This window comes from Pipra filicauda, unplaced genomic scaffold (assembly GCF_003945595.2).
Source record: "Pipra filicauda isolate LSUMZ 115617 unplaced genomic scaffold, ASM394559v2 scaffold419_size605101_pilon, whole genome shotgun sequence".
Lineage (NCBI taxonomy): Eukaryota > Metazoa > Chordata > Aves > Passeriformes > Pipridae > Pipra > Pipra filicauda.
The window spans coordinates 323,779-426,115 of NW_024104553.1; the positions used below are offsets into that span (position 1 = coordinate 323,779).

At 52.0% G+C, this 102,337-nt stretch overlaps 3 protein-coding genes across 7 annotated transcripts; all 3 read left to right on the forward strand.

Moving 5' to 3' along the window:
- Positions 1-221: 221 nt before the first annotated feature.
- PTK7 (protein tyrosine kinase 7 (inactive)) lies at positions 222-37,714 on the forward strand. Its single transcript, XM_027742855.2, has 20 exons — positions 222-268; positions 24,104-24,397; positions 24,933-25,035; positions 25,581-25,771; positions 26,443-26,590; positions 27,553-27,683; positions 27,943-28,209; positions 28,432-28,565; positions 28,957-29,092; positions 29,227-29,346; positions 29,513-29,662; positions 29,940-30,090; positions 30,444-30,571; positions 30,876-31,079; positions 34,965-35,120; positions 35,293-35,525; positions 36,072-36,152; positions 36,233-36,384; positions 36,462-36,640; positions 36,862-37,714. Exons 1-20 carry the CDS (start codon positions 238-240, stop codon positions 37,023-37,025), a joined length of 3,153 nt encoding a protein of 1,050 aa, XP_027598656.2. The 5' UTR covers positions 222-237; the 3' UTR covers positions 37,026-37,714.
- Positions 37,715-43,205: 5,491 nt separating this feature from the next.
- Positions 43,206-55,948, forward strand: SRF (serum response factor). Of its 4 annotated transcripts, XM_027742856.2 has the most exons (8): positions 43,220-43,770; positions 45,086-45,352; positions 50,230-50,488; positions 50,827-51,006; positions 52,601-52,720; positions 53,419-53,610; positions 54,143-54,219; positions 54,486-55,948. In XM_027742856.2, exons 1-8 carry the CDS (start codon positions 43,330-43,332, stop codon positions 54,579-54,581), a joined length of 1,632 nt encoding a protein of 543 aa, XP_027598657.1. In that variant the 5' UTR covers positions 43,220-43,329; the 3' UTR covers positions 54,582-55,948. The 4 variants fall into 4 exon arrangements, with proteins under 4 accessions (XP_027598659.1, XP_039241463.1, XP_027598657.1 ...); XM_039385529.1 differs by lacking the exon at positions 53,419-53,610 and having other exon boundaries at positions 43,219-43,770; XM_027742857.2 differs by lacking the exon at positions 50,827-51,006.
- Positions 55,949-60,306: 4,358 nt separating this feature from the next.
- LOC113999445 (cullin-9-like) lies at positions 60,307-91,138 on the forward strand. 2 transcript variants are annotated; one of them, XM_027742872.2, is made up of 42 exons: positions 60,307-60,525; positions 61,125-61,183; positions 63,536-64,144; positions 66,427-66,581; positions 66,938-67,471; positions 70,842-70,980; positions 71,985-72,175; positions 72,669-73,044; positions 73,244-73,445; positions 73,754-73,961; positions 74,064-74,251; positions 74,397-74,614; positions 74,760-74,991; positions 75,368-75,473; positions 75,779-76,006; positions 76,153-76,243; positions 76,316-76,487; positions 76,677-76,782; positions 77,135-77,230; positions 77,318-77,493; positions 77,995-78,128; positions 78,208-78,384; positions 78,628-78,743; positions 79,214-79,396; positions 79,747-79,907; positions 80,211-80,421; positions 80,516-80,681; positions 80,833-80,978; positions 81,161-81,278; positions 81,732-81,928; positions 82,009-82,268; positions 82,346-82,709; positions 83,019-83,159; positions 85,447-85,611; positions 85,699-85,862; positions 86,735-86,828; positions 87,050-87,124; positions 87,613-87,723; positions 89,049-89,166; positions 89,514-89,647; positions 89,842-89,936; positions 90,198-91,138. In XM_027742872.2, the coding sequence occupies exons 3-42, from the start codon at positions 63,550-63,552 to the stop codon at positions 90,388-90,390; spliced, it is 7,536 nt and encodes a 2,511-aa protein (XP_027598673.1). In that variant the 5' UTR covers positions 60,307-60,525; positions 61,125-61,183; positions 63,536-63,549; the 3' UTR covers positions 90,391-91,138. The 2 variants fall into 2 exon arrangements, with proteins under 2 accessions (XP_027598673.1, XP_039241454.1); XM_039385520.1 differs by having other exon boundaries at positions 89,845-89,936; positions 90,198-90,390.
- The last annotated feature ends 11,199 nt before the right edge of the window (positions 91,139-102,337 follow it).

Below are 102,337 nucleotides of genomic sequence, written 5' to 3' on the forward strand. Positions count from 1 at the left end.
GTACCGGGGAGGCTCTGCACGATGACGCCGGCGAGCCCCTCGCCTCGCGATGGAGGCACGGGGGGTCCGAGCCTGGCACCGGCCGCGGGACCCCGCTCCTCCCGACCCCGCCCGGTTTCCGGTGGCTGCCCCTCCCCCGGAACCCCTCCCGCCGGCGGCGGCGGGCGGGGCGGCAGCGGCATGGCTGGGGGCTGGCGGGCGCGCTGACTGGCGCGGCGGCGGCGAGGGGTGCGGAGGATGGCGGCGGTGCGGGCGCTGCTGGTGCTGGGTGAGTGCGGGCCGGGGCAGCCGCCGCAGCTTCCCCCGCCCCGGGAATGCAGGTCCCGGCGGCGGGGCTTCGCGCCCCCCTCTCGCGTCCGTAGCTGGGCCGCGATGCGGCTGACGGCGAGGCGGGGGGCTCCGGGGCTGAAGGAGGTGCGGCCGTCCCCGGGGGCCGAGCCTCCGGTGGTCTGCGCCCCCTCGGGTTGGGGGGGGGAGGGGGGGAGGGAGGGAGGGAGGGAGGGGGGAAGCATCGGGGCTCCGGCGCGGAGCAGGGGCTGCGTGGGGCCCTGTGTGTTCCAGCCCGGGGGCGGCTGCGCCCCCGCCCCGCGCAGCCCCGGGAGCCACCGGGGCGCCTCGCCCGGCTCTCCTTCCCCGGCGTGCGCCGGCTCGCCCTGCTCGCCCGCCCGCTCCTATGGGGGAGCGTCGTGCCTAAATCCACAGGGATGCAAATGCGCCAGACATTTGCCGTCTGGGAGATGGCGAGCAGGCACTCCCGGAGCAGCCGCGCTCCGGGGAGGGCTCCCGGAGGCCCCTCTAGCGAGGCTTGGCCCCGACCTGCGCCCCTCCGGGCTCCGTGGAGAGAGCTGAGACTGGGAAGGCTGTTTGTGTGCAGTGGTGGGTGGTTTTCCTATGAAATCTGATCAGATCAAAACTCGAGAACAAACAGTGGGTGCGCGGGGGGGTTCCACCCGTGGAGATTGACCTCCCGGCTGCTGGAGGGGTTTTGTCCCTTGCTGAGCGCATCTGGATGAGCCCTCTCCCCCGCCCCCCGTGCCAACCTCCATGCCGTGTAGGGTGTGAGCCAGCCTCCCTGCCCTGCCCTAGCTCTGCGGCCCGTTGATTTGCCTGGCTGCTTGCTTTTCACGTTGTCCAACTCCAACTACAAAGCCCAGACCCACCTTCCCTCGCTCTGCTCCATGGTGTTTCTCCCCCGCTGGCCTCTTAGCACCGTTTCCCTTGTCTGAGGAGCCCAAGGTCTTGGATGTGGCACGAGAGCCGCAGGGGCTGTGAGCTGGTTTTCAACCTGGCTTTGAAAGGTCCCACGGCTGCCCCATAACAGAGCACTTTGTCTCTTCTCTTTGGAGCCCTGCAGATGGGGAGGGTCCTGCGTGCTGCTAGTAGCCGTTTGCAGTCCTTTCTGTCTCACTGTGTGCACAGCTGTAGAGTTTGCTTTCCAGTTTCTGCTGCAAAATCAAGAGCAATCTTAGTTTAGCACTTGGGTAGGATACTGCCTCTGAGGGAAAGATATCTGTAGCTTCTGCCCTTCCATATCTGGAGGTGTGGCTGAGCCCTGCTGCCAGGCGGTAAGTATTGTCCAATTTACAGCTGATAAGCATGAAAAGCAACGCTTACTTAGCTGATTAGCACCGTGATTGCAGAACGTCTTGGCAGCCTTCTGGGAAGGCTGTTTCTGGAGAGGGAGTGCATGCTTAGCTTGGGCCCTGGATTGAAGCCACAGGGCCCTGTGAACCTGCCACAGCATTCACCTAGCTGCCAGCAGGCCACTACCGGCAGCTGGGATGTGCAGACCTGCTTGTGAGGGCTGTCGGTTGCCTTTCCTACCAGCACACTCCGCTCTACAGTTGCTGGAGTTTCTGTGTGGCTCCAAGCATGTACAGTACTCCTTGTTTCTCTTGCTGAGCAAGACCATGTCCTGCAGCACTGGGAGGAACATGCTGCTGTTGGGCTCTCAGACACTAAAAAATCTCAGATGGTGAAACATACTGTTTGACATCTAGGTTTTTATAGGCTAGTGGTAAGTTTTGTGGGCTGCAAGGCGTTGTCTCCCTTTGCCTGTAGATGCTGTTTGGAAAGAGCACTGGGCAAAGACCTGTGAGGCGTGGAGGCTCATGCAGGTCCTTTGCCATGTGTTTCAGAAGTGCTCGGTGCCTAGACTGCTGGTCCTTGTTCCTCCATTTCCGTTGTTCAGTGAAGCTGTGATCTTTCTGGCAGTGGCACTGCACCATGCCAAATGTGTGCTGACTTAGGCTGGAACATCTGGTTGAAGTGCTAGCAGAGGAAATATTTGCTGAGTCAACTTTTCTTTGAAGCGAAAAAAAACCCCAAAAGGTTGATTTTGTTCTGGAAATGCCTCCATGTCCTGTGGTGAGCTCTGTGTTTCTGTATGGCAGTACTTTTCTCATGTTTGCTAGCAAGCCTGGTCTTAAAGAAGAAAATTTCTGAAGACGGTAATGATCCGATCCCCCTTGGGACTTGGCTGTGTTCAGATGGGGCTCTAGGCGGGCTGGAACCCTGATGTGGCAGGAGCTTCAAAGGCATGGCAGCTCCATAGTCGTGGCCATAGGCACTTCTTTGTCTGCACAGTGGGGTCTTGAACCACTGTGAGCTGGCACTGATCAGAGGGTTGTCATGTTCTGCATCCTTTAAAGATGTCCTCTGAGCTCTTAATTGATCTGGAATGAAGCTGTCTTCTAAAGGCAGACGGGCAGACGTTTAAACTGCAGCAAGCACCCTGTATTTAGTTGCATGCTGGGTAATGAACACTTGCCGATTTAGAATATGTTTCCTCCCAGTCTGCTGAATACCTCTTGCTCAAGGGAGGCAAGTGGATGGCAGCTCATATCTGCTAGTAGGTCAGATGCTTGGCCAAGGGCTGGTCCATGTTGCATCCAAGCAGATAGGCACGTGTCCTAGGAGAGCAGGCTGCACTTTCTCTAAAGGCCATGGAGCTCAAGGGGAATGGAGAAAAGAAGGTAGGAAAGGGGTAGGAAGAGAAGAGCCTGGCTTTGGGGCAATGGACAAGAATGCAAGGGCCAGTTTGGCTGTAAGCGATAAGGCACTTCAAAAAGATCTGAAGGCTGTGAGGCCTGGTTACAGGTATTTGCTAGAGGATCTTTACACTAATATTTTTCTTGCCTTCATTTCAATTCATCTGCTATTTAAGTTGCAAAGATCAAAGCTATATTCCAGCAAGCTAACGTGGACTTAAGTAAATAGCTGGACTAGTACACCTCTTTCCAGTGAATAAACACTCTTTCCTCTCTGAACATTTTCAAGCATACCTCTCATGCCTGGAATGCAAAATATTTCACATTAACAGTGAGTGTTTCCACTACTTTCGATATTTGGGAACTTGGAACAAATGCTTATTTAGCAGTGGACAAATTTAGGTACAAATGTGCTCTTTGTGAAGGCAGTTGCTGCTGCGGTGTTTGCAGGGAAATTCCCTTGAGACTGGGGGACATGTTATTGTTTGTTCAGACCACAAGGAGCAGTTCTCGTTCTCCTAACGTGGTCTCGTGGGTTGGGACAGGCAGCTCTTTGGAAGCCTGGAGGGCAGCAAGACCAACAAGATGTTTGGCAGATGCACAGGAACATTCTTCTTGGTGAGGTTTAAGTTGCACAGGGTGTTAACTTTGGGTTTGGTGGGGTTTGCAAAGGCTGTGAACCAGCACAGTGGATTTTGCTGTGTAAGTGAAAGAGGCAGGGCCACAGGTGGGCCTTTGGCATGGCAAATACCTCCTGGAGAAGGCTGATAGTGCCTGATGTGGGAGAAAGGCAACTGTAGTGTTTTTTACCTTTATAAGAAATCAACTGTGTCTTGGGGGAGAGAGGAAGGAGAGATGGAGAAATGACGATTTGACAGCTGACCGAAAGAAAGACCAGCATATTGGTAATTGGTCCTCAGTGTACATTTCAGCATGGCAGAGGTGCCAAGGTGAGTGGTCTGATTCCATGTCAGGCTCCTTGCTTGGAAGATGTTGGAAGGTGTCATCTAAGAGCTACTTGTAAATGCTTTTTAGTCTGTTAGAAGAGCAGATGTTGTATTGCACAGTGGGGTTAAAAGGCTGTGCTGTGAATGTAGTGTACCTTATGTGCTGGTTTGCCTGAAATAAGCAATCCCACTGCTGGACATGGAAGAATTTGTTCTCTGAGAGAGACCTTACAGGAAGGAGGTAGGGATGCTGCAGATTCTCAGGCTTTTCATATGGCTGCTGCTAGAGCAGCAGCCACTCTCTGGGCTTTGCCATAGTTTGGAGGCTCTGCATGTAGTTCACGTCTTGTTCCTCATGTTCTTGTGAGCTTTCAGCAGTCCAGAAACGTTGTGCATCTCTTGCATTTTTAGGGAGGTTGTTCTGAGGGAGTTGCAAATAAGACAGGGGACCCTGGGGTCTTTTAGAAACCTGTTTGCTTGCTTCCTAATGCCAAAGCTATTGAACCACAGCACAAAGAAGCAAGCACATTGATTTTGGAGGATGTGGCCAGTTCAGAGTCCTGTACTTCTACCTCCTTCATCCTACCAGACCCTGTCAGGATCTGCTGTGCTGGTTGTGTTGATGAGGTGTCAGCTCTCTCCTTTTCCCCACCTAACACTGTGGGATCTGATCCAGAGGCTGCTTTCCTGCACTGCTGTTGGGTGCTATGTGAGGGAGCAGTGTCCAGTCACCTCTCAAGTCATACAGGGCCAGCAAGTCCACCTTTGCACTACAATGGGAACTGTTGCTCTTGCTGTTTGGTTTAGAGGGCAGGTGGTGTCCCTATAAAAGGACCAGACTGAAGGATTATCATTCTGGAGAAGAATGATGAAACCATTTCCTGTTTCACTCTTCCTGTGCTTTCTGAACATATATATCACTGTGCAGGCAGTAGAAAGCAAAAGAGGCTTGCAAGGTATGTTGTTATATGGATATAGGTTAGTCTGGGAACTAGACCAGAATCTAGCTTTGCAGGAGGCACACAAGTGTCTGCAGTCTCAAGAAGTGAAGTACTGGAAGAATAGATGTCTGGGGTTTCTTCTGGAAGTGGGCAAAGGCTGGTTGTAGTCCTGTGGGCTCTTAAGGATGGAGGCACATTCAGTGTTTTTAGCAGCTGCAGTTCTCCATGTCCAGGCTGTGGATCTGGGTGCTGCTTGAATAGAGGTTGAATAGGTTTGTCCAGTATTTCGTCTTGCCTCTGCTTTGGTGTGTTGCAGCACGGTGAGGATGAACCCATGCTAACCCGTCAAGGCAAGCACTCCATTTCTGGTTATTCCTTTGTTCCAGGGAAATACTTGGCAGCAAGTGCTGTTCTGTGTTTACCTGTGTCTCCTTTTAATCTGTGCAGCCCTTGCCGAGTAGCTGTGGAAGATCTTCAAGCCAAACACAAGTGGTCTTTGTTTCAAAGCATCAATTTGTGTTGGCAGCCAGGTCTGCAGCGCATGTGCTTTTCATTGACTGCTACTCCGGCTCCATTTCTCACTCTTGCCAGCTCTTTTTTAAATTTAATACAAAAATGTTTTCCCTGATCTTAAAAGGTTGAGCCGTACAGTACTTCTAGTCTTAATTTAAGCCTTGCCATTTTCAGGGAAGCAGTCTGTTCTGTGACCAGACAGAGACTGCTTCCCTCTGCTCTGAGAAGTAACTAATACATGTTCTCTGATCAACAAAGAGAGGCAAAGGGGGACTTCAGAGTGGTTTGCAAGTTTCTGAAAGCCTGTTCTGTGTGCCTGGGATGAGGAGTTTGGGTGTGCCTGCCCAGCTCTGACCATTCCTGAGCTTGCTTGTCTTAGAGTAGTTTGGGAAAGTTGATGGGTAGGTGCTTTTGTTGATACTCTTTGCAGACTGTTACTGCCTGAGACTGCTCCTTTTATTTGATTAGCTTTCAAAAATCCATTCTCTGTTCTCTGATTTTGACCCTCTGCAATTGTTTTCCAAAGGCTTCTCTTGAAAATGCATTCTAATCCTTAAAAATTGTAGGTGACATCCAGGTAAAGGCCTATGTCGTTACTTAAAACATTTCTGTTGGTAGTGAACAGGTGAATGCTGAGGCGTTCAGATGCCCCAGAGAGCAGAATGAAAGCTAGCCAGATCCAGCTGCAAAAGTCGGGATGGAACAGCGCAGTGAGGAGTACTCTTGAACTCCTGTCCCCTTGCACAGCAGGTCCACACAGATTGTGTGTCTGGAGAGGAGGCATGACTGTTTTTAAACTGATGATTCCTTGTGTGAGATGGTGCTTGCCAGTGGGATACCAATGGTCTGTCTTCTCCTTGTCAAATTAAGCTGTGATTTGAATGGAGCGGGCAGGAAGTTCAGCGTTTGTGGATTGCAGTGTGCACAGGGCCCCTGAGTGTGCATGAATTCAGTCCACCACTGTCAGATGGTCTGGACCTCTGTGAGGTTGGGATGTCTTGGATTGATGCTTGTATTGTGCAGGATGATGAATGAAGAAAACTGATTCAAGCAGATTTCTGTCTGGAAAGCGGCATGACGCATTTGATTTCAGGGCATGAACTTTCCCTCTCTGGAAGGAAAGATGTTGCATGCTGGGAGAAAGCGGTGACACGGGGTTGCTGTGTGTGCTGGGAGCTAGTGCAGAAAGGGGCTAGGGCTTAAGTGAGTGAGGATTACAAGTCTACTTGTATTTCAGCCCCTGGTTAACCTCTGTTCAGTTCCTGGGTGACTTATCTCCCAGGAGACAGCAGAGTCCATGAGTGCTGTGCACTCGGACCTCAGTGCTAATGGCAGATGTTTGTTTCCAGAGTAGCTCTAAAGTGACAGGCTTTATAACTTTTCCTCTCCTGTGATGCTGTTGTGAAATGAGGTTTGTCCCAGCATCAGAATTTTACACCTGAATGCAGCTCAGGCCACCCTGAAGAGCAGCCAAGACAGCGCCCTACTGCTGTTGATTTGAGCACACTGGCAAGTTGACTCTGTCCTCCGTCCCCCAGAAAGCCAGAGGAGTCTGTCCCCAGAGCCATGGCACGTGAAGGCCGAGTACCGTTCTGGCAGCAGAGGGGTGGCTTACATGCCTCTGGGCAGCCCTATAGGGGGTTGTCCTTGCTGTCCAGTGATGCACAAGATAGGCATGGTATTGCTTAAGACCAGCTATGAATGCTCTCCTCACTACAGTTGCTCATTGGCTTCTTGAAGAGCACAAAGGCTTCTTGGAAGCCTTTGATTCAAACCATACAGTGGCTCTCTAAATGGTTAAAGGCAGGACAAGCTGTGGCTTGCAAGTTCCTTTATTGCTCTCCGTGCATTGTGCTTTGGTGTGTGTCCTGCCTCTGCCGGGCCAGCCCATCACTCACGTGGCACAGACTGATGGGTGCTCCATTATGCTGGCTCTGTTGGAGTTGCTACAGTGCCTGTATCTGTGGGAAGTTTTCATGGGAGGAAAGGTTGTGGCTTTTGTCTTTCCCAGCAGACAGGACTAGAGAAGATAAAGACAGACAGTCTTGTAGGGTGCCACACAGGGCAGTGCATCCAGTGCTCCTTATCTGTTCATGGGAGCATAGATGGGTCTGTGCTGCTGAGGACAAGTAATTTAGTTACCTCTGCAGAGGGGCCAACACTGGAAGTCTCCTTCAGCAGTTGCAGGAATTCTGCAAGTTGTCTTGGACCGAAGAAGATAGCTTCTTATGAGTTACTTGATGTTCTTTGTTCCTATCCATCCGTACTGCCTGCTGTAAACGCTGTGAGCCTGGGACACATCTGGGCACCTGGCAGGTGCTGTGGGAGTGGCCAGTTCCTGGGCTGAGCCGCCTTCTGTAGCAGTGAGATGGCAGTGAGATCTTGTTTTGTGATCACTCTTTCCTCCAGCTAGGTTTGAACAGTTCTGTATCCACCATATTCCAAGCTAAAACCGAGCTCCAAAGGCAACACGTCTGTTGCTTTTTTTTCTCTGCTGAGTTCACTCCTGATGGCTCTCCCTGATGTTTTGTGTGTGTGCTTACAGCCTTCAGATATGTAAGTGGAAGAGCTGCTGGCTGGGCCCTCACCAGCATTGACCCTCCTGCCCGGGTCCTGCCTCTGTCTTGCTGCCTTGTTCTGGCCCAAGTGCAGCTGTTCCTTTTCCAGTTGTGCCTCCTGTCTCCCCTGATTCCTCTCCTCTATCCAGACCCACCTTAGCATGCCACATGCTCCCTTCTCAGACTTTACTGTTGCTTGGTTTCTCTCCAATGTCTGCCTCTGGGCACTGCTGTTTTGCCAGGTGTGGCTGTGGCTTTCTCATCCCATCCTGAGATTGCCTTTGTCTCCTTGAGCCAGGCCCCCAGTTCACTCAGGCTGGTGATAAATCAGAGCAGAGCTGCGCAGGGCTGCTGAGATGTTCAGGTGGATCTTGGAAATCATAAGTCTTTTTTGACAAGAATTCTTTCTCTTAGCTGAAGAAATATCTCAAAGCCACGTGGCCTGAAGCAGAAACCACTAATCTGAATGGTCAACATTTTGGCAAGGAAATAACAAGTGTCATATTGGGCATCGTTCAGCATCACATTTTGTTTCTGTGGCCTTGCTGGGATTTGGCCCTGCCTCTCACTGGCTGGAGATACGTTCCTGCAGACAAAGGCCTGTCATGGGTTTGATGGAGCAATCCATTTTACCTGGGTTGCTGAGTGGCCACAGTGATCAGCCAGGCACCTGCAGATATTTCAGCACAACTTCTTGCTCTCCAGGACCCGTTGTTGGTTGTCTGTTGCCACAGTTTGTGTGCTGCCTTGGCATTTAATCAAATGTCCAGGTACTCTTCACACTGGTAGATTAGTAGCTGTCCAGTAAGAATTATTTGCTCTCCAGATATATTGGAAATTAGCTTTTTTGCCACAATGGAGGAAAGCGCTTGTTTTTCAAGGAGATCTGGTTAGCATGAATTTCTGTCTCAGTGAGTCTGTTATAGCCAAGCTTTTCTTTAATTTGACACTGGAGCTTTGCATTAGATCTATTTAGTGCAAGTGTTCTGCTTGGTTATTGATTTGTAAAATATTCCAGAAAGTGTCCTGCTTGCATATTCTTCCCACTCAGTGACTTTTTTCCATTTTTAGCAGGGATAATGTAGCAATGTCTCATAGAGAAGCTACCTTTTAATTAATATTGCATGAGCAGAGGAAATATTAGCTTCTCTGTCTGCTTTCCTATATTTATGGCTTTTAATATAGATTCATAAATGGCTTTAATGAAAATAAACAAGGAGCTGTTCTTCTCTGTGCCCTCTTTGCTTTCAGAGATGATACTGCAGGTTCAGCCTCCCTGGTGATGCTTCTCCCAGGAAGAAAGGTCCTGGACAACAGTGCTTCCCTGCACAACTGTAAATGATGATTGTGAAATAAGGCTGATCTTCAGCTTTCCAGGAATGAAAAGAGGAGGATCTAGGAGAAATCTGCAGACCTTAGGACTTAGTGGGAGACAGATATGGGGAGTTGTGGATGATATTTTGTAGCCAGGAAGCAGTCAGTGCCACATAGATGCAGGCAGTATTTATGAACTAGTGTTCCTGAAACACTTGTGAGAGTTGACACAGAAATCATACAAACCCAGTGGGAAGCCCTGAGCAACCAATCCATCCTCTTCAAGCTTCAGAGGCAGCCAGAAGTCAAAACTCAACAGTGCAGAGCCCATATAAACAGGAGAGACACGAATGCAGCTAGTGGAGTGAAGCCTATTTGAGGTGTCTCCTCCGTGCCTTTTTGTAGCAATTTTTAGTTTGCAGCACTGTGGTGGCTGCTAGGAAAAGCTCAAGTGAATTTGTTGTGAATGCCTCTTCTGGGAGCTTCTTCTCTTCCTATGGGAGGGGAGCAAACAGGTTAAACCTTCAGTAAACCAAGTGGCAAAGCAGGATGCTCCAGAGACCCACTCACCTCCAGTGGGACCCACAATGCAGTTGTGCTCTGTGGGGAGTGCAGCGGCAGGATTGCTCCTGATCTACTGGTGTATGTGGCATTTCCCAACCTCTGCCTTCTCCTTGCTCCTGGGAAGGCAGAGTGGCTGAGAGCATGCTTGTGAGTGGGCTATAGAGAGGCAGCAGCATGAGGGGGTACACATCCCTGCAGCAGTTGCCAGTGCATGGATGTAATTTTCAAGACTATGGTACTGGATGAACCATTTCTCCCATGAGCTGTAAGCTGTCTGGAGAGCTTGGCCAGCTGGATCATCTTGGCTTCATGGCAAATCCATCTGAGCCTCTACAGGCAGATAACTAAGGGAAACTTAGCTGTAAATATACTGCCATGACCTGGAGAGAGATTTAAAATATTTATCCTAGAGCAGAGCTTGGGATATAAATAAGCTCCCTGTCTGTTTCCCTGCACGCAAGGCTCAGAAGTGCAGCTGTCCCTTTGTCCCCAGCTCTGGGAGTCCTCTTTGGGACTGGCAAGTTGCTCATGGATGTCCATATGGATAGTGTAAACATGTAACTGACAGCAAAATGGAGAGGGTATTTGCGCTAGTGTAGATGTGAGTTCTTCACTGCGCTTTCTGTCCCCTTGTTGCCCCCTCCCTCCCCAGCTGCTGTCCCTGCACTCAGGGTGTTTGTGGAGTTTGTTGGTGAGCTATGTCTTGAGGTCTGCCTGGGTAGGGTTGTAACCCTCTCACTTGGCCTCCTGAGCAAGTACGATCTGCAAGACATCGGATAGAGTGTATCCAAAGGCCAGCAGGGGTTTGGGCGGTACTGGGGAGGTTTTGATCCTTCCAGTGGCAGCACGCAAAGAAGCAGCTCGCACAAACACTTTCAGTGCCAAATATGCTTTTTTCTTCAACAGTCAGCCCTGGGAGAACAAAGAGGCCTTGCTGGCAGGAGTGTGCCATGCCCAGTCCAGCCTTGGCTCAGGTGCTGAGTAGTCACCGTGCTGTATGGAGAGGACCTGGCTCTGACAGCAGCTTTGTCTTTTCCTATGATGTGTTGATGAAGCAGCTGTCTTGGCTTGCAGGCCCCATGTGCATGCTGCTTCTCTTTGCACTGCTTTCCTTGCCCTGGCCTCTTCCCACCCCCATCCCCTGCCCTTTTGTCTCTGCAGCCTGAGTTTCCATTCTCTGGGGTGGCTGGCTGGGGCTCCTGTTTGCTGAAGGGAAGTGCCAGACAGTTTTATGGAGCTTCTTCTGGTTTTTCCTGTCATCTGGAATGGTGTTTCAGCTGGAACAGGAAAAACGTAAAGCCCTGGCCAGAAGCTCCATCCACACACACAGTGCTGTTATGGGGGAATCCCTCTTGGCTGGGCTTGGGATGGCAGGAACAACGTCAGCCTTTGGTCCTCAGCCCAAGGGAAGGGATGTGAGGATGGATCAGGAGGTGCTGGCCCCAGCTACCACGGGACGAGCTCTGAGCCACACAGACCTTGTGGGTGCAGCAATGCAGCCTCATTGCCACAGGTCCTCGCCTCCAGCTCCGGGGCAAGGATTGCTGAGCCAGCTCTGTCGCAGCTCTTTCCTGCTGGCAGGACCTGCCTGGCTGTTCAACACCACCAGGCTCTCCTCTACCATCAGAGGAGTTTTGCTTGGTGAAGACCTTTGCATTCTCACATGCCCCATTGTGGGGCACTGCACAGGAAGTGTGCGGTTCGTCCTAGCTCCACTTGGCATCTGTCTACCATGTTTCCTGTAGTGGGAGAAAAGTGCAATATCTTTGCTGTGCTGGCCAGAGAGCTTAGCCTTCAGATCACTGTGTCTCCAACCTGCCACATGCTGCCAGAAGCAATCATCAGCTGTTTATGAGGAAGCCAGAGAATTGCTCAAAGGCTCAGAGCAAGCCTGGGAGAGTCAGTTGGCAAGAGTGGTGGGTGCAGCAAGCCTGCAGTGGTGCTGAGTCACCCTTGAAACATTTGTGTTTCTCACTGGGGCTTGGCAATGCAGCTGGCGATGTCTGCTTGGGAGCCTTTGGCTGATGCACCATTAAAGATGGTTTCATTGAGCCAGCAGGATTCCCATCTCCTGCACTGGGCTTGTGGTCTTCCTGTCTCACTTATTGCTCTCTCTCTGTTTATCTGCTATGAAGATGTTGTCCTGGTATTTCTGGGAGTCCCATGGCCACCACTGCCTGTGCTGCTCAGCACACGGGCACAGGCCCACTTGCCTGACCAAAGCAAGCCTCCTTCTCCATAAGCCAGAAGCCAAGTGGTGCAGACAGCTGCCAGCATGCAGCTGTGCCCTGAATGTTTGGGCAGGAGAAGTGGTGGTCTAGCTACCAACTCTGCCCTGTTCCTCTCCCAGCTGCATGACCACAGCACTGCACTCATGGCTTGGGCTGCTTCTCTGGGCTGGGGGCTCAGGAGGGGTACCTGGGCTTTTCTTAGGGGCCTGGGACCACACAGTGGCCTCAGTGGCCCATCAGAATGGCATCCTTTTCCTGGGTCCAGACATGTCTCCATGGGGAGATGCCCATGCCTCCTCTTACAGGGGTTGCCAGGAGCACGGGCGGTAGCCCTGTTGCTCGGAGCGGTGCCAACCTACTCCTAGGGCAGACAGGGAGCTCCTGCAGTGCCAAGGCCAGTTGTTCTGGTTCAGCAGCCCCAGCTGTTTCAGGGAGCCAAGGAGCTTGGCTACCATGGGGACTCCCCTCTCTTGCTCCAGTTTTTTCCTGTTTGAGCAAGGTGCTATGATGTTGTGAGAGACTGTAGGGCAAAGTGCAGCTCAGCCCAGACGTCCTCCATAAAGACCACAAATGAATCCAGCAACCTTGGAGACAAAGTGCACAGCATGGTGTCTGCCCTGCCAGCTTGGTTAAGCCTGCAGTGGAGTATTGGTTGGCAGCAGCCCTGCTCTGCTTGAGAATGAGTAGGAACCTCTCGAAATATTCCCATCACTCTGTGGCTGCAGAGTAGCACCCTTGTTTGCTGTTCTTGCTCATTGCCAAAGCAGCAGCTAGTTCTTGCCCCAGACCTCACTCCCCACTACCGCCCCGTCCCTGACTGCAGAGGGTATCATCATGTGCTGTTGCTTTGGGGTGGCTGCTGCCTGGCTTTGAGCACACAGGGAGGCAGGGTCTCTGCTCACTTCTGGTGAGGGTGAAGGCAGGGAGCTATGAAAGTTAAGGGCTGCAGAGCTCCTATGGCAGAGTTAGGAAGCTCTGTTTGGAATGGTCTTGCAAGAAGGAAGCCGGAGGGATGTGTGGCTGGGGAGGGGGCTGGGATTCACAGGGTCTGGGCTGAGGAAGTAGAATGTAAGGAACAGAGGCAGGGAAGCCCCAAACTAGTTTGAACTGAGTGGGCGAGTGAAGTCAGTGCCAGGGTCTATCTATCCTGACATGTGCTGGAACAATCAGGAGGAGTCTGCAGCTGGTTACCTGGGCTCACTGTCCTTGTGGTGAGCTTTTTTTCTCAGTTATACTGGTCTTTTCTCCTGCAGCAGGTGTGTGAGTAGGACCTGCCTGCTTTGGGACTGGAGCTGTCTGTGGCAGCAAGCTCTTCCCATGGCCCAGCTGTACTCCAGTGCATTACTGTGAGCTCTGCCTTAGTGTCTGCTCCAGCAATTGATTTACAGTGTTCAAACCGCAGTGGCTTTGTTCTGGTTTCTTGTGATAATTGCTCAGAAGCTGGGCTTGGCCATTCCCATGTATGGGATCCTGGGCCTTGAAGGGCAGGGATCCCCCACAGCTTGGAGCTTCTTTGAACAGTTCTGGGGAGGCTAGTGGGAATTGTGCTAAGTGGTTGCAGCTTTTTTTAATTTTCTTTTTTAATTCCCTGCCAGTTCTAAAGCTTGGTTTGAAGGGCAGAATTGGCTTCTCAATGTTTGCTTGGTTGTGCTCCACCTAGAAAGCAGTGGAGAGAGATGTTGTGGACTACCTGAAGTGAGCTCAGGCTGCAGTCCTGCAGCAGAGCAATTGTCACTTGTTGGTAGGCCAGCAGCCAAGTTGTTTCCAAACAAAGGCTTACTTGTGCCATAAGTCATAGGGCTCCTGGTGGGGTCCATGAAGGTGTCCGGGGCCTGGGCAGATGTAATCTTGAACTGGCACACAGGAATGGAGCTGAGGAAAGAATGGACCAGTCTCAGTTTCCATTTGGGACCCAAGCAAAACAGGCAAGTACTGTGGGATGAGCAGCTGTTAAAGGATGTGGATGTCTCTGTGCTTTCTTTGATTCTGGGTTGTTTTTCCTCCGGATCAGTAAATCCAACCTGGAAGACTGTGTATCTGGGTGCTTTGCAGTTGAAATTTTGCTCACAGAGGCAAACGGCTGTGGTACAGGCTGATTTGATGTGACCATCCGTGGAGGAAGTGGGAAGAACAGGATGGTTCTTCCCATCCTGTGTGGTGGTGTGATAACTGGCATGAAGCGGTGGTGTGCAGGCATCGTGTCTCCTGCAAATCTGGAGCAACCTACCACGAAAGGGAGAGGTTTGGTGGTCATCTGAGCAGACCCACACTCATAGCAGAGCTGTTGGATCCAGATGCGTGGTACAACTGTTGGGACATATAGATGATGTTTTCCCAATTTCATCATCATCTTGATCTCCTGGAGCTCCTGGAGCCAGTTCCTTCTGGCTCACGAAGCCAAAGTCAGCTTTGGCTCTTGCAGAGCATTTCTTGGAAATGCTGCTTTGTACCCACGATTGTTTTCCTGGGTGCAGTGAGATTTTGTTTTTACTTTTAACTGTAAATGGGAAACAATGTAGATTTAGAAGGCTTAGATGATGGGTGCCCAAAGACTTTCCAGATGTTGGGCTTGATCAGACCGAGTCTGCCATGTTCAGAGCTCCTTGCCTGAATGAAACCCTTTCCATCTGGCTTGTTGGGAGAGAGTGGTTTATTGCAACTCTATCCATGTGAGAGGCTTTCTCAACTGGAACCTCTTGCAGAAAGGAACATGCTGGTTGGAAATCATTTGGAGATGCTAATATCTCTGGGTGTTTGGCTTGGCTGCTGTTTCCACGGTATCTGCTGAGCAGTGGAATAAGCTGTGTGTGGAGCAGGCGTGCTCCGAGCAGCTGCTTTATGTGGCTATAGGGACCAGCCCACAGGGCAGGGGGTTGCTCATGTTATTAAGCATTCATGATTTCTCTTGCCACTTCTACAGCTTCAGCTGGTGCAAATGAGCCTCCTGGCTCTGTGTTTGTGACCAGGAGGGAAGGGAGAGCTGACCCATGTGTTGTTCCCAGTTCTGGCATGCCAAAAATCTGCTTTTATAGGAGCATGTTCATAATGAACTGTGCCAGGAAACACATGCATTGCTTGAGCCATGAATGGGAGGTCTGTATGGGGCCCTGTGCTCACTGAGAGCCTCGCAGGGACAAAGAGCAGATGCTGGCATGCATTGCTTGCTCTGTAGCAGTCTATAATGTCCTGTGGGCCCCAGTGGATGGGGAGCAGGAGATGGGATCAAGATACTAAGTGCTTGGCTGGTCCAGTGGTGGCAGAGAGGGCAGGAGAAGAGGCCGAGTGAGTGGTTTTACTATGTGCTGCTCTTTGGGGCTCCCCTGGTCTAGAGTGGAGGCTGGGTAGGAAGGAGCCCGAGCACTGCAGGCAGGCAAAGAAGTGCTGCTGACAGCTTAGGATGATGATTGTGGATGGGGATGAGAGAGAACGAGAGAGATGTGTGAAACCCATTGGGCCCTAGGTATCCTATGGACAGTGTGACTGTGCATCCTGTGCCTGGCTGCCACAGGAAGAAAAGGCTGTCAGGTGAGAGCTGCAGTCCTGAGCGTTAGCAGCTCTTCAGTGTCTGGACTGGTGCTCCCCTGTAGGAGCTGCTGTCAAGCCTGCATGAGCTGAGCTACTGGTGAGAAGTGCACACCCAGCACATGAGGAGTTAAACCTGCCTGCAGGCAGTGCAGCCGTGTTCTGACAGGGGGCTTGGTGAGTCCTCTGGACCAGCAAGCTCAGGATGCTCCAGCTCAGTGATTTCATTGCCCAGCCTTTGGAAGCAAGCCAGGGCTTTGAACACAGAGTCTGCTGCTCTTTGATCCAAGAGTGACTAAAAGCAAAGCCTAAGTACTGGAGCCATTCCTGAGAACTTGGCAACTGAAGGAATTGCTGCCTGCAGACAGTGATGTTTAATAAATTACTCCTAAAGAAAAGACTTGTTTGATAACACTCTTGGGGAGCGTATTATTGAAACCTGTAAGAGTCCTGGATTGCAAACCCTAATACCGTCCCTGCTGTGCCTTTTGTGGCCTTGGGATGGAGCACAGGTCATGATCTTTTCTGAAAATGTGCATATGGTTGCCTTTGACACTAGACTTCTGCTGTGGCCCAATGTCTTCCTCAGAGAACATGGTAATAAATCAGTCCTGTGTTTGGGACTATCTGTGTTCCCCCCACATTGAGCTCCTTTGGGACATAGGACCTGAGTGTGAGCTTCTCAGTCTCTTCTCTCTTTTCCTTCAAGGTCTGCCTTTCTTGTGGCCCTTAGCTCTGCCTCTGAGCTTGCAGAGAGCCAGGTGATTTTTGAAGCTGTGATCTGGTTTGTTGGTTTTGCTCAGGTTTATGAGCAGCTAAACATGCTGCTGAGGGATACAATGACAGCTTCAGAGCCTGTGTCTTCCTTGCCTTGTTACGGGTTTGTGGAGCTGAGAGTGAGTGCTGCAGTGCAATATGAGTGCAGAGTGCATTAGGTCATCCAAATCTTCTGTTTCCCTTAGTGGTTGCTCATCAAAGAGGAATAGCTTGTATTGCTGCTGGATGAATTGCAGAGGCTTTGTTTCTTCAGTGGTCTGAGCAATGGCAGTGGCAGAAACATAGAGGTCACTGTGGATATGGTGGGGTAGCGATGCATTGGCAGTGGACTCCTAGGTGGCTAAAAGCTATTGCTGCCACCGTGCTTTGCTGTGGTTTGTTAATTAGCTGACACACCCAGAGTTGGTAGCTTGATTAAAAAGTGGTGAAAGTGCCTCTTAATCTTGGTCTTTCAGTTTTAGGCTGAAGGGCTGTAGCCTGGAAATGGAATTTGGGCTACTCCTGCTGTCCACCTCAAGGTAGTGGTGAGGACTAGGGTATCTCTGGCCAGGTTACCCTCCTTTCTCCCAGCTGTATCCCTGGCCTCCTTTCTGCAGCAATGTGCATTGTGTGGTTGCTGCAAGGTACCCAGGGCCTTCCTTAAGTGAGTGGCTGTACTCTTTGCTCCTTGGGTGTTGCAAAGGGCCCTGCAAGTTTGGCGAGCCAGGGGGAGCAGGCTCCCCACCTGTGTGCTGCAGCAGTGCCTTCTAATGGATCATGACATCCTTGCTGTTACTGAAAACAGGCAGGGAACAAATGTTCAGCAGTGTTTTACCAAGCTCTCTGTCTTGTTGGGTGCTGAGCTGGTGGTGTCAATACATTCAGCTCCCACCTCAGGTCTGAGACTTGCATGCTCATTGTGCAGCCCTGTGAAGAGCTGGCTCCACAGCTGTGAGCTCCCTTGCTTTGGCATGGGGCCACGTGACACCGACTCTACTTTGAGAGGCCAGACAAATGCTGGCCAGCTGTGTTGTCTGCCAGAACAGCTCCTTGGTGAAGCTGGCTGTGCCAGTATTTGCAGCTGGCTTCTTCCATTGCATCCTGGTACTTTTGGGTCTTTGTTTCCTGTAAGCCAAGTATCCCCCTCCACATCTGGGGCAGCTCTGAGACCTTCTGCTAGCAGGGGAGGAGAAGGAGAGTTCCCCTCTAGGGAGAAAGGATGGATGCAGTTTAGATGTTCTGGGCTTTGCTGTCCTGGGTGCTGCAGATGAATTACAGATCCTCTAATCTGCCATTCCACATGCAGAGTGTTAAAGGAACTGGCTTGCACATCTGGCTGAGCTGACATAGGATGAATTTTGCTGAAGTGCTTCTGGAAGCAAGTCTGTAGAGGGGCAGGCTTCTGGAAGCAAGTCTGCAGTCTCCCCTGGGGCCTGGCTGGAGAGTAAGGCTGGGCTACAAGCTGCAGAAGCCCCACAATGCTGTGCTTGCTTGCCAAACCAGGAAACCTTAAACTTGCACGAAGCCCTCTCCCAAATCCCATTCCCATGCTTTTAGTTCCTTGTTTGGTTGCAAACAGCTTTGGGATTACTCATATCCTGTGGTGTCTCGAGAGATTGGTGAGCTCTTGGGTACCAAGTGAAATGGATCCTTTCCTTTTCCCTTTCTGTCCTCTGTTCAGAGCTCTTTGGTGAGGAGGAGGTGCCCAGGAACGGGACCCAGGGCATGCCTGAGGGTTCATGGCTTCTCCCATGGGGCTAGGGATGTGGAGCATTGCATTGTGCTTCCAGCTGCCAGCTGACTTGCCTGTCGCTTCCCCAGCCGTGGCTCTAGGTGAGGGGGACGGCTGTGGACTCAGCGGGAATCTGAGGCTGTGAAGCAGCTGAGGGCTTTGTGGTTGAGGCTGCATTCCCAAGTGATGTCGTCAGGCAAGGAGACAGTGATTTTTGGATTGTTTCAAGATGTAGGTGACTTGGCCTTTCAAGCAGGGCAGGAGATGTGCTGCCTGGTCTCCTCAAGCTTAGACAGTTGCTCTGCAGTATCCAGATGGTGTTGGACTACTGGAATGTAGTCCCCAGGCAAGTGCTCATGTGGGACTGGTACTCTGATGCATTAAAGCAGTGGATGGAAAACCCAGCTTGGGTTGAGGCCTGGCTTGTAATGTTGCCCCCCATGCCCTTGCAGCCTGTAAGATGACCATGAACGTTTGGGCTTGGCACCATGGCTGGGACTCACCAGTCAGCATTCCTGGTGCTCTCAGGCCTCTTGCAGAAGGTGGGGTTGGTACTGTTACTGCCAGGCCTGTCCAGGTTGTGCCAGGACCCTCTTGTTGGCTGCAGCCCTAAATATAGACTTAGAGAGGGCTGATCTCCCAAGGCTGAGTTCTGCCATTCCACACATTTTCTGGCTGTATCTCTGTGCTTACAAAGACCAGCATCCTACAAAGGTCTGCAGTCCATGAGGTTGGAACCCGTTGCCCAGCTATCTCCATGGCACAGAGTGAGAGGACAGTGTCCATCCTGAGAGGTGAGCATTGAGACATAGGGCTGGGCAGTTTGCTGTCACCTTCTTTCCCCAGAGCCCTACAATGTCTCTGTGTTTGGGATATACCAAACCTGGTGCTTCCCAGGTGGGAACAGGAATGTGGAATCCCCCAAAATTTCAGCTCCAGTTTCCCTGTGCTAGCCCCCAGCTCTGCCATGGGTCCCCCAGATCCTTATTACTTTTTGGGTGCGTTTTCTTATAGCTCTGGCTGATGAAAAGAGCAATACTGATATATCTCTCTCTTCTAGCTCTGGAGAATGGTCCCAAACCAAAGACATTCCCAGTCTCTGCTAAGTCTGCTGCCAGATTACTGCATTACTGCTGTGGCAGCCTTTGAGTGGGTTGCCTACCATGGGGCTGGGTCTCCTTTGCCAGATGTGTGGAGAGCCCTTTGCTTCCTGGCAATCCCGTAGAGCTTCAGACAACAGTGACTAATTTCATAGAGTTCCTCACAAGTCTGTCCTGAATACGGCTTTGATAATTTAATTTATCACCCTGAAATGCTCTGCGCATGCTCAGGCTGGAACCTGGCAATGGCTGAGTCCTGGCGACACACCAAGACCAAGAAGTGAATTGAGATACACTTGGTAGAAATTTGGACTGGCAATGCAGATCTAGTGGAGTGTTTTTCCTGGGGAGCTGATATTTGCCTCCTTAAATAAATGAAATTAGTTTTGAGCAGGAGATACTTCTGCATAAAAAATGCTGTGTTCCTGCGTTCAGATCTTTGCCGTATGATCTCAGAGCCAGGATGTGATCTGAGCCTGCTCATTTCTCTGTCCATGTGCGTCCTACTGGTGCACGTTCCCTCCAGGTGATTTGCTCTGTGTGTGGGAATGATACCCTCAGGACCTGTAGGTACTAGTTCAACTTCCCTGGACTATTCACTTAACCTTTATCTATTGCTCCAACAGGAGGGGTTTGCATTTCAATTAAATATCCTTTGGGTAACACACTACTGGGTGTTTTCAAGTGTGCTGCGTTTCAACAATATTTGTCTAATCTGGCTGAAGCTTTCCTGAAAAGCTTTCTGTAGCCACAGTTGAGATGGTTTTAGGCCAGAAACATGTGCTGAGGGTTTCTTTTTCTCCCAGCCAGGGGTGGCTTGTGTCACATACATATGCAGAGGCCGAGTGTTTGCCAGAGTACACATTTGGGACTGCTGCTTGGCTTTGGCCAAGGACTGTGGCTGGCCCAGCCGTCTTGCTGGGGAAGAGCTCCGCACTGGCTTGGTCTTGCTAAGCTGACTTGGTGTTGCTGGGTAGTTTTTGAGGTGGCTCTCATTAAGGGAATAGAAAGAGTCATTTTGCTTCTTTCAGCAGCTCCCAGCAATGCGCCCCAGCCCAGATGAGCTCATGAAACCACAGCAGAAACATGCTGTTGGGAAGGTGTCCAGTCAGATTGTGCTGGGGTCGTCTTTGCTCTCCATCAGTGCTGCAAGAGTTCTCTCATCTGCCAGCTGGGGCAGTTCTTGCAGCCACCAGTGGCTGAGCCGTGCACAGCCCTGACTTTGCCACACAGTGAAGCTGGGAGGTCCTCCGACTGGTGAGTACAATAAACAGAGTAATTTTCTTCTTTATTCATCACTGGTGGAGATTGTTGACTTTATACAGGTTTTACCCAAACTCTGGTGTAATGGCATCCCACACAGTAGCCCTCTCCTTGGACAGCTTTCTTGAGCCTCTGTCCCAAAGGCCCAGGTGAGATGTAGGGGGGATGCATGAACCCTGCTTACTGCAGCCCTTTCCTGGGCCAGGGTTGTACAGCTCTTATGGGCAAGTGCAGCACTTCTCATCTCCGAACAGTGGGCCCTGGTGCTCTGGATTAAAGTACTGTGAAAAGCTGTGTCCAGCTCTGGACTTCTGATGTCTTCCACCCAAAACATCTGGACTACGTCTAGCTGCTATCAGTCTTTCCTTGCAGTCCACACCTGATATATGGTTGGGACAATGGTTTTCCAGCACGTGTAGCCAGTTCATTAATGGCGCCTTAGATGCTATCGTCAAAACAAAACACAAGTTTATGGCTCTTGCTGCACTTTAACACTTATTTATCCCAATTTACCTTGACACCTGTGCTCATTAGATGTTCATCACAGGGATTTTGCTAGAGCTGAAATGTTTGTATCCATTTCCCCAGCATGGAAAACAAGGACATAAATAGTTTCTCCTGTTTCACCAGGGAGCTGGATCCTAGTGCTTCCTGACACCTGGTAAAATCCCTGCTTCCCATGTGGGACTTGTGCCAAGCCTTCATCATGCCCTCTGTCCACAGAGCCATGTCCTGCCTGGACATGGGGCATAATGAGGCAGCTAAAACTCTCAGCTGATCAGCACTGAGGAAAATGCAATTGTGCTGTCACTGATGGGGTGAAAGCAGTTCTGCTGTTCTTTAATCTTATATTGGTAATGCCGCTGATTTAATGCTAGAAACACTATAATTTAAAATATCATGTCTTAATACCCTAATGGCATATACTTTCAGAGAGCGGGACCTCATCACAAACTCCAGCACTAGCATGACCAGTAGGCTGAGACCCCAAGAGGAGAACAAATCTGTTTCCTTCATGAGCTCTCTTAATGCACCCTGCCACCTTGCACATGCTTTGCACCATACAGATATGGTTTGATGGTCATGTGCCTGGTGCCCTGAGGCATATCCGTGGAAACAGACAGATCCGGCTCCTCTAGGTTCAAACTTGAATGGATTTGACTGTTCTGTTCCCCTTTCATCCTCTCTGTCTCTCCAAGCAGCCTGTTCTGGTATGACCTCAGCTCCTGGTGCTCTGGAGCTGTTGGACTATTGAGCACATAGCTGTGTTTGTGTGAGGTTGGGTGGTTGCTGCCCTGCTGAGTGCTCTTGATGAGACAGATCTGATGTGCAGAGAACTAGATGTGTGTACCTGTGCAAGAACATGTTCCCACATGTTGTGTCACCTTGGGTATGTGTTCATCTTGTGGTGTTCATGACACAAGTGGACAAGTGTCACAGACTGATGGAGAGGTCCTACCTTTAGGGGAGGTGCATGGTAGCTGGCGATGGAAACTTCGCTGGACGTGCTGATTTTGGAGAACAGCATGTTGATGGGACTTGGCTCAGTAGGAGACCCAAAAGATGGGACTTCGATCACTGTCTGCAGCTCTGCCATTCAGGCCACAGGTGTCAGTCTGTGACTACTCCTGGTGACCTTTAATTCTGTGAGGACAGATGGCAAATGATGTCCACCCAGGAACTGTGGGACTTAATCTCACTGAGGGCAGTCCCTTGAGAATGTTGCCTGCACACCAAAGTCAGTGACTCAGCTGTATGCTGAAGGTAGAAAGCCAGGCTGCAATGAGATCCATAATCTAGACCCTGCAGTATGTTGTTGTACGCTGCTGTTCCTGTGACCTCCCAGTTCCTTGCTGCCTCCTTCCGAATGGCTTCTTTGGGGTGACTGAAAATTAGAATTGTACCCACAGTCACACTTTGCACAGTCTGTAGGCAGGAAAGACCTCTGGGTTCTGGACTACTGTTTCCTCTGCCCCAGTGTCTTTGGGAATAGGCTTCTATGATTTTCACAATGGGAGGACTTTGTTGCTCTCTCTGTCTGGACTGTGGGGAGAGGGTTTTAGCAGATACGGGCTGAGGTGCCCCTGCTCCTGGCTGATGTGTTTGGAGCTGGGAGACTGGAGCTGCATCCTGGGAAGTAGCAGCACTGGATGAGCACCTGTGTCTATACCTTGCTGTTGTGAGAGTGGGAGAGCTCAGGCTAGCCACGTTGGAAATGTGTGGCTGGCACTGGGACACCAGTGAGCAGCTCCGCTTGGTGCTTGCACTGCGTAGCAGGCTCCAAAGGCTTTCCAGCATGGGAAGGGCTCTTGAGGCTTTCTGGAATGTGATGATCTTCAAAGCACCTCTTTTGGAATAGGATCCCTTACCCTTAGCTCTGGGTGACTAAGATGTCCTGTCAAATTGTCTCCCTTTACCAGGCTTGTATACAAACACCACACAGGAGGATCTGGCTGAGTGTCTTAAGAGAAACTGCCTTTCAGCTGGACTTGGATCTTGTTCATGTAACTTGACCAGGCAACCATGTTTTGCTTTCAGCACTGGGAATGTGCTGTTTTGACCACTTTCTTGCTCATCTTCATTCTGAGATGCTCAAAATCTGCTTGGCTTCACCCCTTTACCTGCAGAGCATGCTGCTGGGAACAGAGTCCAACAGCCATCAGCATGTGCTGAGTTGCCCTTTTTCTGCTTTCCTTGCTGTGGCCAGCTGGTAACTGTACAGAGTGCCTGCAGGGCTGGCTGTGGGCAGGCAGCAGCCAGCTTTGGGAGTGTGCTAGCGTCCCTCAGCAGCCGTGTCAGGCATTGCCTAGGCAAGTACTGGCTGCTCTGTTCCTGGGACCCTGAGATCTTGGGTGGGCTTTAGTGTGTCAAGGAGGGTTCTTTGGGTTTTCCATCGTGGTAGAAAGATGCTTCCAACCCTTCAGGCTGCTATCAGACCCCGAGGTCAACTATTGGATTTCTTGTTTCCACTTCAACTTGCAAGAGGGCTGAGTCACCAGCATAAGTTTGGGGTGTCATTCTCTTGAGCTGTGCTCCAGCAACTTCTGTGTTTATTCACATAGACAATCCCTGTTCCAGACAAGTGTTTTTCTGGGTAATTTCTGAGGATGTGTAGGTGAGACGAAGATGTAATACCAGGGAGAGAAACTTTGAGGAAAGCCTAGAAACAGTCTGTAGGTGTTTCTGATCAGGGGCAGTCTCGATGCATGGCTGGGACTTAGGATGCATCCCAGAAGACCCCAAAAAGAGGTCAAAGAAACATCTGAACTGCCCAGGAAGCTGGTTGCTGTCCAATGTTTTGGTGACCGACTTCCCAGCTGCAAGACACTTCTCTGTTGAGGCTGAAAGTGTAACTAACACTCAGTAGTGGATCATGGGAGCTCCCTCTTAACTCCCCTGGCCCCAGAGCAGAAGGCTCTCCTTGTCTTGGCAAGCTCGGGCAGCCCTGTTCCAGTAATAGCTGGAGAGACAGGCTTAAAGCAGCTGTGCTGGAATCTGAGCATAGGTCTGTTAAGCTCTGAATTGATTTTGACAGATGTGCTTTGGGATATGTTTCTCCTAACACAGTGGTTTTGACTCTCTAGAGACCCTTGAGAACAGTACATGCTTACCTGATCCCTTTTCCTCCTCCCCTTGCTCTGAACATGCCCCCCACCGTTTTCTGTCTTGCAGCCATGGGGACTCAGGCAACAATCCTTTTCACCAAAGAGCCGTACTCCCAGGATGCCCTGCATGGCCGCAGTGCCATCCTCCGCTGCGAGGTGAAAGAGCCAGCGGATGTGGAGTTTGAATGGCTGCAGAATGGGCTTCCCGTTCAGGACACGGAGCAGCGCTTCAAGGAAGGCAGCAACCTTCAGTTTGCTGCTGTCGATCGGCACCGGGATGTTGGGGTCTTCCAGTGTCTAGTGAGAAACGTGCTCACTGGGGAGGAGGCCCACACAGCCAATGCATCTTTCAATATCAAGTGTGAGTGTGGGGTGAAGGCAACAGCCTGATGCTGCCCACTGTGGACAGGGAGAAGCACTCTGGGGAGGGCCTGAAGCTGGAAACAGCTTTGCCACACTGTTTGCTGATGCTTGTGGGGGTAGGGGCTAGGCACGGGTTGGACAGCTTGGACTGTGCAGGTAGGATTCCTCTCCAGCTAACATGTCCTCTAGACGTCTTGTGTCTTCTGGTGTACCAAGACTGTCAGAGATGCTTTCTTATGCTGTCATTCCCATTTGTATATATGAAACGGAGACATTACTGCACCAAGTGTGTCCTGGGCACTGCAGATCTTTTCAGAACACCTCTTATCCCTCAGAGAACAGCTACACAGAGCAAAGTTGGACCTTTGCAGTATGGGTGTCCCTTTACTCTGTGCTGGCTTGAGGGCTTATGCGTCTCTAAGCATGCTTGTGCCCTTGCTGCCTGCTCTGGTTATTTGTGTGTCACCAGTAATCATTACCTGGGCTCATTAGGTTTGGAGAGCCAGCTGTGTTGATATTCTTTGATCCTACAGGGATTGAGACAGGCAGTGTGGTGCTGAAGCAGCCGGCCAGCATAGCTGAGATCCAGCCCTCCTCTACAGTGGTGCTGCGGTGTCACATCGATGGCCACCCGCGGTAAGGGTTGCCTCCTGAGGAGTGGACCCTGCGAGGGGTCCCCCTGCACCTTGGCTGTGTGCTCTTCCCCCCTCTCTCTCTCTCTCTCTCTCTCTCTCTCTCTCTCTTTTCCCCCCCCCCTCTCTCTCTCCCTTCCTTCCCTGCCCTTTCTCTCTCTCCTTCTCCTCCACCTCCCCTCCTCTCTCCTACAAGAATTCAGTAGAGTCTAGGAAAGGCGAAAGGCAAGATTGAGCCTGTGGCTGAGCACCGTGGGAGAAGGCAAACGGCTTCCTCAGAGCCGCGTAGCGAGGAGCACAGTAAGAATGGGCTGTCACAGTTGCGTCACTGAGCTGCTTGGTGTGCTGCAGTCACTCTCCGTTGCTTTCCAGTCATGTCCCATCCACTTGGCTGCACGTCTCATGGCTTTGTGTCTGTGTCAGGGCCAGCAGCGGGGATGGAGAACCAGGGAAACGGGCCATCTCTGGGCTGTCTCCTCTGCACACCTGCTCTCTGGGGAGCCCTGACGGTGCCATGCAGCTGGTCACCTTCTTGTCCCTGTCTTGCAGCCCCACATGGCAGTGGTTTCGGGATGGTAACCCCCTCCCCGATGGCCGCAGCACCTATTCTGTCAGCAACAAGGAGCGAACTCTGACCCTGCAGAGTGCCAGCCCTGATGACAACGGGCTCTACTACTGCTGCGCCCGCAGTGCCGTTGGCTTCATCTGCAGCCAGAACAACTTCACACTGAATGTCATCGGTGAGTTGTGACCCAGCTGTTTAGGGCTGGAGGCTCAGCTGGTTTACTTCCCTGATAACAGCCTCCCCTCTCCCGCAGGACCAGGAGCCAGGCTGCAGGGGAAGTGTCAGGCTAGTGTGACTTTCTCTGTGCAAAGCTTCTGGCCAGAGACAGGCCTGGAAAATCCTGGCCAGATTTGAACCCTACCCTATCTACAGGTGTTAATTTGCCATTGTATTTTTCTGGAGCAGGTTTATGCTGTTGTCTCTGGTAGTGGAGCACCAGGTTTGGACCCTGGAAGCTGTAGGTACTGCTGGTTTTGCTAATATTAGTGCCACATGGGTAGATTCCCGTTGGCCTTTGGAGGCAAGACCCAAGGAGGGCAGGAAATGTTGATCTTAGAGAGGTATTTGGAACTGGACAAGGGAATTTGCAATCCAGTGACAACTTTGATCTGTTCGCTAGGAGCCAGGGTGCTCAGGGCCTTGCTGGAAGCAGAAGGGGTTTTCCCCAGAGCAGCTACCACATGCAGTCCTGGGCTCTGATTCCATAACTCCAGCCCTGCTGGAGTGTCGGTCTCCTTTGGGCTTGCAGGATGCATCCACCTCTTCTTTGAGCTTCCCCCAGAGCACTGGTGAGGGGACACAGGCCATTTTGTTCCTTTCACCCTCCTGTGGTCTCTGCCATTGCAGATGAGAGCTTTCCTCAGGCGGTGATCGTCCCACAGGACCTCATTGTGACCAAGAATGAAGAGGCCATGTTTGACTGCCAGTTTGCAGCCGTGCCCCCTCCCACTCAGGAATGGCTCTTTGAAGACAACCCCATCACCAACAGATCCAAGTAACAGGGACCTCAGTGATGTGGGCAGGGCTGGGAGGAGAGGGGCACTGTGTTCCGGAAGTGACAGAAAGAGGCCAAACCCTGTCTGTGCATGAAGGCAAGCATGCAGCATCAGGCTGGCCATGGGGATTGGTTTCTCAGCTTCGCTGGCTTGGGTTTAGTAGGGGCTTGGTCCTTGTGCATGGCTTTATCTGCAAAGGACTCTTTGTAGTTTGTCCTCAAATGAGTCCATGGGGCTGTCAGTTCTAGATGCCCCTGAATGATGGCCCCTACAGCTGGGGGTGTCTCCCAGCCCCAGATGTCTGAGTGTGGTGATTTCATGAAGCCAGGGAGTGCTCAAGCTCCAGTCACTGACTTGGGACAATTCACAGTCAGGAATGTGTCCCAGTACCAGATGCCCACATGTGGTGATCCCCAAATCCCCAACCCCCAGCATCTGCACAGCAATCACTGGGTGCACGGCTCTCTTGCACTGCCAGATACCAGTGCATGGTGATCCCCAAAGCCAGGAACCTTTCTGAGCCCCAGACACCTAGTCAGTCCGCAGAGCTGGGAACGGTGATCCTGGAGGCCGGCTGTCTCTCAACCGGACTGTGCAAGGCAAGCAGTGCTGCCCGGGTGCCAGATGCCCTTGGCCCAGCAGCTCCTGGGCGCCACCTTGTGCCCCCTGCCCCCTCTCCTGGCTGTTCCTTCTCTCGGAACTGGCCCAGTTTCGTGATGCATCTTTTGACGGGAGCCAGCTCTTCACCAGGAAAAAGACTTCTGTGAGCTCATTTCCTCCATGAAGAATGTATCCTGCCATCTCCTTGTGTATGTGTGCTGCTCCCCCCACACTGGGAAGCTTTGGCTCAGCGCAGTCTCCCTCTTGGTTTCATGGGCTCGTGTGGGACATTGCAGGGCTGTAGCTCTGGCCCATGCCCTGCAGAGATGCCCACTGAGCCCTTCTCTCCCCACGTGCCCAGGACCACCGTGTTCACCAACGGTTCCCTGCTGATCACCCAGGTGAGGGCTCGCAGCACCGGTGTCTATAAGTGTGTTGGCCACGGGCAGAGGGGGAAACCTCTTGTATTGAAGGCGACTCTGCGGCTAGCAGGTGAGGTCCTGGGGCTGGTGACAGGGTGGGCAGTGGGTCCCAGAGTTCCAGTGTCACTCTGGAGCTGTGTGACGATGGTACATGGAAAACTGCTTGGTTTATCTGTGAAATGGTCCATCCTTGCTGCCTGGATGAGGGGAGCAAATATAGCTTGTGCGCTCTCTACCTCGAATGATGCCTCCCATTTGAATGATGATGCTGGTGGGTTTCCTGCATGTTCCTGCCCTGTTTGAGCTCTGCTGTCTATTGCTCCTCTCAGAGATCGAAGAAATGGCACCCTTCTCCCCGAAGGTGTTGACGGCGAACCAGGGGCATCGCGTGTCCTGCACTGCCCCGCGAGGTGTACCCACCCCCCAGGTCTGGTGGGAGAGGAACCAGGAACGAATTCCCACTGCTGGCAGGGTGTACCAAGAGGCAGAGCAGCTTGTTTTTACCAGTATCACTGAGATGGATGCAGGGATCTACACGTGCCATGCTGCCAACAAGGCTGGAGAGAAAAAACAGGAGCTGAGCATCACTGTGGCTAGTAGGCAACTTTCTGAGAAGGGGGGAGCAGAAAAGGGGCTGGATGGGGGTTAAGGTGAGCTGGGGCAGCATGTTGCATCACCTCTCTGATACAGACAGGCACTTCTCTCATGGTTGAGCTGCCAGGCCCCCTGTCTGGCTGCACACTGCATGTCTGGTCTGCACTGGTGCTGGTCAGGGGGATAGTGAGTGGCCCTGTGTAACCCCTTGCCTTCGTGCCCAGCGGTACCCAAGTGGGTGGAGATGCCCAAGGACAGCCAGCTGGAGGAGAGTAAGCCAGGATACCTGCACTGCCTCAGCAAGGCCTCCCTGAAACCTACCGTCACCTGGTACCGCAACGGTGTCTCCATTTCTGAGGTGAGGTGATGGGGCAAGCCCCTGCTAGTTGTGGGCACTTCTACTGGGCACCTGCTCTGCTGCTGTTGTTTTTCAGCTTTTCCTAGGCCCAGCATCCCTGTCACCCCCACTTTGGCCATGTTCCTGGCACTATCTTCATCCCTCTGATGTATTGATACACAACTGGCTGTCTCTCGCCACTTGGCTGCCAGTCAGCCCTGTGCTTTTGGGACAGTGACAAGAGAAAGGTCACTGCAGCTTGTCTGAGTTCTCCATGTGGGTCTCAGCAGGGATATGTCTATCTGAAGCATGGTGTGGGCATGTGGAGTGTCAGAAGTGCCACAAGCAAGGGCTGAGCCCAGGGCTGGTGACAGTGTCATTTCTGCCCCTCTCCTTCCCTCCCTCTGGGCAGGACTCACGGTTTGAGATTTCCGACAATGGGACGCTGCGCATCAACAACGTGGAGGTGTATGATGGGACCATGTACAAGTGCGTGAGCAGCACACCAGCAGGCAGCATCGAGGGGTACGCACGAGTGCACGTGCTAGGTATGCTGACAGTCACCTCACCTCCTTCCCTTGTGGGGACCTCTTTTGCCTGGCAGGGTGCAGGTGTGATACCTGTGGCTCCAGTGCCTCCTGTGGCTGTGGGGGGTGTAAAACAGCACATCTGTCTATTGCAGAGAAGCTGAAGTTCACCCCGCCACCCCAGCCACTGCAGTGCATGGAATTTGATAAAGAGGTTACAGTATCCTGCTCAGCCACTGGCCGTGAAAAACCCACCATCCAGTGGACTAAAACAGGTAAGAGAGACTTGGATGTGATATGTCTGTTTCTGACCTGGGGCTCCAGGAACTTTGTCCCACCTCCAATGTGGGTGAAGCAGCGGTGCTATGGCTGCCTAGGAAGTTGCCATGTGGCACAGTGCTTCATGCATGACTGGTGCATCCATCTTCTTGTGTCCTGCAGATGGGAGCAGCCTGCCATCCCATGTCAGCCACAATGCTGGCGTCTTGTCCTTCCACAAGGTGAGCAGGAGCGATTCAGGGAACTACACATGCATCGCCTCCAACAGGCCACAGGGCGAGATCCGTGCCACCGTGCAGCTTGTGGTAGCAGGTGAGGGCTCTGCAGCAGGCAGGTGGGTTTCCTACTGAGCTGGCCTTGCAGTGGGTTTGCCTGGGCGGCACCCAACTGGCATGCCCCTGCAGAGAAAGCAATGTCTGGCCTGACCCCAAGCTGTGCCCTGTGGCACTCAAGTGTCTGATTTGTCAGTGCTTTGCATGCAGCCTCAGAGGGCATGTGCCTCTGTGCCAGTGCTGGCCCTGCACCCTTGTGGGAGCTCAGCACCATTCCCAGGAACTGATAGTGTTCACATTGGTCTCTCTGCCTTCAGTTTATGTCACCTTCAAGCTAGAGCCAGAGCCCACAACGGTGTACCAGGGGCACACAGCCATGTTCCAGTGCCAGGCAGAGGGGGACCCCATACCGCACATCCAGTGGAAAGGGAAGGACAAGATTTTGGATCCTGGCAAGCTGCTGCCCAGGTATACAGCCTCCATTCCAAGCTGAAATATGGTGCAGCCTGACGTTCCCCTTGCCTACTCAGTATGTGGGTGCCAACAGTGCAATCTTGGGTTCCCAGCTTGGTGGACACATAGTTGTCTCCATGTGCCAGGACCTGGACTCCCCTGGTCCCAGGATTACTCTTTCTGGCACAGCCTGCCAAGCTGTGATTGAGCTGCAGTCATTTGTTCTTGAGCGTTGCACAGCCTGAGATTGAAGATGATTGCACTAGGGACATGGGGCTGAGGCATTCTGGACAGATGGGGCTTCAGGTGCCCCAAGTCTGCCTCTGCCTTCTGGTGTTTGCAAAGAGCTCTATGTGTGTGATTGGCAGGATTCAGATCATGCCCAATGGCTCCCTGGTGATTTACGACGTCACCACCGAGGACTCTGGAAAATACACCTGTATCGCTGGCAACAGCTGCAACATCAAGCACCGCGAGGCCTTCCTATATGTTGTAGGTAAGGGAGGTGCCCAGTGTTGGGACGTGGCCTCCTGGGATCCCTGGCAATTCTAGGCCTTGCTTCTGGCCTTATATGTGGGTGCTGCATGTCAGGTCATGCCTGTCAGGTAGTCACAACGTCATCCCCATAGGGATGCAGCACAGTGTGCTGTGGGATGTGCCCAGCTTGCTGTGCCTCGATGAGGAGGTGGCCACAGCAGCAGGTGGAGGGTGGGGCTTTTCTCATTCCTACAGCACATTCCTGAGCAGGATTTGGGAGATCTCTCCACACCCTCATGTGGTCGGTGCTCTCTGCTCCACAGATAAGCCAGCAGCAGAAGAGGATGAGGGACTTGGCAGCCACACACCCTACAAGATGATCCAGACCATTGGGCTTTCGGTGGGGGCAGCTGTTGCCTATATTATTATTGTGCTGGGGCTGATGTTCTACTGTAAGAAGCGGAGAAAAGCCAAGAGACTGAAGAAGCACCCAGAGGGCGAGGAGCCTGAAATGGAGTGTCTGAATGGTGAGGCTGACACCCCTGAGGGTGGGGATTTCACTGCTGGCCCCCTATGCCTGTGCTGGAGGGTCTGAGGGGCAGGGAGTTCCCAGGGAACGGGGCGATTCCTTGCCCTTGGTCTCTTGCTCTTGGTTCTGTCTATGGCTGGTGGCAGAGACCTGCTACCAGGTGAGAAATAGGAAAGTCGGTGTGAAACCTGCGTCCCAGCCTGTCATGGTGGGCATCTCTTTCTGCTGAGTTATGTATTACTCCTGCATCCTAGCACCTGTACATGGTATCATATACACCAGGGGAGGAAAGGATCCCTATTGCAATGTAATGAAATAGTAGTACTCTGCTGGCCTCTTCAAATCACAGCTCAGCAGCTCCTGGTGCTGGAGAGAAGTTGTTTCACTGAACTCACTTTGTTATCCCTGAAACCCTTACAAGCTTTGAGCATCTACAGCATTCTCCAACAAGGACTTCTGGAGCATAACAGATTATCTAAAAATTCTCTCTTTGCTTTTCAAGCTTGTCACTTACTAGCTCTGCACTGGAACACACAACTTTTTTGTATGTCTGGTTGTTCCTGCGTGTGCCTTTTCTGGTTGTGCTGTCACCTTCCTGAGATGGGGAGCCCCAGACAGGATTTGGTGCATCCACCTTGCAGAGTGACACAGCTGTGCTATGTCTTCTTCCCAGCTGTGCCCCTGGCTTCAGTTCCCTGTTGACAGAGCTGGCTGAGCCCACCACTGTGGATAAGACATTGCTTTCCTTGGGCTTCACATTGCATCTTTGGCTGCACCTCCCAGTTCTCAGTGTCACTGCAGCTGGCCACAGCTGGCCTGTCTTTGCTGCTAGCTGCACTGGCAGCTTTGGCAAACAGCTGCCAGCAGTACCCCATCCATGTTGGCAACGTGTTGTACTGCCATGATTCCTACCTTCTGTGTGTCCGTTGGAGGATGTTTCCTCATGTCCTGTAGCAGCTGAGCTGCTCTTTAACAGCTGTTTCCATGAGACCCAGCAAATAGATTAAACTGGGTTCCCATTGTGCATGAGCTACAGGACTCCTTCAATGAACCCAAGAGATCTCTGGGGCATAATTTTCATTTCCAAAAGCTGTTTCAGCTTTCTCCTGACAACGTGGTTGTCCTTGCATCACTGATACTAGTGAGGACTTGTAAGTGATGGGGCACAGTCGAGTTTGCTGTCCTTAATCCTCTGAATCTCCCGATACCTCCCCATAAGTGCAGATGTTTCCCCTCCCAATTCTCTAGCACACAGCCATGACTTGATCACATGCGAATTGCTGTGAGGGCCTGGCAAAACATAACTGCTGGATTTGTCTCCTGGTTTTCCTCTTGCATTGGTACTTTGAACAGAGCCAAACCTCCAGAAGAGAAGTCTGGCTGTGGGGAACTCCCTGGGAGCAGGCATGTGGGAGCATCTCTGCAGCTTTGTGGTCTGCTGCTATCACTACTGTGAACTCTTTCTGTGGACAAGTCACAGGCAGCTCACCTGTGTCAGCAGGCACTGGCCAACATCATCTTCCTGGGACAGGATTTTTTTAAAATCTTTTTTGAGGTGGTCTCAGATTTTTATCTTGGCTTCTCTTTATTATATTTTTATTCTGCCAGAGTTTGCCTCTTCTTATTGCCTTCATCTGTAACCACTTTAGCTATCAGAGAGATGCATCCTCACTGCTACAAGCAGATCCAGCTGCCCAGATGTCTACATTCCTCTTCATAGCCTGTCTGGAGAAGTGGTTTGTGTTTGCTCTCAGCTCCATTGGAGTCATCCCACTCACCATAGTCTTCAAAGATCTGACTCTATGCCTCTTTTTGATATGGTCCCTCTTAAGCTGAAGTATCTCAGCACCTACCTCAGTAACTACAAGTATTCCCTGGCTGACTACCAGCTGACTTGTCCAGTGCCCTCAGAATCCAGAAAGATTTGACCTTCCTATGGATGTGCAGTAGATCCTTCCTATGGATTTCCTATGGCTCAGTCCACTCCTAACCAGTCAGTTTACCTTCCAAGGTCATGTCCTTGTTGTGCCACAGCCTCTATAAAAAGGGTGCTTGCTCTCAGTATCCCTCTGTCTGACTGTGCTGCTTTTTTTTTTTTTGGTGAATACAGACATAGCATCTGGGGAGGCTAATGGCTGTGGGGACTGATTTCTGAGGTGGCATGTGCTAATGTCTCTAGGGCAGGATGGCATTGTCTCTTTCTTCAGGTGTTGCAGGCAGGTGGGCAAAGTAGGCCATTTCTTTACACTTGGTTTGCCTCTGGATTGCTGGATACACAGATTAAATTCCTGTTATTTTGCAGTCCCCCTGTTATTAACTGCCTTTTCCAAGCTCTGTAAAACAGTCTGTTCTCAAAAGCATCTGTTCTTGCTGCCTGCTGGTGCTGTCTCTCAGTGGCAGCACACTCACTCTACAGCCTTCGGGATTTTCTTGGCACAGTTGCAGTGGTCTTCTTGTGTTATCTTCTTGGCATGAAGCTTGTAGTCTTAAGACATGATCAGTCATGAGTGCAGACAGCACAGGGTCAAACAGTCCTGCTGATAATTAGTGTAAAAACAGGGAGAGTTTAAGTAGCATCAAGTTTTGATTTATAGGATAGGTGGTGTTTTTTCACTATTGTCTTCTGCAAATCTTACTCCAGCATGTGAGAATGTACGGCTGTCAGTAGCCATGGCTCTTAAGTCAACATAACTCAGTGTTCACAGCTGCAGTCCTACCTGTGATAAAGTCATGGTCCCTGTCAGGGTGGCCAAACCTGCTCAGGATGTACTGGTACCTCTCTTGTACACCTTCATTGTAAGCATGAATGTACACGCACTGCTATACAATAACCTTTGATGGAAATTACAGGCAGTGGGATTCCTGTTGGAGTTAATTTTTTGTTGGGTTAAGTCTTAATTTTGTGATTTCCTTTTGCATGGCTAAGTGTTTGCCTAATGCTTGTTTCAGGACTAGCTGAAATGCAGTGTGCACAGTAGTACACAGAGTGATGCTTAAGAGTGTGTCAGCCACCTTAGCTCAGAGCTGTGCCCTCCTTTACATTCCAACTCCTGCCTTCAGCTTATGGAAAGTACCATTTCCAAAGTACCAGGTCTGATCCAAATTGATCCAAAATGCCTTTAAAATCAAGGTTTCCTATCTCTACAAGCTGCCTGTAAAATGCACGGTTCTCTGCTTTCTCAAGGCAATAATGTTTTGTCCTGTTCTTTGGCTTCTGTTTATGCTAAGGAAATTTCTAGTGGAGTTCCTGTGCAGAAAATTTGCTGGGATTGATTGCAAGGACAGCGCTTCCCAGCACTGCTTTAACGAAGCCAGTTAAAGTCCAGACTGATCTGGTCTTACGGGTTCAAGATTTCCGAAGACATGAGCATTGCTGGCTTGCTGGGAAGTGTGTAACAAGCAGGGACATCAAGACTCCAGCAGCTGAGGCCAGATAGACTTGAGATGCTCTTTGGCATCACGAGACTGTGCTTATAGTGAGCAGGGTTCACTCTGCTCCATCTCTCTGTCATGCCTCATCCTCTGCTGTTGATCTGCGGAGTTTTGTCAGTGGTAGTTTGGATGTAGCCACCGCTTTGGAATGACTGAATGGCATGGGATGGACAAGGCCAGATGGGGCTGGCTGGTTCTGGGACCAAAGCCATTGCTCAGCATCTGATTTCAAGGGTGGCTGCAGGGCTGCCAGAGATGAGGCCGGAACTGAGCCCAGAGGGAACAACTGCATGGAGGCCACTCTGTTGCCTGGGGCTAGACATCAAGCTGGGGTGCTTGGAGCCAGTTGTGAGTGTTTGGAGTGTCAGAGGCTCAGAAGGGGTTAAGCCCCAATGTAACATTCTCTGCACAGCCTGGCAGGATGCTGAAGCCATTTGTGCTTCCCTCACAGGTGGTGCTTTGCTGCAGAATGGGCAGATGACAGCAGAGATTCAGGAAGAAGTGGCCTTGACCAACCTGGGCAGCAGCTCTGGGGCCAGCAAGCGGCACAGTGCTACTGACAAGATGCACTTTCTGCGTTCCAACCTGCAGACAATCACAACCCTGGGTATGCTGGGCCACCCTGGCCCTGACCCCTCTCCAGCAGGAAACCTGACTGAAACCCCTAGCCAAAAAATGGAATGTGCTGGGGTACTGAGGGCCCTGCAGCCACTGGACTGTCAAATACACATGCTGTCCTAATACACGCTCTCTTCCCATGTGCTTCTCTGCACTTTCAGGCAGGGGTGAGTTTGGCGAAGTGTTCCTGGCCAAGGCCAAAGGTGCAGAAGATGGTGAGGGGGAAGTGCTGGTCCTGGTGAAGAGCCTGCAGACGAGGGATGAGCAGCTGCAACTGGACTTCCGTCGAGAGGCAGAGATGTTTGGCAAGCTGAACCACTCCAACGTGGTGCGGCTGTTGGGGCTGTGCCGTGAGGCAGAGCCACACTACATGGTCCTGGAGTATGTGGACTTGGTAAGGGCCCTACCAGCAGTGCCTGCAGTGAAGCAGGGGGATGACAACAGTGGCATGGGGCTTGCAAGTGTGACAACAGGCTGGCAGCACAGGGCAGGCGAGGTGTAGGGATACCAGGCTGAGCTTACTGCTGTTCCCAACTTGTGGAGGAGTCTCAAGGGGAATAAAGTTCTTCTGCAAGACCTGGAGGTGACTGTTCTTTACATCCTCCTGATTCCCGGTTTATGTCCTGGACTCAGCTGTGTAAGCTAAGCTGTGGGACTGCATGCTGCAGAATGGCTGTGAATGCTAAGGGCTATAGGCAGTCTGGAGTTTGTAGGAGAGAAATCAATCTGGGGCATGAAAAACCTCCTGGAAACTTAAGGCCTACTTGCCCTGATCGTAGCCAGTTGAGGCCCAGAAGCAAGATACTGGCTTGCCCTGCAAGGCAGGGACCATGGATCAGGAGATGAGGATCTGTGGGTCTGCCAAATCCAGGCACTGCAAGGACTGATGAGACTGGCCGCATGTAGAGATGCTGTGTCTTAATTGCTGTCTGTCTCCCAGGGGGACCTGAAGCAGTTCCTGAGGATCTCGAAGAGCAAAGATGAGTCTCTGAAGCCACAACCTCTCACTACCAAACATAAGGTGACAGTGCAGCTTCTGAAGTGCTGTGGGGTTGGGGACCTAAAGGAGGACAGCCAGTGCTGACACCTCTCTGGGGTCAGGTGTCTCTCTGCACACAGGTGGCCCTGGGGATGGAGCATCTCTCCAATGGCAGGTTTGTGCACCGGGACTTGGCAGCCAGGAACTGCCTGGTCAGTGCCCAGCGGCAGGTCAAGGTCTCATCCCTGAGCCTCAGCAAGGACGTGTACAACAGGTCAAGTGGGAGCCTGACAGGGGAATGAATGGGGGTGGAATGGCGCCAATCTCATTGCCTGTCTGTCCTGCCCACAGTGAGTACTACCACTTCCGCCAGGCCTGGATCCCGCTGCGCTGGATGCCACCTGAGGCTGTGCTGGAAGATGAGTTCTCCACTAAGTCGGACGTGTGGTCCTTTGGGGTGCTCATGTGGGAGGTCTTCACGCATGGGGAGATGCCCTACACTCCACTGGCAGATGATGAGGTCTTAGCAGGTATGTGGAGTACCTTGCACTGTCTCTGAAATTGTAGCCTTATTTCTTTTCGTGTGGTAAAGGTGGCCAGACAAGCTGTGTGATGTCCCTCCTCTTGACATGGCGCTAATCTGTCTGAGGAGGCTGTCCCAGCCTGCATGGAGAATTGCTGCCCTCCTCGCACTCCACAGAGAGGATCACAGCCCTTCCCTATTGCCCTTTGAACTTTTCTTTCATGCCAGGTCTGCAGTCAGGAAAGACGAAGCTCCCGCACCCCGAGGGCTGCCCTTCCCGCCTGGCCAAGCTGATGCAGCGCTGCTGGGCCCCCAGCCCTAAGGATCGGCCCTCCTTCAGTGAGCTCGCCACCACCCTTGGGGACAGCTCAGCAGCTGACAGCAAAGCCTGAGCATCCGGCCCTTGCTGGTGAAGGACGTGGCGGGATGGAAGGGGATCTCTATGTGCCTGGGGAGCCCCTGGCACTCCTGCAGCCCCTTGCTGAGCCCGACCCCAATGCGCCAGCAAGCAGCTCAGTGCCAGCAGCTGCTGAACTCAAAGCACAAGCCAGTGTACCCCAGCCCCACCTCCCTCCTCCACAGGTCCCAAAAGACAGCCCTTGCTGCCTCCTGCTCTCCGCCTGCTCAGCTCGGTGCCCTTAGGCTGCTGGTGTGGATGGAGCGAAGCTCCCCCTCATGCAGTGAGAGCTGGGGTGTCCCTGCTCACCACGTCCATACCTGCCGGCCTGGCCCGGCCTCCCTCTCCGTCCATCTGTGCTAGGCATGCCTGACTTCCCCACACCCCCATGGGTACAGGCCAGCCAACAGGAGCACAAAGTGCCTGGCATATGAAGGAGCTCACTACCTTTCCCAGTTACCCTGTGCCTTTTTTTGTACTATGACTCTGGGCAGAGCCCCCTCTCTCCCTCTCCCTCTTCCAGAGCGCTGACTCCTCCCTACCATAGTATTTCTGTTACTGGAATGCAGCCTAGAGTGGGTTAGTTTGTTTGCTTGAGTGGAGGGTACTGCAGCCAAGAAGGGTTGGGTTTTGTTGGGTTTTTATGTGCTGCTCTCAATAAAGAAGGCGCTTTTTTTTTTGGTTTTTTTTTTGTCTTTGTAAGATGCTGCTGTCAGATAGCTGTTTTCTTCCACATAGCTCCTGGGAAGGGTTGGGGGCCAGTTCTTCAGGCATCTGTCTCCTGTGTTTAGACCTTTAGCCCCCTTCTCAGATGAATTTGAGCTTTGTGTTCCTGAGAGAGCACTTTGCCTCAGCACCTACTGTCTCTCTGGGCAGTCATGGGTTGCCTTCCAACAGGAACAGGTGTCTCAAGAGAAAATGTCCCTCTCAAACTCCAAGCAAACAACCACTTATGGACACGTTGACAGTCTCCCCCCAGTTCAGGTAGTAATGGGATTTGTGCACATACCTCTGTGGCCTGGGGCAGCTTTGCAGCCAGCACTGGGTTGTGTTTTTGCACAGCTGCTACTACTTGAGGAACACAGAAGCTAGTAGGGCCAGGCCTGTATGGGGATACTGGGGGAAATCCTGCTGTCATATGTGGTCTGCAACCCTCTCTGTGCTAATGGCCCAGAGCAGTGGCACAGGGTCCTGGCAGTCTCTTCTTGGGAAAAGAAAGGTGGGCAGATAACATACAAGAATCCCCAGCCCCCACAGCATGAACGTGAGCCAAGTCCCTTGGAGACATAGTGAGATGCAGGGCTTGACCAAGATGCAGACCAGCAGTTTCACTTGCTGCTCAGCTCTGTGTTGGGGGGGTTATAGAGACAGATCTGAGCTCTTCCAGGAAGCCTACTCAGGCTGAACTGGAGGTGATGGACGTAAGCTGCACCAGGGACTTTCATATTGGGTATTAGAGAAAATGCTTCCCCTCGAGTGTAACAAAGGTCTGAGTCCCAGAGAAGCTACAGCATCTCCATCATCATCATCAGAAATGCTCAACCCTGGACCACTTAAGTCCTGAACAATCCAGTCTAGATGGCTCTGCTTTAATCAGGCATGGACCAGAAATGTCCAGGATCCCCTTCCCACCTCTGCTACCCAGAGAGGCTGCGGAGATACTGGAGGGTGAAAAGGGCTCATTTCTTGAAGTGTGCTAGCTGACTCTGAGCTCAAATTTGGTCCAGGAAATGGCTTGCTTGGAAACTCTGCGAGCAAGTTTGCTGGCCATAGAACAGTTATCGAAAGTGTTTGTCTGTTTTCCAACACTTGTGTGTTGCAGCTGGGAGCTATGGAGTCTCCCCAAGCCAAGGCCTCTTGGCAAGCTAAGACTGGCAGTGGCTGGGTGTTGGGCCCCTCTGTAGAGGGTGACAACCACGTCTAGTTCACTAGACCTAGTGCTCCTGGTGGACTTGGCTGCAGGTTACTGCCACTCTGAACCCTTGCTGCCTACGTGACCAGATGGCCTGACCACAGCCTGGGACTGGTGGCAGTGCTGGGAGGAGCTGTTATAGGCTGTGTCAGGATGTGCCTTGCCTTCTCCCCCTTGCAGCTGCATGTCCCTCTTGTCACCCCCCAGTCCTCTCTCCGATGTGCACACAACCCTTTTGAAGCATGAGTGTTGCAGCACTGCTGCGTATGTGCTCTCAAACTTGCAAGTGACCTCTCACATTTGCTGTTTGCTGTTCTTTTGTTCCATTTCTCCCATCCATCCTGTTCCTGTGGACTTTCCTATCTGCTGTCCTTCGTTTCAGGCAGGACCACTGCACCCTTTGGGCTGATTCCTGCAGCCACTTGCAGTGGTCTAGCCAAGCAGAATCTCAGTGATGCCATAACTAGAAAACAGAGATGCCAAGGATTTTTTGGGTAACATCCTTGTTCTGGCAGCTTTATTCATGCAGGTATCTTGTGTACTGGGAGGGAACACCATGGCTGCAGTGAGCTGTTCAGTGATCAGTGTCAGGATTGGGTTATCTTCTTTATCCCAACACATCCTGGAGGCTTGAGTACCTGTTTGCTGTGCAGTCGAGACCTGGTGACTACAGGGAAGCACCCAAATGGAAAGTCATCAAAGCTAGGACAAACTCCAGACCCAAACAGTGCTGAGTGACAGGGGTTGGGATTGTGTATTTTTGGAAGTGATGTCATGAAAATGTTCTGTATTCTTGGGGATAGGACAGATGTTGGCCAAACTAATTAGAAACAGCAAGCTGAGCAAATACAGTCCTAGCCAAAGCCCCTACAGAAGAATGAGAGGACTTGGGCAGTTGGCAGAGGTGGGATTTAATTGCCTCAGCCCAAATTGAAGGAACACCTTAAAGATGTGATTATCCAGGGCCAGGAAAAACAGCATGGCTCCATCAGAGCAAAGGTTCACCTAGTGGGCCACCTTCTGTGGCCAAAATTGAACATTTACTGAACAGTGTAAGAGAAGAGCAAGCACAGGTGTATGTTAGTCCCAATAACAACTCCCTAAAGCATTAAGACCTCCAAACCAGGCATTTCCAGCAGTCCTTGATGTTTTTTCTTGCCAGAAAGTTATCCAAGTTCCCCTTGCACCCATGTATACTTTGAGCACCCCTGATCAGTGAATGCACAGATCTACTGTGTGGCTTTTTGGTTTACTCCAATTTCATCTGTTGCCCTGTGGATCTTCTGCAGCCCTGTGTCAAGCACCTGTGGGGGAACTAAGGGGCCTTAATGGTCCTAAGCAGCCTCAACTGGGACTTCCACACACTCTTGAGCTGCATTTAAGCTCAAGCCTGGGCCTTCAGGTTTGCGTTGAGCAACTTTGTAGGCGTTCTTGGTTTTGTCTTGTACATAAGGCACATAGGCCTTATTATCCAGTCCTGATTTTGGCTCTCTCTCATGACTATGTAGATACTGGACTTGGTTCATTGTTTGCTCTGTGGATGGACCCTGATACCGACACTTGTCTCAGTTCTGCTCAGGTACTGCGGAACCTGTTCATGAGGGCATGGGGTCACCCTTAGTGTCTAGTCACCCCTCGTGGAGCAGCCCCATTCATGCACCCCTCTGCTGACCAAAAAAGCGCATTAAGAAAGGCCCTAACCTAGTTTTACATGTGCAGCAGTACCACCATTCTAATTGTTACTGCTCATAGAAGAGATCTGTCTGTTAAAAAAAGAGCAGCTATCTGTACTCAGCAGCAGTCAAAAAAAAGCAGCTGAAGTATCAGTAGTAGGAAGATCGGGAACAGGATGGAAACCATGAAACCCCAGCACCCAGTGAAGAGGGTGTTTAATAGTTTCCCAGTTGAAATATGGATGAAGAGCTGGAAAAGGATGAAGAAGGGCTCGTTGCAATGGCCTAGAGGAGGATTGAAAAGGGGGCAAGGAGGGTTGGGGTGATGCTGGGGGCATCTGGCAGCTGGACCCATGCTAAAGCGGAGCCGTTAGGCAACTTGTCCGGAAGGAACCTTGTGAGTAATCAGGTTAAGAGGCTTTTATGGCATAGTGTTAAGTGCTGTGCCTGAAGCTGTTTAAGAAGAGGGTTAGAAATGGGAATTTTATGACTGGGGGGTTGTAAATGAGAATAGCCCTGAAGATAAAATGGGACTGTCAAGTGGTTGAAGACCTGCTTTAAGCTGCTTTCATTGTCACTGCCTGCTGGTTTGGTTAGGGAGGGCGTGCTGGTAACTTGTGTCCTGTGATGGTGGCTTGGGGACACAGTTTGGCTCTAGAGCGTGCATCTGACTGCCCTGGGTGAGAGATTGGCATCCCTGGAAGCTGAGGCAGGCTCTGGTCCTATTCAGAGAATAAGCAGGACAAGTATCTTGGAAAACATCCCCAAGATGAGGCCAGGGAGGGAAAAGATGGCAACAGAAGGGATGAGCCAGCTCTCATCTCTTGCCTGTGTAGACCCTCCCGCAGCTTGGGGAGCAAAAGGCCTCCACATGGCCTGCCATCAGAAGGCCCAGGGAGAGGAAGGGAGTGTGTAGCCATCTCATGAACAAGAGAAAACCAAATTCTGGTAGCCTGCAATGGTTGTACAGTTGTGCTAGGCACGCAGACTGGCCTGGCTCTGGCTGTCAGATCTATGTGTTTATTGTTCCCAGTCTAACTGGTGCCTCAAGCCATGCAGAGGGTCTTGCTGATCTTTTCTCAGTCTGGCATGACATAGAAGGGCCTCAGTCTCACCTGTGCTAGGTGTAGTTTGTGCTCAGCTTGAAGGGAAGGTGGCCAGGGCATGTGATGGAGGCATGTGAGTTCCAGCAGCCCTGCTGGGAGCTAAAAATGGCATGTGTGCTCACTGGAGGAGCATGGCTGACAGGGAGGAGGGGGAGGCGGTGGTGGCAGTGAGGGGCGTGTTTAGTTTTGCAGTTACTCCCTTGCTCTGTAGAAGGTTGGCCCTGGGCTGTGGGGAGACAGCTGTGAAGGAAGACTGGTGGCAAGCGTGCATGTCCTCTGAGTGATGAGGCAGATATGGAAAAGGCTTGTGCAAGTTGCAGAACCTTCCGTGGGGTGCCCAGGAGACAAGATGGGCCTGTGGCAGGGCTGGTGCTGTCACAGGTGAGGTCTTGCCCTGGGGTGCAGTTCCTGTTTGTAGGACAGGGTGTGAGAGAGCCCTTTCCTCAGCCAAGGATGTGACTTTGTTCTCACAACTTTGAGCTCTGGGGCTGTGGTCCCTCCTGCAGCTTTGCTGACCCACAGGCAGCCTGCCTTGCACACAGTTGTCCTGGCTATGTGGGCTGTCCCTCCTGTGGAGGTCCTGGGTCACACCTGGGCAGAGGAGGTGACCTGTGCCACCTGCTAGGAGCCCTCTGATCTACAGAGCAGGGGTGGGCAGGGGCTGCCATCTGTGCTGGGGCCTGCCCGGCCATCGTCCCAAGTGTACAAAGTGGTCTGTCGTACCCGTGGATGGCTGTCGTACATCCTCATCCTCACCTGTGGATTTGAAGGCAGCTGTGGCCCATCCTGATAAATCAAGACCCTTTCTCTTTGGACTAGTGATCAACCCGTGCTTGGGCAATGTATATTTCAGACATATCTGCTCAGTCCTGTGTCCTGCACACCCCTGAGCACCCACGTTGCCCACAGATCCCTCCCACTGCCTCTGCAGCCAGAGAGAGACAAGGGGGACAGCACTTTGTCCCTTGCAGGGTCTGAGAGCAGCCGGGGTGGAGAGCTGCCGCGAGCAACAGCTAGTGGCATTACTTACAGGCAGGCAGGATGGTGCGGAGCCCCTCCTGGCTAGATCCTGAGGATTTCGAGGTAATCTTTGAGCCACGTGGTGTGTCCCCTACGAGGAACCGACTGCCTGGAGCTGGCGGTAGGAACAGAGGGCGAGGGGAGGGCTGGCAGCGCGGGCGTCTAAGCCCTCGCTTCTCCGCCCTGCCGCAGGACGGCCGGGCCGGGCCGAACCGACCCCAGCTGGGCTGGGCCGGGCCCAACTCCGCCCGCCCGGCCGTGCGGTCCCTTTAAGAGCCTCCCTGCGTGTTTCAACCCGGGGGTGACGCGAGCGCGGTCGGGCCGTATGCAAATCAAACGCCAGCCGCCGGCCAATGGGCGCCGGTGCTCGGCAGCCGCTAGCCAATGGGACGGCGCCTCCCGGCGGGGCGCCGGCTCGCCCCATATAAGGAGCACCTTCGCCATAAAAGGCAACATTGTATCGCTTTATATGGGGGCGGCGCGGCGCGGCGGGGGCGGCGGCGGAGCGGGGCCGTGAGCGCGGAGCGCGGCGGGGCCATGGCGGGGCCGGCTTGACCCGGCCCGACCCGACCCGCGCTCGCCGCCGCGATGTTGCCGAGCCAGGCCGGGGCTGGGAACGGCGCCGCCGCCGCGCTGGCCCGCAGCTCCGGGCTGGGCCGGTCGCCGGTGCCGCGTGGGGCGAACGGCGGCGGGGCGGCGGCGGGGGCGCCCGGGGGCCGCCTGGAGCGGGAGGCGCTGTACAGTGGCAGCGAGGGCGACTCGGAGTCGGCCGAGGAGGAGGAGCTGGGCGGCGAGCGGCGCGGCGTGAAGCGTGGCCTGGCCGAGGCGGCAGCGGCGGTGGCGGCGGGGCCCGCGGCGGGAGCGGCGGCGGCGGCCGCCTACAGCGGCGGCGGGGGCGGTGGGGCCGTGAGCGGCGCCAAGCCTGGGAAGAAGACGCGGGGCCGGGTGAAGATCAAGATGGAGTTCATCGACAACAAGCTGCGGCGCTACACCACCTTCAGCAAGAGGAAGACCGGCATCATGAAGAAGGTGCGGCCCCGCGACTACGGCCGGCGAGGGGGTCGGCCTGGCCGGGGGTGTGGGCCGCGTCCCACCTGCCCGTGGGACCCCGGCCGAGCGCGGAGCGGGCCGTGCCCGGAAACGGCTGAGGCTTCCCGGTCCCGCGGACCGGAGGGGGGCGGCCCGGCACCAGCCCTTTCCGGGGGGCTGCGCGGGAGCCTCAGGCGGGGAGCTGGGCGGCCAGGAGCGGGAACCCCCGCGGCCGGGGGATGTGGGTGTGCCTGGCGGTCCACGGACGTCTCGTATGCCTAGGGAAGCCCATCCCGGTGCAGCGTCCACCTCTGGGCCGCTCCACGCTGTGAGCCGTCGTTGGGTGTTTGGTGGCACAGCTGGGCTGCCCTGCCCCGCAAAGGGGCCCGGCAGGGCTGGCTCCTCGGGCCGCGGAAGGGACTAACGCCACGTCTCGGCCGGTCCAGAGTGCGCTCCGTGGTTCCTGGTGTGCAAAGACAGATTAGAAACTTGGGGGAATTTGTGGGCGATTGGAAGCAGCTGGCTCGCCTGCATCCCTGGTGGTGCTCATAGCATCTTCTGAACAACTGGGCAGTGCTGCACCCCAGCTGAGTTGGGCATCATGCACCCTGGGAAGGTGGGAATGGGTATGGGGTTCCACTGGACACATCCTGGGTGTACGGGATGTAGAATTAGGACATCCTGTCTGTGGAAGCTTGTAGTGTGCAGTGATGGCATATGAAGAGTGTACTTCCTAGTCCACAGGTATTCACCTGGGGGATGGTGCAGTGCTGCTTGGGTGCAGCTGTGCTCAGGACTGTGAAGCCTGAGAGAGGAATCTGAGTCCTAGTCCGAATGGAGTGTCAGTAAGGGGAACAAGGTAGCAGAGACATTGTAACATTGTTACAATGTAACAGACAGTGTAGGCCCAGTAACATCTTTTCACAGAGGTGAGGAGGAGAGACATCCGGATGTGTCTGGACAGGAGAGTGGGATTTCCAGAATGGAGATATTTCATTGTCCCTGTGTTCTCAGACTGCTCTACTGAGGGGACCACTCTACCTGCGGCCTCTTGGCAGGCAGCATCACCTAAGGGCATGCTAAAGGGGGTGGAGACACAGCTCGAGACAGTTCAACCTGTACAGAACCAATCTTGGGTTGGTTTTAGAGGCCACAGCTCCTCTGGCATGACAGGAAGCCTGAGCTGGTGTGAGGAACAGGACAGCCATGCTGGGAGTGCAGGGACATGCAGTGACTCTTGTCCTGCACTTTATGTTGTCCCTGTCACCTCTTCTGACTTCCCTGACTCCCTCTTCTTCCCTTGTGCTGCTGGCAGGCCTACGAGCTTTCCACACTGACTGGCACTCAAGTCCTGCTGTTGGTGGCCAGCGAGACAGGCCATGTGTACACGTTTGCCACACGGAAGCTGCAGCCCATGATCACCAGTGAGACAGGGAAGGCGCTGATCCAAACATGCCTCAATTCCCCGGACTCACCCCCACGCTCGGACCCCACCACTGATCAGCGCATGAGTGCCACGGGCTTTGAGGAGACGGACCTCACCTACCAGGTGTCTGAGTCGGACAGCAGTGGGGAGACCAAGGTAATGTTCCTGGGCACCCAAGGAGGCATGGCCTGTGCTAGGAGCCCTGATCATCCCCAGGCCTCTTTAAATAGCAGCTTAGGGAGCTGGGGATGGATCCCCTTTTACTGCAGCTGCAGTGAGCTTGTGCTGTGTGCTCTTGGGATTGACTCCTTGGCTGACAACAGTGGTGCTTTGAAGAGGGAGGGAAGCGGGTGGCAGGTGTCCTGGTCCTGGCCTTTGCAGCATGGCTCCCCACTGGCCCAGCCCACCCCCCTGGCCAGCTTTCAGCACTGTTATCTCTCCCCAGGCGTCTCCATGCTCTCGCACTCATTGATAAAAATTTGATTCTGCCTCCATGGCCTTATAAGGCCTGGTTTCCCTCGCCAGAGTCCCTGGCAGGGCCCCTCACATTCCTTATAAGCTGCAGCTGTCTCTTGCTTTGGTGCTGTTTTGGAAGGGGGCAGGGAGGACATGGGGAATGGAAACATTTGGCTGGACAGGCCATTTCTGCTCCCGGCCTGTTGTCCTTGCAGACACTGGCCATTGCCTGCCTGTGTTACTTGTGGCCTTTTGCTCAGGGTGGCCTGCCCGTGGGTGTTGAGTCAGGCAATAGTACTTTTCTGCTGGAAGGGCTCTGTCTTATCCCTGCATTCCCTGATGCTGTTCCTCACAGCTGTTGCAAGAAAGCCGTCTCCTGTATCCCTCCTACTTCCTTTGCAGGCTGGTGCTTGGGTCCACAGGTGCTTGGAGGTGGGAGGTAGGGAAGTTTGTGGTGCAAGACTGGGATGACATGCTGAATTTGGAGTTGAGCCACAGCTTCCCAGATCTGTGTGCAGTGCCCTTGGGTGCTGTGAGTTAGAGCAGTCTTGTACTTGTGCCTGTGGCATGAGTACTGGGCTTGCTGCAGAAGTATCCTTCCAGGTGAACTGTGGCCTTGCTCTAGGAGCTCTCCAACCATTTATGTACAAGCCACAGCAGCATCCTTGCCATGCAGTAGCCGCTAAACATTAAGCAGATAGAACCTTGAGATCTCTGTGGAGTAATCACAAAGGTAGTGAGTGCAGCCCTGACATGTGCTCAGCATGTTGCCTGGGGCTTCAGGGGTGTTCAGCTGCCTGTTTTTATGCTATGACAGCACAACAGCTCTGGTCACAGTGCTGCTGGGTGCCCAGCAGCCCCCATGGTCACTTCCCCACATGTGTGCAGTGCTGCACCAAGCACAAGCTTATTGCTGCTGAGCCCTGAGAAACATCAGCAGTCCCAGAGATCCCTGGAAACAGAGGAGCTGTGGTGGGCCAAAGTGTTCCTGACTGGAGACTCTGTGCAGGAGCCCAGAAGAGTCCTTAGGAAGGCTTCCTTCTGATGAGAGCCCAACACCAGTCTGGGCTATCCCAGTCTGGCATGTCTTCCCTGAGTGCCTCTGATTCTCAGTGTGAACTGTGTCAGCCCTTTCCAGTAGGCAGAGGAGCCAGCTATCACCAGCAATCTCTCCCTTGTGCAGCCTATGTTTGTAAGGACTTGTGTCTCTTGGGCTTCTCCTGGATGAAAAGACAAGTTCTGTGAGCATTTTGTAATGAGACGAATTACTTGTGCCTGGAGTAATTTGGAGGTGCAGGAAGCACTGTGCGTGGCAGCTGATCTGTCCCTAGCATGGGACTTGTCCGCATCATATCCCTTTAGATTCTTCCTGAAAGTACTGCTAATTAGCCCCAAATGAACTGTTTTCTTGGGGTGCACTTACTCTGCAGAGATCTTCTTAACACAACTTCTCTTTTCCCACTTTCTGATGCAACACTGCAAGCTCCATCCCAGTGGTAATGCTTAGTGTGGGGTGCTTTGTGGCCACAGCCAGCATTTGATGTGAGGCTGGAGGAGCTCTATGGCCCTGTCTTCTGCTTGACGTTCTGATTAAACCCACCCTGACCTGCTGAGAGTTCCTGTCAAGGCAAGCCCTGGGGCTAGGGACAGTCCTACCCTGACCATCCCCAGTCCTACTGTGCCTTCTGCAGGCCTGGAAGTCTGCTTGGTGCTCTGGCAGAGATCAGCCTGATTCAGATAGACCAAGAAGTCCTTTGAGAATTAAGGGAGCCTGTCAGTGGGCAATGCTAGGTGGCTGGCATTTGCTGAGGGATGGGTGGTACACATGGCTGGGTTACACAGGTACCTCACTGGAGGAGGTGGCAGGAGATTCAGAGCCTGGACGATCGGGTCCAGCTGCATAGGATGCTCTGAGAGGCTTTCTGGCCTTTCTGTGTGAACTCTGCTTTCCAGATCTCTGTGTGGACAAAACCTGCTTGTGTTCAGCTGCTGCAGCAGAGTTGGGAAGACAATGCAGCCAGGCTGTTACCTGCAGTCAGCAGCCTGCTGGCATTCCTCTGTGCTACAGCCAGCAGCAGCTATGAGACTCTCCTGTTGTGCCAGACCCAAACTCTCTGCCACGGTGCTGAGCTCGGACCACAGCTGGGATCGGGGCATGCTGTATCCTTGTGATGATACTGTTGTGCACTGACCTGTCTCATCTTTTGCAGGCCCCAAAGGACACTGTCCGTGTGCAATCTCTTGGGTGTGGTTATGTGATCCACTCATTCTGTAAAGCAGTGATGTGGGTGCGGGCAGACATCTGCTGCTATGCTGCACCTCTCTGCTCTGTGCTTGTTCCCAGACACTGCTCTGCAAACTGAAGTTTGCACTGAGCTGTGACGAGGAATGGACATGCAGCTGGATCGGGAAGGGAATGGAGTTCAGGGCTGCTGTTTGCCTCAAGGCTTGTCCACGGCCCCTTGGGTAACCTCTGCTGAAGGTGATCCATGGCTTGGCTCCTATTGAAGGCTGGCCTCATGCATGTAGTCTGGGCTTTGCAGGGTGCTGGGGAAAGCCAAGGAGCCCAGGGTCACTGAGGCACCCCAGACAATCATGGGTATGTGGCAGCGGGTGTCCAATCCCAAAGCCTTTCCCAGCTCTCTTTCTGTATTGGGAGCTATTGATTCAGCTCAAGACAAACACAATAAAGATGGAAGGAATCTGAGTCTCCCCTGTGTCAGAACAGGGAGTGCAGAGATGGAGCATGCATGGTTCAAGCCTGCTGGCAACAACTCTCCAAGCACCTTTGCTGCTCTCATGATACTGAGGTTTGCCCTTATGCTTCTAGGGAGCCCTGGGAATCCTCTTGAGTAGAGTGCTGTGAACTTTTTGGGATGTCTCCTCAAGCCCTGAGAGAATGGAGTGCCCTGGCTGCCTGGGGACAATGTCTCAAGGGTGTACTGCTTTAAAGCTATAGCTGGGGATGTGGAACCCTGGCTTTTCCAACTGGAAACAGGATCTGTCCTGCCCCACTCTGCTCTGGCTCTTCAGTGGGCTGGGGAGAGCTCTGCCCTGTCACCCACATGGGGAGGGCACCCACAGCCTCCTGTGTCCCATGTGCGATGGCAGGAGTTTGTGGTTGAGCTAATGGAAAGTGCTTCTGCTGGGCTCTGCTCCGTTATCACGTGCCTCTTCTAATTTGGACTTCAGGCACTGCGGTGCCAAGGGTGTTACTCTCCTCCCTCCCCAGGCCCTGGGGCACGACTGAGTGCCTGGGATTGGATCCCCCTGTCCAAAATGGGCTGCCTTCCCTTTTTTAGCTGTTCGTTGAGCTGTGAATTCCTTGTTCCTGGCAGCCTGACAAGCTGGGAACAAGGCTTAGCACGTGGGAGAGCTGGGCCCACCAGCCTGCAGTGGGAGGGGTGGGAGTGTGGCAACCTTAACTCTTCCCAGGCGTACTGGCAGCTGTGGCAGGACATGGGGATGGCAGGTCCCTTGTGGCTTGTGACATGGTCTCCTGTGAAGCAGTGCATTCTTAGTGTGCTCTTGGCCAGATGAGCAGGGCGGGGAGGAGCCATGGGGACCCTGGGTATTTGAAAGGGGATTTGGCGGACAGAGGCATGTTAGGTGAAATATGACTGTTAGAGACAGCAAGGCTTGGTTGGTTTCTGCAGACCCAAGCCACATCCAGCTTCGTGCTTTGTGGCTGTGGAAACCAGGGTGTTATGTGCTCTGCAGCCTGGCACACGCATTCCTCCCTTGTTTCCAGACCTGGCAGACCAGTCTCCGAGGCTAGTGTTGGCCCAGCACAGGGCCCTTTCCCTGGTGCTCAGCTTCTCTGGCAATGCTGTCCTCAGGCATAGTGCTCTGATGCTCCTTGCAGGACTGTGCTGTGTGCTGGCTGTAGCTGACGCGTAGGGTCCTTTGGAAGCATTTGCCTTGTGCCCGTCTCCTGCTAGTAGATTTGCAAATAGGTGCTTTCTACTGCCTTTACTCCAGGAGATTTGTTGGGGCATTCCCCAGGGCCTGCCAAAGCTGCTGTCAGGTCTGGGTCTCCCTAGTGTCCAGGTTTGCCTTTGCTCACCTCTCCCTTGCTGCTTTCAGCATACAGCTGCCTTTAAGAGCCAGTTCTCGGCTTGTTCTTGGTTGTGTGTTTCCTGCCTCAAGGGAAGTGCTGTGTGTTCCTGACAGGAGGCAGTGTATGCCTTTACATCTGTCCCTGCAAGAACTGCTTTTACCTGTTGTGTGCCAAAAAGAGGCTATTCTCCTCTTAGATGTTTTAGGGACTCCTGGGGAGGGGAAGGGTTGCTTTTTCCCCTGATGCATTGCAGGGAAGGCTCTCAGGGGATCTGTGTGGCCCTGGGCTTGTATCCAGAGTTTATGCTGAGCACTCTCTAGCTCTCCTCATGCTGCATTATTGGGTACAGTTTCCTCATGTTTGTACAAGCAACTCTTCTCTGCTCTCCTCCATGTGCTGGCAGCAGGCTATTGAGGGTATGATTTGGCAAGGGGATGCAACCTACAGAGCCTGGTTTGGTGTCGTGGGCAGAAGTCTCATGGGCTGGTCTGAGTTTTCACCATCTCTTCTTTTGTAGGATGCACTGAAACCCGCATTCGCTGTCACCAACCTGCCAGGAACAACGTCCATCCAGACAGCCCCCACCACCTCAACCTCCATGCAGGTCAGCAGTGGCCCGTCATTCCCCATCACTAATTACCTGGCACCAGTGTCTGCCAGCATCAGCCCCAATGCCGTCACCAGTGCCAACGGGACAGTGCTGAAGACTACTGGAGCCAGTGCAGTGACGTCTGGGGGCCTCATGCCAATACCCACTGGCTTCACCCTCATGTCAGGTCAGTGCCTTTAGGGGCTGAGGGCTGCATCTGTCTGTCTTGGCACCTGGAGTATGTTGCTGTTCTCTCTGGGGAAGAGGAGGCCTAGTGGCAGAAGGGAAGCAGAGTGGGTTGTTGCTGTAAGGTGAACCTGGCTGAGATTCCTTGTCCAAACCCAGCCAGGCCAGTGGCTGGGGAAGGGTCATGTAGTGACCGTTTCCTTAGAGTGCTGCTAGCTGGCCCTGCTGCTGGGAGGTGGCAGGGAGCTGAGCTAGGACCCCAGGACAGCACCAAGAAGCCTGGAGGGAGTGAAAAGAGCTGGTGGTGACAAAGCCTTTCTTTCTCCCTCCTTTTGGCAGGTGCTTCCCTTTCTCCGGGGACCCCTACCATTCCTCTCACTCAGTTACAGCCGCACTCTCTGGCTCTTTCCAGCCAGCAGGGCCAGGTGGTCACAGGTACAGCTGGACAGCTGCAGCAGGCACAACAGACAGTCTTCCGCTTCCCTGCCAGAGCTGGAGGGCAGATCGTGTCGCTGACAGGTCAGCACTCGCTTCTCCTCCGCTTGCTAGAGGTGGGGGGATGGAGGTGTCTGTGCGGGTCCTGGTCCTGACCACACAGCTGACCACTGACTGAGGTGGGAGCACAGAGGAAGCAGAGCACAGAGTACCCTTGTTGTAGCTTCGGGGGAGAGATGGGAAGACAGGGTAGAGAATGCTTGATGTAGGCAGGAGTGGCATCCTGGGGGATACAGACCAAGGGAAGCAGTGGGTTTTCAGTCTTCTGCTCCAGGGTTTGGCCTGTGGCTAGCAAACACAGAGGAGACAGGTCTCCAGTGCAGCTGTGCTGAGGCTGAACTGTGGTGCTAGAATTGATGGAAGGATACTGCAGGGGCTCAGGTGCCCAGTGGCTACTTATTGAGTAGCAGCTACCCTGGCTTTTGTGTTGGGGTCTGCAGTCAGTCACTGAACCACAGTGATTAGGGGGAGACACAGAGCAGAGGAGTGGTGCTGCTGTGCTTCCTTGTGTACATTGTCCTTTGTAGGAATTTCTTCTTGTGCTGAGTCAAGGCTCTCCAGGTGTGGTGCTGTGGCTGGACATGCTCCTGGCTGGAGTTTCAGAACAGGGTTAGGCTCTCCTTTGTGGGGCAGCCATCATCTGAGGACCAGCATTGGTATGACAGTATTTCTTGTGTCCTACCTGTTTATACCCAAGTTGACGAGTCTGATAGCCTGGGTACTTTCTTGGAATGCTTAAGGCTCCCATGGGCCCTGGCAGACAGTATGATCCCATGCAAGGGGTCTGGATTTCCCTTGTGATCTGGAGGAACTAAGAGAATAACTGATGTATGTCTCTCTCGTTTGATGTGTGGGGAGATGCCCCGTCTGAGCAAGGTGGACAGTGATTCCTGCTCCCTGACATCCCTTACTCTTTCCTCTGAAGACAGGACCTCAGCCTTAGGGGAGCTTTCTATGCGAAGCTCTGTTTCTGGAGCTGAATTGCTTTGCAGTGAGTGGTCTGGGCCAGAGGCTGTGTGGCTGTGCCCCTGCACCTCTAGGATTCAATGCCTTGAGGCCACGTGTTCTGTAATGCCTGTGTAGGGCACTGTGCTGTCCTTGAGGTCACAAACTCTGAGATAGCAGTGGCCTAGAGCCCTGTGGAGGATCAAGCTGATCTCCAGACTGTGAAGGCAGCAGAGCCCAGCTGGTTTGCGCATTTAGGCTCTTGCGGTTCTGCTTGGTGCAGCGAGATGATCCTTGCAGAGCTGTCTGAGCATTGGAGAGGCATATGCTGGGCCCTCTCCTCCCAGCATATTCTGTACTGTGTCTTGGTGGGGCCAGGAATGGTGAGGAGGGTCCCAGATGTTCTTGAACTATGCCTGGAAGTTTGGCAAAAGCTGTTGTGGCCTGTTCTTTACTCTCTGGAGCTCTGTGGGCCAGCTACCTTCTTGGCCCGTGTGCCAGGAAAGAACACATTTTGGTTTCTGCCACATGCTGCTTTTGTCTAGCCTTCCCCAGTGCAGTGTCATGCTGTGGAACTGTATGCAGCCAGTGAAGGACTGCGGCGCTTTCACGTGGTCCAGAGTGCCTGTATCCCTGTGGAGCCACAGGCTCATGGGTTCTTCTTTCTCCCCAGGTGGTACCATGGCTCAGCAGGTCCCAGTCCAAGCGATCCAGGTGCACCAGGCACCGCAGCAAACGTCTCCCTCTAGTGACAGCAGCACTGACCTTACCCAGACCTCTTCCAGCGGAACAGGTAACCACCTTCTGTCTGCCTTCCTGACCACTGCTGATAACAACCCACACCAACAGACCTCGTGCTTGCTCCCTGCCCAGTTTCCTTCTTCAGACCAACTCTATCCCAGCCTTTCTGACAGTTTCCCAGGTGTCTTGATCCCTGTTGCCAGCTCCTGTGCTATGCCATATCTAGGTAGATGCTGCTGTGCCTAGGGCACCTTCCAAGGGATTTCAGAGCTTCTCCAGATACATCATTAACTCTTACAGCATGGAGCTGGGAACAGGTTACCCAGTTCTCAGATGGTTTCTTAGTGAGGCAGCATTGCTTCACAAGGCATTGGCTCACATCTGCTTGAGATTTTTACTGTCTATGCAGAGGACATCTCTTTGTTGGCAAATTCTGAGTTCAGGTGCCTGGATGCAGGCTGAATCTAGTTCAACAGCTTTATTAAAACTTCATCAGGGAACTTGAGATACAAGTTGAATTTAGTCCTGGGATGTTTGACTACTGTGCTTTTCTGCCCCTTCATACTCATGAAAGGAGAGGTTTGAGCTCTTCTACTTGATCTGTGGGACTTTTCCCCAAGAGCTTGGGAGACAAGATGGGTATCTTCATGCACCATGCCTCAGCACAGCATGGCTGAGAGGTGCTGAGCAGGCATGTGAGTGTGGCAGACCCCTTTCATGTGGCTCACATGTAGTCTGTCCTGGTGCCAGTGACCCTCCCAGCGACCATCATGACGTCGTCTGTGCCAACCACTGTGGGTGGCCACATGATGTACCCCAGCCCACACGCGGTGATGTATGCGCCCACATCTGGCCTTGCGGACGGTGGACTTGCAGTCCTCAACGCTTTCCCACAGGCGCCCTCAGCGATGCAGGTGTCCCACGGCCAGGTCCAGGATCAGGGTAAGAAGAGCTGTCTGGGTCAGTGCTCCCTTAAAGTGCACCCACATCCTGATTTTTCTCCTCTTGCATGTATTTATGCTGTATGTTAATTTCCAAGAATTTTCTTCTCAGCAGTCCTAGTGGCTGTACAAAGGCCTGGCAAGGGTGATGTGCTTGATGTGCACTTCTAGATCTTGCCATTCTCTTGTGCAAAGGATTGCTTGAACTCTTGCTGGGTAAAAAGGGTGAGGGATTCTGGGATGGGTGGCGTGTGGGGCAGGCAGCAGAGGGAGCTAGGAGACTCTGGAGAGGTTGTGTGGTTGCATGAGGGAACTAAACAGCATGAAGCCATGTGGTCAAGACTTGGATTGAGGACTTGTGCCTGCTTCTCCCAGCATCTGGAAAACTAATGCATGTGGCTTTCTTCTGGAATGCCTCTATGTATGCAGACTGGCAGCTTTGTCCTTGTGAAGCTCCATGGAGCTCAGAGAATGGATCCAAGTGGGCAGCACTGTTTAAGGGACAGTGTCATTTGTGCTTCTCTCTGTGGCAGGTGGCGTCCCCCAAGTGTTCCTGACAGCCCCATCAGGCACTGTTCAGATCCCAGTCTCAGCTGTCCAGCTTCACCAGGTAGGCACAGAGTAGTACTTGCAGGTGTTCAGGGGGTATTCTTGCTCTGCTCCTGCCTGCACATCCTTTGTGTACGTGGGCAGACCTGGCTGGGTAGGGTCAGTCCTCAAGGTCTGGGAAAGCTGTCAGTGCCACCCACCTTTGGGTGACGCAGTTTTGTCCTCCGTGGACAGGTGCCCAGGAGGGACAGTGCCCCCCTGGCTGCTGGCATGCATGGTGTCAGGGCATGCTGTTCCCCAGTCGGTCCTCCTCCCTTTTCTCTCTAGATGGCTGTCATCGGGCAGCAGAGCAGCAGTGGCAGCAGCCTGACGGAGCTGCAGGTGGTCAACTTGGACACCTCACACAGCGCCAAGAGTGACTGAGAGGCCTCTGCTGCCAGCCTTTTGTATCTGGCTTGTCGTGCCAGTGTTGGGGCTGGTGGCAATTCCTTCTCATACAGACTGCACCAGTTATTTATTGTTGCCTTTTCACGTTTCCTTCATCCACACATGCACACACACACGCACTCGCCCACCCCCACGCACACAGGCATGCGCGTGGGGCTGCAGAACCCACCTGGGGTGGAGCGGTGCTGGGGCCATGCAGGGCTTGGGGCATTTGGATGCTGCAATAGCTGTGCTTGTCTCACGCCAGCCAAAGAAATTTGTCTCTCGAGGGGAGGATTGCTCTGCACTGTAAATAAATACTGCGGGCCATTCCCAGCTGAAGGCTCTGGCTCCTTCTGGGCGCTCCGAGTCACCTTGCCCATGAGTGTTTACTCTGCGTGGGGCTCAGCTCAGTCTCGGAGCAATCACGCAGGCGCAGCTCAGAGCAGAGTGGGTTGAGGCTGTGCTGCTGGCCTCAGCAATGTGCCTTTGTGGGGTGACAGGTCCTGGCTGCAGCAACTCACCCTGGGCTCTGGACGGGAGAGAGGGGCCAGCTTGCATGTGCATCTCTAGGCCTGTGCGCCCTCCTTCTGGAGGGCAGGGCACAGCTGTTGGCACGTGGCCCTGTCCTCCTTGTATGCACTACAGTGAGCCCTCTGCCCTTAGTGCCTCCTCCCTGGGCTGCCTGGCAGATCTTCAGCCTGATTGGCCCAGCCCCAGTGGCTGCCCTTGCACAGCTGAGGTGGTCTGTAGATGTCCAGGAACACAATGATGCCCTGGTGAACTCCTCAGGGGCTCTGTGCTCTGCTCAGCCCCACACTCTCAGCCCTCGCCCTGCTTGTGGACTCCGTACACCCAGGGGAACGTGGCTGGGTCCTTCTTACATCCCCCTGCAGCTCCAGCCGGCGTGTTCTAAATTTCTGTGTCTGATGCAAGGTGGAGAAACAACTCAAATGTCAAAGGGAAGAGCCCATGGGGCATTGAGCTGCTGGGCAGGTGCCAGGCTCTTCCTCTGAGCATCAGGGTGATCTGCAGGCCATCCTGGGCTGTGGAGGAACAGCTGTGATGCCTGTACAGGCTCAGCAAGGCTGGAGGGAGAAGGGCTGGAGCATGCTTGGTCCTGCATGGGAGTTGCTGTGAATGGCTCTGCTACCTAGCCCTGTCCCTGGAGGGAGAGTGAGCAAGTGAGAGAAGCTGCTGAATCCTTAGGAGAAGAAGCAGCTACTGTAACTTTTTTTTTTTTTTAAGTTAAAGACAAAAGAAGCCTTGGAGGAAAAAAAAAAAAAAGAAAATTACTTTATTTTTCTAAGTGTTAAACTCAGTATTTATGTAATTCTTTAAGGAATAAAAGTTTGGCTCCTGTACAGTTTTAATGGGGTTTGTACCAGGGGGATGGGAGAGGGGTGGGTGGGTGGGCATGGAGGCAGGAAAGGGGCCTTGCTTTTGAGTTTGTATTGTAACCTTGGACATGTTCCCTCAGCATTAGCGTTTAAGCCACACTCTTCATCCACCAGCATGTGCCAGGGATCAAGCTCAACTGAGTGGGATGCTTGTTTCCCACTTATCTATACTGAGGACTCATCATTCTAGGCTCAATGGGCAGAAAGTGAGTGAAGCAGTGGCTAGTTTCTAGAAGTGGGAAACCCATTCCTCAGGAGCAGGGGATTTGTAGCGTGCATGGGAGCCAGAGCTGAGCTGGGTTTTCTGATGATCACCCTGTTCACTTCTGGTCCAGGGACCTGCAGCTGTTCTGTCACTGCTCTTGGTGTGCAGCAGTGCTGCCTGTGACTGTCTAAGGGATTTAGGCATCCCCACTGTTCCCTGGGTGTGGTGAGTGACCAGCAGTGACTAATCCCTGTTCTCCCTGCTTGCTGTGCGGGTGGCATCTTCTGAACCCCTAGCTGAAGATCTGGGCTGTAGATCCCCCTCTACAGCCTTTCTGCAGTGCACAGATATGGACAGGTTCCCTCCAAGCTCCCTGTACAAAGAATTCCCAGAAGGGTCTTTCAGCCCTTGGTCTGTTAACAGCCTGGGAAGGGCTTGTGGAGAGTTGGTGAGTGACATTGCATGCTGCCTCCCCTTAGTATCCTTGCTCTAAGAGTGATGCATACACTGCAGCTCAGAGCATATGGGAGTGCTAAGCCATGTCCCTTTGCTAGGTGTATGAAAACTGCTCAGTAATGCTTCCAAAGCAATCTGGGTACCTAGAAGTTCATCCAGGGAGAAGTGTGGGTTTGGGGTTTGCGTTGTCCTTTGCCCCAGCACGTCAGTGTGGCCTGGCTTTGCTCTGCTTTGCTTGTGCTAGCACTATGGAGCAGAGCTGTTGGGCCAGAATGGCAGGAGAGCCCCCGCTGCTACAGGGTGTCTGACTGCATCCCCTCCCTGGCTCCCCAAAGGCAACTGCTGGTTAAACGCTAATGGTGTATTTTATTTAAGTGCAGACTTGTAAGAACACTTGTGTATCAGGGATGAAATGGCATTTATTGTGTGGTGACATTTTTAGTTAATTTTACTGGTTTGAGGGGTGTGTGTGTGCGCGTGCGTGTGCGTGTGTGTGTACGCATAAGTGTGTTTGGGATTATTATTTTTTTTCCCTCCAGTTTCCAGGGTTGTGTTTCTGGAAGGATGTGGAAGTAATCACAGTACTATGTACAGAGCTTTCTTTTGTATTAAAAAAAAATTACTCTTTCAATAAATGTTATCATTTTGTGCACAGATTTGGGATCTCGATCATTCTTTGCAGGAGGGGATGACACATACCTTAGGGGCAACGCATGGGGATCAAAGGCAGATCCTGCATCGGTCTGTTTACTGTCAAGGATGAGGGTCTGTCTGAGCCTGATGTGGCAAAGAGAGGTTCTTTGCAAAAGTCTCCATCCCTACTGCCTCCTGCACAGGTGAAACCCAACCACCTGGACTTCTACTCTGGGAGTCCCAGACCTAGTGCAGGACCAGAGGGGGCCTTTGGCTGACAGCAAGACTGTGAGGGCTGTCCTTTCTGAAAGCTCTGGAACAGTGTTGGTGGTAAGCAGGGCATGGTGTCAGTCAAGAGAAGTAAAAACCAGGAATGAGGAGGAATGGGGAATTTTGAAAAAGAATTGTTCTAAATCATGGGTGTTAATAGGGAGGAGCAGGGGGACTGTTAAATTCCCTGCAGAAAACTGCTATGAGAAGATACGGCAATATTCAAAATCCGAACTGGAGAGGCATGAAGTCAGGTAAAAGGCAGATGCCTAGAAGCCAGGTCAAGGCACATCGGGGCTCAGTAAAGTGTGTAAAGCTGTGAATGAAACCAAAAGGAAAGGGGCTCATTACAATCCTCAGGACTGCTGGGGCAACAGTATGCTAGCTAAAAATGCTGCTATCTAGCATCAGATCCTGGAGCAGATACCAGTATGGTGCAAGGAAAGCTTAGCACTGATAAAAGTCTGTGCAGTGGAGGCACAGCACTTTTCCTCACAGTGCTGTTTGGAGAAAATATGTCAGTGCAGCAGGAGAGAAGGTTGCACAGAAAGTGCTTAGGAGCAAAACACAGCTCAAATGGCTCTTACCCCATCAGGAAGTGAGGTGCTTCACTTTTACAGGTTACACCACAGCTAGCCCCATGTGCAGCATGCCTACACAGGTGTGTCTCGTGGTTCAGCACCACAAACCTCCTATCAGCACAAGCAATTCCATGTCACTTGTGCACAGGGGGCTGTCTGTGACATATGGAGCAAGATACCACAGATGTAATCTTTATTTTTAGGATAAATGACCTACTAAGCATAGAATCCAGACCATTGGAGCCAAGACATAAGCAGGCTGTGTGAATACCACAGAAAACCTCTCAGTGTCACAAACAAGATGTCTTGGTAGTGAATGGGGAAGGAAAATGACATGTTAATTGAGAACATGGAGATTTCAAGAGCATCCATGGGATTCTAGAAAGAGAGCATCAATAGCATCAGAAGAGATTACATGCACTAATGGTGAAAATCAAGAGCCTGGCTTGGAAACATGAACATTTACAGTCCACCACTGGTGCCCCAGCTTTAGAGGATGGTCTCCACAAACTGATGCAGTACTGCACTGCTTTATCCAGCCTACAGTTAATTGCCATTATATTGTTGGGATTAATTGCTGATTGCTATTGTAAAACGTGGAAATTGTCTGATCAGTTGCATTAGTTCTGAGGGTAGAAATTAATTTGGGCACATACATGAAGTTGCTCCAGCATCAAATAAGAAAGTAGAGTCTCATCTATTTAGCTGATTTTAATGTTTGTTTATAATTTAAAACAAATGTTAGCCACAATCCAGGTTTCTATCAGTCTGATGACTGCTGTGAGGCCTACCAAGGAAGGGAAATATGGATAAAGGATAAGAATTTAGATTTTACAGTGTTACACCAAAGGTGGAAAGGAACTAGAAACAGGACAAACTTGTGTGCAACAGGCTTCAATTGTCTCTCTAGCAACACTGAGAACAGGACAGTTTCAGAGGCCCAAACCTGCCAAGAGCCAGTACAGCTGTCACTGAAGCCGAACAGGGTGGATGCAGGGCTGGAACCACCCCAGGGCCACGGGCCTGATGTTGCTGTAATTTTTGATTAATGGTTATTATTACATTATTATTGCAATAATAATGATAGTGCTGACATGACATGCTTTTAGCCTACCTACCACCCATTCTGCTACAGCCCTTGATGAAGACGATTAACCACCAGAGAAATTGTACCAACGCACACTGCAACACATGTTATCAAAAAGCCTCTTGAGCTCTGGCAGGTGCAGTTTTCAGCTCCCATCTCCGTTTCTTCTCATTTCTAATATTAGCCAGGAGAATCAGAAGATACTCTGATCTTCCATGTTTTTCTGACTCTCACCACTGGCAGGGAGGGACAGCAGCCCTGTGACCCGTGGCTGTGTGGCCACAGACAGGCCCCTGCACTCCAGCTCCAGCTGCAGCTGCAGCTTGCATCCCCTTGCCCCAGAGGGACCCGGGAAGGGGAGGCAGCAGTGCCCTTGCGGCCAGGAAGGGCAGTGGTATCCTGAGGTGCATTAGGAAAAGCATTGCCAGCACGTTGAGAGGTGATCCTGCCCCTCTACTCAGCCCTGGTGAGGATCACCTGGAGAGCTGTGTCCAGTTCTGGCCTCCTCAGGACAAGAGACACGTTGATCCTGGAGTGGGTCCAGCAGAGGGCAACACAGAGGATTAGGGGACTGGAGCATCTGCCTTACGAGGACAGGCTGAGGGAGCTGGACCTGTTCGGCCTTGAGAAGAGACGACTGAGAGGGGACCTCATCAATGTCTATAGGTATCTGAAGGGAGGATGCCAAAAGGATGGAGGCAGGCTCTGCTCGGTGGTGCCGAGCAATAGGACAACAGGCAACAGAGAGAAACTGATGCACAGGAAGTTCCACCTGAACATGAGGAAGAACTTCCTTACTGTGCAGTGACCGTGCACTAGAACAGATTTTCCAGAGAGGTTGTGGAGTCTCCAAGAACTGTCTGGACACAATCCTGAGCCAGGTGCTGTAGGATGATCCTGCTAGAACAGGGAGGCTGGACTAGATGACCCGCTGTGGTCCCTTCCAGCCTGACCCGTTCTGAGATTCCGAGGGACGAGAGGCGCGTACCACGCAGCCTCCGCCGCTCCCTGTCCCTCGCCGCCTCCCGTAGTGCGGACCCGGAAGCGCGGCGGGTGGTGCTGCTGCTTCCGGTCCCTCCCGGTGGCGCCGGGGCAGCTCCCGCGGCGGAGCCTTCGAGTCTCGGCTGCGCCGCCGCCCCGAGTGCGCGGGGAGAGCCGAGCCGGGGACGAGACCTCTCGACGGGGCAGGCTCCTGAGGGGCCCCTTCCTTTTCCCCTTGCCGGGAGTCGGTCGGCCCCCCGCGCACCGAGGCCGGGCTCTGCCGTGCCCTGCCCGGCCTCGCTGCGGCTCCGGGGGCGGCGGCGCAGCGGTGAGCGAGGGGCCCGGACGGTGGGGCGCGGCTCGCTGGGGTGTCCGGAGCGGCCGAGGCACATCGGTGCGAAGGGCCCTGCCCGCGCCTGTGCGGACCCGCCGTCCCGGCGCGGTGGGAGGTTGGGCTGGGCTGGGCTGGGCTACTGGACGCCGGGCCGTGGTGCCTGGGGGACTCGGCATCACAGCTCTGACACAGAGTACAGCGCCTGTGTCACAGCGGTCTGACAGTTCGGCTGTGGGCACTGTGGCCTCCAGTGCACGTCATTCACACGTGGTGCAGCAATACTTCAGGTGCCCTAAACCCAAATTCTCCTCTTCCTAGCTACAAGTCCATTTGGGCCCCTTCTTCTGGGCTCTGCTTGAAAGAGGTTTTTTCATGCTAAATGGCATGATGTGGGAATGGGGTGAAGTTACCAAACTTCACAGAGACTTCCATTTTACTGTGATTTTCATTTTATGTGAACCTTGTAGGATGGGTTTTTTTCTGTGCGTATGCACCGTCCAAGCTCATTTAAGGAAAATGATTATTTGGCTTATTGTGTGGCATCTAAACACTGTTACAAAGTACAGGACAATAACTTGGTCTTTTTATTACAGAGACTGCAAGAAGATTCCCATCTGGCTTGCTGCAAATTCCAAGGAAGGCACAACTGAAGGTAGGTATGAATTTCTTGGCAGACTGCTTCTCTCTGCACCTGGAAAACATTTTGAATGTGCCTGTCATAGTCTTTGATGGTTAGTGTCTTCTTTGGTTATACCTGGATGTAGTGGTTTGGACTTTGTTTTCCCCCAGAGGCTAAGAAAAGTGGTAGACCCCAAGGGGTGGAAACCCCTGGAAGTTTTGAAGTTCTGCCCAATGGGCGCTCCTGCAAAAAATGTAAACATATCACAAGCACCGGAAGAGAAGAGTTGTAGTTTTGGTTGTAGGAGAGGTGGCCATGTTGTGAGCCACGAGGAAGGGGCTCTGAGCCCCTTGGGCCCTCTGGGGCCTCCCAGCCCCTGGCTGGGGGGGCTGCAGGGACCTGGAACAGCATAAAGCTGGGCTAGGTGCCTGTAGTTAAGGCGGAAGATGTTTTCTCCATGGGCACAGAGCAGCAGCCGGGACTGACCAGAGGAAACGGTGGCAGAGAGCCAGAGATAAGACCTGAACTGAAGGAGCAGCAGAAGCAACATGCAGCACCAGAGAAAAGACTCCTGGAAGGAGAGCCGAGGAAAGGAGAGCCAAGAGACAGAGTTCTGGGGGGTAAGACTGTACCACACTCCCCCAAAACTCCCTTGAGACCCCTCTTGGAGAAGAGGGACATGGACTCCTATTTTGGAGAGCAGTTTTGGACATGCAGCACCGGAGAGAGAGGAGCTGAGAAGCTCAGAGCGTCCTGGAGCTGGACCGGGACGGCCAGATGGAATGCGGGGGGAGTTGACCTTGGCTCCCCCCTCGCACTGCTGCCACGGTGGCAGCCTGAGACAGGGCACAGAGGCCCTGCAAGAGATACCAGACCGTCACGAAGACCCCCCTGTGTCTTCGTGATATGACGTGGTGAAACGACCTTGTCTGGGGTTACGAAGCCCACAGAAGACCCCTCGGTTGTGAGGCGATGGGGCCGAGAGAGAGGCTTGGATACCTCCCTCGTGGATGCTGGCAGAAAGCCAGCCACAGCTGCTGCATGCATGAGATGAGGAGAAACCTGCTGCATTAGAAGATCCTGCTGTTTAAGGACTGGAAGGGATCTGTCCTTCTTTCCCTCCTGGACTTTTATTTGGAGGGGAGAAGAGATCTGGTCCATTGTAAATACTATATGTCATGGTAGAGATAGTTGTGATCGTATGTATAATGTGATATGGTATTTATTTGTACAGTCATTGTAATATATTCCCTTTCCCCATTTGGAGTCTGGTGTGTTTTTGTCTGGAAAAACCCATCTCACATTAGGTTGAGATGTAGGAGGGGGAATGGAGCTAGGGAATTGGATTTTGGGGCTATCTCAAACCATGACACTGGATTGACTGTTTCTGTTGTATCTTAACTCCTTTTTTGAGAATGACTTGTGTTACCACCAGTGGACAGGATCTTGCTTCGCTGCTTCTCTTACTGGCATGTGTGACAGGAGAGCCTGTTCTTGTGTTTCCCACTGCCACCTACCTGAGCTCCTCTGACAACCTTCCTATCAGACTAATCTGGAATCCTTTGTAGTAGTGAAGTCAATCCAAAGCCAGTCCATGGTGTTTGCAGCTGGCCAGCTGATTGCTGTCCCTCAGCCTTGGACAGCAAATTATTTGCATGCTCCTCTTTGCACAGGTCCAAGCAGAGAAGCACCACGCCTTCTTTGTAGTCCTAAGATATGCAGAACAGTCAGGTAACAGAGAGTAGCAATCTTTTGGGTTTGTTGAGTTTGTCCATTAATGAAACATTGTAAAGGCAAAGAATTCTGAGAAGAGGCCAAGGAGGAAATACTGAGTGAATTTGACCTGATTTGATGTATATGAAGTAGATCTAAGAAATTGCTTATTATTTTCTTCAGGGCCTGGTGAAGGTCCCTCTCCACAGTGATAGTGTCTTTAGCTTTGGGTAAACTTGCAGTCTAAACAAATAAATGCTAATTAACAAGAGAAAAGATAGAAGTGCAAAAGCAGCAACTTGGGAGGGTCATTTTGCGGACAGTGGCAGAAATGAGAACAGGATCCAAGTCTCTTGTCATTATTTGCTGTCTTATAAGAGGGACCATTTTGCCTTGTTTTGGGGGTTTTTTTTAGAACCTCTGTCTGTGTGTGCCTGTGATGCTGGGAACAGGTTTTGTATATAAAATGCTGTCTTATTTTCTTGGAAGGTGAATGTGAGCCTTTGCAAAATAGGTTTTCCTTCAGAGCTTTATCCTGGGTGTAGGGTCTCAGGATCAAAAGCTGTGCCTCAACCAGTTCTACTGTCAGGCAACTGAGGTGCTCTCTCACATTTTCCCTAGGATGCAGCTCAGAAATAAAGGCTTGATTCTGGTTCCCTTCTGTCTCTGCAGGCACATCTGCTGCCATGGTGAATGAGAAGCACAATGGCAACCTGCTTGTGCAGCTGGGACCCAAACTGCAGGCCCACCCGGAGAAGCTGCTCCGGCAGCGTCGAGGCCACAACGGCCGGCCTGAATACCTGATCCAGTGGAGTGTGATTAGCTTGGAAGAGAGAGCAGTGGGAAGCAGCAGTGCCTCCTGCGCAGAGACCAAGCCAGAGAACATCTCGATGTGGATGTCTGCAGAAGAGGTCTGTGCCAGCTGCCCAGCACTGCTGGGCAAGAGGAAGCTGGAAGGGCCATGGGTGAAAGAGGAGAAGGCACCAAGTCCGTTGGCTGCAGATGTCCCGCTGGACGAAGCCTCGCTGCTGGAGATGAAGGCTGATGTCAGGAGCCTGGTGCAGCGAGCCATGCGGCAGTTGGCCGAGGCCGGGACGCCCAAGTGCTCCATCCTGAACACTGTGCACGTGCTGAGCGCCTACGCCGGCATTGGCTCTCTGGCGGGTGCCTTCAGGGAGACGGGAGCCCTGGACGTGCTGATGAAGATGCTGTGCCACCGGGAGAAGCAGATCCGCCACAGTGCCGGCAAGATGCTGCGGACCCTGGCTTTGCAGGATGCAGGTGGGGGCTGCTGCTGCTCAGTGCCTCTGTGGAGGTGCTGCTGGGCAGCTGAGGGGTGACAGTCCTTTTGTGGGGGTGAGACGCCTGGGAAGCAGCATGCCTTGGGGCTTGTTGGCAAAAGGGGAAGAATCAGTCTGGATCTTCCAAACTTCCTCAGTTGTAGTTGTCTGGAGTGCTGTAAGAGTTAAAAGCCCCTGACAGGTTTCTGAGCTGGGATGCTAATTAATTGTTAGGAGTGTTAAAGAATATTAGGGGTGGCTGTCTCCTGCAGCAGTCCCAGCACCTCTCCTGCTCTGCCACTAGAGCCCAGCCTGAGGAGTCTGGGGTTCCTCAGCCTGAGGGGTGCAGCTGCCGCTTTCCTGTTTGCAGGTTCAACCAGTAGCAAAGCTATCCCAGAGCACAGACACATGCAGAACACTGACAAGGCTGGACACGGACAGTGGTGCCGTCTTCAACAGCACGTACTTACGAGACTCACATAAACACAAGCACAGACAGCCATGTCCCCTCCTGCTCTTCGTCCAGCCGAGACAGAAGGTCGCTCCTGCCAGCACACACTGCACTTTCCAGGTTCACAATTACACGCACATTCATGGATCCCTTGGGTTCCAGCACGGCCCCTCTGTCTGTCCTGCACCTGTGCCTGGATCCAAGCCCGCCTACCAGCCTCAGGAGTCCCCCTGCTCATCCATTTGTCAAGCTCGATGCTTGCTGACAAACATATAGCACTCAGACACTTGTTCCTCCCACAGTCCACATTTCACAAGTCCCTTGGGACTTCCAGCACAGACCACCACCTGCCTCATACCTTGGTCTGGACCCAGGACCTCCTACTTTCCAGCTAATCCAGCGTGAAGTTTTGCTAACAAGTTAAATGCACACTCCGTGCCCAGCAGGACTGGGGAAGATAGAGATACTCGCCCTTTCCTGCTGGCACCAGGCACTGCAGTCCTGCTTCAGCTGCTGGTGCTGACCTTCCAGTAGCTTGCCTCCCTTCCAGTAGCTGTATTTTGGGACACACACTGTTCGGTCCCCAGTGGCTGATGGCCGAGGACCCTCCCTGCTCCAGTCACTAACACTGAGACCCTTGCACTTGCCCCAGTAGCTGGCACCTCAGACCAGGGACACCTACAAGTCTTGATCAGACTTGAGTAGCTTGTACTGAGCCCACTGTACGCCAGTCTTCCCAGTAGCTGGCTCCAGGCTCAAATCCGTGAGACCCTCCCCAGGTCCAGAGGGCAATGGCATTTCCAACTGTCAGTCTCTCCACTTGCTGACTCCACAGGGCTCCCACGCCCCCAGTTAGGCTCCAGTTCCTAGTACCGAATGCAATTCGCACAGGTCTCACCAGTAGCTGGCACAGAGTGCTTGCAGTACACGCACACATGGGGCAGAGAGAGTTAGAAAAGATTTAATAAGAGGACATAAAAAAGTAGGACAAACTGTGTCAATGAAGTACAGGGCTGTCAAACAAGTGCACTGGCTAGCCATGCTTTAAACATGACTGGTGCCTTTTATATTCCTTTCTGTGCACCCTCTTTTGTGTTCCTTGCCAATTCCAATTACTCAGATAATCTTACTGAAAAATAATCATTCTTAAACTCCAGATGTCCTTACTAATTATTGTGACTGACCAGATTTGTTTCTCCTCACTGCCTCCATTAGCATTTGTCAGTCACGTTTGTGATTCTTTATGTTATTGTTTATGGTTTCCTTCTTTCACTTTTTGCAGTGAAAAGGTCCTTGACTAGATACACTTAGAGGAACAGGCAGTCTCCTTCCGCATACCCTTGCAATGAAGACTGGTACCAAGGGGCTTGGCAGAAGCCTGGAGGATAGAGGCTGGTCCTCACCCAGTTCTCTCATTTAAGAGGAGCTGCCATGACTTGGAAGTGCCTGATGAGCCTTGGGTGCACCTGGAAGGTTGCTAGTTGTGGTGTATCCCACAAGAGATCTGGCTTTCCCTGTCCTAGTGTCTGAGTTCATGCAGCTCTGAAGTGGGGCAGATGAGGGGCTGATTGAGGTTAAAACTTCTTTTCTTCCCTGGGGCCCTGATCTGTAGTCAGTTATTTGGGTTGCTGCTTTGGGTGAATCTTGCAGCTTTAGGGGTAGAAAAAATACATTGTGGAGCAAAACGTTGCCACTCCAGATGGAAGGATAGAACATGGTTCAGGTGACAGGGAGCAGCAAAGCTGTTCCTTGCCTGTGGATCTGTCTCTCGCAGGGAGGGTGGGGTACGGGTTGTCTTTATGGGGCCTGAAGAGTTTTTGTTGCTGTTGCAGAGAGCCGGGCCTATGTCCTGCTGTCCCTGAGCCAGCAGGATGGCATTGAGCAGCACATGGACTTTGACAGTCGCTGCACCTTGCTGGAGCTGTTTGCTGAGATAACATCCTCTGAAGAGCAGTGCATGTCCTTTGAGGGGATTCACCTTCCACAGGTAGTGGCAGGCCCTGCCAGCCCTGGGCCTGTGGGGCTTCAGGGGCCAGGAGGGGTGGGAGTGGAGGGCCAGGGCGGTGTCCTTGTTTGGGACAAGAAGGTAGTTGGAGTTGGGCAGCTGAGCAGGACTGGCTATTGGGAGAGCTGGCACAGGATCTGGGCCTGGCGTGAGGCTGGCAGTGGAGGAGGGGCACATGGAAGCCTTTCTGTGAGCAGGGAGACGAGGGTGGGCTGCTGCTGCTGCCAGCTGGTCCAGAGGTCTCCTGGGATCCTGACTGTGGATGAGCTGGTGGCTTGGAGAGAGCTGGGAGCTGGAGGTGCTCTGCAGGCTGAGTCTGACAGCTGTGCTTGTTGCAGATCCCTGGGAAGCTGCTGTTTGTCCTGGTGAAGCGCTACCTGTGTGTCACTTCTCTCCTGGACAAGCTGAGCGGTGGTGTGGAGCAGGGAGAGGAGCAGCAGGGGTGCGCTGTACCCAGCCTGCTCCCTGAGGAGAGGAGCCGTGTGAAGCAGGAGTTTGAGTTCAGCATGGCCATGGCAAACCTCATCTCGGAGCTGGTGCACGCGATGGGCTGGAACCACAACCACAAGCCAGAGCTGTCGCCCCGACAGGAGCTCCGGCCTCGCACCACCTGCTCCATCTTCCAGCAAAAGACTCCAGCCAGCACTACTGTCCAAATGCCTGTACTCAGTTCAAACCATGGTCCCCACAAAAAGCAGGGCCGTACCTTCTTGACTCTGTCAGACTTCGCAGACAGCAGTGACTATGTGGAGTACTTACAGGCAAACCTGGTGCGTGGCATGAGGGTGCGCTTGCTGGAGGACTGTGGTGACGTTAGAGCTGGGGAGGAAGGCGAGTTTCTTCAGAGCACTAACAGCATGCACACAGTACAGGTATGTCATGGGCGGACATATTCTGGCTGGGGTGGCAGAGGGGAGTGACCAGAGGGACTGATGATTTCTAATGATGTCTTTATGTACAGGAAGTTGAACAATAGATGTATCATAATATGTCTCACTGTCTACATCTGTCCTAGCAAAAAACTCACTTTTCAGAGCTGGAGGTGTGGGTTGTGAGGAAAGCTAGTCTGGTTTAGTACAGGTTGTGCTGCTAAGATTTCTTGGTCTCTGAAACAGGTGGCTATATCCTGTGTCCTGGGAGCAGTCCTTAGTGCTGGTTTGATCTTGAGGGTGATTTAGGAACAGGCTAGCTGAGACAAATGAGTAGCACAGCGAAAGGTACGTGAAGAATTTAAGCCTTAGTATGTGAATTACAATGTTTATGGCATATTGTTGTTCTCAGTGGGTTGAACACAGCCTACATAGTTGTTGCTTTTGATCTGTGAGTATGTGTTGGGATCTGTTTCCCTTTAAAAATACCCTTTAGGTGAGTAGACTTCAACTGAGAACTTCTGTTGAAAAGAGCTGCGTATTTGCTAAGTTTGTGCCAGAAGTCAGGAAAAGGCTTCAATATTTTAAGAGGGGGAGGAATCATAGAGCAGTTTGGGTTGAAAGGAATCTTTAAAGGCCATCTAGTCCAGCCCTCTGCAATAAGCAGGGACATCTTCATCTAGACCAGATTGCTGAGAGCCCCATCCAACTTGACCTCAAACGTTTCCAGAGATGGGGCATCTACATCTTTTCTGAGCAACCTGTTCTGGTGTTTCATGACCCTCATTGTAAAGAACAACTTTATGTCCAATCTATATCACCCCTCTTTCAGTTTAAAACCATTATGCCTTGTCCTATTGCAACAGGCATTACTAAAAAGTCTCTCCTCAACTTTCTTACAAGCCCCCTTTAAGTATTGAAAGGCCACTATAAGGTTTCCCTTGAGCCTTCTCTTCTCCAGGATGAACAACCTCAGCTCTCTCAGTGTTTCCTCATAGGAGAGGTGTTCCATCCCTCTTATTGTTTTCGTGATCCTCCTCTGGACCTGCTCCAACAGGTCCATCCCTTGTACTGAGGAATCCAGAGCTGGATGCAGTGCTCCAGGTGGGGTCTCATCAGAGGAGAGTAGAGAGGCAGAGTCGGCTCCCTCGACCTGCTGGACATGCTGCATTTGATGCAGCCCAGGGTGTCATCGGCTTTCTGGGCTGTGAGTGCACATTGCTGGGTCATGTCCAGCTTTTCATCCAGCATTCTGCTAAGTCCTTCATAGGGCTGCTTTCAATCCCTTCGTCCTCCAGCCTGGATTGGTACTAGGGTTTGTCCCAACCCAGGTGCAGGCCCTTGCACTTGGCCCTGTTGAACCTCATGAGGTTCCTCTGGGCTAACTTCTCGAGTTCATCTGGGTCCCTCTGGATGCCATCCCTTCCCTCAGGCCTGTCAACTGCACTGCTCAGCTTGGTGTTGTCAAAAAACTTTCTGACAGTGCAATTGATCCCACTGTCACTGATGAAGATATTGAACAGTGTTGGTCCCAATACAGACCACTGAGGGATACCACTTGTTATTGATCTCCATCTGGTCATGGAGCTGTTGACTTGTGGATATGACCATTCAACGAATTCTTCATCATGTATTGAATCCATATCTCTCCAATTTAAAGAAAAGAATGTTGTGGGATCCATGTCAGAGGCCTTACACAAGTCCAGAGAGGTGACAGTGGTAGCTCTTCCCTTGTCTACTGATGGAGTCACTCCCTCATAGACAGCCACCAGGTTGGCCAGGCAAAACTTGTCCTTGGTAAAGCCTTGCTCGTTGTCTTGAATCACCTCCCTATCTTCCATGTGCCTTAGTGAAAGATTTTTCTAGTTTTGGACTGTGAATAGGTGATGTTTCATTTTGGGCCCCCTCAAGTGAATAACTGCTTTGCATCTTACTTTTCAGTGGTTTATAAATCTCTTTTCTATTATAATCCAGTCCATAAAGATAAATTGCAAAGGTAATGTATTTCCTACTGATTCTCTCTTTGTCCTTATGCTTCTTGATTTCTGTGTTTTCCTAAAATTGTGGTTTCTATTTCTTATAAGCATTTTCTTGCTTTTACTCTTAATGTAACTGGGCACATGGAAAGAGCACCAAACTCCTTTCACATTTTTCTCCTGTTGCCTATGACATAAATTTCAAAGGGTTTTTAATTCAATGTTGAGCTGAAGTGTACTGTTAACTTTAATTCCCTTTGTCCTGTCGGTCCCTTGGGTTCCCTCTCCTGTCTGTTTTTCTGTTTAATTAGGTTGAATGAATTTGCAGTTGCTCCATCCAGACTTATTTTCCGTATGTTATCTGTAAGGCTCACACTATTGACAAAACCAGATCTGAATGGCAACTGGGACCAGTCCATCATGAGTCTGTCTCTTACCTCCTCCCATCTTTCCTTTGTTTCTTTGTTTTCTATTGCTTTCTTTGCCTTCCAAAGAAGGAGTTTCACTGTTGTCTGGTCCTGCAACCATATCTTGCCATGACTCCTTTGAGATCAAATTTGGTACATAACTAGTTTAGGTCAGGGAATCATTGAAGACTATTTGGTGTTGTGTGTAGTTTAACTCAACTTCTTTCCATATAGTACTTTCCTAAAGTCTTTCAGCATCTTATCTCTTTAGCTTTCCAGCACAATGGGCTTGTAGTAGCACTGGTGTAACTCCAAAAGAGCTCAGTGGAACAGACAAATCATATGTTTTTCTGCTGGTTTTTAAAGCTACTCACATGTTATACTTGCTGTTGCTGAGTTCTCCTTCTGCTCAGAAGGGTAAATGTAAAAGTATGGTGTGGGAAGCCATAAAAAATCCTTCTGATTTTTGAAGGGCAACTTGAACAAAGCAGAGGAAACAAGTGCTGCATTTCAGACGTGCTTGTCAAGAACCCAACACCTGTTTGAGATGAGAGGGTTGGTGAATGACCAAGGTATAAAAGTGCCTTGAGACACTTTATATACAGCTCATCTGCCTCAAGGTGATGTTGGTTATGTTCTTCCTTTATATGCTTTTCCAAAGGCACCTGCTGCTTGGCACTTTTAGACCAGGCATGATTAACTGGATGCACTCATGTCACTGCTGCTGTGCTAAATGAGATCTGTAGTGTGTAGGTTGCAGGCAAAATTGGTGTTTTTTTAAAAATAAAGATCTAGGTGTAACCAGGGCAACAAGCTAGTAAAGATGGTATGCCTCAAAACTAGACAATGTGTGTGCTGAAATCTGTATGTGAATTGTGTAGTCTTCTACTTGAACAGTGCTTGCTGTCTCCATGCACTGGGGAGCACAAATGTAGCGTGAGGATTGAATGAGTGAAGAGATCTGATCACTTAGATCTGTTTCACCCACAGGTTTTATGGCGGTCAACAGGTCGAATCTACTGGATGCGTTGGCAAATATTGGAGATTATTGGCTTTGGAGACTGGTGGGAAGATCCTGCTGCTCAGGAAAAGGAATATAGTCCAATAAAGAGCTTTAATCTAGACACAGGTGAGATTATGTGCTGCGTGTGTATATCATCTCTTTCTTTCTGCTGTGGGATGTTTTTGAGTGGTGATCTTTATATGGCCAAGCACATAGCAAGTAGCAGGTTGAGTTTAGAAAGCAATATTAGTTTGTATGACCACGTAGAGCTAGTTAAGTCATTACACATCTTGTGGTTGCATGGAGTATTTTTGAACCCTAGACTTCTGTCAAGATATAATAAAAGTAATGGTATAAAAAGCATAAAATTTAATTTAAACTACAACTGTCAAAACTGTGTGTTTGAATTAATTGAACAAATTGCCAAAACACAAATGTAGAATTTCTCTGAGATGAAGCTGCTTTAGGGGCACTCAGATCCCCTTAAATAAGTGATGAGGATTTTTAAAAGCATTAACATAGCAACAATTTGTTTAATTTCATACCGTTAAGCTTTGGACAAGGTGAGTATTAAAGCACTGTTTTCATAAGACATCTGCAGCATCTACTAGAATCCTTTACCATTGCCCTTGTACTGGGAGAAGATAAAAGGGGAATCCAGACTTTAGATACCCCTTTCTTGTTCAGGTCTGACATGACCCTGGCCAGGGAAACCCGTTAAAGTAACTCTTTTATCATAGCTGTGATCTTCTTGGACATCTTTTGTGTAGAGAGGTTTGGATTTAACTGTTGCAAGAGAGAGAATGTAGATGAGATCAGCAGCTAATTACTCGCTTTCAAAATATTCGTATTGCCAGTTGAAAAGATGGCTTCTTTAATGGCTTCTAGCTCTTGTAAATAGAGACTTAACTTCATGTCAGTTCAAAGTGTTAAAACGAACTTCGTTAGACTAAGCCTTTTCTCAGTCTTTCTGATTTTGGGAGAAGCATGAGCTCTGTTTCACTTCTGTGTATACCTCTTCCCAGTCATCATATCCCACATAGAAATTGAATTGAAATGTGGGGTGTGCAGCAAAGGACGGGGGAATTGGCAGAACTGACAGTGCCCTTCCTTGCTCTGCCCTCCTGCAGTTGCACAGCCATTTTTGTGCAAGCCCTTGGGAGGTCTGTACTCCCTGCCTTACCTGGGGCAACCGCCGACCAAGGCTGCAGAGGCCCTGAGCCGTGCCGAGTGGTGGGAGCTGCTCTTCTTTGTGAAGAAGCTGGAAGCACAAGAGCAGAAAGAGATCACCTTTCTCATCCAGCATGACCAGGGAGAGCAGGTATGGGCCAGTGCCTGCAGTGGGGAAACGGGAGGGAGAGAGCGAGGGAGAGCATTAGGGAAAGGACCAGGACCAGTGGAGATGGCAAACATGAGCTATGCAGGGACAGACTGAATGGGGCAGAAATGGGACAGAAATGGGAGGGTGAGTGGGGATAGCAAAACCATGGGGAGCTTGTTCCAGCAAAGCTATGAGGAGAGATGAGAGGAAACGCAGTCTCCCATGACTGAAAGAGTGACTGTCCAGTGAGGTTTGGGTAGGTGAGGCAAGGCCATGGGGTCATTCTGCCAGTTGCAGTTGGGTGGTGAGTGCAGGTGGGAGGTCTGGGCTGGTGGCAGTTGGGTTGGGGACAGCCAGGGTGGCACTGGGAAATGGCTCCAGGGACCTCCAACGGTGCAGCCTTTCCATCAGTTCTGCCACTGGCTGTCACAAGGGGCATGAGGGCTGTGGCGAGTCCAAGATTAACTTGGCCCCATTGGTCTGGCTGTTGGAGGTGAATGAAGAAGCCCTGATCCGGCTGTCGGTACCTGCGGAGCTGGCCCAGAAGGTGCTGCAGGTCTTGGAGAAGCGGTGCCAGGGCAGCACTCTGCGTGACCTGCGTGGCTGCCGCATCTATGCCAGATACTTCCTCAGTAGGGGAGCTGAGCAGGATGGTGGGGGGAGCACCGCAGTGTCCTCAGAGGGCAGTGGCTGCAGGAGCATTGGCCGTGAAGCCACGATGGCCAAGGCAGCAAAGGAAGACCTTTCTGCAGCCGCAGTGCCGCCCCAAGCCCCCAGTGTGGCAGTGAAGTCCGATTCCCAGCTGTTCAGCGAGCTCCTTAGGAGTGAAGGGCTGTGCTTCCCAGAGGTGACGGAGGAGCAGATCAAAGGTAATGTCCTGCTACATGCTGGGGTGCACACGCAGTTCTGGAAGTGGCACCGTTGCCTCAAGAGAGGAAGGTTCTGGGCAGGGCATGGGGGGCCAGGCAGCTGGTGGGGCGCCTGTGGGTGCTGGTTTTGTGAGTGCATGGCACCCTGGGAGCTGCTGGGGGTGTTACTGCTGCCTGATGCCTCCCTCCCTCTGGCCAGTGTTGGGCAGCTCCAAAGGGGTGAGCGAGAGCGGCTCGCTGGCCGAGATTGCAGCCATGGTGGACGTGATCGAGAGCAGCAGTTCAGCGGTGGGGCTGCGCTTAGCTGGGCTCAAGCAAATCTTGAAGATCCTGGAGGAGGAGCCCAAGTCTGAGCAGCAAGTTGGCACAGCCCAGGGCAGGCTGGGGACCGGGAGCGCTGGGTGAGCCGTGGGATGCTGCACACCCCTCCTGCTGCCTGGGGAGGGCTGTGTCAGCACGGTGGGGGACAGTACTGGAGCTGGGAGTACCGGAGGTGGCAGTGGGAGTGTGCAGACCGGTATGTCCCTGCATGCTTGGCAAGAGGAAAGTGGATTTTGTGTCCCTTTGTCTCAGGCAGGCTCATTCCTTGGGCTGACCCAGCTGCGGCAGAGCCGTGTGGGCAGAGAGGAGGTGGCTGGCAGGGCCCAAGGTGCTGGTGTGCCAACGGCAGTGCCAGGAGGCTCCTCCTGAGGTATCCTTTCCCGAGCAGGGAGAAGCTGGTGCAAGTGGCAGTGGAGCTGCTGAGCACTGAGGTGGCAGAGAAGGCGCTGGTGGCGGTGACGCTGCGGCTGCTGGCCGTGCTGATGGCGCAGCACGACTGGCGTGTGCCGTTTGCCACGGAGGGTGGCGTGCGGGCCGTGCTGGCCTGCATGCAGCAGCACAGCTCCTCCGCCCTGGTGCAGCAGGCTGGCCTGGCGGTGAGTGGCAGAGGGGATGCTGTATGTGGGCAGGCAGTGTGCAGGCTCACCCAGGTGTGGTGGAGATGCCCACTGCCCTCTGGACCGCTGCTGACTTTGCAGGCCCTGAAGGTGCTGGTGGGAGCTGCAGATGGTGAGCCAGGAGGTGGGAAGTCCTTGTCCTGGAACCATGCTGACGTGCAGATGATGCGGGAGATCTTTGCCAGCATCGGCTCTGCCTCCAGCGAGGGCTCTGCCAGTCTGCTGAGTACTATCCCTGCTGCCCTGAGCACCATGCAGAGGGTCCCAGGGTAGGGGCAGAGTGCGGACAGCAGCTGGGGCTGGGGGGACCCTCCGCAGTGGGGAGGAACGAGCACGGCAGGCAGGCGGCTTGTGGGTTCAGGGGAGGCTCTGTGCCTGGGGGAGGAGAGCGCCCGCATGGCTTCGTCCCTGCAGGGGCTCCTCAGGAGTGCAGAACGGCTTGCTGGTGGTGAACATGCTGATGGATGGGCATCGGGGCCTTGCGGAGCAGCTGGCGAGTTGCGACCTCCCGGCGGTGCTGCAGAGCTGCTGGAGGGATGGGCAGAGCAGCGGCTGCCCTCATGCGGTGCTGGCCCTCCGCGCCATCAACCGCCTCGCAGAGCACGGGCTGCCCCTGGGCCTGGAGGCAGCAGGTACCGCGCTGCCCATCCTCCCCATGCCACGGCTCCACGAGTGCCGCAGGCAGGGATGCCTCACCTGCCAGGGCAGAGCACCCCGAGATGCTGCTGGCTCTCAAGCTGGTGCCTGAGCTGGGCCCACATGTCCTTGTCATGGCAGGTAGAGAAGTCCCACTGGACCTGAAGGGTGTGCCGATGCTTCTGGGCAGCCTGGAGGATGGCGCTTTGTCCAAGGAGGTGGTGGTGGCCCTGGAACGGCAGCTCTGCGGTGAAGGCCCTGTCCCCTCTGGGCAGGTGGCCCAGCTGCTGCAGGACCACAGCTGCTTCAGGCTGCTGCTGCGCAGCTTGGAGCTGCTGGGGGTGGAGAAGGCTGTGAGCCTGAGCATCCTCAGGTGGGTGCAGGGGGATTTGCTGGGGATCTGGGGCCCCCTCAGCAGGCGTGTGAGTGCTGATGGTGATGTTGGGGAGACACAGCACATGTTTGTGGGTCCTAGTGGGGGTGTTCTTCACCAGGGGCAGGAACACCCCAACACATAAGCAGGTGCTGATTGGGTCGTCCTGGGTACAGGGCCATGTGGGGACAGAGCAGGATGTGTCTGGGTGCTGGTGGGGACATGCAGGGGCAGCACAGAACGTGCCTGGCTGCTGATGGGTTGTCTGAGGTACAAGGGGAGCCTTGGTTACCAGTCCCTGAGAGGTGCCTTCCAAGCGGGGCAGGGAAGCAGAGCTGCCTCTGGCACTGCTGTCCATGCGCCCTCTGTCGCTCAGGATCCTGAACAAGTTCCTGGACAGTTATCAGGAGGATGTGCTGCCCTGGCACGAGTGTGTGGAGCCCTGTGTGTCCTCCCTGAGCGCCCACAGCAGCAGCTGGGAGGTGAGGGGGCCCTGGGACTCCGGGCAGGCAAGGGCAGCTGTGCTGGCTGTGCTGGCTGTGCCGTGCATTGGCCGGGCCCAGCATTGGTGAAGCAGGTCCCAGCCTGGCCTTCTTGTGTCTAACGTGCAGCTGTGGGGAGCAGCTGTCCTGGCCGTGTCCATGTCCTGATGGCCACGTGCCTGGCCAGACTCTGGTGGGCACTGGTGCAGTCGGGGTGGGGGGGATGGAGCTGCAGCACCTGCAGCTGGGGGGGGCCAGGGGAGTTCCTGGCACCGCCCCTGCTGCTCAGGGCTGTGGCTCAGCAGGTGCTGCAGGAGGTCGTTGGCTTCCTGCACCGCCTGGCCACTGCCAGCAAGGACTGTGTGGTGGTGATGTGCCACGTGGGCACCCACGAGGCTCTGTCCAAAGCCCTGGAAAAGCACAGTGTGGCTCCGTCGCTGGCACCAGCCCTGCTCAACCTGGTGACGGACTGTGAGAAGTACACCAGTCTCTACAAGAAGCTGACGACCAGAATCTTGGCTGGCTGCATCCAGGTGGGCCTGGGGAGGCCCAGCTATGCTGGAACTCTGAGTCTTAGGGCACTGAGGGACAGCCTTCTGCTCTCTGCCAGCCGCAGCTCTGCGGTGGGGGAGGGGAAAGGACCCAGGCCCCCCAGTAAGAGCCTCACCCCATCCTGTAGCTGGTCCTGGGGCAGATTGAGGAGCACCGCCGGAGTCACCAGCCCATCACCATACCCTTCTTTGATGTCTTCCTGCAAAACCTGTGCCGAGGTGAGTGCTGGGAGTGGGAACTGACCCCTGTGCTGGCTTGGTGGCTGAAGGCTCTGTGTTCTCTCCCCACAGTGTCCAGCCTGGAGGTGAAGGAAGACAAGTGTTGGGAGAAGGTGCAGGTCTCCTCCAACCCGCACCAGGCCAGCAAGCTCACGGACAGGAACCCCAAGACATACTGGGAGTCAAATGGCAGCACTGGCTCCCACTTCATCACTGTGCACATGCAGTGTGGTGTGGTGATCAGGTGGGGTTGGGCCAGGAAGGCTGAGAGGGCTGTGTATGGAGGAGAGGGCTCTGGGGATCTGTGCAAGCCCTGCCACGGTGGCCCCTGTCGCTGAGGGTAGCAGGACATGGACAGCAGTACGTGGGACTGTCAGGGGTCAGGGCAGGGGGGTGGGAACTGCTGGGCAGCCCTGTGTTTGCTGTGCTGCAGGGAGATGAGCATGCTGGTGGCCAGTGAGGACTCCAGCTATATGCCATCCCGCGTCGTGGTGCTGGGTGGGGACAGCCCTGCCACCATCAGAACGGAGCTCAACACAGTGAGTCCCCATGGGAGTGGCAGGCTGGTCCTTACTGTGCCCTGTGGAGGTCTGGCCCTGGTGTGAGGCCCTGCATGGTGCTCACTGGGAGGTGGGGATGTGTAGAGCCTACTCTAGCCTGTAGGCTCCAGTGCGTGCTGGGGAGGTGGGCACAGGCAGTCTTGCAGCCAGTCTGCAGCAGGCTGGTGTGCTGTAGCTGTGAGCCAGGAGTGGGGCCCTGGTGGGGGAAGCCCCGAGGCTGTGCTGGGGCTGCTGGGATACAGAGGAGATGCATGGCTAGTACAGAGGCTGTGACTAAAATGAGGGGTTGGCCATGGGAGGGTGTGGCATGCTGAGGGCTCACTGCCTGCAGGTTACCATCCTGCCTTCGGACAGCAGAGTGATCCTGCTGGAGAACATGACCCGCTTCTGGCCCATCATCCAGATCCGGGTGAAGCGGTGCCAGCAGGTAGGGGAGCAGGGGCCAGGCCAGCCAGCTGGCAGTGTGGGGTGTCAGGGCTGTGCCTGAGGTACTGAGGGTCATGCTCTCCTGTAGGGTGGCATTGACACACGTGTGCGTGGCATTGAGGTGCTGGGTCCCAAGCCCACTTTCTGGCCCGTCTTCAAGGAGCAGCTGTGCCGGCGGACATTTCTCTCCTGCACTGCTCAGGCTCACGCCTGGGGCCAGGAGATCTGCCGGGACCGGGGGCAACTGCTGCAACTCTTTGGCAGGTGAGTTGTCTCCTGGCTGTGCTATCACAGGTGTCCCAGGGCCCCAGGGGGTGTTGCTGGCAGCTGGCGAGGGGACTGCGGGGCTAGGAAGGGAGCAGCTGGCTGTCCTGCCTGGACAGGGAGGGGCCCTCACTCCTTCCTGGCCACCAGTGCTCCCAGAGGGCCAGGGCCACCTGAGGTCCCCCAGGTTTAAGCTGGGTGTGTGGACTCGGTTAACCCACCAGAGAGGGGTGCTGGTTCCCCACAGGAGCTGGCACATGCTGACATGGCAGAAGTCGGCCAGGCGCAGCAGGATCTCATGGCCACAGGCACTGCAGAGCCCCCCAGCTTGGCCCAAGGGCCATTGCGAGCGGGTTCCAGGGGCAGCAAGGGGCCCTGGCTGGTGGGTGTGAGTGGGTCATGCCTGGCAAGGGGCAGAGCAGGGAGCAACCACGGCACTCTGCTTTCCCACGGGAATTCTCCCAGCCATTGGCACCGTGTGCTGCCTGGTTGCTGTTGCAGACTGAACCGGGCGCTGCAGCATGAGCAGGGCTTCGCCGACCGCTTCCTTCCTGATGACGAGGCAGCCCGGGCATTGGGCAGGACGTGCTGGGAGGCCCTGGTGAACCCCTTGGTGCAGAGCATCACTAGCCCAGGTACCCTGCGCTCTCCGGGGCCCATCCGTGCTGTGCCCCAGGCAGAGGCAGCTGGCTCTGAGTCTGGTTGGCCTTGCAGCCCCTGATGGCATCAGTCCCCTGGCCTGGCTGCTGAGGGAGTACCTGGAGAGTGTGGAGCCGCCCCGCTGTGCCAGGGGACACAGGGCTGTCTTTGGATCCTGTGTGCGGCGCCTGACCCAGCTCCTGGTGCACGTGGACCCTGGTGGCCCAGAGCCGGAGGAGACAAGAGCAGCTGGTGAGCGAGGCACTGCCCTCCCCTGGGGCTGGGCTGATTGTGGTCCAGGATGTCAGGCTGTGGCCGTGGGGCTCGTCTTGGGAGGGCTCTGTGGCACAAGGAGGCTCCTGAGCCAGGAAAGGCTTGTGGTCCTGGCCCAGCAGTGGCCATGCCTGCCCAGCGTCCCCTCTGACCTGCTGTGGTCGATCAGTGTCTGGGGCCTGTCCACAGAGCCACACTAACCCCAGGGTCGACGCTTGGCAGGTGGGAAGGCGGGGAAGAACAAGGAGGTGCCGGCCAGGGCTGCGAAGGCAGTGGTGGAGAAGTCGAGTGGCCTGTGGGGAATCTCTCAGTGCTGGCGTGGCGTGGTGCAGCAGCAGGTAGAGCTTGGAGGGGCAGCCGGGAGGGGCATGTGGGACCCACACTGGGTGGGTGGAGCAGAGAGTGAGGCCTGGCAGTGCCCTGGGAGCATGGGGAGGGCACAGGGCTGTACCAGGCCTCCACAGAGCCCAGAGCAATGTGGGAACAGCTCTGCTGCACTTGCCACCCTGGCATGGCTCAGGTGTCAGCCAGGCCCTGCACCCAGGCTGATGCTGCCAGGCCAAGAGCAAGGTACAGTGTCAGACCCCTAATTTCCTACTGGGCTGCTGCTGTGCCTCTGTCATTCCCTCACAGACCCTGCCCAGCCCTCTCCACAAGCTCTTGGCAGCCTGCAGCAGCAACAGGGCCCCGAGTTGGCCCCTGGCTGGGACCCAAGGAGTCAGTGTTGGCAGAGCAAGGCTGGGGCTGCAAACATTCCCACGGGCACATCCCGCTGTGGGGCTCACCCCTCTCGCTCTGTGTCCCACAGGTACAGCAGTTCCTGGAGGCAGCAGGGCAGGTGCCAGACCTTGCAGAGCAATACTGCGGGCTGTACCAGCGCCTGCGCAGTGCCACAGAGGAGCTCTTTGGGCAGCAGGCCGCCTTCATGCTGGCCCTGGGCCAGGGCTTTGCAGGGGCTTTGCTGCAGCTCTCCTTCCTGACTGCCCTGCATGTGAGTTGAGGGAGTGCGGCACCGGCACCGGTGGCCCCAGGTGGGCGCAGGCTGGGGAGCTGCCCTGGCCCATGGCCTTGGGGCGAGCTCTGGGTGGGTGGTGTGCTCGTCCCCACCGAGCCACAGAGCCCTGTCCTGCGGCAGCCCGGTCCCCAGCTGCGGGTGTGTGGCGCTCATCATGGTGTGGGGCTTGCCCCGGCACACGCGTGCCTTGGGCTGGTGCTTGGGCACCCTTGGCCCCCACCTGAGAGTGCCAGAGCTTCCCAGCTGCTCCCCCAGGGGACATTCCCCCAGGCCTGCACTGTGGCCACCCTGTGAGTCCCCTCCACAGCTAGCCCTGTTCCTCACAGGTGAGTGAGCAGTTTGCCCGCTACCTTGATGTGCAGATCCAGGAGCATCGCAGGGCAGCACAGGGCAGCACAGGGCCGCTGGAGCGGCTGCAGCAGTTCTTGGAGCCCTTTGTCGTCTTCGGTGGCCTGGAGTTCGCCCACAGCTTCGAGCACTTCTACAGGTGAGGGTGCTGTGTCTCCGTGGAACCAGGGGCCTGGTGCAGGGTGGCGTGGCATGGTGGGGGAGCCTGGCCCAGTGTGGCAGTGGTGCTCCCGCTTTGCTTTTCCCAGCTCTGGTGTGTGGAGGACCCGTGGGTGCTGCCAGTCTGCAGAGGCACATTCCCTGCACACACATTCCCAGAATGTGTGTGCTGCCAGGCCTGTGTGGCATGGGGTGAGGCCGGGGCTGTGTCTGTCTCCTGGCGGGTGGCTGATGACCGCAGGGCCGGGGCCCACCCCTGACCTAATGCTGGCGGCTGTGGCAGGCACTACCTGGGGGACCGGCTCCTGACGCAAGGGCCGTCTTGGCTGGAAGGAGGCATCGTGGAGCAGATCGGGCTGTGCTTCCCCAGCCGCTTTCCCCAAGATATGCTGAGCAACTTGGCTGAGTCAGAGGAGCTCCAGCGGCAGTTCTGCCTCTTCCAGCTGCAGGAGCAGGATAAGCGGCTGCTGGAGCTGGACACGGGCCTGGATGAGGTGAGAGGGTGGGGTGGGGAGGTTGGAGACCACCGGCATTCCTCATGGGGATCCTGGAGCCTGAGCTGAGCCACCCTCATGTCCCCATGCCCAGGTGCTGGAGACAGCCTCGGTGGCAGATGTGCCGGAGGTGAAGGTGCTGGCCCTGTCCCCGCGCTGCTGGCCTGTTTCCCCACTCTGTTACATGGATAACCCTGGGAGGTTTTTCTCGGCAACGCTGAGCTCCCCCCTGGATGAGTTTGCTGACTTCTGCCAGCAGAGTGAGTGCTGTGGCAGTGGGTGTGCGTGTGGGTCTTGCCGGGGCCCAGACCCTCCCCAGCAGCTCAGCCAGAAGTGGTGGCGTGCTGGCGTGGGCTGGGAGTGCTGGTCAGGGCTGGTCCCTGGCCCTTGTGCTGACACTGTCCCTGGCAGGCCAGAGCCAGCTGGGCTGGGAGTGCACGAAGCCCCAGCGATTGCAGTGGACGTGGCTGGGCCACGCTGAGCTGCAGTTTGGAGACTGTGTCCTCCACGTGTCCACGCTACAGATGTACATCCTGCTGTGCTTCAACAGTGCTGAGGTAGGAGCTGGGGCCACAGTGGGGGGAGGGAGGCAGTGGCTGCCAGAGCCTGGCAGGGCTGTGTCCTCCCTTCCCTTCCAGTGGGGTCTCCAGCAGCGTTTGGGGCACAGGACACCCTTGTTTAGCTGGGCCTGCAGCCAGTAGGTCTTGGCCAGCCATTCACCTCCCATGCCCTGCTGCAGGAGGTGGCTGTGGAGGCCCTGCTGCAGGCTACAGGGCTCCCTGCTGACCTGGTGCACCACGCGCTGACACCGCTGATCCACGGCCAGGGCGTCCTGGTGCAGAGCTGCACACTGGGAGGTGAATGTGGGGCTGGGGCACCCCTGGGGAGGTGCTGCTCTGAGCCCTGAGTAGGTGCTGGGGTTTGGGGTGCACAAACTCGTACGGCAAGTGAGTGGGCTGGGGTGGGTCTGTCTGGTGGTTCTGGGGGTGCGAGTCTGTGTGCCAGGTTGGGGCCATTAGGCCAGGTGTAGGGTTGGGAGTGGTGTGTGGGGCTGGGGCTTGGGGCCATGCTTGGGGTGCGGGTCAGTGTGGATGGTTGTGTCTCGGGTCTGTGTGTGGGTTGGGGACAGGGATGGGGTTGTGTGCGTGGCTGTTGCTTGGGGCCACGTGTGGGGGACAGGGCTGTGGCGGCCAACTGTGGGGGCAGCAGGAGGAGGCCCAGGTTGGGTCCAGCAGCCACACATGTGTCCTGGGGCTCCTTCAAGGCCCTGCTGGAGGCTTGGCTGACCCTGGGTTGGGTGCTGGCTCCAGGTGCACTGCGGCTGAACCAGGTAGCCCTGGCCCAGGCCTCTGGCCGCCACCTGAGGCTGCTGCCTCAGCAGAGGTACCTGCGGACAGAGAGGGCTGAGGTGAGCGCCCTGGAAAGGAAGAGGAACGTCCTCTGCTGCCTCATCACCCGCATCCTCAAGGTGGAGAAGCAGCTCCACGTCGACAACCTGGTGTTCAGGGTACGAAGGTCCTGGGGGGCAGAGAGGGACTGCATGGGTGCTGTGGCACACTGCAGTGTGGGGCTCCCTTGCTGCCATAGGTGATTGATGCCTGTCAAAAGGGTGAACTGGGGCCAGGTGTGCAGTTTCTGAGCTTCTGCTGCCACAGCGTGGACGTGCTGTCCTGTGTCCTGCACCTGTTGAACCAGGGCTATCTCCGGCGCCAGGAGGGGAGGCCTCATGTCCTGGAATACATCTCTGCTGAACCTACGACACCTCTTGGGGGCCAGGCACAGATGACTTTCCAGTGCAGGCCACCACAGGCATCTCCAGATGAGGACAGCATAGACAGCCGGCATTGGTAGGGAGGCATGTCACCAGGTGTGGAGGGGTGTGCATCTCCGCCCTGTATGAACATGACACATTTTTCCATGTCAGGTTGAATCCTGGCATAGACAGGGCAGAAGAATATCTTATGGCAATGCTGCAGGTGCCAATGGGGCACACGCTTAGTCCAGAGGAGGCAAAGCTGCTCATGAACCAGACAGTACAGCAGGTCCAGGACACTCTGAGCATATCGGATGACGTTGCTCGGCACCTCCTCATGCACTGTAGGTGGAACGTGGATTTCCTGATCCAGTGCTATGTGGAGAACTGTGATGCTCTGCTCATCTCCTCGGGGCTGCAAGTGCAGGATGTCCAGCCTCCTCCAAGCCCTGGAACCCACTGCCCAGTCTGTGTGAACCGGCTGTGTCCCACTGAGAAGCCACCAACGCTCTGCTGCATGCACTACTGCTGCAAGGTGAAGGTCCTGGGGTCTTTGATTCCTGTGACTTGCTGGGGAATTGCTGCTGCCTACTTGGAGCAGCTGTTCTTTGTCTGAAGATGTTATCAGAGATTTTAAGAGCTGATACATTCTCTTTTCTCAGCTCCCTTTTTTGTTGTGATTCTTCAGCTCCTGATTTGTCCATTCCCACTTTTGTGCTTTTGAGTACTTACCCATGGTTTTGTTACTTACCCAGGGGTTTTGTGCACCCTCTGCTGGGTGGGGAAGGCTTCCAGGATCACACGACCTTGTTTAGGTCTCATCTCCTCTTTTCTGCCTTCACAGCCCTGTTGGAGTGAATATCTCACGACTCGCATTGAACAGAACATGGTTGTCAACTGCACCTGTCCCATATCCGAGTGCTGTGCACAGCCAACCACAGCCTTCATTTACTCCATTGTGTCCTCTGAGGAGATCATAGCGAAGGTGAAGTAGGAGAGGTGGTTGCTTTGTGTCTAAGCTCTGTTTCATTTTGGTCAGCACTATCAAATAATCTTGCTGCTGCTTTTCCCCTTCCTGTTACTAAGTCTGGCACTGTGATAATTGAGGCCAACCAGATTTCTGCCCAGTGGTGTCTGTTATCTCTGATTATGACCAATACCAGCTATTCAAGAAAGCATAATATCAACAAAAGAGCACAGTGGTATTTCCTCTAAATATGTCTCCTGCAAATAATGTTTCAGGTGCATCATTAGTTCAGGCTCAGGTGAAAGCTGTGGTAGCAGCTCATGACAAGTATCCTCTACTGGTGTGCTAGAAGCAATTGTAAAATCTAGGACAAAGGAAAACGTGAGCAATTTCATTCTACTGCTGCGTTGATGACCTCTATGTTGTTTCTCTTCCATCAGTCTCTGGTTTTGAGCACCTCAGGTTTTTGTGAAGATGGCAGAAATTACCACATCAGACTTAATCTTCACTAAGTGTGTGTGGGTCAACAGACATTTCTAAACCAGGCTTCCTGGTTACCTTAGTCCTTGGTCAGCAGGGGACAGCAGCAGCTGCTTGTTCTGAGGCAGAAGCTACTTCTTCTCTCTATTCTTTCAGTTTTTAGTTATTAGAGCTGAATGCCTTCCCCACCTAATGGCAGAGCTGTAGCTGTCACATGACAGACTATTTCTGTTAACTGCTGGACAGAACAGTCTTGCCTGTTTTCCACTGTTCTGTTGTTTGACAGGTCTCCACTTCCTTTGCTTCTCAAAAAATATTCTCTTCTTCCAACTTCTTACTGTCATTATGATCCTGTATGAACAGTCATAAGGAGAAATGAACAGTAGTCATGAAGGCTTGTCTATCTTACAGTTTCTCTTTCAGCTTGCAAGCTGGCAACCAAAATGAGCAAGGCTACAGAAAAGCATTGGTTTAGATGTATTGTTTTTTTGTTTTTTTTTGTAAGAAGTGCTCAAAGAATTAGTGCATATATCTGGACAGTTAGTCCTTACTGCCTTTGCAAATCCCTTAGTCACACCTGTCTGAAAGCAGGTTTAATAGCCTGTTGCTGTGTTTTTTTTATAAAAAGAAATAATTATTGAACATAAATTGCAGCTAATTTTAACAAGTTACTTTGATGCTCTCACTGAAATATTATGTTTTCCTTTGCTCAGTAAGTGGTATGGCTGGAGTGTTAATGTCTCGTGCAGAGACAGTCATAGAATAATTTAGATTGCAATAATCTGTGGAAATCTCTAGTCCAATCCTGTTTTCAAAATAACTAGATTATTGTGTGAAGATCTAATGCTGAAGTTAAAACATATTGCTCCAAGTTCAACAAAAGGAAATGCCAAGTCTTGCTCCTGGTGTAGTATAACCCAATGCAACAGGATATGCTGGGGGTCAACCATCTGGAAAACATCTCTACAGGAATAAGAAAAAGGATCACAGTGGACACCAAATTAAACATAAGCCAGCATTGTGCCCTCATGGCTAAGAAGGTCCACTAGTGTTTTAGGTTGATGTCGGAAGAGCAGTGACAGCAGGCTGAGGAAGGTGATCCTGTACGCAGTGCTGATGAGACAACATCTGGAGTACTGTGGCCCTTTCTGGGCTCACCAGGACAAGACAGACATGGACATACTGGGAAGAATCCAGCAAAAGGGCACAAAGATGAATTAGGTTTTGGAGCACCTCTTGAAGTAGCTGGGAGAGGTGGGTTGGTTTAGACTGGTGAAGAGGAGGCTCAGGAGTGGATCTTATCAACGTGTAAATTCACAAATGAGATTAAGGAGCCAGATTCTTCTTCATGATGTCCAGTGAAAGGATAAGAGGCAGTGGGCACTAAGTTATATACAAGGAATTCCATTTAAACGTAAGAATACTGTTTTTTGGGTTGTTGAGGTTTTTTTTAATAGTAAGGGTGATGAAATGTTAGACCAGGTTGGGCAGAGATGTTTGTAGTCTCTATCCTTGGGTATAATCAAAACCCAACTGAACATGGTCTTGAGCAATCCTACTTTGAGCTGGAGGGGTTGGACTAGTTTTTATTTCCAGAAATGCCTTCCAACCTCAGCAATTCTGTGAAATGAAACAGCCTCCAGATATGACATGTGGGAATGGGGAAATTTACACGAAGGGAATGAAAGAATAAACTAATTGAGTGCTGTTTTGTTGTGAGCAGTTGTTTAGTGAGATGTATAGCCCAGAGGCTCCAGACCCTGCTTGTAAGGCCTAACTATGCAGCTTCTCTGCCTTAAATCTCCTTACTGGCTTCTTATTACAGTATGAAAAAGCCCTCCTCAGACGCTATGTTGAGTGTTGCTCCAACCTGACATGGTGCACCAACCCTCAGGGCTGTGATCAGATCCTCCTTAAGGATGGACTTGGTTATGGAGCAGCCTGTTCCAAGTGCTCCTGGATATCCTGCTTCAACTGCAACTTCCCAGAGGTGGGGCTGAGCTGAATGATGAGCAATACTGTCTTAGGTTTGGCATGCACCATTCTGCTTTTGTGTGGTTGACTGTCTCCCTTTCAGGCCCATTATCCTGCCAGCTGCAGCCACATGTCTCAGTGGGTAGATGATGATGGATACTATGAAGGAATGACAAGTGAAGCCCAAAGCAAACATCTGGCTAAGCTCATTTCGAAGCACTGCCCAAACTGCCAGGCTCAGATAGAGAAAAATGAGGGTTGCCTGCAGTGAGTATACATTTTTGCTTGCTACTGGAGACAGGAGAGGGCAAAAACAGTTAGGTCCACTGTGCTTTGCTTTTTTTTTTCTTTTTTTTTTTTGACAATTACTCAATTGTTATAGCAGGTCTGGTTTACAGTTTTAGGAGAATGAGTGATTGCTTTTAATTCCTAGAAAAGCAAAATGTTCCCCAACATTCAGAGTTAAATCTGTTGATGGCTCCGTGATAGAACTGATTTTGGAATACCTTGTGCTCTTGTCTGCTCTCAGAATCCACTATAGCCATACAGAAGTAAAGGGGGAGTGGATAGCTCAGCACCATTTTTTTTTCATGCTCGCCTATTCCTGTAACTTAAAGCAATTTTCTTTTGACTGTTTTGAATCAGCTTGGATCTCTGGCAGCTTTTAACATGATAAGGGAATTACCTCCAGCTTTGAAGCTAGGGCTTAGGAGTTGCCATTTGTTTCTCTCTTGCACTGGCACAGCCCTTAATGCCCAGCTGTGATTTGTCCCCACGTGTGATGTGTGGCCTTAGGGCTGTGCAGTGCCTTTCTGCATTGTGTGGAGTGCTACATGCGTGAGGGAAGGGTGAGGTGCTCATGTGGATCTTGCTTCAAACTGTGGAATGCTTAGTCACCCTTTAAGTACTTGATAAGCTACTGTGAGATCATGCTGTCAGTTTACCCATCTCATTTTTGGAGACATTGACTGGTTTTAAGCATCATCTGATTTTAGGAAAGGCTTTTAAAAAATATACTGGGTGAATGGGACTGACTGCGTGGCACACTCCAGTGCTGTGATGTAGGAGCACTGGAAGGAACTGTCTGCAAGTGGCTCTTAGGTCTGAGTGATTTCTATTGTTCTTTTCCTACCATTTAGTATGACATGTGCAAAGTGTAGTCATGGCTTCTGTTGGCGTTGCCTCAAGCCCTGGAGACCGAATCATAAGGATTATTACAACTGCTCTGCTATGGTGAGTGGTTTGCTGTATCCCCATGGTTCATACCTGTGTTCAGAAGCACCCAGCCTCTCAGAGAGAGGGTGAGGATCTCCACTTGGGTCCTTTATTCTGGACTTTTGTGCTTGCCAGTAATACTAACAGCATTGTCAAAGTCTCTGTGTGTGGTAGCCGTTTCCAGGCAGCCCTAGTACTTTAGAGAAATTGCTACAGGTTACTTTTACCTTTCCTTTCAGGTGAGTAAAGCAGCTTGGCAGGAGAAGCGTTTTCAGGATTACAATGAGAGATGCACCTTTCATCATCATGCAAGGGTAAGGCCTCCTTCCTTTGCAGATGCTGTTGTTGCCTTAGCCCTAGGGATCAAGATAGCTTCTGTTATGTCTCAGTGTCTTCTCTGCTGAGAAGTAGGCTTCAGGTCCAGGTTGGGATGCCTGACCATTTCACCCTTGCTCTGACATAAGGGGTAGTCCTTGGCCTGCTTTCTTCTACCAAGTCCGTTGAGGAAACTGAGCACCTGACTTGTGGCGTTCACAGACTCAAAGTGATGCAGTAGTTGGAAGCAATGGTGATTGAAGGTAGAATTCTGCCTAGAGCTGAGGTAGTATAAAAGGTCGAAGTGATGGCACAGTGACAGAGATGTCATAGTTGGATGCATTAAATGCTCTGCTGCTGTCTGCATCTTCTGGGATGGCACTTCAGGATGCTTAGCAATTACCTGTGTGGAAGGTGCTGTTTTTTTAATCTTGTAGAGCTTGACACTGACATTGGCTTTTTTTTTTCCCTCCTTTGGTTATTGCAGGAATTTGCCACGAGTCTGAGGAACAGTATTTCTTCCATCAGAGAGATGCCAAAAATTAGGAACTTGACCTTTGTTCTTGATGCCTGCAAAGTGCTAGAACAGGCACGGAAGGTAAGGCTGGATAACAGTCCTGCTGAGGTTTAGACCTAATTGTATTAGTGTGTTTTATGCCTTTCTTAAAGTGAGGAGACATGAGGAGACACGAACCTTGACGTACTCCAAACAAGGGGAGACAGGAAAAGCAGAAGGGGAAGGATAGCATCAGGACAGGGTGAGAGCTCATGTCTGCCTTTCCCTGCTCTCACTCAGAGTTGGGCTCTGTTTGCAGTGTTCCTTACAGTCGGATCATAAGACAACTTAGCTCAAGTTGGCACCATGGAATCAACACAAGGGTCTATAGGGTTTTTATACTGGGTTTGGTCCATTCCAATTTGAAATGCCCTGGTGAAGATACTTACCTTTTGAAAGCTCTCCTGATGCTGTATTTCAGTTAGGAAGTTCCTCTTGATGTTCATGTTATGATTTTTCTTTCTTAACTCCATTTCATCATATTTTGGAAGCCTGAGTTAATTACTGTATGCCCTGATAGCCACATTAAAAAGGATTTGCAGTGCAGCCACTGGAAGTGTGCAGTAAGCTTGTGACAGCTTAGGCCTGTAATGCCTGCTCTCCTCTGAAACATAGTCAGGAGGTGGGAATTGTCTTGTGATATTGACTTTGCATATACACCTTGTTTTTGCACTCAGGCTTGATTTTGAGAGAGGCATGTAGAAGAAGGATGCCTGACCCTATATTGTCTTTTCAGTACGGTAGCCCCTGTGTTTTCCGGGATACATACCACTGTTGCTTGTTGCTGCTGCTGAATTTTCTGGCCCATTTCTTTAAATGGAAACAGTGATCTTGCTTCCTGCTGGGTGCCTAGATTGCTTTAGGGGTCATTCATTCATAATAGGAGTTTGACACTTGTTGAAACCCCTTTATCGTGGGCTCTTGGTGCTCTATAGTACCATGCCTGCTTCCCTTTGTGCTCCATTCCCTCAGTTCATTGCCACTTGAGTTCAGTCTGGGCTGCCCAGCAATGCCTAGGTCATGTGTGCTGGTGGTTTTGACTTTTTGCCTGCTGTTCAGTGACACTTGTTATGCATTTACAGTCTGTGTTTTCATGATGGTTTGCAGGTGGGAACAATCAGTTCTTTCAGACTTCACTATAAAATAATTGCACATTCATTTCCAATCCTGTGAGTAGCTCTAGGTAGCCTGGCACTGCTCTCACTTGGCATAATGGGTCACTGGGCTATGGCCACACACTAGAAGTGCCGCCAGGCTTCTTTCAGCCACTGATAGCAATGAGGTCTGGAAGGGTTTGATACTGCTCACTTCTTGCCCACTCTGAAGCTGAAGGAGGGTGCTTAACAGCATGATCTGTACTGTTCCAGGTGCTGGCTTACTCCTGTGTGTACAGCTACTATAACCAGGACACTGAGAGCATGGATATTGTGGAACAGCAGGCTGAGAGCCTAGAGCTGCTCACTAATGCTCTGCAGATCCTTCTGGGTAAGTCCTGCAACCTTTTTAAAGTAGTGACTAGTGTTCCAAACCGTATAGTTCAAAGAGCAGCAACTCTGTAGTGGGACAATAGCGTACACACCAGCACCTAGCTGGCCTCTCACTTCTCCCAGCCCATTTTTGCCTTCTTGATGTAATTTCTGAGAAGTCCACTGGCACAATTTGGCTGCCAATGGAGATTAATGCAGTAAAGAGCAACATGTTCCGTTCTGCAATGTGCCATATATGCACAGGAGATCTAAGTAGCTGTGACTGGCTTCACAGTCAGAGCCAAAGACTTGGTCTCTGCTTAAGAGTGTGTGATGCAACATGACTTTGTTGGTCTTCAATTGCAGAGGAAACCCTGCTGCAGTACCAGGACCTGGCCTCCTCTCTTCAGCTTCTGAAAGCAGAGCATTTCAGTGCTGGTTTGGAGTTGGTACGCCAGATCAAGGAGCGTCTCTTTGCAATTCTCTGGCACTCCACACAGGTGAAGTTCACATGCCTGATAGTGGCTTATCTTGCTCTGGTCTAATTTGACTGTGTGCAAGACAAGGGGCTTGGTCAGCTGAGGGGTTAGACTCTAAGGGTTGTGTGTGTAGGGAAGGGGTTTGCAGCACAAAATACACCCCAAATTGCATATTCTCTCTCTCTCTCTCTCTTCTGATTGTTCTTTCATGCTAGCAGGATTTCCATGTTGGGCTCCAGTCTTCAGGAGATCCTGGTCAGAGAAAGTTGAAACTCGCAAATGTGCCTACTTCAGCCCTTGCCTATACAGGGTGAGTTTTCTTAGCTGGATAAAAAGTGGATAAGTGCAGACAAAAAGCAGGTGAGCAGAGTTTTCTCCTGTGCTCACTGACATACAAAAGAGTGAATGACAGATACTAATTACTTGCATCTTCTTTTGTGGTTTGAGGTAACAATTTAAGTGACAGTGGTGTAAGGAAACCAGCAAAACCTCTGTAGTAGGGCGCTATGGGGTTGGGTTGTGGTTGCTTCTCACAGCTGGGGCTCTGCTCTGATGCTCTCCTTCTCAACAGGCAAAAATGTACCATCTTGTGTGACTCCCCCAACACAGATGAAGGTGGCAAAGAGGTTGAAGATGAGGAGTATGATCCACAGTGGCAGGAAGACTATGATGACGATGATGACCTTGATGAAGACAACTTTATGATTGATAATGAATCAGATTGTGATTCCTACTTTGATGATGATGATAGCTATCATAGCTAGAAGACCACCATAGAAGTGGTCTGCCACCCAGCCTGCCAGCCTGGACCTCTGCCTCTACTCTGTCTCAACCAGTTTGTGTTAGTGTTTTTCCTCAAAGGCAGGGAGGAGCTCTCAAGCGGAACAAAGCATTTCCTCTGGGAGGCTAATTGCTCAGTGACTCTTCTTTAATATGCAAAACCATTGCTCTGGGCAGCTAGTCTGTGTTCCTGTGGCCACGTCACTCAGAAAGATATCTCCTTGCCTTTTTTCCTTGTCTCCAGTTCTACCTATAGGTATTTAATTGAGTTAGAAAGTCACAGTCCACCTGCAAAGTTAGGACTACTTGCCACCTGTTAAAGGGCTGCTCATTGTCCTTGGATGTGCTCTTCCCAAGGTCTGAGCACAGGTGAGTGTGGCATGTATCCTAGCATGGCACTGTTTAGAAATGGCCAGTGTCTAGAAATGCTGTAGAGTGATGCATTTACACTCAAGTCAAAGCCTTGTATCTGGAGCTGGTGGGATTCCCTCCAGAGCCACAGATGGATGTGGTTCAGTTCCTCTAGTTGAGAGGGGCAGCATTTTTGCTGTTGGAGTTTTCTTCTCTGCTGTGAAGCAGGAAGGGCTACGAGTGACACAAGTTTGCAGGACTGTTTAAGTGTATAAACATATGTTATATATATATATGCAGAGATTGTTCAGATAATACTTTATCTTTGCAAAAAAAAACCCCTGAGGAACAAGGGTTGAAAAAAGTTCTGTTTAAAAAAAGAAACAGTTTTCATCTAGCACAAGCCTCCTTGTTGTCTGTGGGGAACATGAATGGGGAGGGAGAGTAGGATATCCTCAAGTGAGGAGGATGTGACCTTGATGTGCTCATCCCAGGAGTTATTTGTGAAATTGATGTGGGTTTGGAATCCTCACCCAGGGCACACAGTCTGCCCTATAAAGTGCCTTTTCCTTCCTGGGCAGTTCAGGGAACATAAAGAGGTATGGGGAGGGACGGAAAGAGGGTGGCGGACCAGACCACACAGGGTGATGGGGCTGGTGTTTCTGGGAGCAGGTGCAAGACAAGACTGCCTGCGTGTTGATGAAGGTGGTAACATCTGGTGCCCAGCAGAAGGCAGATGTGGAACTGCTATCGGGCTTGAGGGGTGATTTTGAGGTTTGTAGGATTGTTTTGGAGATACAGGGCTCTTAAGGCTTGGGTATCATCTGGGAGGGCTCTGGGGTTCTTACGGGATGCTGGGCAGGGACCAACTGCCAGGACAGACCAGGAGAGAGGACTAATTTTTCCACTCCCCTGCACCCCCTAACTCCTAATCCTGCAGTCTCTCATGGTGGAAGTCCCAACCCTGCTGCCCACATGTGGCAAGTGGGTTCCCTGTGACACCTCTTCGGGCCCTCTTCTCAGGGGCACTGAGGGGGAGAGACATGATGGGGATGCCCAGACAGCCTCATCCCCAGTGTGACCACTTGTTCCTTGCAGGAACAACCTGAATTTCCCAGGTTGTTGGGGGGACAGAGCAGAATGTCCTAGATGCCGAAGTTGCTTATGTGGAGATTCATGCCTTGAGTTCTTCATTCACTGTTTCCTGGATGCCTACTTAAAGCTCAAAAGGTCAGAAGGATTGTGTCTCTGCTCTCATGGACAATATTTGTACTGAAAGTCAAGATCAAACCTTGCTGTTCTGCTCTGCGGGAGGTTTCTGTCGTCCCTTAGCTCGTAGGACACCTGTGTTATGGTTTGACAGGGGTACTGTCCCAGTCAAACTACCTACCTGACACTGGAGCTGGTCATGCCAGGCACTTGGCATCAGAAGTGAGAGCCCTTTGGGACTCACTCACTCACAAACCTCACTGGGTAAGTGGTAAAAATTAGGAGTAGTATTTCACTGGCAACTGGTCTGAGTTGCACAACTGTGGGGGCCTCCCACCTCTGAAGTTTCTTCACAGTGTCAGACTAGAGTTGTGATCAACAGGGGCTTATTTCCCTGCTGATTTTTGACAAGCCTGTTCTCTTGACTGTGGTTTCTTTCTCAGCATAGTAAGTAGGGACAGCGAGAGTCTCATTCATCCATGAACATCACTAATTGAATGATGAAGCATTTGCCTGTTTATTAATCACAAAAATGGCATATTTCTCATCCAGGCTAAGTAAGGGAGCCTGTCCATCCAGGTAAGGTTGGTTGATTTTGTTGACAGATAACGTTATGTGGCATGATTGCCAAGTTCTCTTTTATTTCCTGCCTGCTATCCCTTCTACCTCCATTACTTCTGATGAACATCCATTTCCCCAGATCATGACAACCTGTAAACAAAATTTATTTACAATCAAATGACTTTGCATATAAAATGCAAAGGTAGGTACAATATCTACAGACGTGCTACGTCCCAACTTTCTTCTTTCACATTCCTTTCTTCTTTTACATTCCTCCTTTCCTTTCCCTCCCCCTTACTTCCCTCCATCCTCACTGTACATCTGTCCTTCCTCGCCTCTGTTCTTCCTTTCGTCCATCCTTCTGTCTATCCTTTCATGTCCGTCCTTTATTACTCTCTACTTCCTACCTCCTCCTTTCACTATTGACCTCTGTCCTTACTTTATATACTTACACACTTAAGTTCCCCTTTTTTCCTGCCTTTTTGACTTTCTGCTTTCCTCTATTCCTCCTTGCCCACTTCTCCACCTTCTTGACTTCTTAATTCCTATCTTCCTTCTTCTTTTGCTACTTTCCTCAATACCTTCTTCTTTCCTTCTTGCCTGCCTCCCCGCCTGCCTTCATTCCTTTTTCCCTGCCTTCTTTCTTTTACCTTTCTTTCTTCTTTCATTCCATCATCTTCCCCTAGCCTTTCCCCCTCCTTCTCTCCCACCCTCATTTTTTTCTTCCCTGTTATTTCCCAATTTTCCCTTGCCTCCCTTTTTTTCTTCCTCCCTGCTTCATTCTCCCCTCCTTCTTCCCCTCACTTAGGTCTACCAGGTCTCAAGCCTCCTTGCAGAGTCTGTAGGAGTGTAACAGTACCCACAGTAGCGGGAGGCAGAATTAGGGGCCATTCAGGTCCATTAGACATGCATTAAGTCTTTGCCAAAGGAATGGCCATCCTGGTAAGGTGAGCTTTAAGCTGGGAAAGGTGGGGGGAAGGGGGAAGTTATAGTGACCACCCATCCAGAAAAATAAGGCTTAAGCAGGGATACCTCCAGAAAGCCAAAGATGTGACTATAGGGCATCCTCTTGCACCTCTACACTCCAATCCCTCTGTAAGGTGCCTGTATATACCAATGCCTGCAGTATGGGGAACGAGCAGGAGGAACTAGAGTTCCCTGTGCAGTCTCAGAGCTTTGCTCTTACTGCATAATGGGAGACATAATGAGACAGGTCTCATGACTGGAATGTTGTCATGAAGCTGTTTGGGAAAGAGACCAGGAAGACTAGACCATGGAGATGCAAAGGCTGGGAGCAGCCTTGGATACAGCGACCATGAGATTGTGGAGTTTAGTACCGAGTGAGGAGGAAGCAGGGCAGCAAGGAAGATCGCAACCATGGACTTCAGCAGCATACACTTATCCTCTTCAGGGACCTTCTTGGAAGAATCCAAAAGGAATGGGCCTTGCAGCGAAGAAAGGTTTCCCTAGTTAAAAGGATAGGAGGTGAAGTTTAGCACTATGTGGGGTGACCAAATGGTGTATTCTACACCCTCTGTGGCATGTTTGGTGGACTGCCTCTTTCAGTCCCAAAGCCGAAAATGGAATGTGGGAAAAATCCCTCTTTTAAATTTAGAAAGATGGCATAATTCAGGGAGCAAAGAAACAAGGAATTTATTTGGTGTGCCGGGTCCTTCTCTCACCAAGTTTTTCGGGGAGAAAGACCCTGTGGGCATACAACTCATACATTTTATAGTTTTCCAAAATCCCAGCTGTGCTGGTTTAAAGGTAAACCGGCAGGGGAAATGAACTCAACTCGAAAGAGAGATTATAAGTCAGAATAACAATTTAATAAAATAATACAATAAGTACAATTATACAGACAAACAATTGGTTTTAACCCACAAAACCCAAATGTATAACCCAGCACCCTGGGGCATGAACAGAGTGGTGTTCGTTGGGCCCCATGAGTCCAAAGTAAAAGGAGAGGGGAAAACCTGTTGGTGAGAGTGGTGGTTGCAGTCTGGTCGAGAGTGGTGGTTGCAGTCTGGTTGAAAAGTGGTGGTTGCAGTCTGGTTGAGAGTGGTGGTCTGCAGTCTTCCTCTGGATCCCACGAGTGGTTAAAAAAGTCCTAAGACCCTAAGACTATATATCCTCCAGTTCAGGCAGGAATGCTCAGTACCTCCCTCAGGGTGGGGGTTCCACAATGGGTGTGAGGACAGGAGCATCCTCCTATCTCGCAGGCCTCTTAACACCCAGTTTATAGCCTGAGGAGTCAGGCTGCTCTGGGCAGACGGTGTAAATGGTCTATTGATAACAGTTTCTGGGAAATGGCATGGAAGGCTATAGAATACACAGTTTTGGGTTACACCCATTCAGTGATGAACTGGTCCTAGCTGTTCTAACTAGGACACCAGCGTTCTCAGATAAGTTTTAATGTATTCCTTTTTACCTAAAAAGGTTTCTTTTCTCTGAAAAGGGGCTTTCCCTTTATCCCAATTGGCTGCAAGCCATTCCCTGTCAAAGGCGATGGATCTTTCTTTGTTCTTAGCCCAAGAAGAAAAGGAATCTCGTGTACAAAATGGCCCTAAAAGATTTAATTTTTAAGAATTTTCACATTTCCCTTATTCCGCTGAAAGAGACCCTGATACCCAAGTTCAGCTCTTGGAACTTGGGTATCTTACAACTTCACGATAAGCCTAAGCCTATTTATAAAAAACCCGTATTTTTATTTCTCATAGGAAGGTTTGCTATTTTTGCTGCTGCACAGGCAGGAGAGGGTGGGTGGGACTGGGAGTCAGGACTGTGTGTCCTCTCAGCACTGCAAGAGAGCCGCCACAGCTGCACCACCACCACCAGAGCCGCCACATCGGCACCACCACCACCGGAGCTGCCTGGGACCATGGTTGCTGCTTTCACCAGCTGCCACTATGCCAGAACCCGCACCAGCATCTTGGCAGAATAAATACTTTTGGACAAAATAGGCTTCCAGGTTTTGTTTTGCCCCTGTTCCCCATTGTTTTTGTCTGCCCAGGGAAGGCGTTAAACTGGAGAAACTTGTTTACCGCATTACTTTCATTTTTTTCCCAGGCCACGTGGTGCACGGCAAGGGAATGGGTGCCATTTTTGGTTTTGCCCTAGGGATGAGGGGCCAGACAACATTTTGCCTTTATTGGTTTTGTGGGTTGACCATTTTTCTCTGTACTGTTGTTATTGGTAATTTTACCTCAGTAAAATTGTGACTAACATTTTTAACTGGTTGCAGTCTTGTTTTCTTTGTTTTCCCCTTCCCCTATCATACAGGGGTGGCTCGAGCAGTCTTAACTTTTCCTCCCTGGCATTTTAAAACCAGTACAGGGGTCCAAGAGAGCTGATCAATATTCAAGCACCATTTCCTCCAAGGCTCAAGAATGGGTCATCCCAATGAGGAAGAAATTGGACAAAAGGGGCAAGAGACATGCATAGACAACCAAGGAACTCCTGTGAATACTCAAATACAAGCAGGAGATATAGAGGACCTGGAAGCAGGGACAGGCCACTTAAAATAAATATAGGGATGATGTCAGAGCATGTAGAAATGAGACCAGGAAGACCAATGCCCAACCCGAATTAAATCTGGCCAAGGATGTCAAGAACAACAAGAAGGGCTTCTTCAAATACATCAGTAACAAAAGGAAAACAAAGCCTCATGTGAGCCTGTTACTAAATGGAAGGGAAACTCTTGTGTCATAGGTTTACTTGTTCTAAAAAACCAGGTGGGGAAATTTTTTTTTTCTTCTTTCCCCTGCATCATTGTAAAAGAGGGATGTTTGAACAGGGAAGGGGAGGGTGGTTTTTGTCTGGGGTGATTCACACACAAAAGAACTGGCCGACAGGTCACATTCCAGGCTGATGGCCCTCAGAAGACTGGGGGGGGGAGGTGATGAGGTTTTTTTCCTCCTCTTGGGAAACAGCAGGCACTCCACTTTTGCCCTGACTCAGGGAACGTGTGTGTGGAGAGGTTCCGAGATTCATTTTGTTTTCGGCCAGGTCATCTGGCTGCTTCTGGCCCCAGTTCAGCTTCGTTCTCCTGCGCCCTGTTCTGCCCCGAGCCCGGACCTGCGGGGATTTCATCGGAGAGGCTTGGCCCTTCTGCGGAGGAACCTTTGGGGGAGGAGGTTGCCCCTTCCCTCCTCCGTTCCCATTTTTGGCAGCAGCTTGCGCCATCGACGAAGGGGGGGGGGGGAGAATCCCGGCCACAGCCAGCCGCCGACAGCCTGAGTTCATGGGAAGAACCCCTTTTCCCCTTCTCCTTCTCGGTGCGGGGGAATCTCCATTTCGGCTCCTCCCGCGCTCCGGGGCCTTCACGCGGCGACCGCCAGAGCCCAACAGCGCCCCCTGCCGGCCACCAGAGAGCAACTGCAGGCTCTGCTCCTCCAGTGATCCAACAGCGCCCCCTGCTGGCCCTGGTTGGAATTGCGCCAAAAGGCGGAAAGTATTTAAATGGTTTTCTGGAGGGAACTTTGGGTACAGGATTAGTGTTTAGTTGTTTTTGGTTTTTTGTTGTCCTGTCAATACACATATATCCTTTAATAATGGGATGTTATCTTTTCTTTCTCCATACTTCCTCAATTGGAGCCTCTTAATTTCGGATTTACAATTGCTTAGAGGGAGGAGCTTGGTCTTCCTCATAACTCATCTTCCTTAGCAAAACACTTCAGTCTCATTAAACAGAGACACCTTGAAACAGAGGATGCAGAGAAGGCAGAGTTATTGAACAGCTTCTCTGCACCAGTCTTCACTGACATGAGTACCCCTCAGGAATCTCCGACACAGGAGACCAGAATAAAGGAATGGTGGAAGGAAGACTTTCCTTTGGTCAAGGAGGATTGGGGTAGAGATCACCTAGGCAAACTTGACATCCACAAGTCCATGGGCCCTGATGGGATGCATCCATGAATACTGAGAGCCGGTGCACACGATAGCAAGGCTGCTCATGGTCATCTTTGAAAGGTCATGGAGATCAGGAGAGGACTCGGAGAGAGAGTCCTCAGGAGAGCTGCTGTCAGCCCAGTCTTCAAAATGGGCAAAAAGGAAGTCCCAGGGAACTACTGGCAGTCAGTCTTACCTCAATCCCTGGAAAGTCAGTGGAGCACCTCATCCTGCTATAAAGCCTAATACTAATATTGAGGTTATATTGAGTATGTGGGTTTTTCATTCTTTCATGGCTGGGCTTCGCGAACGAAGATTTGGGAAGGGCTCTACCCACATTTGTTGCAAGCGCATTGGTGGCTAAAAAGGCCAATATGAGATAGGCATGACCAGTTGCAAAAGGCACAGCAGAAAGACTCCTTAGATGGTGTATTCTGCAAGGCACGATTCTTTCTGCGTTGTCTTTTCTCCTCAAGGGTGATCCTGCGTGCGTTCTCAAAAGAAGTAGCAGCGTTATAGATGGTGTGTCTGCAGGCCTTCCAATTGGAGGCCGGAGTAGACCAGTTATGATGATCAGTATGGCCAAGGCTGAGATGTTGTTTCAGGGAGTCCTTGTATCTTCTCTTTGGGGCTCCTCTCTTGCGGCAGCTGGTGGCAAGTTCACCATAAAGCAAGGTCTTAGGGAAGTGGTGGTCCTTCATCCTTGAGACGTGCCCTGCCCAACGCAGCTGTGTTCTCAGCAACATGGCCTCAATACTTGTGACAGCTGCTTGTTCTAGAACAGATGTATTGGTCACATAATCTGACCAGTGGATATTTAGGATTGTGCAGAGACAGTGTTGATGGAAGCGTTCTAAGAGATGCAGGTGGTGGTGGTGGATGACCCATGATTCAGATCCGTAAAAGAGAGCAGATAGCACTATGGCTCTCTAAACACTGATCTTTTCGTTCTTTAGGCCATTATCATTGGTAGTTTTTGAACTTTGTTTGCATTTAGAGCGCAGAATATTGTGACAGTTATTAGGAAGTGTAAGTAGAAAGTTAGTTAGGGGGTGTTTAACAATTATGGCTCTTCAGCCTAAGTGAGAATGCTTAAGATTTTTCAAATTTGTGTTTGACTTAGTCCAATTCAGTCTCCTAGGGCTGCTGAGGCAAGGATTATGGTGATTATATAGTTTTGAGTTGAGTGAGTTAGGAAGAGAATGGTGATGGGAGATGGGAAATTGAATTATGTTTGCTAGAATAATAGCTGTGATTAGGGATTAAGTACTTCTGGGAATCAGAAATGGAATGGGACTGGGACTAGTCTGATTGCAATTGCTGTTGTCAATAGGGGCAGGACGTTGGGTGGTTTAGTTGGCCAATGTCTCATTGGTTATGCTTCAAAAGGCGACTAATGACAAGGCGGCTGCTTGTACAAGGAATTATTTGATTACGGCTTCAATGGCTCGTGGGTGCTGGGATTTGAAGATGAGTGGAATGATAGCAAGGGTGTTAATTTCTATTCCTGCTCAAGCTATGATTCAGTCGTATGATTCAGTAAGATCAGGGAGGAGATTAATTTTGCATGTTACAGTTCTATCTTCACCTTACCATATTGATTCATGTTCAGGCACATATCCTTAAGGAATGAGACAGGCCTGCAGAGCAGATTGGTACACTGGTGCCTGTTCTATATTGAATCTTAATACTATCTGTAATTCACCTTCCAAAGAGGCTCCCTAACGAATAGTGTGATTCTGTTTGCTACTGGTTGTAATAATCAAAGGGGCCTACAAAGTCTAGACCTTTTTGGGCTTGTATGTAATTTAGGACTTTTCATTCTTCTAATGTTAAGAAGGCTACAGCAATTAGAATTGAGATATCATGGGAATAGGGATATGATAGAATATTTAAGAGTAGAGGGTCAGGTCAAGAGTAGGTGTAGTGGGGAAAGAGGGGAGGTAGGGAGAGGATTTGAATGTCTGGATAAAAGGATTAATCTTTTTGCATTTGCTGAACTGTGGCATGCAAGCAGACCTTTTCTACAGCAGGGGATAGTATGGGTGCTCACTTGGTAGCTAAATTGAGTTTGTTAGTCAGAGGGAGACCTGCTTGTACTATTGGACTCACTTTTCTTGTCATTTTATAGAAGGAAAGGTTCATCATAGACAGAAAGTGACCCGGATTGCTCTGGTCTGAACTGTCACATATAGGACTGTTAATGCCTGGATATGCAAATCCCTAAGAGCAGCTGCACCTTTAGGATGTCCTGATCCAACATCAAAGCTGTAAACTTCCTTGTCTGAATGGGCTCTTGGAAGAGACTGTGCTGTTCTCCCTGAGTGGCTTAGTCCACTGGTTGGCTCTACTGCTCACTCTTGTTCACTAGTAGTACTTCAAGAGGTTGCTCTTCTTCAAGATGGATGGTGTTATTTTTTGAGAATTTCTTTTTCTCCAAGGTCACCCCAACCCAAAAATGCAGGCCAGCATTTCAGGGCAGAGAATCTGGTGGGCTTGAGCTTGTGTGTGATGACCACCAATTTCTAGATTCCACAGGTTCTTCTCATCCTCTCCATCTCTTTCTGCTTTTGCATGGAAAGGTCAAGCTCACTGAGGATCTGGAAGGGACAGAGTTAGGTTTAGGGCAGGCATAACCTTCAAGACTTGGTCAGCAGACCACATCATGGGGCAGGATGCCCAGGGACCAGATTGTCACTGAGTGGCCACAGTAGCAGTGGAAGAGGATCCACTCTGGTGGGCTGTACTCCTGTCTTCCTACAGGATGCAGGCAGAGCTCATCAGGCAGATGCTGCCCACTCCCAGACCCTCACCTGGGCATCCCAGGGGATGCGGGGGCTGCACCAATGGCTGCGCACACACCTGCTGCCTTGTTGCCAGTGCCTCACTCTTGCTTCCAAACTTTAGGTTGTATAAGAAAGCCCCCAGTTCTAGAAGAGGGCAGTGGGAGCCCTAGGAAGGCTCAGCCCCTACGTGCAAGGAAAACACGCACAGGCCTACTCCCGCAGCCCCTTTTCCCTGCAGCCCCTTTTCCTCGCAGCCCCTACTCCTGCATTGGCCAAGAGAAAAATCCTAAGGCAGAAAAGGGGAGTAGAGCAGCCCAAGCTCTCTTGCACCTGCAAACGAAAACATCCACTGCATGGGTTTTGCAACCCCCCTCTTTGCCACCCTCCACAGGTGTTTGTTTTTGTCAGGCTGGCTCCCCCAGCACCAGTCCCAGCCAGATCCTGTTCCACAAAATACATCCCCACCACTGAAGGTGTGGGTGGGAAGGGGTCAGATGTAAACCCAGTGTAGGCATGTACCTTTCAGAGGGGCTCCTGAGGAGAGAAAGGGGAGGGGAGAAAATACTCTCCTGTCTCCCAAGATTCCCTTTCCTCCTTCACTAGCCATATTCCAATCAGGAAGCACAGGGAGCACAGAGCACTCAAATTGGAACCTTGCAGGAGCCCAGCTCTGCCTGCCCATTCTAGGAGTGGGGGAAGGGTAAGAATTTGGGCAGGGCTTGAGCTGAAATGGCATTTGGTTGTTTCTGATTTCCTCGCAGCTTTCGCAGTGGGTCAAGAACTCCATCCCTCCAAGCCACTCGCCTTTTGAATGCCCACGCATTCAAACTGTATGGCTGGCACTACAGGGTCACTGAAGTGGCTGCTGCAGTTTGAAACAGGACCTCTTGTTGCATTTTTCGGGTTGCTTAACCTCCTCCCAATGGCAATAAAGCAGGTAAGTAAGGATGCAAAAAGACTACCCAGGGGACCAAAAGCTTGGAAAAGGATGAAAGAACACTACAACTACAAAAAAAATTATTTTTTGACAGCAAATAAACACCCCTCCACCCCCTGCCCCACCAAATTTGCAATTTTCTGTAATGAGGAACTTGATCAGGTTTCTTTTTCTGCCAGAGACAGAGGAGCGGATGTATCACAGAATCATGGAATCGTTGAATGTATTGGTGGGAAAGGACCTTAAAGATCACATTTTTTCAACTCCCTGCTGTGGGCAGGACCAACTTTCACTAGACCAGGTTGTCCAGAGCTCCATCCAGATGGGCCTTGAATACTTTCAGGGATGAGGCACCCACAACTTCTCTGTGCAACCTTTTCCAGTGCTGCACCACCCTCTGTAAATGGTGGTGAGGCAGTAAAGTATTTCTTCCTAATACCTAAACTAAAGCTATTCTCTTTCGGTTTGAATCCATTCCCCCTTGTCCTTTTGCTGCATGTTCCTATAAAAAGTTCCTCTCCAGCTTTCTTATAGGCTCCCTCAGGTACTGGAAGGCCGTAATTAGGTCACCCCTAAGCTGTCTCTTTTCCAGACTAAGCAAACTCATTTCAGGTTTTCCTCATGAGAGAGGTGCTGCAGCATTCTAATAATTTTTTGTTCCTACTCTGGACCTGCTACAACAGGTCAATGCCCTTCCAGTGATGAGGGCTCAAGAGCTCGATGGAGCACTCCAGGTAGAGTCTCACTAGAGCAGGGTAGATGGGCAGAGTCACCTCCCTCAACCTGCTGGACACACTGCTTTTGTTGCAGCCCAGGACACCAGCCCAGGCAAATATCAGACATCTGCTGGGAAATCTTGTGCTTTTATCTGCTTCTCTCCCAGCACACTCTCAGGCAGGTGGCTGTGACAGCAGAGCATGCAGGAGTCCTAGGAAAGCCTTATTTGCAATGCAAGGTTAAAACACACCAAGTTCAACTTAACATCCAGTGTTGTTTAGGGAAAGTGGAAACAGGTGGAAAAGATGAACATTTTTTATGACAATTTTCTATCCTGTGGGCTGATATATTTTTGTAGTTATACTGAGACTGCATTGCCACAGCCACACTGATTTCCATGGAATAATTTCTTATTTGTATTCCTGTAATCAGGCCAAGAAGAATCAAATTTTCTGTTTAAACCATCTCTTCATTCAACTG

Excerpts from the sequence above, each read along its gene's own strand:
- PTK7 (XM_027742855.2), top strand. The coding sequence starts at position 238 with ATGGCGGCGGTGCGGGCGCTGCTGGTGCTGG. Across the intron at positions 269-24,103 it reads GCGGGCGCTGCTGGTGCTGG|CCATGGGGACTCAGGCAACA; the intron begins GTGAGTGCGGGC and ends TCTGTCTTGCAG. Across the intron at positions 24,398-24,932 it reads TGCATCTTTCAATATCAAGT|GGATTGAGACAGGCAGTGTG; the intron begins GTGAGTGTGGGG and ends TTGATCCTACAG.
- LOC113999445 (XM_027742872.2), top strand. The coding sequence starts at position 63,550 with ATGGTGAATGAGAAGCACAATGGCAACCTGCTTGTGCAGCTGGGACCC. Across the intron at positions 73,446-73,753 it reads CTGGGGACCGGGAGCGCTGG|GGAGAAGCTGGTGCAAGTGG; the intron begins GTGAGCCGTGGG and ends TTTCCCGAGCAG. Across the intron at positions 85,612-85,698 it reads TCAACTGCAACTTCCCAGAG|GCCCATTATCCTGCCAGCTG; the intron begins GTGGGGCTGAGC and ends TCTCCCTTTCAG.
- SRF (XM_027742856.2), top strand. The coding sequence starts at position 43,330 with ATGTTGCCGAGCCAGGCCGGGGCTGGGAACGGCGCCGCCGCCGCGCTG. Across the intron at positions 43,771-45,085 it reads AGACCGGCATCATGAAGAAG|GCCTACGAGCTTTCCACACT; the intron begins GTGCGGCCCCGC and ends TGCTGCTGGCAG. Across the intron at positions 50,489-50,826 it reads TGGCTTCACCCTCATGTCAG|GTGCTTCCCTTTCTCCGGGG; the intron begins GTCAGTGCCTTT and ends TCCTTTTGGCAG.